General features: G+C 42.4%; 2 protein-coding genes across 2 annotated transcripts; one reads left to right on the top strand and one right to left on the bottom strand.

Moving 5' to 3' along the window:
* Positions 1-44,496: 44,496 nt before the first annotated feature.
* LOC131418869 (chondroitin sulfate proteoglycan 4-like) lies at positions 44,497-115,601 on the bottom strand. The gene is made up of 10 exons (XM_058563452.1): positions 115,559-115,601; positions 107,603-107,766; positions 103,697-107,266; positions 101,800-102,270; positions 97,604-97,780; positions 76,217-76,415; positions 72,639-72,770; positions 63,983-64,155; positions 50,436-50,619; positions 44,497-49,785 (listed from the first exon to the last, which is right to left on the bottom strand). Exons 1-10 carry the CDS (start codon positions 115,599-115,601, stop codon positions 47,738-47,740), a joined length of 7,161 nt encoding a protein of 2,386 aa, XP_058419435.1. The 3' UTR covers positions 44,497-47,737.
* Positions 115,602-125,115: 9,514 nt separating this feature from the next.
* On the top strand, positions 125,116-131,151 carry LOC131418868 (ribonuclease H-like). Its single transcript, XM_058563451.1, has 3 exons — positions 125,116-125,792; positions 127,003-127,029; positions 131,139-131,151. The coding sequence occupies exons 1-3, from the start codon at positions 125,164-125,166 to the stop codon at positions 131,149-131,151; spliced, it is 669 nt and encodes a 222-aa protein (XP_058419434.1). The 5' UTR covers positions 125,116-125,163.
* The last annotated feature ends 13,028 nt before the right edge of the window (positions 131,152-144,179 follow it).

The raw sequence follows: 144,179 nt of genomic DNA, 5'->3' as shown, positions 1-144,179 counted from the left end.
TTCCCATCACAGGTTTGTGATCTGGCCTAACTTCAAGAATTTCTTTCTGGCACCAAGGAGAGGAAACAGTAGTCATCTTGGATTCTAAAACGCCTATCTCTAAATCAAATGAACCTGTTTTAGAAGTTATTTGTGTTTAGAAAACTAGCCAGCCTTTCCTTCCTTCCTTCCTTCCTTCCTTCCTTCCTTCCTTCCTTCTTTCCTTCCCTCCCTCCCTCTTCCTTCCTGCCTTCCTGCCTTCCCCCCTCTCTCCCTTCCTCCCTCATTCACACACATCTACCAGAGGGACAAAGATTTACCTTAGACCTTACACAAAGACACATTTCCTTTACCAAATTGTAAACTACTTGAAGGCATAGTTAATATACAAATACAAATGCCTTGAGTTTAACCAGACTAATAGAAATTTTTAACAAAATGCTAAGAGATTTCAGAGAAGGGAGAGATACCAGCTAGTTGGGGACAATGCAGGTTACCAAGAATCTGTGAAGACTCAAAGCCCATGAATGGGGGCCTTAAATGTTTGACCCAATGTCAACAGGAAGTCAGTTGTCATTTCTAAGAGAAGAAGGGTCTAAGTAAGGCAGATAGCCAAAAAAATCAGGAAATGCTATTGCCTAGAGATTAGCAAATAGTTCACTTTTGCTGGGCATGGTGTATGTGAAGGGGATAAAGATGGGAAAGTATGAGTGGCCACAGGATCCAAACGCCAGATGAGGACATTTGATGTGCCAGCTCTCCATTGCAGTGACGTGACCTATCTGGCTTTGGGAAGACTAATTTGGCTCTGTTTTTATAGGACGGACTTGGTGAGAACTGGTGGAAAGACTACAAGTTAGTTGAATAGGAATCACTGGGGCTGGAATTGAGATGATGGTAGTGGAAATGGACAGCAGGTAAAGGGTGGGCAAAGTAGACAGAACTTGGGATGGTTGGATGTGGTGTGGGTGAGGGGGAGACAGTAAACACTGACTGCAAGGTAGCAAGGCTGGGCAGGGCTTATTGTGTACCACCAAGATGGCGGGGCATGACCCAACTCTGGGGACACCATTCACACAGCTAGCTTACAAATGGGTCCCACCCTCACCCCTTGGACAGTGCAGAGGTACTGACCCTGGGAGACTGGGAGGGTGGCAGTGCCAGAAATGGGGACCAGAGCAGACAGGCAGAAGAACAAGCACTGGGGGAAGTGTGTATAGGCAGGAACAACTATTAACAGAAGAGGAAAAAATAATGACAATTTGGAGAATGTTTCCACACTGATGGGTATGAGAAGAAAAAAAGAGTCTATGTCAAAAGTGGAAGAAGAGACTCCTTAAAGCAAAGGATGCTCTATGTCTGGCTTAGGCTCCCAGGCCCCTCTCCTCTCCTGCCCCCAGCCCCCCCATACCTTTGGGCACAATATTGAATCAAGGGCACAGCCCACAGGAGCATCGAGTTCAGAAAACCTAGAGCTACAGTGGGTAAGAAAAGCAGGTCAGCAAGTGCACGCAGAGCCAAGAAGAGGGGAGGCAGCACTAATGGCAGTGTGGGGACAGAGAAACAGGCTTGCCTGCTTGTTGGGGAGAAAGAACCTCCTGGGATTCGGAGACCTCTCATCCCCAAAAGGTGACAGCTGTACCATAGTAAAATGTCAGGATATATCAGGACCTCACCCCCCATTTTCTGGGAAGTGATGTGCCCAGTGGTTGCTGTGGGGGTGGGGTGAGGAGTGGGTGGATAGGTTTCAGCTGGAAACTCTGTATTCATCTTGGGATTCAGTCATGCCTAGACATATCCGGAGGGCTCAGACAGGATTGCAGAGACTATCTGGTATATTTTCTTTCCTCTTCTTTTTGCATGAGGGACAGGACACTTGGGAATGACTCATGTTATTTGGCTTAAGGATAATATATCAGGGTCAAGGGTAGGGAAGGAACTTTTCTGAGCACAAGAAAAGTTGTCATTCAGGTTGTCCCGTGAGACTAAAGTCCTATGAACTCAGACCCGTGCCCCATGGAGAAGAGCCCAGGGGCTAAGATGCCTGTAGAGTTGCGTGGGCAGCATCGGGCAGTCCTGGGCAGTACTGCCTTCACCCCTACAGGTAACACAATGCGAGTATGATCCTGGGAGCACAGTGTTAGCATTTATGAATTGTTTTATATGGAATATGCTTACACAGATCCTGGCACATGGAAAGTGTCCAATTAAATATTGTCTTTGTGTGTGTGTGTGTGTGTGTGTGTGTGTGTGTGTGTGAGGAAGATCAGCCCTGAGCTAACATCCATGCCAATCCTCCTCTTTTTGCTGAGGAAGACTGGCCCTGAGCTAACATCTATTGCCGATCTCCCTCCTTTTTTCTGCTTTTCTCCCCAAAGCCCCAGTAGACAGTTGTATGTTGTAGTTGCACATCTTGCTAGTTGCTGTATGTGGGACGCCGCCTCAACGTGGCCGGGCAAGTGGTTCGTCGGTGCGAGCCAGGGATCCAAACCCGGGCTGCTAGAGGTGGAGCGTGCGCACTTAATCGCTAAGCCACGGGGCCGGACCTCTAAATATTGTCTTTTATTAACATTATTTTTTTTCTATACTCACAATGACCCCATGAGGTGAGTACTATTGTTATTCTCACTTTACAGTTGGCAGCACGAGGTTAGGCAACGCGCCCACAGTGATATGACTCATGTGTGGCCGAGGAAGATGTTAATCTCTGTGCTCAGATCTACCAAGCAGAATTCCATGGAACTGATAGCAGCCTGAACGGTGATGTTTATCAACAGCATCAAATACTGAGGAAGTAACTTGGTAAAGGTAAAAGTACTAACCAGAGGCATCAATGCCTAGAGAAGAAGCAGAACAAAAATGCCATGAAAGAGATGAAAGATGAGCTCCAAGCACAATATGAGGTCTTCCCTGGGGGACTCCAGAACTAGTTAGGCAGGAAACCAGCGGAACTTGGGCATCATGTATCTTGTATTAGTTAGGATTATATCTAGCTGAGAGTACCCCAAACTCCAAAATAGCAATGGTTTAAACAAGTTCAGGTAAGTGGTCCAAAGTTAATAGGGTGGCTTCATGATCATCAGGGACCCAGGCTCCTTCTGTGTTGTTGCTTCACCATTCTTGGCATAGCTTCTGTCTCGTGGCACAAGATGGATGCTTGAGCTTCAGTTGTACATCTGCCTTCCAGCCAGTATGAAGACAACAAGGAAAAGAGAAGGGCATGTTCCCTCCCTTTGATGACACTTCTCAGAAGTCGCACACACCACTTCTGCTTCCATCACATGAGCCAAAATTTAGTTACATGGTCAAAACTAGCTTCAAGCAAGGCTGTGAAATGTTATCTTTATTCTGGGTAGTCAGGAGTCCAGATAAAAAATCCAGGGGAAATGGAAAAGGAGAGAACATGGATAATGGGAGAAACAGCCATCCTGACATACAAACTGAACCAAGATCTTGCCCTACCTAGTTCAAAGCTGATGCTTCTGTCCTGTGGTCTCCTCTAAGAGAATGACTTTGGGCTTCTCTGTCAGAAGTAAAAGTTCAGCAGCTGGAGACCACAGTCATGAGTCTTGAAAGGGTAACCCAGAAGAGTTAACCTCAAGCAATGTACTTGTATTGCTTAAATATTCCTCTTATTTTTAATCTTTCCTTTGCAAAAAGTTTAAAATTGATTCTAGAGTTAAAACACAAAATGAACTTGCAGACTGCATTTTACAGTAAATCAAATGGAAACTAATCTCATATCCTTGATCTTACTTTTGCTTTTGTATCTTCTTATTTTTCAAGGAAATTATGAGAAATGGATTGTGTAATTTTGCAGGACTTATTTATTTGTTAAAGAACTGAATCATCATTGTTAAACCAGGAAATTCTTGCCAGACTATAGTTTTTAAGGGAAGGTGAACATATTACACAAATGCTCAAAAATGGGTATAAAAACAGTTCTATTGGGAGAAATTGTGGGAGAAAAATTTTAAAGATTTATAGGGGTTTGGGTTAGCACTCAAAGAAACACTTGTTTGCCATGATATCTTTCCTTCTCAAGTAGCAGTACTTTATCTCTAACTCCAGGTTCCCACTGTCCTGAAATATTTTGCCCAAAATGAGTGTGCCATCTGTTTTCTGCTATGACTCAAATGATACAGGAAGTTGTTTATTCTCCCGTAAATCTTCCTTAGGGCCTAAAGAAGGAATTGGCATTCTCAAATGGGAATAACTGCCCTTGAGTTATTCCTCCTTTAAGATATGTCCCTATTGCTGTCATCTACTACCCTCCTGGTTCACTCTCTTGTTTCATTGACATCTTCAGCACCCAGTTCCTTGTCCTTTCAGCACCAATGTGTGCCTTCATCCTTGGTGACGTCAGTGACCATCTGGGCACCTCACCCTTCACCCTGCCTTTCAGTTCCTGGACCTCCTCAAATGCAGTGGCCGTCACCTCTGCTCACTTAACCCACCTGATGCCACCCACACACTCTGGCTCTGGTCATCACTTGGAACTGCTCCACCTCTGAAATCTTAACCTTTTATCTCACCTTTGGACTGAAATTCTTATATTTTCAGCTGTCTCCTTTCTTTACTCCTCTAACATTTGATCTTTAGCTTCGTAGAAATCACTGGTCCTTTGATCTCTTCAATTCTCTTTTAGTCTATGAGCACCTTCCTGGCCTCATTCTTAAGCTATCTAGCCTAACTTCATCCAACACCCTCTTATTCTTACTCTAAAGCACTTGAAACCTTGTCCTTCCACTGTTCTGTCTAGAAAAATCTGAATGAGGTTTCAATCTTGCAGCTACTCTTTCCTCTCACGTGAGATGAGATGGGAAGGGAGTAGAAGGGGTATAGATGGGTAAAAGAAACTAATCAGGAAGACCAATGTGGAAATTATAGAATTGGTTTCTCTGGAGTAATGTTTGCTACCACTATTGGGTGTTAGCATAGGAATAGAATGAACGCAAGAGAAGGTTCCAAGGAAGACTGTATAGGCCTTGTTTGGGCAATTCAAGGGGAGGAAATGAAGGGACCATTTTCCAAGGTGTGGGCAGAGAACAGGGAAACCACAAGCGATAGTGCAGTGCCTGTGCCTAGTTAGAGAGGGGAGCGCTCACCATGCTTAGGCCTGAAGGGGAGGGAACCCTTATCAGAGCTCCAACGAGAAAGCTGTCTGAAGAGGGCCACATCAAGGAGTGTAACCACATGGCCCCAGGAGCACCACAGGGAAGAAGCGGGGGAATAAATGCCTTGACCTCACTCTCTCTCTCCCTCTTTGTTCAGGCTCTGCATCAGCTGAGCACAGTGGAAGCCAGGGGGTGAGGAAGCCTTGATGTAGCCCATACAGGCGAGCCTCCCTGAGCACAGAGCAGGGAGAAGGGAAAAGTGCGGAGAGCGCATATGGAGGGACAACATGGAAGCTAACCAACACGCCTCTACTTCTGTGAAGATTCCCATGGTCACCACAGTGTCCTCTTTTTCTCCCTCCTCATTCAGCTAATATTCATGGAACTCAATGTTATATTGTTAATTATCACTAGGCAGTATAATATAATGGATCCTAATAGCTAATATTCAGTAAGGACCTATCATGGGTCATATACTTGAATAAGCATGTTCATAGATTAACTTAATCTCCACAACAACTCTGTGAGGCAGGCAAAGTTATTAATATCTAGAGTTTTATTCTCAGTAAAGAATAAAGAAAGGCTAAAAGGATAAAGGAGAAATAATATATCCAAAGTTGCTTCTGAGATAAGTTAGACTAAAAAACAACTCAGGACAGTGCCATAGCACATAGTAATTGCTGGAAAAATTTTAGCCATTATTATTAATATACATCTATACCGTTAATAAACCTAGTCACAACAATTCTGGGGGGGAAGTATTGTCATCATCATTTTCATATGAAGAAAATCGAGAAGGCCCATCACCTGCCCCATTAAGTCTTCTGACGGCAGCCGGCTCCTTGTGCTACACCGCAGTTTTTATTCATTGTCCCTGCGCCCATCTGTGAGGCGAAACTCACGGTCACTTTTCCAGGTTGGTCATTTTCCCAGTCAGATATTGTCAGACCAACAACCCAGTTACATTCCATCTATTCTTCTTGGAGTTATTCCCAAACCCCGCATGATTTTTCAGAGAAAGGAAGATGAGGGTTTTTTTTGTTTTTTTGTTTTTGTGAGGAAGACCAGCCCTGAGCTAACATCTATCGCCAATCCTCCTCCTTTTTTCTCCCTTTTTCTCCCCAAAGCCCCAGTAGATAGTTGTATGTCATAGTTACACATCATTCTAGTTGCTGTATGTGGGATGCCACCTCAGCATGGCTGGGCAAGCGGTGCGTCGGTGCGCACCCGGGATCCGAACCCAGGACGCCAGTGGTGGAGCGCGCGCACTTTTAACCACTAGGCCATGGGGCCAGCCCCAGGAAGATGAGTTTTTAGCCAGAGAAAGCTGTTGAGGTTTCCTTAATTTTGATCCTAATAGTGACTTATATCTGTGACACTTTCAAGATTTTTTTTATTGGTCTTAACTTTACTCTTTATTTTATGGGAAAAAGAGTAAGTATGCTCACCTAGCTCCAATCATAGCAGAGTTGAAGTAACCCTCTGCCTTGGAGCATTTTAACCCTGGCCAGCCCTCCAACACCTAGCTTTTACTTTCTAAGGTGAAATAAGATAAACCACAATGCTCAGACAGGCTCAGCCCTTCCAGCCATATGAAACTTTTTAATCTACTGGGATCTAGGACCTCTTGATTTAAAATGCATAGAATTCCTGCTTGCAGAGCAAGTTACATCCAGTTGGGATAGTTAAAGCTTTAACCCTCAGCTAGCTGGGAGAAAATCAGTTCTGATTCTGAATTCACAGCAGGAACATTCTAGGAGCTCTATATTGGTACTGACAGCAAGCCTGCTGGACTGTATGGAAATGAGTCTGTTATATTCCGAACCCTGTCATGTTGGACAAGAGATTTTACCATCCCTCGGTCTCAATTTCATCCATTCATTTGATGTCGATAGATCAAAGAGTAGGGATCTCAGAGTTTTGCAGCCCAGCTTCACCACAAGCTAATAGCATACGCTTGGGTATTACTTGATCATTCTGAGCCTCTGATGTCAGGGCAAGGAAGGGTAGAGAAAAAGTGCCTGAAAGGTAGGTGTTCAATAAATTCCACCAAGACCTAACACTTCCATTATGATCTATGTATCACTCATTCACTCTTTCAAGAAAGTTTTTGACACCGACTTAGGTGATAATGGTATGAAGCAAAGCTAGGCCCAAATGTAACCCTTGATTGTAGCTGGAGAATAAGAATGTTGAACTAGATGATGACACGCGTTGCTTCCCGATCTGTTGACAAGTGGAAGATTCTGTGAGTGGGATAGGTTGGTAGGGGTCTTTCTCTTGCTATCACACACACTCTGCTAGGACCTGGTCTCACTGCATCATGGAAATGAGAGTGGTAGGGCAAAAACAATAGTGATTAGTTTGGGAAGGTTCTCATCTGCCCCCAGTGATCTCTGGGCTTTGAAACTTGTTCCTGCTCTGACCACCCTCCATCATCTTCTTTACTTGCTTGCTAAACATTTCCACTGCAAAAGCCCCTCTCCGCGGCAAAGCAAAGGCTGAAACGCAGCTGACCCAAAGCAGTTTGAGGAAACAGGCAAGATCCCAGCTCCTTGTTCTTTGGATGGCTCATTCCCTTGAGATTGAGATACTTCCTATCAGATCAGTTTTCATGAAACTGTTAACATATTTCTCAAGGGATGCAGTGTGCAGGCGGGACATCTAAAACTGGGTGTGGAATTAAAGAGTTCTGCATGCAACTGCATCTGCTTCAAATTATGCTCTGCAAAAGACAAAAATACAGCCCCACGAGTCTAAAAATACTTCCGAGTTGTTAGCCAAAAATGCATTTATTCTTGGATTCATAAAAATGCAGGCCATGTGAAATATGTGGGGGGCATGAACTCTTATGAAAAAATTGACCAAGGAAAGAGAAGAAGAGGTTAAAATAAACTTTGAAAATCCTTTATTGAAAGGAAAGAGAGAAGGTGGAAACGGTAAGGCTTTGGGGTGGGACTAGGAAGCAGAACTGGGACAGCTTTGCCCTCAGGGAAAGAACACCTCTGAGGACCAGGCTCCCCTACTCCTCACCCACTCCCCAGGAAGACCCTGAGCAGCTGTGGGCCGGGCTCCCCTCTCTCAACACTTTGGGGGAGACTAGTAAAGCCAGATGCAAGGACCCATCACAACCCCAAATCTCAGCACTGTGGTCTGTGCAGCACTTCTCAAAGCACCTAGGGTTTGGAGCCTGGGTTTTTTTTCTCCAATCTAGGGTGAATCAATATTTTTTGAAAAATACAATTAGAATAAGTTACTGAAAAATGAAATAAAAAGATATACAAAATGAACTCCCATTTTTTATTACTAGATTGAACAGACATAAAATTACATTTCAAAGTTATACAAAGAAGTACTATGAAAAGTTTCTAAACATGCAGTCTCAATTTCTGTATAGTCATTCATCGCTTAATGGGGATACATTCTGAGAAATGCATTGTTAGGCGATTTCATCGTTGTGCAAACATCATAGAGTGTACTTACGTAATGGTAAGTACATTACCATTGTTACCTAAGGGTAACAAACCTAAATGGTATAGCCTACTACACAACTCGGCTGTACAGCACTAATCTTATAGGACCACTGTTGTATACGCAGTACGTTGTTATCAAAATGTCATTATGCGGTGCATGACTGTGCTTATTTTGATGTGGATCAGTAACAATGTCTGAGCATCATATTTTGAACAACAGGGCTACATCAAAGAGTGTGGATCTGAAAGGTTTGCAGCCCAGCTCCACCATGTGCTAATAGTATACCCTTGGGCATTATCTAACCATTCTGAGCCTCTGATGTCTCATCTGCAAAATGGGATAATACCTTTACGTAAGGACAAGGAAGGATAGAGATAAAGTGCCTGGAAGATAAGTGTTCAATAAATGCTACCAAGACCCACCTTTTCTATTACCATCTATGTTAGTTTCCTATTGCTGCTATAATAAATTACAAATTTAGTGGCTTAACACACATGTATTCTTAGATGTCAGATTTTTGAAACAGGTTTCACTGGGCTAAAATCAAGGTGTCTGTAGGGCCATGTTCCTCCTGGAAGCTCCAGGGGGAATCCATTTCTTGCCTTTTCTTCCTTTTAGAGGCTGCCTGCATTCCTTTGTTCATGGCCCCTTCTTCTATCTTCAAAGCCAGCAGTGTAGCATCTTCAAATTTCTCTCTATCTCTGACCTCTCTTGCCTCACTCTTCCATTTTAAAGGACATTTGTGATTCTATTAGGCCCACCTGGATAATCCAGGATAATCCCCTTATTTTAAGGTCAACTGATTAGCAAACTTAATTTTATCTGCAAACTTAATTCTCCCTTGCCAGGTAACATATTCATGTTCCTATTGAACATATTCAAATTCTTGGGGATTTTCTAATAATGGGCATTTTTAGGGGGGTCGTTATTCTGCTTACTCCACCAACTAATGTCATTCATTCAACACACATTTACTGAGCACTCACTCAGGGAGAGGGATGGTGCTGACTTGAGGCATATAACCAGATACAAGGTAAAGGTGGGCCCTGAGTTCACGGACTTTGTGCATTAAAGAAGACTAACATTACACAAATTATTAATAAGTACTAAAGAGAAGAACTGTATTATGAGCACATTTTCTGGGAACCCTGATGTCAACTGAGGGAGAAGTTCACTTAACACATATCTGAAGATACTACTCTGTGTGTGTGTTAACAAACAAATAATTTAATGGAAAGTATTATAACAATTGCTTCAGGCCACCTATATCAAGAAAAACTTGGGAAGCTTATTAAAATCATCAAAATTTCAGAATACAAGGCCCAGGAATTTAAATTTTGTATATATATTTATATTTTACACATGCACCTTGCACACACATCATACACCCAATGGTTCCTTTCCATGTTACAATCTGAGAATCAGCATTTCAGTTTTCCAACCGTGCTTGATCAAAAGAATCACTGATGCCTACAGCCCAGGTGCCCCCCTCCAGGCCTTCTGAATCAGATTCTTCAGGAGAGGGACCTGAGAATCTGCATTTAAAACCAATTGCCCCACCCCCAAACACATACACCAGTGTTTCTTAAATCCAGACGAGTTTGGGAAACACAAATGTAGTGGAAAGAAATAACCAGTGGCCTGGGTATCAGGAAATTATCTTCTTATCCCAGCTCTTCTACTTTAGAAACTCTTAGAACTTGGAGGTCCACATTTGTAATATTCAAACAGCGGTTTGTGAAAGGGTGATTTTTGTCTCCCAGGAGACATTTGGCATTGTCTTAAGACATTTTTTTATTTCATGGCTGTGGAGGAAGGGGAGATGTGCTCCTGGCATCTAGTGGGTACATCCTAGGGATGCTGCTAAACATCCTACGATGCACAAGACAGCCGCCCACAACAAACAATTATCCAGTTCAAAATGTCAATAGTGCTGAGGTTGAGAAACCCTATGTTTAAGTGATTTATTAGGAAGTGCTCCCAAGGAAAATCTGTAGGGGAGAAGGAAAAGAAGGAGGAGAAAAGGATAGAAGGCCAAGCAAGGGCAAGGCTTGTCTTGTCAAGCCAAGTCCTGCCGGGAAGCTCTGGAGATGGTGCCGTTCCCACCTCAGAGCTGTCCTGATAGAGGCGAGGTTGCTGGAGTATTTAAACCTCCATAGGTCAGTCACTGATTATGGACTGCCCCTGCTCCAGTTCTCTGTGTAGGCAAAGTGAGCTCTGGCACCAGCTTGAGAGATGCCCTCAGCCAAAGACCGAGGTGCAGGTTGTTGGGAGCAAAATCACCCAGGGAGCCTAGGAGAGGAAAACGGTGAAGGATCCCTGGGGTCGAGTATTGACGGGGTCTGTTACACTACAGCAGTAGTTTCTGAATTTCTTTTTCACTGCAAATCTTTAGTAGAAACAAAGCTCTTCTTGAAAGTTCAATATATAATATTGATAAACACAGAGTTGCGTTGGTTGAGGAATAGGAGAGCGGAGCCTGTCCCCTCCTCCTCAGTCCTCAGTTCCTCCCCCCCCCAACTCCAGGCTCCACAGACTTGGAGCTTCTTCGAAGGGGACACTGGGACACTGTGTTAGTCTACTAGCGTGGCCATAACAAAGTACCACGAACTGGGTGGCTTAAACAACAGAAATGTAGCCTCTCACAGTTTTGGAGGCTAGAAGTCCAAAATCAATGTGTCAACAGGGCCATGCTCTCTTTGAAGGCTCTAAGGGGAAGATCCTTCCTTGCCTCTTCCTAGTTTCTGGTGTTGCCAGCAATCCTTAGCGCTCCTTGGCTCGTAGATGGCCGTCTTCTTCTTGTGTCTTGGCATTGTCTTCCTTCTGTATGTGTCTGTGCCCACGTTTCCTCTTCTTATAAGGGCACCAGTCATATTGGATTAGACCCCACCCTAATGACCTCAGTGTGAAGTATTGGGGATTAACACATCAACATACGATTTTGGGGGGCACACAATTCAGCCCATAAAAGACACAATCCCCCAAATTCTTTGCATTATTAAGCTTTGGTGTCCAGTGATTCTAGATTAAGTGGTTAAGTCATCCTTCAATAGTATTTTCTGAAGTATTTTGTGCATTAAGTGGCTTGAACACTGTTGTCCAGAGTTATCACTCTTAGTGGACCCCAGGAGCACCCCAAATAGTCACCTTATTCATGTCCAATCCAGCAGTCAAGGAAGAAGCTTGAGAGTCACTTATGTAGACTGAGAGGAGCCAATCATTACTCATGAGCACTGATAATACCACACACAAGGAGACAAGAATCTCCTCATGGCCATTATCCCATATGATCTTCAAACCACCCAGAGAGGTACTCAGGGCAAAGACGTTATTCTCATTTGTCAGATGAGAGAACTGAAGCTCAGAGCGTGACTTGCCCAAGGCCACATTGGATCTAGCCTTCCACCACCCACAGCCAAGCCTGGTGCTTCTTTTCACAAAACCAGCTTACCTTGTTTCTTCCAGTTAATAAGAATTTATAAAGAGTGAAATCTGTGGTTGATGAGTAGGAAAGATGATATAATACTTTTGACTAAAACAAATCTTCTTTTGGAGGAAAAGTAGCTTATATCTTTATGATTTGGGCAAAGAAATTCAGTTTAAATTGAAAGCACATGGACCTTAATAGTGGGCTTACCATGTGCCAAGCACTATTCAAAGGAGTTTTACATCTATTAATTTGTTTAATCCTCAAAACAGCCATTGGAAGAGATACCATTATTACATTTTATGGATGAGGAATTGGAGACACATAGAGGGACTAGTTTACTAGAAGAGAATTTATTCCTTCAGGCACTTCTCCTGGAAATCCCAGCTAATAACAGTAATAACAGTAAACATATCTGCCATTTATTGCCTATTTTACATACAGATTTCCCACTCCATCCTCACAATAACCCTGAGAGGTAAATATTTCCATCTCCCTTTCATAGACGAATAAACCAAAGCTCAGAGTTCACGTAACATGGCTATGATCCCATGGCTAATAGGTGATAGATCTCAGGCGGGTCCATCCAGATTCTTGGTTCCACTTTCAGACCTTCCCATAGAACTGGTCTAACAAAAGTGACTTTTGCTTACAAGTTAGACACTCTGGGAGATGGATGTTAGCCTCAAGTACAAAATACCTCTAGGACAGTAAGTAAAGTATTCCTTTCACAGAATTAGAAAATCCCAAGGGATGGCCCCTGTGGCTAGGCATTCACACACTTTCTAACTACATGTGAGTCATTAGCAGTTTTCCAGACTTTTTTTTTTTACACTATATAGTGTCATTTTATTAGGCAGTAATAACATGAAATATCAAATTAGCATCTAAGTAAATAAAATTACTTAGGTTGTAATTAAATGAATTTTAAACACAACCCATTACTTGGCACATTTTAATATACTTATGGTGGAAATAACATGCCAGTTGCCATACTTTCAATACATAAAATAATAATAAATAGAACAGTTTCTAGTATATAGTAAACATTCAGTAAATGCTATTTAAGTGCGTTTGCATGTATTAACTCATTTTATTCAAAAGCTATCCCAAATAATCAAAGAGCAGATATGGTTATTTTTTTCTTCATTCTGTTTTCAAGCTCCTCCACTTGTGATAACTTTAAGGCTATAATTTGGATATTTCCATAAAGTACTTTATTTACCAGTCATCAAGAATGTTCTGAGTAATAGTATTGGATGAGAGGCGGGTGAGAGTAGGGGTGAGGATAGAGGGATCTTTGTCTTATTTAATATTTTTGTTGATGATGAGTAATTATTTTTGCTATTTTTTCGCATAATTAGACAATGGGGAAGCCGAGGATAAATGGGTCCAGGTTATTTAGGAGAAAGTTATCCAGCTAAAAGCAAGGGGTCAAAAATCAGTTCGTCAAAAGCAGGCAGGTTAACTCAACAATATGGTCAAATGACAAGTTAGTAGAGAATGAATATTCCTGACCCTAAAATTCCTTCCCCAATTGGAGCAGATCCACCTGGTGAAAAACTGCAGCATCCTTAGGAAAGAGAGGTGCCCCTAAGCCTCCTCTGAGTGGCTGCTGTCTACTGGAGTGGCCATAGTACCAGCAGGCACCCCTGGAGAACATTGTGTACTTTCTCATCCCAGGTTGTTAGGCAGGCCACTGTGTCTCAGGTTGTGGGGTGGTGTGGCAATGGGATGCATCAGAGCACAATAAAACAAGCAGAAGGGTAGGAGGGAGTCACTAGACTTGACAATGTCTGGCTCCTTAAAAGTCCCTAGGAAGCGTTCTATCATACACTCACTCCCTACTTTTTCAAGAAGCATGAGGAATGGAGACTGATGGAGTTCCAGATGTTCTCCCAGCGCCACTGCTGGCCAATGTACATTTGATCCATGGCTTTGGCCTGCCCAAGAGTACCTACCAGGATGAACCCCAGACTATTTGGAAATTTTGCCAAGGCTAAGCAGTTTCCTTTATGAACAAAAAAAATTCTTTAGCCTTTAATAGCAGTGGGATTACTACTTCAAAACTCAATCTAAATATTGGCAATAGTGACTAAAAATCACAATGTTTCTTTAAAGACACGTTTAGAAACTTGTACAAATTTTTTTCTCTCTTTATGCTGAGTAGAGTGACTGAGTGCATAATAGGCTTCTACTAAACACCATTAACTGATTACTTGTCTATGAGCTATAGTCTACCAAAGGGTTCTGCTTTTCCAAGGAAATGAAGGTCAAGGATCTACTTTTATTTCACAAGAGCCTTCCCGGGGAAGAATTTTGACTGAAATAGGCTCTTTCTGAAGTTGGATCAAAGTGCTCTGATTTGTAATAAGGGTTTAAGATTACCTGAAACCCAAAGGAGGAGGATTGGCAATAGATGTTAGCTCAGAGCCAGTCTTCCTCAGCAAAAAGAGGAGGATTAGCATGGATGTTAGCTCAGGGCTGATCTTCCTCACACAAAAATAATAAATAAATAAACTGTTTAAAAGATTACCTGAAACCCTGTGATGCACCACCCAGTCTTCAGGAATGAAGTAATTACTCTCCCAGCCACTGAGAGTGCTGCAGGCAGAAGTCTTCAGTGTCAAGCACTGAGAGGGGATTTTGGAACTGAATCATCCAAAACTCACCTGGCAAATAGGACGCTACTGCTGGTGGTAGGTGAGCAAGAGATAGCCCCTGATAGTAGGTAGCAATGCAATTGTTAAGACTTTCAACCAGTGATGAACTGGGATGATATACTGGTGGAAAGGAATGCATTAGATGGTGCTATATATCAAGTATCTGAGAAATATGAGGGAAATAATACCTCTAAGTACAATGGAACTTAATGGATATTGATAAACTCGATGATCTAGAAAAGAGTATTGAAAAGCTGAGAGTATTAACTGATAATTATAAGCTAAGAGTGAATACCAGAGATACCTTCCTTGGTAGCATATAAAAAGGTGTTATCTCCTACAGTGGGAGGGCTGAGAGAGCTGAGAAGCAGCCTTAGGAATTTGACATAGTAGTTGAACTCCAAGGAAGGTTAAATTCCCAACCAAGACAGTGTACTGTGCCAAGGTCAGGGCACTGGTTGGGAAAGAATGGGACTTGGACACACAGGATGGATACATCTGAGTTGACGTTCCACCAAAATATTGACTCCCCAGATTTTTCTTAACCTTTTGAGCCTGCAAAAGTGGCCTCGTTGCTCCCTACTAAGGGATAACATGCCTGCCTTACTTGAGGAAGATGCTGTGGTCTTCCTCCCATAAGGCAACATGCAACCCCCTCACCCCAGAATCTGCCCCTACTTCTCTCCTGGTCATTAGATCAATAAATAGGGTTAAGTCACAACATAATCAGGCTTTCCAGCTTTACCTAGTATATCCATTCTAGCATGCCCTCTTCTCTGAGACTTTTAGTTCCCCTTCCACTGCATGCCATGGCAATCTCTGGCCTTTTTACCTTATTGGGTTGGGCCATCTCCTTTACCATCCTTCCAGGAGCCATCCTAGCATCAGGCTCAAATCATCTCCTGGGGCCTTCTCCAGATTATTTAGAGTGTATCCTGGGAGAGACCTCCCAAATCAATAAATTCTCCCTCATCCATCTTTCTGTTCCACCCCTTGTAAAGATAATAGTCATCATATCTCCATTTCATTCATCAGTCTGCCCCCTGCAGATACCAGACAGACACTGAAGGATGACAGTGAACTAGCACAAACTCAACTGAGTAGTAGCCCCAACTGCAGCTGCTCTGACAGCCAGAGCAGATTAGCATGGTCTCAGGCTCATGGTATGGGGTCACACATTCTTTTACAATCCTATCAGAAAAAAGAATTTGATGCTTCACATTCATTTGGAATGCATAATGATATGTGTTCACTGTCTTGCCCCCAGGTCTATACGAACTCTCCCATTCTCTCTTTAAAAATAGTCTGAAAAGACCTGGACAGTCCACAGAACCTCACATGGGTCTACTCTATTGATGGCATCATATTAATCAGACTAGATCAGCACAAAGTGGCTAGTTCTTTGGAGGCCTTGGTGAGAAGTATGCACTCCAGAGAATTTGAGACAAATCCTTTGAAGATTACAGGGAGTGCTACAGCAGTACAATTTTTAGATGCCCTGTAGTCTGAGGCAAGCTGGGATATACTCTCCAAAGTAAAGGAAAAATTATTGCTTCCTGCATTTCCAACCATGAAGAGGGAAGTACAACACCTAACAGGCTACTTCAGATTCTGGAGGCAGAACATTCTCTACCTGGGAATACTGCTGTAACCAGTAGAGTGGGTGACATGAAAGCCTGCCAGCTCCGAGTAGGGCCCAGGGTAGGGAAATGCTCTGCAGTAGGTCCAGATCGCAGTGCTTGGGTCATATGACGCAGCCCACCAAGGCATAAAATCAGGCAAGGCCAGCAGAAATCCATTATAAAATGGGAGTGCTGCATCAGGAATGACCACAGGTAGGACTACAGAATATAAGCGAGCAATATAGGCAGGTAGCCTACATCCCCATGTCATCCATTACTCTTACACCAGCACCTGTCCTTCAGCTCACACCTGTGGCCACATATGGGATCCTTTATGACCCACTAATGGAGGAAGAAAAGGCTAAGCTTTGTTCACCATGGGTCAGTGCAGTATGTGTGTGCACACTAAAAACAAATCAGGGCTGAACTACAGCCCCATTCAGGGTGGCCTTGAAAGACAGTGGGGAGGGAAAATCATCCCAATGGGCAGAGCTTTGAGTAGTGCAACTGGTCATTCATTTTGTGTAGAAGAAGTCACTTGAGGTTAGAATATACCTGGACCTATAGGGGAGTGGTAAATGAGTTGAATGGCTAGGCAGGGCCCCCAAAAAGAGAAAGATTGAGAGGTCAGGAACAAGGAGGTCTGGGATAGATGCTTGTAGATTGTGGTAGGCAGAGTAATGGTCCCCAAAGTTGTCCATACCCTAATCCCCAGAACCTGTGAATATCTTACTGTACATGGCAAAGGGATTTTGCAAATGTAATTGTGGTCCTTGAGATGGATTATCCAGGTGGGCCCAATCTAACCACATGAGTTCTTAAAAATGTAGTTTCTCTCCAGGCTGCAGTGAGAGAGATACAACAATAGAAGAAGGTCAGAGAGATGGCAGCCTGAGGATTTGATGCCCCATTAGTGGTTCTGAGATACAGGAAGCTATGTGCAAACACCAGAGAGAAGACTCTTAGACAAAGGTCAGCCTGCAACCGACAGCCAGCAAAGACATAGAGACTCGGTCCTACAACCATATGGAACTGAATTTTCCCAAAACCTAAATGAGCAAGGAAACGTAGTCTCCTAGAGCCTCCAGAAAGGAGTGCAGCTCCCTGACACCTTGATTTTAGTCCAGGAGACCCATACTGAACTTCTGACCTACAGAACTATAAGATGATAAATTTGTGTTGTTTTAAGCCACTAAGTTAGTGGAAATTTGTTATGGCAGCCATAGAAGGCTAATACATAGATAGACATATGGGTCTGTGTTTTTCTTAGCTGATTTTAAGAAATCTGTGCACGGGATCTTTATTTAGCCTTCTGCTTTGAGTATCACATCACTCAGTTAAACTCAACTTTCCTCTACAGAGTATTCACTCAGCTTTATTCAGGGCCTCCCATAAAGTGGGATTTGGTTCCTGCTCTCAAGAAACTGAGAAATTTTGTGGGAGAGATAAATATTTATATAATTGTATAATGCATACAAGCAGTATGCATCACCTGCTATTACAAAGGAGAAAGAGAGAGAGAAGGAAGAATGGGAGAAAGGAAAGAAGAGAGGGAGGGAGGGAGGAAAAAGAAACCAGATATAATGATAAAATACAGAAGACAAAAGTCGTATTTAAACAAATGTTTAATATTGAAAGATGATAGAGACCACAAAGGCTGTGCTGAGGATTATCATTGAAGATAATCCACTCCCTTAAAAAACTCACCAAATGTGATACATACATACAATGGATATTATTCAGCCTTTAAAAATAAGGAAATTCTGACACATGCTTTGGAAACGCTAAGTGAAATAAGCCAGTCACAAAAGGACTGTATGATCCCACTTACATGAGGTACCTAGAGTAGACAAACTCATAAGAGACAGGAAGTAGAATGGTGGTTGGGGGTGGGGGGGGGCAGGGATGGGCAGTTATTGTTTAATGAGTACGGAGTTTCAGTTTGGAAAGATGAAAAAGTTCTAGAGATGGATGGTGGTGATAGTTGCACAACAGTGTGAATGTTCAGTGTTAAGCCACTGGCACGTACACTTAAAAATGGTTAGGGGGCCGGCACAGTGGCACAAGTGGTTAAGTGCGCTCGCTCCCCTGTGGCAGCCCAGGGTTCGCTGGTTTGGATCCTGGGCGCGCACCGAAGCACTGCTTGGCAAGCCGTGCTGTGGCGGTGCCCCATATACAGTGGAGGAAGATGGGCACGGATGTTAGCTCAGGGCCAGTCTTCCTCAGCCAAAAGAGAGGAGGATTGGTGGATGTTAGCACAGGGCTGATCTCCTCAAAAAAAAAAAAAAAAAAAGGTTAAAATGGTAACTTTTACATAAATGTTACCACAAATTAGAAAAATTTAGAAAATAAACAAAAACTTGCCAAGATTCACATAACTGAACACTCACTACAAGTTCAGAAAGCAGGATTCAATCCTGCTGAATTATGAAATGGGCTGCGTCTCTTCTATTGTCATGCAGATTTAGATGAGGAATTTAATTTAAGAGGGGGACAGGGCAAAATGCCTTCTCCTTCATCGGCAATTGCTGCGTTTGAAAGGAAGTGGAGCCAGAGGATGCACTCACTTCCATAACCACCACCCAACCAGAGAGCTGGAGTCATCGAACTTCACCTTTACTCTCTTCCCCAAAGCCTGACTTTCTCAGAGACACAACGTTCCAATGCCTACTGTTTTTGTTTTTTCTTTACACAAGAGCCTTGATGCAGGCATTATAATTTCATGTCTCAGCTCCTAATCCTGAAGCCCAGTCTCTGGTATCTCTAGTGGCTGTCATTTAAATTGACTGCAGAGTAAATTTATTTTTCCTATGACAAAGAGCATATTTTAGATACTGCTTAATTTATAGTTTCCCTCTCCTGTGTTTTGAGCTTTCAAAATGGGTCTGTATAAGGGAACCTTTATTAGACGTTTATAAAAATAATTACACACAATAAACCTTGAGAATATACCTTGGTTGACTCTCTTAAAAGAAAAAAAACCAAAACTAAAAAAATACTCTTTGGGAACTTCCAGAGACCATGCTTTCTTTTGCTACTGAGGAATTAAGTTTCAGTCTGAGGTTATGCAAATTTACCCTGACCTTCAGGAGACAAACGAACACCTTCCTGGATTGCTCAGACTGGAGCATGGAGAGGGGAACTGTGCTGGGAGAGAAGTCTTGAAAGCGATCCCCAACCTCACACCCATGTGTGGTCCCTTCTTAAAGACGATCGCAGAACCTTTCTTAGACCAGCCTTCAAGCTCAGCCTCCTAAGTTACATAGCTGAAATTCAACTTGTGCCCCAAACTTTCTTTGTAACACTTCTGAAATTGCATTTTTTAGGTCTTGCTGAACTGAGAATTGTTGCCTAAATAATAAATCTGAGGAAACAGTTGTATATTACCTAGACAATACTAGACTGCTCATGATGTAGCAAATGGAATTAGATAGTAAAATCAGGATCCTTCTCCATTTACTGTTGATAGTAGTGACTCTGGCTTTAATTGTTCATATATATGTATATATTTTATATACATTATATATATAAACAAAATTCTTCATCTTCTCTTAGTGAAATCACGGGAAATTAACTTCTCCTAGGATGACTGCAGTGGGTTGTGGTGTGTATCCGTCTTGTCTGCCTAGCAACATTTCACATCTCTCTTCTTGTTCAGTAACACAATTGCTCCTCTGCTCACAGTGCTCCATTTATCAGGCAACAGAGACTGGTTCAATGGACAATTATTTATCTATTGATGCACAACAAATTATTCAAAACTTTGTGACATAAAATATAAATAATGATCTATTATTGCTCATGGGTGCTGTGGGTCAGAAATTCAGACAGGGCAGAGCAGGGTGGCTTGTTTCTGTAACACGCAGTCTTGGGCCACAGCTGGAAGATTTGAAAACTGGGGGCTGAAATCCTGCACAGGCTCATTCACTCGTATGTCTGCATGTTGATGCCGGTGTCGGCCAGAGCACCCACACATTGCCTCTCCCAGTGGCCTCAGCTTCCTCACAACATGGAGGCTGGGATCTCAAGATGAGTATCTCGAGACAGTGTATGCCAGGTATACACTGTTTCCTTTTGATGTCCTAGCCTCAAGAGTTTATATCATCATTTCTGCAGTACTCTTGGTTGGGGCCATCACAGCCCCCACCCAGATTCAGGGGGCAGGAACATAGGACATTCCCCCCCGCTTGGTGGGAGGTGTGTCAGTCACATTGTAAGAAGAACACGCAGAATGGAGTGAATGAATACATTGGTATGGCCATCATCACACCAATGAAAATCTCATCTGCCGTGGTTGGACATGTGACCCAAGCAGAGCCGATCTGAATATTTCCCTTAGAGTGATTGATAGATGCTGAAAGAAAGAAGCTCCCTCTTTTCTTAGAGTTTCTAAGCTGAAGGGTGTAAATCAGAGGCTGCAGAGCCAACTTCTCTACCATGTGGAAAAAGTCGAAATGAAAGACTGAGGCTAAGTGAAAATATGGCAAGAAGAGAAATGATCAGAGAAAGAGTTCAGGTGGCCTTATCACTGTCCCTCCAGAATCTAGCATCTGGTGACTGGCAGGCACATAGCAGGACCTGGTCAATAATATTTAGTGAAGGAAGAAATGGAAGTCTTAGCGATTGGAACATATTCAAGGTGTCTAACACCACTGAAAATGAGAGCTCAGAACACTGGTGCTTCTTTCCCCACGTTCCTCCCCTGAGGCATGTTGTTTTTGTCCCCGTATCTCCCTGCTCCTTGGGTAGAGGGGTGGGTCTAATATTACCCATCTACCGACCTCCAGGATGAGACTTCCTGTTCTCTCCCACACCTGGCTGGGTACTATCTCTGCAGCTAGAGCACAATTAATTTTTTTCATTGACTGTTGCTGCAGGCTAAGGTAGTTATCCTAGAAATAACAGCCCTGCTCCATTCGTCTACGAATGAGGCATTTATTGCTGTGTGCTATAACTCTTCCTGGTTTTATATCCTCCAGTCTTTTTAAACAGGCTACCTCCCTACCTTTGTACTGCAGATTTCTACTTAAAAGAATTTTTTTTCCAGTGATTTTAGAATTCCACCCTTAGGGATTGCTTTGATACACATCCCAGCTGAAAAGACTGGCAAATACATGAAACCACCTGTAGGAGAATCACTGTAGAACTTTTCAAACTACACAAGTGCTAAGGCCCTGCCATGCCCCTTTCCACTGAGTTAGAATATCTGCACTTGAAGCATGGCTGTTTTATTTCTAGAAAGCTCCATAGATGACTCCAATACACACTCAGGAACCACTGGGATTTACAGGGTATTTGAGGTGAGAAGTAACTCAAGTGCTCCATGTTCCCCTGGCCCCAAACCTCTAATATCACTCTTGATGTTAACTCTTAGGAGCACAGTTCAGAGGGACTTGGAAGAGGTGTTTCCCGCCTGAGCTTCCAATAAAAGTGCAGAGTCCGTCATTCATTCCCACCAAGGAAAATGGCCTCCTTCTCTCCCACAGGACAGGTTGGAGTCCCCCAGAGATGGAGATGGAGCTCTTTGCAGTCTGTGTATTGCCTGACTTGTGGGGACAAGGAGCTCTTGTAAGACCTGGGGCAAACCTGATTGACTTTCTCCCCTCCCCTTCCCTCCATGAGACCAGCCTTTATAACACATTCCTGATGTTCCACCTTCCACTGGGGAGGATAAGGAGGCACGGCTGAGGCCTGAGGCAGATGCATATTAGACAGAAATGCAGCCTTATAGTCAACTTTCCAGGGTGTTCCTTAGGGGACACTGGAAGAAAAGCCCTCGGCTAGCTCTGCGCTAACCAGGCTGAGGTGGACGGGGCGTGGAAACTCCAGAGCATAAACTGGTAGAGCATTTCATTTAAACTCCAGGCTTCATTTTAATTTCATCTGCCCGAAAAAGGGCCAACTGGGAAATAGACAGGTTTTTTATTTCCCTCTGAAAACGGCCAGTGAGACTGTGATTTTGAATAGCTGCAGGGGGCAGTGGGTGTGTTGCAGTCCGGCAAGAGCAGTTTGCACAGCTGCAAAAGGGAGTTTTCTGTGTGCTCACTCCAATCTGAGCGGAGGGAGGTGAGGGTTTGACGTCAGCGGTGCCTCTGAGCACAGAGAACAGGTCCCACACCCTCTCCCAGGACTCACAGAGCCGCCCGTCCCACCCTGGCTTCTCAAACATGGAGCTTCTGAAAGGTGCCAGAGTCTTGCCCGTGAAAGAGAAGCCACTGATCCAGAAGGGTAGGACGCAGCATTCGGGCAGGGATGAGAGATGCTCTGTCACGTTGCTGAGCTGACTTGGAGGGAACTGACTGAACAGACTTTGTGGTGGTTGGAGTTTTGGCATAAGACCTTTATTTCCATCTTGTACTGCTTTGAGCTGATTTAGAAAGTTTCTCTTTCTTAAATAGGAATGTACTTTAGATGTGCAAAATCTGGTTACCATATTCTCTTGGCCTATTTGCCTTCAACCAATTTTGAAAACCTGCTTTGTCCTAATTGTGCCAAGTCCTACGCCATCTGAAATGTTCAGTTTCCCCAAAATCCACATCTTGAGAAGCAAAAATGATTAGTTGGAAAACATTTCTTTCAGATGGAGATTTTCAATGGAGTAGATTGTGAGTCCACGGGAATAACGTAGTTCTAACTTGGCAGTGAGCACAGTGCAGGAGGGGGCTGGGGGCGCTGTTCCCACAGAATCATATTAGCAATATGAACATACATTTGTCATAGTGATGTCCTAGCTCCCAATTCATCGCTTTTCTGTTATGGTTCTGCCAGTAATATTAGTTACTTTATTTAATCCTAGCAAGTCATTTAACCTGCTAGGCACTCAATTTCCTCATTTAAAATAATTTCTCCCATTACTAAGTTGTTATAAAATGTTATTGTGGGTGTGGAAGTGCTTTTAAAAAGTTAAAAATGCTAGACGAATGTTTAAACATGTTCAGGGATAGAAGAATGGAGATTGTGAGGAAAATTCCAAGAGAAGCCAAGAATTCAAATAAGTGCCAAATAAGTGCTTACTCGAGGTGATTTCAGATTCCCCGATCCTGTGGAGAAATGGAAGACCTACTTAGACATGTTGCAGAGAGGCAAAGGAAAGATGCTTGGATGGATATTGTTTTTTTTAACATTCTTAAATCTTTTTTTTTTTTTTAATTTTTTGTTTATTGCAGTAACATTGGTTTATGACATTGTAAAAGTTTCAGGTGTACATCATTGTACTTCTATTTCTGCATAGATTACATCATGTTCACCACCAAAATACTAATTACAACCCATCACCACACACATGTACTGAATTATCCCTTTCACTCTCCTCCCTCCCCCCTTCGCCTCTGGTAACCACCAATCCAATCTCTGTCCCTATGTGTTTGTTTATCGTTGTTATTATCTACTACTTAATGAAGGAAATCATACGGTATTTGACCTTCTCCCTCTGACTTATTTCACTTTGCATCATACCCTCAATTGGACATCGTTTTTTTATGGCTTTTACTCTGTGGAGCTCATAGACCAAGGACTAGAACACTCTGTCCCTGCCTCTGGTCCTGCCTGCCCCAGTTCACTCCGTCCCCTCCGATCAGACCAGAAACAACTCTGATCATAGAAGTCAGCAATGCTAGACTGGAAAGGAACTGCAGAATCATTTTATATACAAGCTGGTTGATATTTGCATATGTTGCTAATTCTCTCCCTTTCGCTGTGACCCATGGGCCGTTGGGGTAAGGAGAGCTCCAGTATGTGAGAATCTGGCCTCTGTATTGGTTATCAATAAAAATGACATTTTTCTTAATCTATCCTACTTACAAGATTTCACATGAAGAAATGGTTTTGAGCCAAAGGCAAACAAGTAAACAAAGATTATAGAATCAAAGTATCCTAGCTGGAAAGGACCGTTGTAAATGACTGGAGATATTTTAGTAAAATAGGAAATTTCATCTGCACCTCAGTTCTTCTCACTCAGTTGCTCTACTTTGAAGTCCCCATTTCAAAAATTTTCTCTTCCATTCCTTATTAATGTTCAAATATAGTGTTAAAAAGGATGAAAATGTGGGTGTGGAAACAAAGCTGGTAAGGTAAAGGAATAAGAGGAACCTCCAGATGAGATAAAAAGATAAAATAAGGCACTTTCCACAGTAGGAAGAATAATCCAGAGAAGTTTTTTTCAGAATGTAGACAAAGGGGTGAAAGCCCTGAATTATTCAAATAATAATCGGATAGGATGGAGGAATAATTAATGTATCTGATCAAAGAATTTGAAGAAGAAGGTAAACTTTCTCTGCATCATTAAAAATAAATGAATAAAAACCAATGACTTAGTTTTAAAAAATATCTTTTATGTCAGTTCACGCAAGTAAGCTAATACAGGGACCCACATAGACACAGTCTTAGAGAGGTTGTTTGCAGGTAGACTAGGTATAAGGAAAACAAAATGGAAAGAAGGAAAGACTAACTCAACTTTTACAATCTCATTAAAAAAAATTTAATACTGTGATATTCTCAGTGGAGAGAGGAAAGGAGATGGAACTAAATGCCAAGTTCAAATAAAATGACATGAGACTTCCCTCTCACCCTGAAATTCTCTCCCTCTCTCTCTCTGTCTCTCTCTCTCTCTCACACACACACACACATACAGGGAGTAAATGCTTCTTTCTTGCTATCTGTGTTCTGAATGAGGATGTCCACAGGGCAATTTTTCCAAAATGAGCAAGCGTTATACGTACCTAACCTCAGTTAATACCAACCCTGAAGAAGTTCCCAGTTTCATATTTTAACTCTATGTTCCTTTTAAAGAGAGAACATGGTAGAGAAAAATCTGGGGGAAATCCTTACTCACCAGAGGCATCACCTCTTCTAAACGATATTTCCAAATAACTTTTGGACAGAAGATGGGATCATTAAAAATTACTGGAGTTGTAATATTCATAAACAGAAATCCATACTCATCAAGTAGAAAGTTGTCTCTAGTCATTAGGATTGAATATGTGCATGTATATACACATAATTACCCCAGTCACTTAAGAGGAAGGCTGAGCATCACCTTACTTGTAAAGTTTTAGCTATGATGGTATCCACAGATAATGCTCGTCTGAGTTCCAAGAGCATTGTTTCAGAGACGAGAGTCCTGAATATAGAGAAAAGAGATGGGGCATGGTAGCCAGCCTCCAACATAGTCCCCAATGATCTCTGCCTTTGTGTATTCACGTCCTTGTGTAGTCACCTCCCACATCGTATCAAGATTTGTCTGTGTGATGAATAGAATATGTCAGAAGTGATAGTATGTGACTTCTGAGGCTAGGTGATAAAAGACATTGTGGTTTCACTCTCTCTTGGATCACTTACCCTGGGAGAAGCCAAATGCCATGTTAAAAGGACACTCAAGTAGCACTATGGAGAAACTCACGTGCTGAGGAATTGAGGCCTCCAGCTAACAGCCATACTCTCCAGACCCAGTCAAGCCTTAGATGACTGCAGTCCTGATCAACATCTTAGTTATAATGCCATGAGGGATCATGAGCCAGAACCATCTAGCTAAGCCACTGCTGAATGCCTGACTCACAACAATTGTGAGATAATAAATGTTTGTTGTTTTAAGCCACTAAGTTCTGGGCCAATTTGTTACACAGCAATGGATCACTAATACAAAGGGGCTACATGCTCAGATAAGGAAGACTCTCATTTTATTTCAGAGATGTGACCCAGAGTAATATTTTAAATATTTTTAAAAATAAAAAATGATTTGGAATCCATCTATGAAGTCAGCATAAAGCTTATATAAAATCTGACAAAAAATAGCACACAATAAAGAAAAGTACAGACAAGCCGTACTTAAAAATATATAGGCAAATATCTTAAATATTATTTGAGAAAATAGACTACAGTAATATATTTTTAAAAATCAGAATCAATTAGTTCATTCCAGGAATGCAAGGATGGTTTGATTCATCCATTTATCCATTCAATATATTTTGGAAAATTAATTAACATAATTTATTATATTGAAGGAAAGAAACTATATAATTATCTGGATAGATATCAAAAGATAGTCAACGAAATTCACGTCCATTTCTGATAAAACACACAGACACACACACACATATACACATAAACTGTTAAAAGAAGGAAACTTCCTTGTTTTGAGAAGGAGATTTTTGTCAAACAGATCACACACATATTTAAATGGAGCTACCTCTAGTGCTGTGTATTCCATCAGAAGTAATATAAATATGACCAATTTTATACTATTATCTAACATTTTTATGAAGGTCCTAATGAATTCAATAAGACAGGTTGAGATATCGGGAAGGAAGATACAGGTGATCATTGTTTGCAAATATGAGTATACCTCAAAAACAATCAGAACTAATAAGACAGAGTTTAGGAAGATGTTTAAATAAAAGATAAATATTTAAATATCAAACACCTGTGTACATATAATAAATAGTTTAGATATTTTTAAATATTTTACGAAGTTCTGACCATAGTTTTATGCTTTTGTAAAGGGGATATTTTTAGAATTATATTTTCCTAAGGCTTCCATGAAAAAAAAACTTTATTGAAAAACATAAAGGACTTAAATGAATGGATTTATATATTGCATTGCTGCTTAGGAAGATTCAATCTCATATAAATTTCAATTTTTTCCAAATTAATCAATAAATTTAATGTAGTTCTAATAAAGTCCTAATAACGATTTTGCTTTCTTTTTTTTTTTTTTTTTGGTGTAGGGAAACTACATTGATTCTAACTCTCATTTAGAAGAAAAAATGCATGAGAAGATTAATGAGTGGAGACCTGCCCTCCCAGATATCAAAATATATTTTAGCGCCATAGTAATTAAAACACTGGATTTGAATTAAGTTTAGAAAAAGAGAGCTATGAAAAAGAATAGACAGTCTAGATTAAAATACACACATGTATAGTTTGTTTTTAGTGTAAAACATAAAGACGAATTTTAAAATAACTGGAATACTTTAATATGTAGCAATATAAAATATTTCATATTTCAATATGTAGTATTGAATGATTGGTTGTCTCATTTCTAAAGAAATAAGTTAAATCCATTTTAGGAAAATTTATTTTGTATATGATGAAAGATATAATATTCATAGGTTCTTTTCCTTTTATATTTAAAAGTACTTGAAGACAATGTAGAATAGTTTTATAATCTTGAGGTGGAGAAGGCTTTTCTAAGCATGTCGCAAAACCAGAAGCAGTGAAGCAGATTAACTTTGTGACTTTTGCTTTTACAGAAGTATATAAAACTTGAACTCAAATCTTTCAATATGAGGAACTAATGAGAAAGTATTATAAAATATTTTCAACATATATCACAAAGAGTTAATATATGTAAAATATACAGAGCTTTTATATATCAGTTAGAAAACATAAACAAAAGAAAAATGGACAAAAATTAAACAGTCAATTAGTAGATAAAATATAAATGATCACTACTATCTAAAAAGATACTGCTCAAAATCAATAATAAACATAGAAATGCACATTTTAAAAAGCAAGATTTATTTAAACCTCTCAAAGTAATGAGTGATAATACTCAATGCTGATAAAGATGTGGCAAAACAGGCACTCTCACATTAGTTGCTAAGAACATAAATTTTTGCAACATTTCTGGAAGCTAATCTAGTCACAATTTGAAAATTTTACTGTTCATGTCTTTTGAGCTAATATTTCTAACTGTAGCAATTTATCCCAAAGAAATTATAGGACAGATATGCAAAGATATACTGTGTAAAGATGCTTATTGTAGTACTGGTTGTAATAATAAATGAAGGGAAATAATCTAGTATCTATCAATGGAGAATTAAGTAAATAAGTCATGGCCCATCTACATAGTAAAACACTCTATAGATTTTTTTAAAAGAGGAGATAGATCCCATTGACGTGGAAAAATGTCCCAATACCTTATAATGAAATAAAAATAAAATTACAGAGCAACATATATAGTATGATCCCCTTTATGTTTTTAAAAATATGTGGATATATGTAAGCATAAAAATATGGAAGAATATATGTCAACTGTTCATTTACCTGTTACAGAGATTCAGGACTAGAAAATGACTTTCTCTTTCTACTGTACTGCTTTAATTTTTACACTGAAAACATATTAGATTTTTTTTAAAAGAGAAATTTCAGGAAAATGAAGTATTTGTGACAATATCTCCTTGGTTTTATACATAAAAAGCTGAGCATTTGCTGGATTTGCTAGTTATGCTAATTATGACATCTACCAGAACTCAGTGGGGACTGTATCATTACTAATGGAAATAGAAGAGGTCAGCCCAGTTATCAGAATTTCTCATGCAATCTGTATTACCAACAACCACAGAACCACCTTCCAGCTGTATCACATCCTGTCCTCTGAATAGTCTGCATGCAATGAAACCACAACCACGACCTTAAATAGTCAGTCTTATCTAAAGCTACATGAGGTGAGCTTACAAAAGCCTGGCCTTGGACCTGCTGACACTGGAATGTGTGTCCGTGATCATCCACTGGGGAGCCACTCTGAAATAACATGCCAGCTGCAGAGGGAGAAAGGCACAGGCAACTCAGCCCTTCATCAGTGGACCACACCACTATGGGTGTGTCAGGCTCAGTGGCAGGAAAGTGAAGATTTCAAGGCCAGCCAGCCAGAATTCAACATTGGGGCCAGCAATCCATGTTTTAATATGAGGTCCCAGAGCCAGAAATCACTCAGTGTTAGTTGCAAAACCAACAGCCCAGCAGAGAGGATGCCCTGCCTTTCCTCTGTCTTACAACAGGGTTTTGTTGGGAGTCACAGCTGTGCCCACAGGGGAAAGTGGCATGAGTTTTCAGTTCAGAGCCAGGTCCTGAGAGGCCCACTGCAGGTGGAGGCATGAAGTGGGGTCTGGAGCAGAGGTTTCATAGAGAAGTTGCATTGGCTCAGTTCCTCCTACCAGTTGCTACTCCACTTGTGAGAGGGGATGCAGGTGGGCTCAGGCTGAAAAGGCAATGTGGCCACAACCCATCTCCGGATGTAGAAAGAAAACCAAGGCAGAACATGCTAAAGCTTCTTAACTCAGCCTTCTCTGCATCCATGGAAACCTGACATCCTGAAGAAGAGTGGGAAGATATACTCAATCAGCAACTACCTTTCTTTTCTCAGCCTTGGAACTCCTGCCTTCTCTCAGACCTTCCAGCTCTGAGTTGAGCAACGAGTGTCCAAGTGATGACTGTCACATTCCTGTTGACTTTTTCCAAATGGCAGGCTGCCATTGCCAAACCTTGCTCACTGTGTCCTGTTCAGGCAAGCTGGCCCAGAAGTAGAAGCCCATTGACTTGGGTAGTAGATGCTAGCTGCCTCAAAGGTCAAAATCCTGAAATCTCAATGGCTTCAGAGAGCAATGGCTTATTTCATGCTCACATAAAGTCTCATATGAGTTGGGAGGCCTTTCTCCATCTTGTAGCTTTGCCATATGTTCTACCTGATCTCCAAGTTTTCCTCTACAGAGCATATGAAGGATGGAGAAGGAACACCAATCTGTAATCACTACCCTGGAAGAGGCACATACTCCACTTCTACACACAATCCAGTGCCAGATGGTCATGTGATTCCAACCTAGCTGCAAAGGAAGCTGGAAAATGTTAGAAGAGCACATGGAATAATCACTATGCACCAATTGTCTCTGGCACACTCATAATATTGGAAATGTTTTATGAAATTTCAAAATGGAAGAGAAGAGCAGTAGAAAGAGCCCTTGAGTGTCAGTCTAGGCATAGGGTTCCAGAGCCCATTTCTATCACTGGTTAGCTGGGGAAACTCTCTGCTTCTCCATACTTCAGTGTCCTTATCTGTAGAAGATAAAGTGGGGTTGCATGACCAATGTTCTTTCCAGGGCAGAAAGACAATTCATTGAGACTTGTGAAGACAGCACATGGATGATTTCTCAGCACTTCATCCAGGATTCCACACCTAGAAAGCCCCCACGGAGAACGCAGTGGTGGCTTCTGCCCTTCTTCTAGTGCCTGCCCCTCCTGGTGTCATTTAGGAGGCTATCAATTTTCAGGATCCCAAGCTTCACTGAACTCATGCTCTTAGAAGCTCATCGGAAAACCATAGAGGACCTCAATTGTAAGTAAGATTGACAACAAATCTCTACTCATATTATTAAAACATATGCAAGGACAGGGCAATCCTCCTAATTTCCTAGTCCATACACCATACATACTTCCCCTCTCAACGAACACAGAGTATCTGCTATGGGCAAGACATTGTATTTTCAAACAGTATTTTGAATTCTAGGCACTAACATGGGGTTGCACTACCTGACTCTAAGTTTTCTTCCAGCTTTAACAATTATCCCTCTCTTGAGAGTTGGTAGAATGCATTGGTTAAGAGCATGGCCTGTGGAACCAGATGGATCAAGTTCAAATTGCAGCTCTAGCACCGTCATGGCTTGGGATCCCTGGGAAGCAGACTCTGGGTCAGGGCTTAGAGTACAGGAGATTTGTTAGGGAGTGCTCCTGGGGTCAACTATTATGAAGGAAAAGGAAATAAGCAGGACTGAGCAGAGGGAGATGTTGAGCTGCAATGTAGTCTCAGTGAAGGCCTGAGTCAACCCCTCAGGATTCTGAAGCTGAGACAGACCTTTAGAATGATCCTCAGGTGGAATGAGGAGGCTGAGCCTTTGTACTCTTGTGTCAATCACTCACTGGATGTGGGCTGGCCCGGAAGGGAGCATGGCCCTGGGGTTGATGGCGTTCTTCAGCCAAGGCCTTTCCCAAAGAGGGTTGACAGCTAAGGGCTGTCTGTAGCCACACTCTCAGCAGCTGGAGGTGTAAATCCTTCATTTCTGAAGGGGAATCTGAGCAGCACATCACAACATTCCTATAAGCACTTACTAGTTACATGACCTTGAGTAAGTTACTTAGCATCTTTGTCCAAATTTTACAAATGAGAAATTGATAATTGAGTTAACACATGTACAACATTCAAGTGCTTACTATATGCCTCAAACTATTCTACGTGTCAGTAGTTACATGCCTCTCATAAGCTCCACAAGAACAGGATTGTTCACATTGGGGATTAATCAGGACTGTGGAGTCTTATGGGAGACCAGAAAAGGAGATGCTCCCTCAGAAACCCGTCTATGGCCCAGCATGTTGTTGATTCCTCAGAGGCCCAGACTCCCAGCCAAAATGCCTAGCCTGAAAGACTTCACTTCAGTTCACATTCATTCCTAATGTTACAACCATAAAAAGCTCTAGGAAGAAACTGTTGTAATTTTACCTAAAATGTCCTTTTTCATCCTTCTGAATGTGATCAACTCTGATCTCTCTCCAATAGGATGGGGAAAATGTTTTATCTCTTATAAAGCAAGGCATTTACGAGCCGTATCTTATGAACTTAGCCCCCAAATTCTCTGTATTCTTCAAGGCACTGGAAGACTGTATGTCATATCTCCTGGAAGAATGCCCAGCCCCTATTCCTGCAGAGCTAGAAGGTACACTGCTCAGGGAGGGACTTATTCCGGGTGTGGATCTAGCTGGCAGAGACTCCACTGACATCTGCACTTGGTGTGAGCCATTTGCTTAGGAATAAAATTATGATTCATGAAGAATGTCTAAGGCCAGAGAATATGGGGCTGCAGGAAGCAGGAGGTAAAGAGTATGTTGGGATGAGTATTCTAGTCTTCCTCCTTGAAGGGAGACTGGTAACTGGAAAGTTAATGGGAACCTTCCTTCTGAAACCTCAGAGAATAGCTCCTGTATCTTCTGGAACCACCCCCTATAGCTCTGTGACCCAGCCCCTCGTTCTCCTCTTTAAAACAGAGATGGTAATGCCTATCTCTAGTTGACTTGTTCTAAAGAGACTAAGGTTTCAGTTCTACTCTAGACTATCCTTACTGCTTGGATCTGAGACTATGTCACTCTAAAAAGTCACCCAGCTTTTCTCATCCACAAACCTAATTTGCCATCAGGGCAGGTAACACGAAAATTTATTCTACGTGGAAACTTCAAATTATTTTCCTTTCTTCTAACCAATAAACCTTCTTTTTCCCCTGCCCCAACCCAACCACCATCTTCCCCTCCCTTCCTCCAAACCATTCCACCCACACCCTCCCCTTGATTAACTGCCAACGCTGGTTCCAACTCCCTACATGTTTCAGTAGAAGTAGAACAGTTGTTTTCAATTACATTCCAAAGCATAGGCGAGTATTTCTGAAAGCAGCTTCCTAGTTTTCAATTGACCATGGCAATAGCAGCCTCAGAGAAGAAAACTGTTTCCAAGAAGAATGCAAACCTCACTCAGGAAGCAATTTGAGGCTTCTTTTTCCATTGCACAAAAAAAATTACTGTGCTCATAAGGAGGGGTTGTTCAGCAAAGCACTCTATCTAGAAGCAAGGCCACCAGCGGTCAGGACAGAGGGGCCACAAGATAGACTTCTGGCTTCCAGAGCTGGGAGGAAACCCAAGAAAAGCAGGAGCAAAGGCCCAAGTCTTTCAGTCCTGCAGAGTGTGAGAAATGCGGGCCAAAATGGGGCCCTAACAGTTTGCAACACTAAGCCGCGCCTTCATCTGTACCATGAAAAGAACCTCGGAGCAGCCTGCCGAGAGTGAGGATAGGAGGAAATGAGAAGAAGGAAGGGTGATGTGGCAGAAATAGCACAAAGATACAAGTCAGGAAAGTGGGGTTCTAGGCCAGGCTCAGCTGCAAACCATCTGTCTGTCTTATGCTGGATACCTTCCCTGTGGTTCTCCAGATCCATTTTCTACCCTCTCCACCCTGCTGTTGGCCCTGGGAGGCTACTCTTTGTGGACTGAATCAAGAGCAACCTGGCCCTCTGACCTCTGGTTGGGTTCAGTCAATGGTAGCACTGGCAGATCGGAAGAAGGGAGAAGGGTGAGATGAAATATTTGTTCCCCAAGCCCTCTCCCTCCCTCCCTCTATGGTTGGCTGCCTCTATTTACTAGGTGATACTGTTCTGTACAGCCACTCTCTCCAGCTCCAGGAACTAATCTTCCTTTTGTCCTTTCTGCCTGAGGGGTAGTGATGGCTCCTGCAGTTATAAACCCTGGGGGTACTAAGCCATACTTGTTAATTTTCCTGAATCCTGCCCAAGTCTCTGTAGGGTCCATTGTTAAATGCTTCTCAATGACCCAGTTTGGATGTGCCTTCCATGACCCTGAAGGATATACTACCAAATTCACCCTTATGATGTTTTTAGGGGTAGGGACTCTGAATCTCCCAGGGCCCCTCAGTATAGTCCCATAGAGGAGAATGAAGTATGAAAGCAGTGACTTTTCATTCTTCAACTTGAAAACTGAGTCCCAGGGAGGTAAATCATTTATCTGGTCTACCTCCCTTAAACCACATTCTGAAGGGGATCTTGGCAGCCACTGGGAGAGAATGCGGTGGCTGAGAGGGTGACGTGATAAGCCCCCCACCAATGCTTCAACTACAACAGCTCTATTTTATCTGCTTAGCAAAATTTTAGGCAGAAACTCTAAAATATTAGAGACTGGAGATGATCACTGTAGAGCACTGCGTATTAAGCAGAATAGCCCATATGTAGACTCTGAAATGAATGCAACCTCTGATGTTATTTAATAGTAGAACCCTTATTCCAGAAAGAATTGAAGGAAAGTGCAGTAGGAGCATTTTGCACTATCAGCCCTCCATACTCCGTCTTTATAGAATTGACTCGTTCTTAGAGCTCTTATAAAGAGGTGACAAGGTGATCATATATTTTACAAAGTAATTCCACACCACTGCTGGCCACAGCTAATTGAATTCAAGTGGACACCTGGCCCCCAGGAAGAATGAATCTATAGGCTGAGGAAGTAAGTTTCTTTCTCTTGAGAATTTGAGCCAGGGGACCCCTCCAATTGTAGTCAGATGACTTTATGCCGTATAACAAGAGTAATGTAGCATGGGGACAAAGGAGAGGCTCAGGCCATCTAGAGGCTTTGGCTGGTTGAAGCCAGGAGGAAAATGAAACTAAGAACCTTGTGGCAGAAGCCAGTCCACTGCCAAGGGAATAGAGCAACCCACAGAGAGCTTCTTGTTTTCTCCATATGTCTCTTGTCTCGGTTTCTAACATCTCAGCAGACCCTATCATGCCAGCTTTTTTTCCTACTATTAGGTTCTAAGAAAATGCACTGAATTTTTATTTAAAAATGCCCTTTTCTTGTGCTAGATTAATAATTGAATAAATAAATAAATGGAGGAGAAAGGACAAATCTTCCTTACAAAAGAATTCCAAATAATGTATGAATATATGCCCCCTCCAGCAGATGGAACTTAACTCCTCTCTCTGTAAGTGTGGGCTGGACTTAGTGACTCTCTTCTAACAAATAGAGTATAAAGGGGAAAATAGTAACTTTAGAGTGAAGAAACCTGGCAGACACCACTTTAACCAGCTGATCAAGGTTAACATCACCAGTGATGAACCATGTGGATATCATGTCCCCCCTGACAGTTATCCCTTGAAGGGAACAGGAATTTCACCTCTGTGGTATTATTCCCCCCAAACCATAAATCCGGTCAAATAATGAGAAAACATCAGATAAGTCCAAATTGAGGGACATTCCACAAAATAATTGACCAGTACTCTTAGAAAATAAGGAAAGACTGTAAGAAACTGTCACAGGTGAGAGGAGACTAAAGAGACATGGCAACCGAAAGGAAGTGGTATCCTGATTTGGATCCTGGAAGAGAAGAGGGACCTTAGTGGAAAAGTTGGTGAAATCCAAATAAAGTATGTAGTTTAGATAGTAGTGTCATACCAATGGTAGTTGCTTAGTTTTGACAAATATACCATCACTATATAAGACGTTAACATTGGGGGAAGCTGGATGAGAGTACCTGAGGACTCTGTACTACCTCTGCAACTTTTTTGTAAATCTAAAATTATTTCAGAAAAAAAAAAAAGGCTACTGAGAAGCTCATTGAATCTCCAGGAGCACCAGAGAACCAGTCATGGTGCCTACAGAGCCAGGACTGTTGCCAAACCTACACTGTAGAACTGGGCCGACAAAGACTCCACGGCTCTTGCTGGGCACAGACACTGCAGGCTTCACAACCAACACCATAAAACCGGGCCCTCTTCTTTGTCATCGCTGCCTCTAGAAACCAGACGTCATTTCTGCTACCACCATCTGTCACCAGAATGGAGTCTGGAGAGCCCCGCTTCCTCCCATTGTTGACTATGTTTGCATATTAGGTTGAGGGAGGTTGGGACTTGAGTACCTTGCGTATCAGCTTCTATCCTTGGATGGGAGCTTTACTTCATAAAATAGGAGATTTCCCAGATATAGGAGAGTGGTTCCAATGCTCAGTGGCCAGAAAGAAGGACAAATGTGCATTATGGTGATTGAGGTCATCTAATTGGAGTGGTCAGATGAGGCCCCTTGGAGGAAGTAGAATGTAGATAGGGTATTATTGTAGTGAAACTAAATTTGGAATAAAACTCAACAGCTTCTGACACGCAGCCCCATAGCAGAAGTGAGATTGTAATAGAAATGCATCATTCTCATGCAGACGTTATGTTGAACAAGCAGTATATGGAGTATACACAGAAAATAACTTCATTTTTGTCTTCCACTGTCCCTTTCAATCAGCTCTGTGGGGCCCAGTCTGCTGAGTTTCCGGTCATGGGTAGGGGAAGTCCTCAAGAATTTTCTGGTCACTGTTGGGTAATACACACAGTTCTGGGGGCACTTCATGTCGTAAATCACAATTTCAGATTAGCATTAAAATGTCCAGCCTTATGTGGTAGTCAAAATTTCAAATTTGCTCTAAGTTAAGGTTTCTTCCCCTCTTATGGTTTGGGCCTGAAATCAAGGAAGGAAAGGATCTCTCTTCTCTCATATCTGTCCTTCCTCTGGCTAATCATGGTTTCAACCCCTCCAGGGTTGAAGCACCGTAAGGGTGAGTAGGTCAGTAGAGCAGAAAAGTTTCTACTTACCTGGTACTACCATAAAGTTTAGAATTTATGGTCTCTGTTTTTGCACATGTTTAGAGCTGACTTTGTTCTCATGAGCTCTGACATGGTTCAGAGATTTTGGAGAACATCTCTCGCCAATTTCTTGGCAAGGCAAGTGCAACTCTTCTCTGGCTGGTCATTTCCTTTTTCCTCATCCCCTAGAAAACCAGGAGATCCTCAGCTTCTCTCTGCTCAGGTCTTAGGTCTCTGTGCCTCTCTAGGCTTCCCTCTCAGACAGGACCTAAGATGACCCTATGCCAGCTTGCTCTCTGGATCCACATCTGGTCCGTGAGAAATACTCATGTATTCACGCATTGGCCTGACAGACTCTGGAAGAGCTGAGCTCCTATCATGGGCACCTCTCTGTTGTACCACCATCAAAGCAACTAGTAGGTCTCTCCCTCACCCTTTAGATTATTCTGTGCTCCTCAGATGGAGGGGACATATATTAAGTTTTCTGTGTAGACTCCTTGAAACACCTTTCCCCAAGCTTAAGTTAAAAGTGCAGACACCCCTGTCCCTTCCCTTGAGGGTAGAGGTATGGCAGAACTCATGGCAAGAGAACAGCTTTCTCCAAAATTCTTCTTCACCTGTCTCTAATTCCCGACTATTTTCCACCCAAAATATGGAGGAGGAGTTTAAGAGTCATCTAGCTTGTTTTCTATCACTTCTTTTGAAAATATTTCATCATGGTGAAGCCCTTTACTTTGAACTGTGATATCTATTTTCTTGGTGTTTCAGCTGACTCTTCCATTTTAACATCCTGCTTGGATATCCATCCTCAAAGCAAACAAAGTTTGGATGATCCTTCCTGGCTCTTCCAGTTGGCCAGAACAACCTAACCTTCAACAATCACCTGGGGTGAGCTGGTGTAGGGGCAGCAGCAGACATAGCCACGTAGTGTAGAACTGTATATGGTCAACTTCTCCAGCATAGTTCTGGTGGATACTCCTGTCCCAGAGGCCTACTCAAATGCCAGTTGCCTTTCTAAATGTGATCTCTGCACTAAACCAAGAAAATTTTTCAGATTCTTCCCCATAGACTCAAATATTTTAAATGCCCAAATCCATTCTATTTCACAACAAAACCAACCTTCCTAGATAAAAATTGTTTCATGTCTACTCAATACACATTCTTCTGTTTGAGCTCATACTGCTGAAACGAGAGGCTTATAGCAAGAGGGCTAACAGAATGCAAAAATCTTCAAAGAGTACCAGCAAACCCAATCCAGCAATACATATAAAGGATTATACACCATGACCAAGTGGGATTGGTCGGCTAAACATCTAAAAATCAATTAATGTAATCATGTAGACTAAAAGACAAAAAAACACATGATCATCTCAATAGATGCGTGAAAAAGTTGACAAAACTCAACATCCTTTCATGATAAAAACTCTCAACAAACTAGGAATGGAAGGGGACTTACTCAACCTGATAAAAGGCATTTACAAAAAACCTATAGCCAGCAATATACTTAATGAGGAGAGAGTGAAACTTTCTCCCTAAGATCAAGAATAAGACAAGGAGGTCCACTCTCACTACTCCTATTCAACATTGTACTGGAGGTTCTAGCAAGGGTAATTAGGCAAGAAAATTAAATAAAAGGTGAGATTGGAAAGGAAGAAGTAAACCTATCTGTATCTGCAAGTGAAATAATCTTGTATATAGAAAATCCTAAGGAATCCACTAAGAAACAATTAAAATGAAAAGATTTCAACAAAGCTGCAGGTTACAAAATCAATACACAAAAGTCAGTCGTATTTCCATATGCTAGCAATAAACAAAACAAAAATTAAATTAAGAAAACACTTCCTTTTACAATAGTATCACAAAGAATAAAATACCAACGAAGCATAAGACTTGTACATTGAAAACAAAAAAACATCATTGGAAGAAATTAAAGAAGTCCTAAATAAATGGAAAGACATTTCATGTTCATGGGTCAGAAAACTTAATATCGTTAAGAGGTAATAGTCCCCAAATTTATCTACGGATTCAATTCAATCGCTATCAAAATCTTAGCTGCCTTCTTTGCAGAAACTGACAAGCTGATTCTAAAGTCCATATGGAAATTAAAGGAGCCCAGAATAGCCAAAACAATCTTGAAAAAGAAGAACAAATTTGGAGAACTCACTTCCAAATTTCAAAACTTACTACAAAGCTACAGTAATCAAGACAGGATGTTACTGGCATAGGAAAGATATATAGATGAACGGAATAGAATTGAGAGTACAGAAATAATCTCTCACATTTATGGTCAACTCATTTTTGATAACGGAATAAAGACAAATAATTGGGGAAAGAATAGTCCTTTCAACAAATGGTGCTGGGACAACTAGATGTCCACATACAATAGAATGAAGTTGGACCTCTACTTCATATCATATAAACCATATACAAAAATTAATTCAAAATGAGCCAAAGACCTAATTTTATGACCTAAAACTATAAAACTCTTAAAAGAAAGCATAGGCATAAATCTTCATGACTGTGGATTAGGAAATGCTTTCTTAGGTACGACACCAAAGGTACAAGCAACAAAAGAAAAAAATAGATAAATTAGATATCATCAAAATTAAAATCTTTTGTGTTTCATAGGACACCATCAAGAAAGTGAAAAGAGGACCCACAGAATGAGAGAAAATTTTTGTATATCACCTATCTGATAAGGATTATTATCCATAATATATAAATAACTCTGATAACTCAAGTATAAAAAGACAAATAACCCAATTTTTAAAATGGACAAAGGATCTGAATAGACATTTCTCTAAAGAAGATATACAAATGACCAATAAGTATATGAACAGATGTTCAGCATCATTACTCATCAGGGAAATGCAAATTGAAAACACAATGAGATACCACATTACACCCACTAAGGTGGCTAAAATCACAAAGACAATTAATAATAAGTATTGGTGAGGATGTATAAAAATTGGAACCCTCTGGGGCTGGCCCGGTGGTGTAGTGGTTAAGTTCACATGCTCCGCCTCGGCAGCCCGGTGTTTGCAGGTTCAGATCCCAGGCGCAGACCTACATGCTGCTTGTCAAAGCCATGCTGTGGCAGGCATCCCACACATAAAGTAGAGGAAGATGGGCATGCATGTTAGCCCAGGGCTGATCTTCCTCAGCAAAAAGAGGAGGATTTGCAACAGATGTTAGCTCAGGGCTAATCTTGCTCACACACACACAAAAATATTGGAACCCTTATACACTGCTGGTGGGAATGTAAAATGTGGCAGCCACTTTGGAAAACAGTCTCTCAGTTTCTCAGAAGGCTAAACATAGAATTACCATATGACCCAGCAACTCTCACTTCTAGGGTATATACCCAAGAGAAATGAAAACATATATCCACACAAAAACAGGTACATGAATATTCATAGCAGCATTTTTCACAATAGCCAAAAAAAATAGAAACAACCCAAATATCCATTAATTGAGGCATGGATAAATAAAATGTGGTATTTCCATGCAACGAAACATTATTTAGCGAAAAAAAGGAACTGATACATGCTACAACATGATGCACCTTGAAAACATTATGTTAAGTAAAAAAAGCCAGTCGCAAAGGACTGTGTATTGTATGATTCTATCTATATGAAATGTCCAGATTGGGCAAATCAATAAAGACAGAAAGTAGATTAGTAGTTGCTTAGGGCCGGGGGTTTGGGGGTAAATGGAGAGTGATTGCTAATGGGTACAGGGATTTTTTTTGAGGTGATGAAAATGTTCTAAAATTGATTGTGGTGATGGCTGCACAGCTCTGTGAATACACTAAAAACTATTGAATGGTATACTTTGAGTGAATTGTATGGTATGTAGTTAATATCTCAATAAAGCTGTTATTTAAAAAGGTCCTGGGTCCGGTCCCTCGGCTTAGTGGTTAAGTGCGCGCGCTCCGCTACTGGCAGCCCAGGTTCGGATCCTGGGCACGCACCGACGCAGCGCTTCTCCGGCCATGCTGAGGCCGCGTCCCACATACAGCAACTAGAAGGATGTGTAACTATGACACACAACTATCTACTGGGGCTTTGGGGGAAAAAAAAGGGAGGAGGATTGGCAATAGATGTTAGCTCAGAGCCGGTCTTCCTCAGCAAAAAGAGCCTCCTCTTTTTGGCATGGATGGCACGGATTTGCATGGATGTTAGCTCAGGGCTGATATTCCTCACACACACACACAAAAATAATAAATAAATAAATAAATAGGTCCTGATGTAGTCTTTGCTTTGTGAAGGCATGAGGAGTACTGAAATGAAATGCAGAGGAGCCTCTCTCAAATATTACAAAATGCAGTCAATCTTGGTTTTATTCAAAGTTGTGGTAAATGAGTTATTGTTTCTGGGACACAACACGACCAGCAGAGAAACTGCAATGAAGAGTGAGGAGATTTTCAACTAGAAGATAGTTTGGTAAAAGCCTGGCTCCTCAGTGTGATTCCAGAACAGAGCCTTGGGCCAGGGTCTACCACCAGCACAAGGTCTCCTGGCTCCCAACTGCAGGCAGACAGCAGTGTCTCAGCAGACCTAGGCTGCAGCAGAGAAAGAGTCCAGCAGAATGCAGGCCCTGGAGGCAAGTAACCCAGAGAGTAACTGTGTGTCTGAGGGTCATGAGAGAGCCATGAGGCAATGGACCCCCAGCGACAGGGTCCATAGTCCTAGGTCACACAATCCAAGGAGAAAGTGAATGGTTGTCTTAGCCTGGGTTTCCTCAGAAGCAAAGGCTCATGTGTGAGTGGGAGCAGGAGCGAGGGGCAGGGATGATAGAGAGGGCAGGAAGAGGGTCCACACACTGATGTATTTGTGCTCAATCTTCAGGACATTCTGAGAAGCCTCGTAGAATGCATTCTAGAACTGTTCACCCACAGGATGAAAAGAGGAAATAGTTGTCAGCTCTACTTTGCCACTGGACAGGGCTGTTCCATGGGGAGTTAACTCTTCCTACTTCTAGTTTGGGCAAGTACAAGTTCCCACAGGCATGCTGTGAAGACAGAGGGACCCAGGGTAGAATGCACAAGACACATCATACACTCATTTATGGCTGTAAACACGCCTGGAAGCCACAGCCATCGCTAGAGGAAGCGGCCAAGTTGAGAGAATTTGAAACAATGCTTAAGACGTCTGATGCAACTATCAGCTAAACTCTGTGTGTCTCAGAATCAACTACAGAATTTGCAGGGCCCAGTGAAACATGAAAATGTGGGATCTTTGTTCAAAAATTATTAGAATTTCAAGATGGTGACACCAGAGTATTAAGCCAAGCCGAGGGTCCTTCTGAGAGTGGACCCTGTGTGACTGCACTGGTTGCATATGCCCATGAAGCTAGCCTTGTCTGGACTCTTAAGTAGCAAATTACCCCTCACCCCTCTTCTCCTCCCCTAACACACACACATATGCACACGCGCGCGCACACACACACACACACACACACACGCACACGTACTCCCAACCACATCTTCCTAAGGAGCACCAACATTGAGGAGCTGAGTTCCCTCTTCCCTGCCTCTCCCTCAGCTCTGACCACACACCCACAAGCACAGGCTCCAAAGGGGAGTTCCTGACCCTGCTGGTGTGTGCTGAGGTTTTCCCAGGCCAAGACCAAATCTGGGCAAAGGAGAGAATTTTTCATAAAGCTGATTATTTTTTTTCCATAAAGTTCTTTATTATAAGATTCTGTCCTTACTTCAGAAATGAAATTATGGTGGTAGTAAGTAGCATTTTTTTATCTTGCTAAGGAAAGGTATCAGTTATTTTTTTAAGTGGCAGTCCTTTGCCATTCCTGGACTTAAGAAGATTACTAGCCCGTGAATGCCTGAGAATACTGGGTTGGAAGGAAAAAGAGGAGGTGAGGGTTCAAAATCAAGGGCCTGGCTGATGTAGGGGTTTGACCCTGCTTGGACAGAAGGGAACGGTGCAGGGTATTTTATCAATGGCTCAGCACCCCCTAGAAGATAGAGAACAATCTATACCTCTGAGCTTGGCCTGCCCCTTGCAAGCGTTCCTGGATTGCTCTTTCCTTCATCCATTTGCTTGCCAAGGCTCCATCTAAGGATGAAGGGAAAAGCCCTGCCTGCCAAGTAGAGCATGAGCTCTTGGGAAGCTCCTCTTCTTAGAAACACCCCATCTGTCCCTAAATCACCCACCTGAAATTCCACTGCCAGGAATGCACTGCTTTGGGTAGAATATAAGCTTCTAATTTACTTCAGTGACTTAATGCATTAGTTCTTTTAAAATGCATTAAAACCATAAGTAAGAAAATTTCTTTGCAGCAGTTAGTATAGTGCCTGATGTGTTGAAAATACTGTACGAAGATGATGATGATGGTTCTTAGGAAGAGGAGCATGATATTAACATCAGGTGATTACATCACTAAATCCTAACAAAATCCAAAGGTAGGTGCTAATATTATCCCCATTTTTTGGCTGAGGAAACTAAAGATCAGAGAGATTGAATAAGTTACTCAGTCACACTGCTTGGAAGTGGAGAGCCAGGATCCTAAACAACCTCAGAGTCTATTATTTGACCTCTCTGCCCTGTCACTAGGGCTGGTGAGACTATGAGCGGGGCACACTGAGGGGAGGTGGTGCAAGGTTGGGCTGAGATGTGGAGGTTGGTGGGCCAGTGAGCGCCCTGATTCTCGCTGCACCACTGGATGGGCAGCATTCACCTAAGAGCACTTCAAGTGGAAACAGGAAGCCCTTTCCTAACCTCTGTTTCTCCTTGTCCTTGTTTTTCTGTACCTCCTCTCTCCTGGCACTCCTTGTGTGATTCTGGAAAAGACTATATGAGGAAACAGAGCAAAAAGCTCCTTTCAGGACAATATCGTGCATCTTCAGTATCTAGGAGGAATACAGTAGTTTCTTCTTAAACACAGTTTCGCTTTCCACCAAAAATATTAAATAGAAAATTCCAGAAATAAACAATTCATAAGTTTTAAATTGTGCACCGTTCTGAGTAGTGTGATGAAATCTTGCGCTGTCCCGCTCTGTCTCTCCAGGGACTAGAATCATCCCTTGGTCCAGCATATCCATGCTGCATACACTACCCGCCATTAGTCACTTAGTAACCATCTCTGTTATCAGATCGACTGGCGTAGTATCGCAGTGCTTGTGTTCAAGTAATCCTTATTTTACTTAAAATGGCCCCAAAGCACAAGAGCAGAGATGCTGGCAATTTGGATATGCCAAAGAGAAGCCATATAGTGCTTCTGATAAGTAAAAAGGTGAAAGTTCTTGACTTAATAAGGAAAGAAAAAAAATCATATGCTGAGGTTTCTAAGATCGACAGTAACTTTTATTACAGTACATTGTTATAATTGTTCTATTTTATTATTAGTTATCCTTGTTAACCTCTTACTGTGCCTAGTGTATAAACTGAACTTTACCATAGGTATGTATGGATAGAAAAAAACATATTATGGAGTCTGGTACTATCCACGGCTTCAGGCATCCACTGGAGGTCTTGGAACGTATCCCCTGCGAATAAGGAGGGAATACTGTATCTAGTATCTAGTGTCTCACATACAGTAGGTGCCTAATAAATGTTTGTGGATCACCATGAGAAGGCAGCCTCCTCCAGGTCTCTATGAAGCAGCCAGTGGTGTTCTTAAGCATCATAGCCAAAGGCTCCATCATTTAGCATGACACCCAGGGGGCTCTATGCCCACTTTTATCCCCACACCTCCCCCTACACAGGGCCAACCCAAACTTCATTATTAATTATAATGCTTCTGAAAGATGCAGGAGGTGTGTAGCACAGTCCCATCCCCAAATTCAGGGAATGTCATCGATGTATACCATCACCTCCCATTACCTACCATCCACCCTCCAAATGTGTCCACCACAGCCCCAGAAATCTGAAGAACCAGAGAGCAAGGACAGCTTTGTGTCACTCCCAGTCCACCTAATTAATGCAGGACTCTAAGGGAGTGCACTCAGCTGTTTGAGCACGGTCCCTGAAAGATTAGAATCTGCCATTGCCTCCAGAGATGGAAAAATATTAGACCCTCCACTCCCAGCCCACCCCAAAGTATACCTTCTCTTAAGCAAAAGTCAGTCACTCTTCTGATATTAACCTTTGGTATCCACTTATTAATTCACCAGCCATTTGTTAAGAAGCAATGAATTCCTTATAACAAAGAGTTGAGACTGTGCAGTTATAGCTCTGCATATGGGAGAAACCATTTCAGACTGATTTTCAGTTTCCAAAATTTCAATTTTCAACACAAAACAAGGCTTTGCCAAAACTTTATTTTATGTTTTATTTAAGCCAGCACCAAATGGTAGGCATTGTTTCCTTTTAATTGAACCCATCTGCAAATTGGTAGAATATTCCAGATGCTCTGGAAGAAAACCTTCCAAGCTCTATATTAATTACTTGATTAATCACTGGGTCTTGACATCTGGACCTCACACTGATGTTCTTGCTCTAGCAGGCACACTCACAGTGTGAATTATCATTTTAAAGCATCAGTGTGTGTCTCATTCCAATATGGACTCCAATTTTACTTGTCTGAAGTTGCAGAGTTAACAGGAAAAAGAGGAGGAGAAAGCAAACTTTTTTGTCTGGCCGGGCTTATAATCCTAGCTCCAGAAATCTTATGGCTGAAGCAAAGAAGAGGCCAACATGGTCATGGAGCCAAGTATGTCTGGATCTTCCACAAAGAACAGGCATTTTCCTTGCCCAGTCAAGGGAGAGCAAAACCCACATACTGGATGCCAAGATGCTCCTCAGCCTTTGCCTTCTGTGTGCAGGCTCAAGCTTATACTGTCATTCTGTTCCTTCTGAGTGCCTGGCTGCTTAGAACAGGCCTAAGAACAATTCTGAGTTGCATAGTGATCAAGTCAACCTTAGGTTCAAATTCTAGTTCTTCTTCCTTTCTAAAGGGATCAAATACAAAAACACCAGAAAGGGGCTATATATGATTCACGAATCCAGAAACACAGGAGAGAATCACTTTTGGAAGAAGAGTAGAGAAGTTTTCTTCAGCAACAGTTATCCGTGGTATTAGACCCAGGAATCTAAGACATGTGTACTTGTCTCTAGGCCCAAATGTGCTACGCTTCCATTTATTCTGTAGATTGTGAAATCTGTTTTCACGAAGAGCAGTTAAAATTGGGTTGGGAGAGAAAATCAACCCCGAGGAGCAGAAAAGGGAGAGGGTGAGAAAAAGTCTTTTCCATATGGAACATATCAGAGGCATCAGACTTTTGGGGACACTTTGACCTCATCTTTACCTTTGTAAACACCCTATCTCATTTTTTTTTCCTCCTGATGTGTTCCACCTGTTAATAGAAGACAAAAATCTTAGACAAGGAATATGAAGATATGAGTCTGCCCTCAAGTTTTGTTTGGTTTTTAATACATCCTCTTAAAAAAATGTTCATGTTTACCAATATCCAATCAGAGTTTTAAACATACTATAGAATTTTCACCCTTCCACTCTGTTTTTAGAATATAGGTATTGCCTAGACTTGGTAATGGGTTTATTAATTCTTCACTGCGTATACAAGAAACCTCTTCATTATGGCTTTAACCAGAGTTTCTCAACCTTTGAATTATTGACATTTTAGGTCAGATAATTCTTTGTTGTGGGGGCTGTCCTGTGCATTGTTGGACATTTGGCAGCATCCTTAGCCTGTACTCACCAGATGCCAGCAGCACCGTTGTGAAAACCAAAAAATGTCTCCAGACATTGCCAAATGCTCCCTGGGGGCAATTCCTCCCCCCACCCTAGAAACACAGGCTGCTGGCTTTAAGCAAATCATTAAAATATGAAAAAGAGATATTAAAGTAGACACCAATTTGAAAGGTCAAAACCTTTCTTTCCCAAGTATTTCAATACTTGAAAGGTATTTTAGTAGATCCTACTCATTGCTTATCTAAGTGCCAGCCCCACAGCCTTCTCTAATTACATGATGGGCTGATCTACTGATCTGTGACATGGCAGAATCCTCTCCCAGCCCCAGGAGAGATCATCAGTCATGAGAATTCCATTTCCCTCTGCCAATGGTTGGTCAAGGGATGGGAATCATGTTGCTCAGTTCCAGACAATGAGACATAAAAAGGGGGGAGAAATGTTTGGGAAAGGACTCCCCTTACAAGATTAAAAAATAGTAATAAAAATGTAAGATCTTTTCCAAGAAAAAGTCTTTTTGTCATAGCTCTCTTTCCCCCACTAGGATTTCTTCCTTTGAATGTCACTGTATTGCTTGGAGCCTCAGCAGCCATCTCACAATCACAAGGAACTAAACAAAAGAACAAAACGCCAACAGCTTGAGGAAGGTAGAGCAGAAAGAACAAAAGAGCTTCAGTCCTTGATGACATCTTTGAGCTGCTGAACCAGCCTTGGAATGTCCACCTTCAGGCTGCTTGTTAGTGGGAATAATTCAACACTTTTATTGCTTAGCTAAAACAATGGTTGGCAAACTATGGCCTGTGGGTTAAATCCAGGAACTAAGAACTGTTTTTACATTTTTTAAAAGGATGTTAACAAATAAAAAGTAAAAATAAACAACCATATGTGGCCCACAAAGCTTAAAGTATTTACCATGTGGCCCTCTACTGAAAAAGTTTGACAATCTCCAGCCTAAACCACTCACAGGGGATGTCTTGTGATTTGCAACCCAAAGCATTCCTAACAACACAAGTACTGATATCTTCATTTTACAGTTAAAGAAACTGAAGGTTGAGTCTGCCAACGGTAGGCTCAAATGGACAGGTCAAATACGAATATGCCATTATTTCAATTCATTGTAAAGTTAACCCAAATTGAGGCATCATAATAGTATTTAACAAACTTTTCAATTCCTTAGGGCTTGAAATAACATTTGTACTGTAGGCTTGATTTTACAAATCAGAACAGACAAAGCCTCTTGATGAAACACAATACGTTCAGTGAATACCTTCAAAGAGGGCCAGGCTGTCCCACTATCTGCAGCACCAAGGCATTTCTTGCATTAGGAAGTCAAAACAAGAGATTCCAAGGAGGAAAAGACATTACAGAAAAACACTAGAAGCAACCTCACTGACTTGCTAAATTACCTCTTCTACTTGCTGAAACAGCTCCTGCACTTCCTGTGGACTCACTCAGAGACGGTGACTCCTCAGTGAAAAGGATTCAAAGACTTCCTCCACTAATTCTAGCTCCTGAGTTAATACTGCTGTTGCCAGTCGGGCCAGTGTGTTTGGTAGCACCTTGGTAAAGGGTTTAAATATTGACAAAATCTTACGTACACTGAGAGAGTCAGGTCCAGAGGAGGGCACACGAAGCCCACTGTGGAGAGCCCACAAGATGAATGTTGTACAAAAGTTACAATAAACACCCGCCAACATCTAACCATGGGGCCATGACTGAACACTGAATAAGTGGCAGGGCCAGGCTTTTCGCAGTGGATCCAACCAGCTTTTCTTTGCCTTTGTATCCCAGTGCCAATCGCAGTATCTGGCACACAGTAAGTGGTCAATAAGAAACATGAGCCCTCAGTTTATACCCAATACTGTTTGTGCTTCAGCATTGGGTTGGTTTGTCGGCAGAGCTTGACCATGTCAGGATCCAGATTCACCCATGTCTCCCAAGGACCACATTTTTCCACTGGCTCAGTGACTGGAGAGGCCATTTGCTCACATTGTGGGGCCCTGAAAAGACTGACTGGGGGACTGCTGGAGCCTTTTAGAAGGGGCGTCACTGTAACGGTGGGAACAGTTATGCCCCTTTCCGGCCTTGGACACGGGGGTGTGGGTTCCAGGTTGGTCTGGGGCTTGATAAGAGGTTTTGCCTTTTCTACCTTCTGGCCCAGCAGCCAGACACAAAAGGCCACTGCAGTTACTATCAGCAGGCAGACCACGGCAGCCACAGGTACGATGACCACCAGAGAGTAACTGGTCTCCCTGGGCTGGGTGGGTGCCCCAGGGCTGGCTTTCATGGCATCTGATGGCCAAATGACCCTGGTAGAAGAGGGCTTGCCATCCATAGTAGGCTCTCTACCACTGTGGCGTCCCCAGGGATCTGCTTCCTGCCATCTGGTCTGGGTCTGCTTCCCCAGAGTTTCTGTCTGTGTTGTGGGTCTTGAGGAAACCAAAGACTTTTCCTGAGAGAGATCTGAAGTCATAAGGTTATCTACAGTGACTAATAAAGAAACATCAGGAGTAAAAGTTTGCAAAAGTAAGGGGTTAGGTGGCACTATGGTAAAGGGGAGATAGCCTATCGCTGGCTGTACGTGGTCTGCCCTGAGCAAAAAAGTGAAGGAGTCATTCAGCACGTTGGTACCCGTTAGATTGGCGTGTGGATCAAGCATCAGCAGTCCTTGGTCAATGTCCCTTTGAGTGAAGAGAGTTGCATCTTCCATCATAGGGCCACGGCTCACTCTTCGGACAAGTCTTCCATGGACGGGGGGTTCTGTCACTTCAAATTTTGGGTCACTGTTAGTTCTATTAGCAAGCTCAGTAGCATCAAGGTCCTTTCTTCTCAGCGTATGAGCCACTCTGTTGGCAATTGTCAGGTTTGACATAATACGCAGTAAAGGCTGCACTCTGATGCTCAGTGTTTGTCCTGTCAGGTTGCTTTCTGATGTAAACAGTGAGAACTGTAGCTGGTCGTCTGAGGCAGTGAGGTTTGTCATGTGGTAAGAGAGCCTTCCTGAATCCAGATCCTCCTGTCCAAAGCTGATGACCACCTGATTTTCAATGAGCAGACACCCGTGTTGGAGGGGCCATGTTACCTTGTAAGTGATTTGGGGGCTCCTCCCATTGGTCATTGCTGATAGGTGAGCATTGGTGATACGGACAGTTGTCTGGCCTTGTGGAAGAAGTAGGTCAGTGAGGTTCACAAGGGTGATGGAGATGGGGATGACATCCAGGTGGAAGAGCTTGTAGAGTGGGCGGTGTTGGCCATCAGTCACACTAAAGTAAAACACTCCAGAGGAAGGGCTTCCATCTTGTATGAACCACACCTGAGAGTTATCAACGTCGGCTTGTGTGAAATGGTGAACAGGTGTGTCTGGATGGTGAGCCATTGACAAAAAGCCATTATTAGGATTACGGATGATCATATATCTTATCTCCTCTGGAGGACTGTCTAGATCTTCCACTTTCAGGTTTTCAGGTCCCAGAACCAACCTATTGCCCTGTAGAACTTTCAACCGAAGCTCTTTTGTCTTTAATTCTGGTGCCTGATCATTAACAGGAGAGACGGTGATGTTAAACATCTCTTCAAGAAAGTCAGCCTCTGGCTTGGTGGCGGGCTTGCTCTTTTGGTTTGGCCAAACGGCAAAGGTAAAGTTATCAGCCAGTGATTCAGAGTCATCGTGAAGGTATGTGATTCCAAATTTATTAATTATATACTGGGAGAAATTGGGTTTTCTTTTGGTAATATTTCTGTCTCCAACCATAATGGTTCCATGATGAGGAAGAGATGTAACTTGGAACCAAATTTCATAGGAAGAGCGCTGAGATTCAGGCAACTTCAATAAGAGGTTGGAAGCATCTAACTTAGATTGGTCAATGAGAACTTTGTCTCCCTCCTTGACAGCAGCTCCTATTAAAACATAAATACAAAGAACAAAGTGGCATTTCATTAGAACTTTCAGATGACTGCTATAAAGCTCATTCTCCCTTGAATTTGCCTGTCCCAGTGGACTATTCAAAACACCTTGGTTGCTCAAGGACCTAAATTAGCATTGTCATCTAAAGCATATGAAAACACTAAATTTTAAATACACACACCCACACTATTAAGTAAACACTTCAGGCAAAGGAGTTCTAAAACCTTGAGATTCACTTGTAAAATGTTAATTTCCTAAAGTACCTACTTCTGGACTTTCTCTTGCCAGGGAAACAGGTGCAGCTTTCAATACCCCTTCTCTTTCAAGAACTTACCCTACTTGAGATTTTCATTTCTATCAACAGTTTTCAGTCATGGGCATAGTGAAGTCCCCATTTGGAGGTACAAATAAACTTCGTTAATGCTAATTTGCTGTCCTTCCCCCACTACAACTATTGAGGCTTTTGAGAGGAAAGAGACCCAGAGAAAGAGCACATGTAAAGAAATAAATTTTTATGACCGTGTAAGTTTTATTTCAAAGATTGATATCATGGCATTGATAATTAAAAGGGAAGATTTATTTCCAAATTGTCCCTATTTTAATAATTACAGATAAGGCACTGACCATATCTTGGTGGCTCTACCTGTATTTGCAAGCAGACGACTCTGCCAACCAGGTTCATTAATTTCATATGAAATAGTAATACGAAACTCTGCAGGGCCTAGAGCTGCTGGCGGGGAGGATGCCGTGAATGTGAACGAGTCTTCTGCAGTCCAGCCAGTGTTCTCACGGTCCACATGCTGGTATAATATCAGCCGTTCACTGACCTGGCCAAACAGTAAGAAAAATCAGCCCCTGGCTTCAGGGATAATACGAAGATTAACACATATCCTAACTGAAGGAGATACATGTCTTTTCAGGGTTTACCTTACTCACTCTCAAATTATTGCACATACATATGCAAACACAGGAACATTAAAAATATAGTAACTTATTTATCAAAAGTAGGTGTTCTATTACAAAACTGATCTATTTATCAGAGAAAGAAAAGCACATTGATTTTGAGATGACTAATGCTAAGGTATTTGTATTATAGAAAGTATATAATGCACCTTCACTTAGCTGTCAGACACCTTGAACAACCATCAACTCATAACCAATCTTGTTTCTTAAATACTCCTACCCACTTTTCTACCCAACAGATTATTTTGAAGCAAATTACAGATGTCATTTCATATGTAAATGCTTTAATAAGTATTGGTAAAAGATGAGTCTTTTAAAAACATAATCATAATGTCACTATCACACCTAAATATTATAAATAATTACTTCCGATCATCAATTATCCAATTAGTGTTCAAATATCTCTGATGATCTAGTACATGTCTTTTTTTCACACAGTTGCTTTGTTTGAGTCAGGATCCTAAGAAGCCCACACATCACATTTGTTTGATGCTTCTCATAGGTGTCTTTTAATCTACAGGTTCCCTTTCTCTAATTTTTTTCTCGTAATTTGTTTGTTGCAGAAATTGGGTTACTTGGCTTGTAGAGTTTCCTACATTCTAGATTTGGCTGATGGCATCCCTATGGTGTTGTTTACCATGTTCTTCCATCCTCTATATTTCCAGTATACCAGTAGTTAAATCTAGAAGCTTAATAAGAATCAGGTTCAAGTTTTTGTTAAGCACGTTTTACAGGTTGTATTGTATATTTTTTCTTGCATCTCATCACAAGACAAAATAATATTGGGTTGCCTCTCTTTTGGATATGTTAAGATTGATAGTGAATTCAAGTGTTGCCAGGTTGATCTATCTATATTAAAGTTATCCATCAGCCTGTCACCTAATAGTTTTACAGAGTCATTGATACAATTGCCTAAATCCCTTACTTTTGCAGTGGCAAAGCATTGATATTATTTATTTTATCATTTCTTCTTCATTCTTATCTGAAATTCTTCTATAAAGAAGAATTTTCCCTCATCAGTTATTTGGTTATACTGAGGTACAGTGCATGCAGGAAAAACAGGATAAGTACTTGATTCTTTCCCTTTATACCAATTTTTAGAAAAGTGAGTCCTCTGGCTCCAATCTCCAAACATGACCATTGGTCTGGTTTTGTTTATTTGTTTTGGAATCATTATAAACTAATGAATTTTAATATATAATGTATTTCATTCCATTGCAATTATTATTCTCATTGATGTTCAAATTTTCGTACCTTGCTTAATGTATTTTTCAAGATTTAATCTAAATCCCTAATGCCTGTTGCTTATCAACATCCTTTCTAACTCAACTGATGAAAATGGGTTCCACTCAGTGTTTTGTTGTCCAGACACCAAGTGGGTAGTCCTTCCTCCAACAACAGTGATTGAAATTTCTAAAACTGTAACCACAGAAGGGAAGGCTAGAGATAAAATATTCAACCCTAATTCCTATAGGTCACATCTTTTCCTTATCTGCTATCTATTATAATATCTGAACTTTCAGGTGGGTTTTGCCAAGGTATTTGTGTCTATGTCAAAAGTGCCTAGGATAAATTATCATATAATTTACAGAGCAGTTCAGTCTATTTCATTAGTTAGTATTTGGAAATACTGTGTTAATTAACAGAAGTTTGGTGATGTACTGCTCTGGCTCAACGCTGCTACAGTGGATGTTTCTAGAACCAGAGTTCTAGAAAGGCTTTTGATCTAGTGAGTTCCATGGAATATGTTCCCTGTTACCAGACTGGCCAAAAAGTGTTGGTGAGGAGTTTTTGTTCGTTATCCTATTCAAGGATAACGCAAGGAAATGCTGTCATTTGGGGACTTTAAGTGGGGAGAAGAAAACAACATTTCTCAACATTTCCTCATATAGAAGCAAGGTTACTCATGAGAAATTTGGAGTTTCTCCAAAGATAGTCATTTCTGGTACTAACTAGTGACTTAACTCCCCAGAAGTTCCTCTGGAATAAGTCAGTTTTATTTAGCAGTTCTACCATTTCTATTCCTAGCTAAAGACTTATTATAACGGAAGATCAGTTATCAATGTATTCCTCCTCCTAGAAACTGGCAACTGTGCCATGGATTTTAGACAGGAAAATGATTCCTAAAAGGTTCCCATTCTGCTTGGGAGAGGCATAGTATTATCAGGCAAAAGATATGCAGTTTCTTAATATTAAAAGTAATATAGTCTATTAACCAGGAGGAATGGTTTTCTTGGAAGCTGGTCAATGTTGTCCCTTGCTTCTTTGGTTTCAGTAAAAATTAGCTTCCCTGAAAAATGTATAACTAGTTATTGGAATAATCTAAGGATCTTCTGATGTCTACAGTACGGAGAGTGATTGTCCCAGGGAAAGAATGGATCTTATAGATGAGAACAGTTGAGATGAAGGTCAGAAATCTGAGGGAATTAATTGGGGAGAAGTCCTAAACATAACTTGTACTTCAGGAGCCTAGTGGAGAAGAGGTCTGTTACAGGTTCTATTTTTGAAGAGGCATTTCAAGAATGAGAAATTGTGAATAACCAATTGACTCATTTTACACTGGAGAGAGAGAATTGAATTCGATTCATCTTGAGTGTCTGAGTTTTAAGACTGGACAGCAGGTAATTGAAAGCGCTGAGCTAGAAGTAAAAAGGAGTAAGTGTGTCTGCGGAATGTCAACTTGGCAGTCACGCCCTGAAAGAGGTTTGAGGTGAGTAGAGTCTTTAATGTTGAGAAGACAGCTTTTGCCTCATCAGCTTTAAGAGTCAGGTTCTAAGGGGTGTGTGGGGGTGTGTGGGGGGGTGTGTGTGTGGGTGTGTGTGTGTGTGTGTGTGTTGGGAGAGGGTTGGGAAAGGGAGAATAAGACCAAAACTTTATGAAAAAAGTATAATCTAAACTTGAGAAGAGAAGGATCTCAGAGAGGGTTAGGAATTTTGTTACCTCAAATAGAAAGCAGCCTTAGGAACAACTTCCAACAGCTCTGCATATTTGCACTGTGTTAAATATAGATAAGCCACTTAGCTGAATACCTGGGCTCTGGGATTAAGGAGAGGGGAGAGGGAAGGTTTTTATTTCCTATGGATTTAGATTAGCCCAGATATTTTCTCTTTTACAGATAAAGTCTTTCCAGAATGTCATTAGAATTCAATGGTGTAGAATTCCAACTAAAAAATGTAGAAGGAAAAACAGAATGAGAAAAAACACCATGTGGTAACCACCATAGTAATAAATGTTTCAGGCAAGAATCCTAAAATGGTTGCTAAAACTAGGGAGCTAAATCATGCTGAGAAACAGGATATTTCATATCTTCTCACAAAGTATCTTCTCACAACATACTTATTAATTACAAGGGGGCAAATAGTACCTTCACAGTGGGGAAACCTGAAAGACAGGCCTGACCAAGTGATGAATAAAGCATCATCAGTGACAGGGCAACGTGAGCACCAGTGTCTCCTGACACAGAGCTCTGAGGAGGACCCACCGTCTCTCGTGACATTCCTGCCCAACGTGCACAACCCGAATCTGATCATGCGGAAACATCAGATAAATCCAAACTGAGGGACATTCTGCAAATAACTGGCCTGTTCTCTTCAAAAAACGGCAAAGTCGCAAAAGTCAACATGACCACAGAATGGTTCCAGACTAAAGAAGGCTAAAGACACCTGATAACTAAATGCTATGTTTTATGCTGTGAAATTTTTCTTTTTTTGCTTTAGAGGACATTATTGAAACAACTTGTGAATTTTGAATAAAGTCTATAGATTATATGATAGCATTGTATCAATGTTAATTTCATAATTTTGAAAATTATACTGTGGTGAAAATTATACCATGGTTATAAAAGAGAAAGGCCTTGTTTTTAGGAAATGTACACTGAGGAATTTATAGGTAAGGGGGCATCATGTCTGCAACTGGCTCTCAAAATTTCAGAAATATGAGTGTGTGTGTGTGTGTGTGTGCACGTGTGAAGAGTGAATGATAAAGGAAAGGTAGTTAAATGCTAACATTTGGGGAACACGGATGAACAGTATATGGGAAATTTTTGTATTCTTTTGCAATTGTTCTGTGAGTTTGAAATTATTTTAAAATAAAAAGTTAAAAATAATAATTCAAAAAAGTAAATCCCATGGCATTTTACTATATTCACCCTCAAGAAGGGATCAATAGTCCCTTTTCTCTGATGACCCAGTATATGCAGAATAGGGCACAGAACCCACAAATGCCTTGGGCAATCTGAAATCAAGAAGTGCTCGTTTCCTATCCTGACATGGTCCCTCCCACCTCCAACTTGGTCCATTTCTCTAGGACTTTAACAAGGCTGTATTCCTACCTGGCCTATGAATGGGTGGATATGTAGTTCCAAATCCTAGACCTTCTGAGAGTAGTGCTTTTATCTGAAGGGACAATATAATTACATCCCTTGGATCTCTGAGATCTAAACCTTCTGGATCTCATATCCTTGATTTCTATAGAACCATGAAGAAAAACATTTGTCAGAGTCCAAAGACATAGATTTGGCTTTAAGAAGGCCAGGGGTCCTATTGACTTTTATGTGATGGTTAATACAGCTGAGAGGCTGCTGAGCTGCTCAGAGAAGTTAGGAATTTGGGGAACTCCTCTCCCTCCTCCCAATCACAGGGCCATTTGGTAGCAGAGCTGGGACCAGAAGCCAGATCTTCAGTCTTGTAGATAAGAGCTCTTTCTCCCATAGCACTTTATTGGGGCCTCTTTGGCTCCAACTGCCCGAATGACTACTCTTCTTCGTCCCAGGAGGAAAAGAACACTTATCAATATAAAAGCGGAAGCAGAGGAGTGTGGTGGAATTTGAACCTTGGATTAATCAGACCTAAACTCAAATATGAAGGCTACCAACTTTCAGCTCTGTGGCTTTTAGGAAAGTCATTTCATCTCGCTGAACCTCCACGTCTGCATTAAAATATCTATATTTTAATTCCAATAATAGCTCACTTATAGATATGCATTTGACCTCATCGGTCTATTCCCATATCAATGTTCAAAATGGCAGGCCCTGGGCATTTCTAGGTCTTTCAAGAAAGCATCTAAGCCCTCACTGACCAATTTCTTACTGGGACCTCAGGGGATTCTGGTTAAGATGGAAGGCTATACTCATTTTTTATAGTGAATCATGGCTTGAGAATATTAAGCAATCAGTAAGTTCTAAAACATGTGTAATAAAATAAATATTTTCCCATAAATAAAGGAACTTATAGCTGGAATCTTGTCACATATTTTAGGAGCTTACCTCTAGTTGCTTTGTAAATAAATATTAGTTCACCATTCTCTACTTGGCATTTCAATAAATATTTGTTTAATAAATAAATAAACTACTTAAAAAGTGCTTTATAAAATTTAACTATGAAGTACATATTTATATCAGGAAGCTGCAGAAATAAGTCAGTCCAAGACATTTCTTACCCATTTACTTAACAAAAACACATCGACAGTACCTAACTTTTATTGAGCCCTAAATATGTGCCAGGCACTGTGCTAGGCACATTATGTAACTCATTTTATTTAATTTTGTTTTAGGGGGTTTGTTATGCCCATTTAACATATTTAAAAAACAACTGAGACTCAGAAAATTTAAATAATTCACCCATAGCCAACAAATGGGAAAGCCCAGTTTTTAATCTACTCCCATGTGACTCCAGAATTCATGCTTTTCCCACTACACCAAACCTAGAGAGTGGAAACCTCCATGAGACTCTAGGGAACCAAGAAATTCACAAGATATGGTCTCCAACCCCAAGGAGTCTAGTAATGTAGAGCGTCAGTTGGTAGGTATGACTAGGGCAGACAAAAGCCATTTTGTGGTCTGGCCTGGCTAGGACACAGTCACTGTTGGCCAGAGATGGCAACAATTCAAAGAAATAGTTCATTCTCTATACTGAATTTATTACAAATGGCAAGTTCAAGACAGCTTATATTCCAGTTCTTCTATACTACTGCCATTGTCGATCAGGTAGAGACTTTCTCATGAGACACTGGGGGAAAGAGGGTAGGATTGAGGGGAAAGGAATTTCCACCTGGCTCCAGGCTGAGGGCAATTCCTTTCTGGGATCCAAGGTGGCTAGCAGATACCTTCTTTCTTAAAGATAAGCTTTTTAAAACTTGGAGGCAGAGAGCTAAGTGTCATTATGAGTGCCCTTGGATGAACCCAGGGATGAGGCGGGAGCTCTGTTACACCATGCTTGGTGGTGTCAACCATGGCATGGAATCTGATGATTTTTTCCCTAAAATCACATAGACATTCCATAGATCCACAAAGTACATGTGGACAGGACTGAGTATTATGAGAATAAAATTGTCAAACTTGGCCAAAAGACAGGGCTAGAATGCTCTGGAGCAGATCTTTATTCTGAGGATCTTTCTAAACATAGCTCCCTATGATCTTGATAAGAAAACCAAAGCATGAGTCCTCCACGCTGATCTTTCCCACAGTGGAGTCTAATAGTCAATCACAGCTTTGAAACTCCCACTGGAGAAGACAGTAATTGAATTATCTTAGGGTCAGCTCGTAGAAGGAGAAGTGAGAGAGGGAGACATGGAGTCCACTTATTTGATTCTCCACAACCTGTTGGCTTTGCCAAAGGTCCAAGTCTCTGGACAGGACAACGGTTGGCCAGAAGGAGCAAGGGAAAGAGAACTGGCCAAAAAAAATCTCTATCTTGGGCAGATTTTCATAGGGAATTGAGACTACAGAAAACCAAACAATTCAAAAAGGTAGTCTCTAAGGTTCCATGTGAATTTACCAGAAAGTCTTCAAACCTAAGATTCGGAAGACAAGAAGATCCTGAGCTCCTAAAGGATGAGCTCAGAGAAATGACTCCTCACTATGTGCCCTTTCTTATTTCCACCATGACGGGCACCATTATGTTTGCAGACAGCAGCCTGGCATAGAGGGTTCCAGGCCCCCAGAAGAGGTCAGAAGTCCAGGGCAGCCCAGGATGCCACAGCTTAGGGGATGCCCAGGTATCAGGCTAAATAAAGTGGGACTGGGTGAAGTCCCAGGAGTGATTCCCCGTCGTGGGAATGAACAGAAGAGGCATTTTAGGAAACCCAAGTTCCTAAATGGTGCTATCTGGAAATCTCTAGCTAGAAATCAGCAACTGAAAACCAGGTAAAATAATGATCCATGCTCCTCCATGACTGAGTGAGTCTCTGCATAAAAATACTAGAATAAAAAGCTTTTCAAGGAGCTTAACAATATATTCATCTCTAGCCCTACCTGGCAGAGAGGTTCAAATCCACATTTATATAGAAGTAAACATAGATTCTCATGGGCCTTATGCCATTACAAGCACGGAGATCTTTAATAAAACTACTAAATGAGATCATATAAAAGCTGATTCATTAGGAAACAGCAGAAGGCAGTATGGGACAGCTGGCTCACGTTATATATGAGTGAAGTAGGCTAAAATCGCCCCCCAAAGATATCAGGTCCGAATCCCTTGAACCTGTGAATGCTACTTTATATGGCAAAGACTTTGCAGACATAATTAAGCTAAAGATCCTGAGACTGGAAGATTATCCTGGATTTCCAGGTGGGCCCTAACTTTAATCACATACATCCTTACAAGAAGGAGACAGAGGGATATTTGACACAGGCAGAAGAAGAGAAGGCAATGTGACCATGGAGGCAGAGATTGAAATGATGCAGCCACATGCCAAGAAATGCTGGCAGCTCTACCAGAAGTTGGAAGAGGCGAGAAATAAATCCTCCCTAGAACGTCCAGAGGGAGCATGACCCTGCTGACACTTTGATTTTAGCCGTGTGAAATGCAGTTCCAACATCCGGCCTCCAGAACTATGAGATAATAAATTTTTGCTATTTTAAGCAACCAAGTTTGTGATAATTTATTACAGCAGCCATAGGAAATTAATCCAAGAAAAAAGAATAAACCACTCTCAGTGAAATGGGAATTAGTTCTACCTGCTTTTTCAAAGAAAGAGCCAACAATTCTAAGAGAATGAAACATCTTTGGTTATTCAAAGCCACTGGGCCAGGACCCATCAGCCAATTTCCAATTTGAACAATGAATAGATGACTAAGTGACAAGGCAATACAATAGTTCCTACACATGGAAAAATATGCTAGCATATAATTCAGTAAACTGTAACGGAAAAACCGAAATTGCCGAAACAAAAATGTGTGGTATGACTTCAGAGTCTAGTTGCCGTTGAGCTCGCTACTGAAGAGACCTCAAGAAAGCCAGGTGGGGGTGGGGCAGGAGTGATCACGAACACAAAGACACCAATCTTTCCCTACTTAGAAAATTAAAGGGCCAAAGTTTAATAACCCCATTGTACTCTTCATTAAGTTGTAATAAATTGATTTCTGTCCTATGGGAAATGTGTTCACAATTTCTTAGAATGTAAGTGTTGTCTTAAGCAATAATCCCAGACTCTGGGAGAAGAGGTAATTAGACAAAACTCATAACCCAGAATCGATTGTATTATTTTCTCCAAGCGGCCCTGGAAACCCGTGTCTGTGTTGCAGCAGCAAGCAGAGACGAAGATGGATGATCTTCCATCCACAACAGCACAACGGCTAAAATGCAATTACTGGCTTTACGGAGAAGAAAAAAGGCCAGGCATCATAAACCTCAAAACCAGAATGCTTGGCTTGTCAATGATTCTAAATTATCTAAGCAAGCACTAGAATGAAAACCATTCAATTAGCCTTGTGCTCCACTTGGCAGAGATCAGTGTCTTATAGAATTCAATTCTTACTTTGTTCATACATTCTTCAAAATGAACAATAATTTCTTTAAATTTGTAAAAAGCTTTCACTTCATTTTAATACTTGATGATTCACCTTCTCTGTGGATCTGTATGTTTAATTCTTCAGGATATAAGATTTTCAGCACAAGTTTTTGTGGTTTAGCTTTTCCCATTTAGATAGATGTAATATTATGGTGAAAAACAAGAATGTTACTTGTTTATCTTGGTAGGTTGACATGGCATAGTTTGAAAAAATAGTGAATTTATTCTGGAATAAGAAAATATTTGGAGCTGTAACACAACAAATGTTTTCCCCACAATGATTTTGTCAAAGTATGACATTAGACATAATGGAGAGTGTCTAGATTTCTTTTCACAAGCTCCAACCATCCAGAGCCACTGATTAAAATGCTCATTTTGTTTATCCATCAAAAGCAAGAAAGGGTTTTGCATGCAAATGACAGTGGTTTCCCCTCCTCGAGCTGAGGATGCTACTGGGCTGGAAACCATTTAGTCCCTTAAGGTAATGGTGTGAAAGAGGCCTTAACCATCAACCACCTAAAACATTCTCCCAGTTGGACACTTAGCAGGCTATTGGCTGGAACTGACTCTTGAAATTAGAAAAACTGATCTAGGAAGCCACAAAAGCGAGCAAAGCCATTTGATTACATGATCGTGGCTTGATAGTTCTAAACTCCTTTTACAATTGAAATTGATTCCTGAGTAATATCTCTTTTCACCAACCAGTTTGAAGAGGACTAATCAAAGCACATAATATGTGCCCAATAATTGTCCTCATTAAGTAATTTCAGATAAAACGTTTTGATCATCTTCACTACCTCCAAAGCGTGTCTCCACCATTTCTTTGACTTCCCAAAATGTTCTGGAGCTGCTGGGTAGTAAATCTGAGCCATCATAAAATGGCGGACGAAGGCCATGAAATTGTAGATTTTAGGAAAAGATTCACATTCCATTTGCATGTGAAAAAGGAGATAGGATCCAGAAAGGGGACAGCCAGGAAAATGAATAATAAGTTTTTCCTCTTCCCAAGTCACAAATAAAAATGTGCATTTTTGAACACACAAGCTAAACAGAATTGGAATGCTTTCTGGGTAACTCCAATTGTACCGAATTTAATGATGATGCCCTCCCCTTTTTTAATATAAATTTACTGTTTTAACTTTTTCTCATTTTATTTTTACAATAAGCATGTGTTATTCATACTCAGAAAACACATACACTAAAAGAGCCAGTTAGCATTTTGGTTTATATCCTTGCAGAGTTTTCTCAACACGCTCTCTCTTCTCCCCATGTTACTGGATGTTCTTTATGACTGTGGAAGCGGAAGGGGAGTCAGGGTATTCTAATGAAATTTATTTATAGAAATTTAGCCAAACATATGCTGCAAACACATCTCAACTTTGCTACAGCAGCTCTCAGCGGCTCTGGTGAGGAGTCCTCCACTGGCTCTGCCTTGCTCTGACCGGCTGGGGTAGGGTCTTTGGAGCTCCCCCCACCCCAAGCCTCATTCTGCCTCCAGCCTGTGTTCTACCCAAGGATGACATGCTTGAGCCAGGCATGAGGCCCCCTGACATTTTCCTCAGTCCTTCCTCTCACCATCATTCAGGGAAATGTATTGCAGAACACCAGGGTCTCTCCCCTAAAGGGAAACAGTAAGTGGCTACAGAGTGAAGCAAACATCATTCTCCTCCAACGGCCTCATTTCGTTTACGAAATTACTGCAGCATATTAGGCTACGCACGGCAGCCAGTTCTAGTGTCCCAGAAAAATCAGCTTCTCCTGTGAAACTAGTCTTTTGGCTACTATGAGAGGAAAGGAAACTCTCACGTTTCCAAGAACAAAAAGATAATGCAGCCTTAGCTGCCATTTATTTCAGATCTGCTACATGAGGAGAAGTGTGCTAAGCGTTTTGCATTCATTATCCAGGTTAATCCACACACAAACCCCAAGAGGATAGTATAGCCTAATGGATAGGAGCATGACCTACAGTCAGAGACCCTGGGTTCAAACTCTGGCTCTGCTACTTCCGAGTTGTGTAACTGTGGGCAAGCTGCTTGACTTCCCTGTGCTTTAGGATCCAAGCCTGTAAAGTGAGATAATGAGAAGTACAGAAAAAAGCTTAGAACAGCACCTGGGACATGGGGAATGTTCAAAATGGTTTCAATTATCTTTGCCACTGTTTTCCCCATTTTACAGATGAGGAAACTGAGGTTGCCCTAACTCACTGAGCTAATCTAGATCTTCTGACTTGAGAGGCCAAGGGACATTCCTCAGTCATGAGCTTTCTTAGATGCTGCTTTAGGGGTACAGGAATTGTCACATTCAGGAATGTCATCACATAAAAGGCCTGGTACATAGTCTGAGGCCTTGTATACAACAAAAGGACCTCTCCTTTGTCCTTTGAGTCAGAGCACTGGCCAGGCTGCTGGCACAGCGGGGGCCTGCTTTGCAGAGGGAAGGGCTGCAGGTGGTGAGAAGAGCTGCACCCTGAGAAGGAGGACGGAACCCCTGTCTCACCGCACATGACTTGTGGCGCTGCCCCTCCTTGTGGAGCCTGCCCTTGTCTCCACAAGGACCAACAGTTGGGTCAAAGGCCTCTCATCCCAGACACCCCTGTGCTGGTCCCCTTACCAGTAAGACATCACCTGCTCCAGCTAACCCCTGCCATTGCTAATACGTTTTCTTGATACTTGCCTCTTTGTTCTTAAAGTAGAAAACCTTAAAATAATTGGATTTTAACCAATCAAGACTTTGCGTGCCCTAGGGCCTTACAACTAGCTTGGCATTTTAATTCCTGTTTACAAATGTGTTGTATTGTAATGGTGGGTTGTTTTCACAGGAAAAGGTACACTACCGTACTATAAACCGTTTCCTGATACCAGGCTGTGGTAGATTGTTCTATTGTTCCAATTATTCAGGGCCTCCTCCAGTGAGATGATTATCCTTCCCCACCTCCCTGACATCAGGCTTGCTCACATGACTTTCTTTAGTCAAAGAGATGTGAGCACAAGTGATACATGGCACTTCTGAGCACAAACTACAAGAGTCACCATGAAGTTCCACCATTACTTCTTTTCCCTCTGCTGCAAATACAGCAGTGCCCAAGAGAGGGGCTGCTCCCTCAGCTTGGATTGTGGAATAAAGGAGAGATGCAGAGGAGACCCACAGCCAGCCCACAGCCCATATACAAGAGAAGTGAGAAATCAACTTTGTTACCGTAAGCCCTTGAGATTTGGGAGTTGTTTGTTACTGCAGCACAACCTAGTGGATCCTGGCTACCATATCCACTAAAGCCTATTTAGACCAAATTCATCTAAAATACTACGTTTGCAACGAAAAGTAGTGGAAACTAATGCTTGAAATGATCACCATTAAAAAGAATTGTTTTAAGAACTAGAGCTAGAGGTAAGGCATGTTTACAGGACCAATAGCATTCTTATCAGTTTGCATTTTGGTTTGGATGCCTTTGGGCACATTAAGCTCCCCACAGAACGCAGTTTTCATCCTAATCCTTTTTGCTTCCTCCTGAGCGCATCTGTGAACTAGAAAATTCATACTTCCTCTTTTCAGCGTCACATTCAGAGCTTTTGCTAGCCTCATGATGGGCTCCCTTAAACGCGTCCCAGACAAAGCCGATTGAAAGCAAAAGCCAAATTCAATTCTGCACATCACACTGGAGAGAAATGGCTCGAAGGTTAAAGGCAGACATGCGGTTCACTCTTGCTATTTCCTCTAAACCTGACTTTGGCATTTTTATTCCTTAGTCATGTAAAGCTATAGTCAAATCAGCTCTCAGATCCAGGGACACACTGTTTTAGAATAGAAAAAGAATGTTGAATGGCAAGCGAGAGAGGGTTATATTCAAGAAGACCATTTGGAAATGTAGACTTGTAGAAAATGAAATCACATATAAGCAAATATGCCCGGTGAGTTAGATTCCTAGGATGCAAAAGGAAAATAAAAATCAAAAGGTTGGAAGGTTCATCTATTTCAATAAAAAGGTATGTGGATGGTGGTGGTGGCAAAGTACCAGTGAAGTTTAAAACACGTGGCTCTGGATACAGATTAAATACACACACACACACACACACACACACACAACTACAATATGTTAAATAATAGATATAATTTTGTGTACTACATACAGATGTACACAGACATATCCTGCAGGCTTTACTCATGCAACTCTGCTTCGGGTTTCCTTTTAAATCCATCTTTAGCGATAAAAGGATCCCTTTTTATTTATTAGACACCGAGTTTGGATTTGTTTAGTGTTTTCTGATAATTGTATCTTATCCCGTGCTCACTACAAAGTGTCTGGTTTTAGAACCAGCAGCGCTGAAGTAAGTAATTGCCTGGCAAAGGGGAACGTCTGTTTGGCTTAACAGGACGAAGACAAGTGAGGCACCGGCCCCGCAGAGAGGCCCAGCCCTGCCCAGCTGCACGGACATCAGGACTCACCAGATTCTGAGTAAACACGGAAACATCCTCTGTGCTGTTGTCAGAATTCATGCGCACCAGCCTTCCGAGTCTAGGGGAACTTACAATCGTAAAAGTTATAGTTCTGTTTCCTGCACTATTCATGTCATTGGTCACAGCTCTCAGGTCATAAGATGAAAGGGGCTTCATGGAACCTAAGTGAAAATTAAAACACGCCCGTAAGTAGAAAGCATATGAAGGCTGCCAGTTAATGCAATGATCTTTATAGACCTCTGAAAACTCTGGAAAACACACGGTTAGGTATGGGGGACTGGCAAGCTCTAATTTGAAATTGGGCTGTGAGGGGCTGTGAGATCTCGGAGGCATCTATTTATGGACGTGATTCGCTACTGGGGCTGGAGATGAAAGGGAAAAATCAGAGGAGGTGGGCTCCTCAACCCCCACTCGGTCTTGGGTATCTAACTGATTCTGAGGAAAAGAAGGCAATGCCATTGTGTGTGGCACCCAGCCAGGCAGGAAGGGGAAGCCGACTGTGTGCACTGAGAGGACAGGAGACAGCGCCCTCCCCTGGGAGGACAGACGCGTCCCGGCCTGATGGTGGCTGCTGGTGCTCAGTGGAGTGTCCGTCTGCGGACATGTTGGGGGAGAGATGGGCTCTTGAGCAAATATGAGACATCTCCAGAGGACCCCCAGACGAGCAGGTTGCACGGACACTGTGGGGAGTGAAGGGCCTGTGTATGCTAATGTCACCTCATTGGCAACCAAAGGCCAGAGAGGCTTGGGGACACTCAGGTTAGAGCAGTGCTTCTCAAATGCTCGGTGGTGAAGGATCAGTGTTCTGCCCCTCACCCACTGTGGAATGATAATTTTATAAAATACAATAAAATGTTGCAGCAATGTCAAATTGCTATAAAACTTTCTAAATACTTCCCTTCACTTCCCATTCTTATCAGTTCACAGACCAGACGGTCCACTGACCACAATTTGAGGAGCACAGGTGGGAGTACACATCCCTTTACTTTGCAGTGATTTAGGGAATAACCCCAACCTTATAGGATGCCAGGTCTGGAAGAGATTCACACAGTCATCTCTGCTCAGAATCTTGCCTTATCTTTTCAGGTTTAGCCCTTTAGGCCTCGCACAGGGTAGCCCTTGGAGTAGGCCCTTTATGAATTGTTTATGAAGTGGAATCAACCACGCAATAATAACTAAGCCACCTGAATGACATCCATTTTGCTTTCCTTACTCGGCCACTGTAGCCTTGGAGAGTGAAGGCGACTGACTGTGGTGTTTAAACAGCATCAGGTGCTTAAAAGCAGGACCCTGACTACAGCTAACACAAGGGGAAGCCAGCTCTGGGTAAGATTTTCAAATGTGCAAGGATTGTTCTGAGTCTGCAATTTGGAGGCTCCATTTAAAATGCCTGACAACAAAAACAAAAATAAACAAGCAGGACCAAATAAAACTAAAAAGCGTCTGCTCAGCAAAGGAAATCATCAACAAAATGAAAAGGCAGCCTATGTAATGGGAGAAAATATTGCAAACCACACATCCAATAAGGGGTTAATATCCAAAATATACAAAGATCTCATACAACTCAATAGCAAAAAACCAAATGACCCAATTTAAAAATGGGCAGGGGCCGGCCCAGTGGCAAAGTGGTTAAGTTTGCACGCTCCACTTCAGTGGCCCGGGGTTTGCTGGTTTGGATCCTGGGCACGGACCAACACACGGCTCATCAAGCCATGCTGAGGCGGCATCCCACATACAGCAACTAGAAGGATGTACAACTACGACATACAGCTATCTACTGGGGCTTTGGGGAGAAAAAAGGAAAAAAGGAGGAAGATTGCCAACAGATGTTAGCTCAGGGCCAATCTTCCTCAAAAAAAAAAAAAAAAAACGCCAGAGGGATCCTTAAAAAAAGAAAATGGGCAAAGCACCTGAATAGACATTTTCCAAAGAAGACATACGAAAAGCCAGCAGGTATATGAAAAGGTGCTCAACATCACTAATCATCAGAGAAATGCAAATCAAAACCACAATGACATTATCACCTCACACCTGTTAGAATATCCGTTATCAGAAAGACAGTAGATAACAAATGCTAGTGAGGGGTGTGGAGAAAAGGGAACCCTTGTACACTGTTGGTGGGAGTGTAAATCGGTGCAGCCACTATGGAAAACAGTATGAAGGTTCCTCAAGAAATTAAACATAGAACTACCACATGATCCAGCAATCCGATTTCTGGGTATTTATCTAAAGGAAACAAAATCATTATCTGGAAAAGATAACTGTACTCCCATGTTCATTGCAGCATTATTCACAATAGCTGGAAGGTATGGAAACAACCTAAGTGTCCATCAACGGATGAATGGATCAAGAAAATATGGTGTATATATATATACAATAGAATATCATTCAGCCTTTAAAAAGAAGGAAATCCTGCCCTTTGCCAACAACATGGATAAACCTGGAGGGCATCATGCTAAGCGAAACAGCCAGAGAAAGATAAATACTGCATGGTATCACCTATATGTGGAATCTTTAAAAAAAAAAAAGTCAAACAGAAACAGAGAGGAGAAAAGTGGTTGCCGGGGACTAGGGGGTAGGGGAAATAGGGAGATGTTAGTAAAAGGGTACAAACTTTCAGTTATAAGATAAATAAGGCCTGAGGGTCTAATGTATAACATATAACATGGTGACCATAGCTCACCAAATTCTCACCAAACAAAAAAGAGCAAATATGTGAGGTGATGGATGTGTTGATTAACTCGATGGGGGGAGAATCCTTTCACAATGTGTACATATATCAAATCATCACGTTGTACCCTTCAAATATCTTACATTTTATCTGTCAATTATATCTCAATAAAGCTGAAAAATAAAACAACATGAATAAAATAAAATAAAATGCCTGAGCCTCTGGCATGGGCACTAGATCCTGGGGCTCCTGAGGGTGAGGTAGGAGTGCCTGGGAATGTCAGCTTCAGGAACACAGTTCTGCCCTAGGTTCAGGACTGCCTTGGCACAATTTTGGTTGTTACACAAAAGTCCTCATGTGACGCTTGTAAATGCCTCCCACATTTCTCTCACTTCTTGCTGCAGAAATTTTTGCAGTCATTGTCACCTTCCAGCCTCTGGAGCTGGGGGCCCAGGCTTGAAGGTCACCCAGGGTAGGCCAAGAGGAATTATTTTGTACACTTAGTCAATGTTATGTAAAATCAGGTGGATTATGTCTCTCATGCGTGCAGTCTTTGGGCACCCCAACATCCAATTTCTCCACCTTTAGTTTTTCTTTAGAATCTTTCCCCACTGTGCCTTCTTAATTATTTCCTTCTTATAAAGCACCCTAACTCTTCACTTATTCCTTCACCTCCAGGGTTACCTTTGGCAGGTGGGAGGGTGGAAGGGATTCTTTTTAAAAAATACACCGTTTCATTTATCTTTTGGGGGTGGAGGACCCAGCAGAGATGTTCCAGGCCAAGAGTTCTTTTCTCTCAGCTGAGGTCCATCAACCCCTCATTCCCTCCTCCAGCTACCTAATCCAGAAGGGCATCTAGGGCGTAATTCCTAGTCAGCAGTCACCCTGGGCTTGCTTAGTCGGCAAGAGTAGCTGGCTGTATGTTGCAACTGCCTCGTGAGCATATTTTACTGCCCAGCCCGATTCACCAAAAGCCAAACATCATTTTCCCTCCAACCAACCTCATTTCATCCAAACATTGATATTTTCATCAATGAGCTCCAGGCACTTAATTTGGGAAGGATTCTCTAAGGTCCCACCTAAATCTATATTCCATTAAATAACTGTCCTCCAGCGGTGTAGTAATAAAAGGGCTCTATAAACCACATCTGGTTGGTGAGCTCTCACTCCACATGCACTTCTTAGAGATGTGAAAAGCAAATCAGCATGTTGGAGTCAAGAAATCTGTTTATCCTCCTATTAAATACAGCATTTCTCAAACATACTTGTATCTTATTGTGTTTGTTTCATGAAAAACAACTATCATAACAGGAAGAGTTTCATGGTCATCAGGCTAGGAGGCCTTGTACATTTCTTCAACAGGCATTATCAAGTGCCTTGTATGTGACAAGCCCTACAATAAGCAGTGGAGATATACCAGGAGTCCTTTTAGACATCGAGATAATTCTAAGAAGTACGTATTTGTTTCCGTATCACTAAGAAGGGATGATAAAGCTCAGAGAGGTTAAGCAACTTGCCTAATAGTCAAAAGTAGGTCTCACTGACTCCAAAGTGAGTATTTTTAAAGTTGACACTATATTGCCTACACCATTCTCCTTGGAGCTCAGTGCTGAAATGATATCTGAGTTAGAAAAGAATATGATGATTCATTCAACAAATCTGACAGATTCTCCTCTCCACCTTCCAAACACACCCTGCCTCTTCCCTGGGCTTCACTTCCGCAACCTTGCTTTCCTCTCTGGTGTGCTCATCCCTCTTCGTTGCCACCCACCAAAATGCTACTCACTCTGCAGGGGCAGCTCAAGACCTGTCTTGGCCAACAAGCTCTCCCTGACCAGTTCAGTCTATGGGAAATCTCCCTCCCCTGAACTCACGTAGCTCACCCAGTCTGTACCACTTACCGGACACTTAGTATATGTTTTGCATGATTAGTATACTTTTGAGTGTAAGTCTCTTATTTCCCCAATTAGTAAGCCTTTAATTATTTCCTCAAGGATTGACAATTTTTTCTTACAGTTCTTGGTTATCTCTAAGTCTTACAATATTCAGTTTGGTATTTCCAGACCAGCCAGCTGAAAGGTTTTACAAATTTACTCTCAACCCTGTAGCAACATGCTGCGATTTCCGTCTTTGTTCTTCTTGCCTTAATTCCTACCATGGAGGACAGATGGCCCATTGGTGAGATGTGATTCCCTCCATATCATGACAAAACCCCAAAGGGATTGAAGTCACACAGTTTGTTACAAATACCCTTCACTGATGGGCTACTTAACTCTGGTCTGTGTAAGCTTACATTCTAGATCAGTTTGACAAAACTCTCAAGATCAACCCCTCCTCAACACTCTTTGTAAAAGAGCCAAGTACAGTTTGGATACACAGAAAAACTAGGTCCTAAGGCCACAGTATGTTCCTACATGCCACCACTAAAGATAAACACATTCAATGGAAGCATTAAAGGTGAAAAACTGGTTACAAAACTCCTTTCTGGGGATTAAGTTTTACAGAAAGAAATAGAACATGCATATATATACGCACATATATGAGTGTGTATGTGTATTTATATACACAGATAAAAATAACAAAATAAAAATATACATCGAGTAGATTTTTTTCCTTAGTTCACATACCAAAAATGTTTGTTTAGAACTTCCTTCTACTTTAAAATAACTGAGTTAAAGAATGACTTTCAGATTTGGCAGGGCATAGAAGCTATGGTTAACCTTAAAACATTTACCCTCTGAGTATTCTTATACTTATTTTGGCTTACCCTACAAATTCTTACAAGTCTTACACCAGGGGCACTTTTTTTTTTTTTTTTGAATTTTTTGTTTATTGCAGTAACATTGGTTTACCTTTTTAAGACTGAGTGTGCACAGGAGGCAGAACAGCACGGCCAAAGTCTGCTGGGCTGGTGGAGAAAGTCCAACCGGTATGGGATCAACGTGAGTAAAAAAAAAATGTTGACTAATGCTGGGTTGCAATATTTCCCTAACCAAAGAGAGTAAAACACACAACATTTCTCCATAATCGTTGCTGGTGACTAAATTGCTATGCATATTTTCCTAGTTGTATACATCAATCCATCAATAACATTGGGAAGGAGACAAAATAAACAGCTACCATTCTCAGGGACATTCTGAGGGCCCCATTCTCAGGGACCTAACATTCTGAAATAGAGACAGCCCTGGAACACAGGCCCACACAGAAAGAAGAGGACCTGCTGTGATTCCTGCACAGGATTTGGGGTCGGAGGTGGCACTCAGTCTTGGGGCTTATGACTCCTATTAGTTATGTGACTTAGAACCTTCCTGAGCCTCAATGGTTTTTATCTGCCAAATAGGGACGATCAAAGCTTGCTTTTAGGCAAAAGTTGCTTTTACATACATTATTTCATTTAAATCCTTATAATAGCTCAGTGCAGCAGATAAAAAAATATAAAACACTATAAAAACAGGTATCAATAGTATCTGAATGTCCATTCTAGGATAGAAATCTATTAGATTTTCTCCTATTACGGTTCTATAAAATCTATAGTTCTATAAAAAGGAATTGATTTTCCCTGATATTTCAGAACATTTAGGTCAACTTGAGCCTGACAAGAACAGCAGGAGCTGATAGCTGACACCTGGAGTCATACTCGAAGGTGGGACACAGAGTGCTGCCCTTCCCCCTCAGCCAAGGGGCAGGCTGATAGATGAGCGAGGCAGAGGTCACTCAGGGGCTGCTCCCAGCAGGACCTGACGTGGTGGGGGAGGGTCCTGAGGCAAGAGGAAGAGTGGGGCATCTGTTATCATCCCCCCGCAGCTTTACACAGTGGCAGGACCGACATCCTTGGGTGGCTGCTGCAGAAGCCAGGCTGAGCAAGGCTCTTTTGGGTCCCTGGAGAGAGGACGAGGAAATGCGCTCATCAGAATCACACTCACACCAGGGAATTCCGATATGGAACAGAGGGGGCCACTGCTACTTGGGGATGTTAGGGTAGGAAAAACGCCAAGAAAAAGTGGAGCAGGAGAGTCATAAGGTCCATCCCAACTCTAAAATCTGTGACTCCGCAGTCTCATTTCCACACCCACCCAACTTGACAGTTTATCAAATATAAGAGCCACCCAATGGAAATGTACGTGAAAATCCATCTTCCTTCCTCCTGGCCAGGAGCTGGAGCTGAAACAAGTCACAGTCTGGGGATAGCAAGTAACACAGAAAACAAGAATAACAGACCCAGCGTGCTGGGGAAGTTGGGAAAAAGGAGCAGTTCACTTTGAGATTTGGGGATAACATGCAAGTTCCGATGGAGGGTTCTGGGACACAGGGAGGCCAGGTCAGGACAGGCGCAGGGCATGCTGGAAAGGGGAAGGAGATGTTACTCAGGGCTGTGTCCAACTATTAAACTATGAAAACTATATGTTTTGCACTATTCTACAAAGGTGATGAGGGAATTTTGGCCACTTTAACATACTTTTCCTGCTGAACTAATATTCAGTAAAACACACCAGAAACTCAAAACTTTTTAAGCTGTAGCGGCTATAACTCCCCTTAATCTAATACAACTGTCTTCAATTACTAAACCAGAGTTTAGCCAGAGGAGATGAAAGATATTTAATCTTCTGCAGCAACAAGATTTACTCTGATTTTAGAACTTTTTTTTTCCATAGATGACTATATTTTTCAGATTACTAGGGTGCAGTAATCTGCTTATTTTTTTTTAACACTAAATGGCAGCCTAATTGCCTTGAAAAATTTATAGAAGCATCATACTTATTCTCAGAGAAAAATTATGGAACATAAAAAGGTTTTAGAATAGAAGAATCTGTATCAACATACTCTTCTCTGGATTTTGATAAGGTTCCTTTTCAGGAGCTCAAATGCTTAAAGCAACTAAAAATTTCAAAATCTCTCCTAAAAATTGTTTTTTTTTTTTTTTTTTAATAGTTACAAAGAGCAATTTCTCTCTAGGTCTACTACAGAATGATGTGAGCTTTATCCACCATTTACTAGTTGCACAGCCAGGTTACATTATCTCTCTAAGCCACAAATCCTGCCAGCTGCCTGTGACTATATCACCTACCTCACATAGACGGAAGGATTAAAAGACCAGTACAGTGCCTAGCCCTGTGGCTCTCAATCCTGGCTGTACTTCAGAACCACCTGGGACTTAAAATAAATTAGTATTTTTAAAAGCTTCCCAGGGCTTGAGAACAACTGGCTAGAGTGACCATAGAGTAACCATAATCAATAAAATGAATAGTGTCCTTCTTCATCTATGTTTTACTGGTAATGCATGTCAATTAAACGTCATGATGCACAGGTTTTTTTTTTAAACGTAATATAAATTTTATTATTTCTTGTGCTATGTTAGTGCTTTTTTTTTTTGAAATAACAAGTTTAAATTTGTTCTCCTCCTTTTTCATTCCTCCTGCCATTGAGTAAATCTTTCCCTATCCCTGCAACGAGGGTACTGAGCCAGAGATGCTCACTTAAATCTTTCCATCTCAGCGTGGCTGAGATTCTTGGCAAACAGCAGTCCAGAGGCCTCAGGGCCCCGAAGCAAGCACTCAGTGGAATCCCTACAGTCCCTTGATGCACAGGGTTTTATATTGAGAAAAAGAGAACTCCGAGATCTAGATGGTCCCTGCAGAGCCTGGTCTCCTTGCTTCTTCACGGACCCTCAGGAGAGAGCAGGAAAAAAGTGCACATGGACCACAAAGATGGCTGCGCCAGTGATTCCTCCCCTCGTTGCCCTTCACCAACATGCCCTCTTCTGAGGAACTGCAGAGGGGACACAGAGAGAGGGTGGAAAGACCCAGCCTTGCTTTTGCTAAATTCCTGCTAAGAGAGAATTCTCTCTGGGACTTGATGACGGTTGTTGGTATCGCTCTGTGGTAGAAGATGATGCTTTATACCATGTAGGTAGAACTTTCTAAATAAATTGAAAAATACTTAAACCCAAACACTCACTCAAGTTAAAAATCTTACCTGGAAAGATGCTCAGTCCTCTGTTTACTTCTAAGCTAATGATCAGAGCTTGAGCTGTGATGCTAAAAATTTGTCGCGGTGCCAAGTTCAAACCATCAGTGACCTGAAAATTAAAGCCTCCTGACTTGGCTCCTTCAAAAGAAGAAATTACACTCTGGTCAATACGGTTGTTCTGCAAAAGCCACCCACTTTCACCCTCTCTCCCACCTGATCCCCCTGCAAAGCAATGCCGTCAACTGCAGTGTGTGTTAATACAGTCACTGAGCTCACCAAATCAAATATTGTCAGAACACGAAGTTAAAAGAACGTCAATAAAGGTCTAAAATGCATATCCCTCTCCCCACCATGACACAATAAAAGAAAGCAAAGATGTAACCTCCAAAAATTTTTCTTAAATTTTAAAACATATTCATCACCTGCATTTTATTATTTTGGAATCAATTTATACCATAAAAGTAATGCATGCATGCAACACACACACATACGCACATGCCCTAACGATTTCTGAAATATTGATCATATTTGTTTGATAATACTGAAAATCACAACTAGGGGAAGTAAATAAAACTTAGCCCCTCCTCCCAAATAATTTCTAATTATTCATCTATCTCAAATTAGCTGTTTTCTGCTAAGCGGGGAAAGAGAGAGTGGGGAAAGAGCCAGACCTGCTTTTGTTAAATTCCTGCAAGAAGAGAATTCTACTCTCACACTTCTGTCAAGGGATTAGTAATATCGGTAAAGTTACAAATGAACTCTTGTGCATAACAGAAATTGAGACGGGTGCCTATCGATCCAGTTCCCAGGAGTGCTTTACCAGTCTGACTCACAGAGCACCAGGCAAGATCACCATGTAGAGAGCCCGATGTCCACATTCCCATTGCCCTTTGAAAATGTTCCCCCAGCAGGAAATCTGGAGGCCCACAGGTCTTTGCATCAAGTAATGGGTAGAAATGTCCTCTCTGTTGCCCTCAGGGACATGTGGCAAGGAACAAAGAAGGCATGGTCCGACTCTGCAATTACGGACAAGTACTCCCTTAATAACACTGTTCAATAAAGGGCTGGTCGATGGCTTAACAGTTGCTCAAGTCTGTTATCTAAGCAAACCCAGAGAGTTCTGATTCCCCATAAAAAAGGTTATAGAATTTAGAAAATTACCCAATACACTCAAGAGTCATGATTTAAAAAGAGAGAATTCTGAGTCTGCCTAATTTAGAACAGGGGCCCATAATCAAGTTTTTGTTTGTTTGTTTGTCTGCTTGTTTTTACTGAAAATAGCACTTTGAAAGTTGTATTTAATGAAACATGAAATTAGGGAGAGAATGCTCTCTGCCATTAGGCCCTTTGAACATTTCATGAATCCGGAAACAAAATGGAAATGGAATCAAAAGGCATTATATCAAAACAAATACTAGAATAGTATATGGGCATGCCCTATCTTGCTAATTATGACCAAAGAGAAGAAAGGAGGCACATGTGAAAGTCAGGGTGACCTCTGGACTTTATCTTGTACAACCTCAGATTCTCCTGACAGTGCTCTCAGAAAGCCAACCCTAAATCACTTAGCCTCTCACATCTTGGCTTACTCAACCTACTTAGATTATTACGGGGAATAATGAATTAGATTAATGGCAGAGCACTTTGCAAATATCAAATACTAACAGACTAATTAAACCTAAGCCTTTGTTTGGGCTGATGGATGGACAGATGTAGCAGAGAGAACCAGCTGCTTTCAGCAACAGACCCATCTGCAGTCACTTTGAGGGCTATTATTGCCTCCACATCCATTTAGAAAATGTAATGGATTGGCTCTCAAAGAGCTTGCCTTCAACTCCCTTCCTGCTTTTTCAGAAGAAATTGTTTTCTCTACTTGCCAAAAGTGAATATTGACCTGGTAGTTGACAAATCAATCAATCCAGAGAGCTAATTTTTATTTTAATCCTTGATTGCAAATAGTAATTTCAGTTCTTCAACCTACTCTGCCCTCAATGGGTGGGCAGCTGGTAGAGAAAGCCCAGCTTCAGGGTCAGACCAACTTACATCTTTCTGAGCCTAAATGTCTTCCTCTCTAAAATGGGGTCATTACTCCCAATGATTGCTTAGAGGACTTCTGCCGATGAGATGAAACCGATCATGTGTGCCTCCTGGGGGCCTAGCAGGTGCCAGAGAGTCAACAGTTCCTTTCCATTGCAAACTACACAGTTTCAGAAATTGGAAACTTCCCTTGTGCAAGTCTCTAGAACAGGTCTCTCCATTTTGAAAATAGGATAATGTTTTCATAAAAATGAAAAATTTTCTAGTCTTTCACCTAATAATACTTGGATTTTTCGTATCTACTAATCAAAACCACACATAATGGGCAGAAACCTCCTATCAACTCAGTGCCTCTTTAAATAATAAAATTGTATTTTATTAATCAGCTTATCTGCACACATTTAAAAAATGGAAACATATATATGTGGAAAAGATCACTCAGTCTAGAAACAATGCTTTGGCACATCTGTGGGTAGATTTAGGATCTTCTTGCAACAAAAGTAACCCCACAGGTCCCCAGGCTACAGGTTTGTTACCACTATATGAGAGCATTCACATAGTAAATTATTTTCAGAGTATTTGGGGATTCTTTGCATTAACTGTAAAGATAATCAGGAAATTACTACATTTGGATTTAGATGTTTTATCTTTATTTTCTTCACTATATTCTCAAAGAAGATAATTAAAAATGGCTGAAAAGATATGACTTGCAGCTTTCCCATCTTGTGGGGCTGGCTCATGCTCCCTCCCATTTCCTCCAGCAGGCTGGGCATGGGCTGCTACCCCGCCTGCCCTGTCCACTGACAAAGGGCAGCCTGGACACAAAGCCAGGCTGGATCGCGCCTTCCGCAGATTTACAGTGGCTGTTTGGCTTATTGATTTTTTGATTAACAGAAGGAAGGAAAAAAAGCCTTTTAATGTCAGGGTCTCTTAGAATTACACTTATATTCATTTGTTCACTCATTCACGCATTCATTCATTTAACAGATATGTTTGTTTTGTTCACTAATGTGTTGCTAGCATCTGGAACATTACCTGGCACATGACAAGCACTGAATATTATTTCATTCTTTCAACAGTTTTTATTAGGCCCCTTCCACGATCCAGTCACTCTTCTAGGTGCTGAGGATACCAGAGCAAACAAAACTAAGATCCTGCTCTTGTGGCACTTATACTAGTGGGGAAGACAGAAGACAAACAAATACGCAAATCAGTCTATACCACAGTGCCAGGTAGTCAGGGTAAGGGATGGAGGGCACCAGAGAAGAGGTGCTATTTTAGCAGGTGGTCAGGAAAAGGATCCCTGAGAAGCTTCTATTTGAGCACAGACCTTACACGACAATGTGAGAACGCCAAGTGTGAGTTATAGGTTCTTTCTAATGTTTGCTATTATTAGCCTTAGTAAAACATGCCACTTTTTAAAAAATAGAGCCCGGATAGTTTCTAGATGGCTTGTGGTTTTCTGTCAGCAACTAGGAGGTGTGACCATCGTGTTAACCTCTGATTGAAACACATTTAGTTTCACATTGTTTTTCTCTGTGACGTACCAGTGTGGACAAACACTAGCTGGCCCTCGTTGATTTGAACCTGGGTGAAGTTCTGGATACTTCGTCCAGGAAAGGACTTGAGAGCCAAATGCCCGTTGCTCGGTGGAGTGACCCAGTAGGTGAGGTCCTGCGGGGAGGAGTCCCCATCCTCTGCACAGAGGTCACCACTGGTAATGTCAGTGACAGAATTCACCCACACCTTAAAAAGAAGAGAACCAATTCCAATTGCAAAGACCAATTCCAATCACATCACACTAGTAAACCTGATAGCGATGATACTCTGGACCTTGCAGAAAGATTTAAAAACTAAAGCCATTCACCAGTGTTTTTAAAGCATGAGGTTTCTTAATCCAAAACAGACATATAATTAAATGCCAGACGAAATGCAAGGCATGTTGTAGTGTTTGTTTAATTTATGAGGTTTATGAGGTTTCAATAAAAAATACTATTCGTAATTATTTATTCAAAATTAAATTATTAATTAAATTAAATTAAAAATTAATAATTAAATTATTTAATGCATATATGCATTATTTAAAGCATAATAATACTAAAAACTGATAGTTACTAAGCACTTCTGTATGCCTGGCATATGCTACATATGAAGCACATGCTAAGATTCTATGTGGAATCTCAGATAATCACAGAACCTACCTCATAGGGCTGATTTAAGGATTTCTATTTATCATTTTAAGAAGGAAATGATTTCATCAGCTTTTAAATATTTGAGGGAACAACATACACTGCACATTTTAAAAATTCTCCTCTATCCTACTTGTCTTGCAGGAAAACAAATAGCTGGCTCCTATGGCCTTGCAATATTTACTGTGCTGATAGCTTATCTACAATTGTTTCTGAGTAATAGTCTCTATTTTCCAATAACATTTAAAATCTATTTAAATTGCTTAAATGTCTTAATTCAACAATTCATCATCTATCAGCATATACTACGTCCCAGGCAATGTTCTGGGTGCGTGCAATCCATCAGCAAACAAAACAAAGAGTCCTTCCTCATGGAGCATTCATTCCAGCAGGAGAGGATGAAGGAATGCAGGGAAGAAACAAGAGGCACAATAAAGAAATGAATCATATAGTCCCTTAGAAGGTCACAGGCACTATGAAAAAATTTAAAACAAAGCTAAATAAGGGGCTCAGGAGTGGGAGAATGTTAAGTAGGAGCCCATTTGAGGGAAACTGGAGGGAGGTGGAGGAGCCACATGGATAGGTGGGGAAGAACATCCAGATAGAGGGAACAGCCCTAAGGCGGGAGCGAGCCTCGTCTGTTTGAGGAGCAGCAAAGAAGTCAGCGTGGCAGGAGCAGGAGAAGAGAGAGGAAGAGTAAAAGGAGATGATTAAACGTGGTGGGAGGTCTTGAATGCCGCTGTAAGAACTGTGGCTTTTACTTGAGTGCAATTGGGTATCATCACGTGGTGATGAGTAACCTGGTCTAACCAGTAACCTGAGTAACCTGGTGAAGAGTGACCTGGTCTGACTTAGGTCTTAACTGAATCCCTGTGGCTTCTGTGTCAAGAATAGACTGTGGGAGGACAAGGGTGGAAGCAGGGAGACCAGTCAGGAGGCGACTGCAAAATCCCGGAGAGAGATGAGAGAAGAGAGTGGCTGGAAGTTGTCAAGTGGTAAGAAGCGGTCGAATTCTGGGGGTGTGTTGAAGGTAAAGCTAACAGTTTCTGATGAGTTAGATGTGGTGAGATGTGGAAGAAGGAAAGGTGGCAAGAAGGACCCCATGGTTTGGGCTCAGCACCTGGAAGGATGGATTACCACCGTCAACTAAAATAAGGAGAGCTGCCGGGAGAGTGGCTTTGGGAAGTAAGATCAGGAGTCCAGTCTAGAACATGTTGACTTTAAAATACTTATTTAGACATCAAATCACATCTGATGGAATTAGGCTGTTTTGAGTTTCTATAATCATGCAGTCACATGATATTTCACTAACACTAAAAATGGGTTGCTTTATCACTAACTAAATTTTTACATTGCTATGTGTATTTATAAACATCTTCCCCACAGAAACACTATGCACATTCCTAAGCTTGTGTGGCATTCTTTGCTCTCTGACTAGAACCTTATCATCTTCCATGCTTGTTACCAAACTTGTTTAAAAATTCAATCCTAAATGACTTAATAGATAATCTCTCTGGTCTAAGGGGCTGTTTTCCTCAGTAGAACAGGCAGTTTATGAAATAACTTAATTCATGCCCACTCATCATCTAGTAACTATTTAAAAAGAATTTGAGAAAGGGAGATCAGAAAGTATACAGGATTCCCACATTTTCGTATTAGGCATGATATGCCACTTTAGCTGTGTAACCTTGGGCACATTTTTTAATTTCTCTGTGCCTTAATTTCCTCATCAGTAAACCAGGAATGACAGGATTATTTTGTATAGTGAGTGATTTAAGATATGTAAAGTACTTAGAACAAGCTTCACCTTGCACATAGTAAGCATTCAATAAATATTAGCTTTATGTTACCCATCTTCTTCATCACATTTGGCTCTGAGGATGGATGTGATTTTTTTAATATTTCTTAAGTCATTTGTCGTGTGATGATTACTACGATAGAGGTCATTCTATAACATGTACTGCAGATTTTGTTTGATCCCACAGCATTCCCCTATAACTTGGGGTGAGTAGTTTATCTGTTTATTGATTGTGTTGTCAATGGATGCTGCTATAGCTTGGCATTTGGAATATGCCCACTGAGGATTTTTCAGCCCTAAACTCTAAGTACATCAATTTTTTAATATCTACCAGAAATGCGAATCAACTTAATGTTTAAATTATAAGGTTTGGGCCTTCAGTTAATCCATGGAAAGGCTACAGTTTCTATAAAATATGCAGATTAGACTGTTTAACAAAATTTCAAGCCCACTCATTCTAGTTTTTCACTTCTTACATTTTAAAATCCATCCATGTATCTTATTCTCATTTCTTCAAGAACTCAGACTGATTTGGAAATGTATTGCCATTTCTCTTCCCGTGACTCGCAGATATTCATTTTTTCCAATACCATGCATACAAAAGCTGGATGAAGCATGTTTTCCACTGCAGTTACTCTTCTGTGAAACACTGCTTTTGCCTCCTCTTGCCTCTAGAATATACCATCTTCCAAAACAAATGGAAAACCTGCCACTCAAAACAAAAGCTAGTAACCTCAGGTCTTCATTTCCACTGGAACCAAATTTAGTTCATTTAACAGCCCCATTGCTTTCGGTGAGGCCTGATCTAGTGCCCAGACATTGGTAATGGAAACTTCAGATAGATGGGGGGAAGAAAAACAATGACCCCAAACTTGAATTCAGAATTAAAAGTAATCCAAAGCCCAAGAAATAATGGGTTTAAGGAATAAATATCTGAAAAGATTAACACATTAATTGGAATAATTTCTTTTTAATTCGCCTTTAACTCAAACAGGAGGTTAATGGGATTTAGAAACCTAATTATAATCCAATATAATCCTAATTATTATCCTAATATTTAAAAACCCAGACCTTTGAGTTTCTCATGAGGGATGCGAAATATTCAGGAATTCACTACCATACTATTTGACCCTTCTGGGCTGTCAGTCATTCCACTGTCCCTAGCTCTCAAAGCTCTTTTTAGTGATGACAAGTGCTTATCAGAAACAAGCAAGTGGTTCTATTTTTGGTATAAAAAACAACACCAAACCAAAACGAACAGTATTATTGAAAGCAGAAGTTGAAAAATAAGAAAATGAAGCCCCCTTGTGGACACAAATATATTTTATCAGGTATGCAAAAAATCACTGGGCTGCGCGAATACAAAAGTACTCAGTAGAACATATTTCAAAGTAAAATGCAAAGGATTCACCCGAGGTGGTCTAACTCCAATTCTTAACTCCAGTTTGTCAAGACGGAAATGATCTCTGGTACCACTGAATGGCCCTGGAGATCAGCCAGCCACAAGTCCTGTGGTTTAAGGAAATGTTGGTTAAAGTACTTCAGGAGAAGAAGTGTATTGGAAATGCTGAGACGGAGTGGTTAACATTCAGATTTCTGCCTTTGAACTTTCATCCAGAGTCTGAGATGCTATCAGCGGCTCTACCTCCCATCCTCCCACTTCCTTCTCCCAAGTAGACTGCAGATGACCCTTCTTGCCACCTCCTCCAAGCTCCAATGACAAGTGAGGAGAGTGAGTGGTCATGTGGGATACTCTTAAGGTCTTGAGAAAATGCTGTTTGAAAAATCAAAGACAGCATAGAATCTAGAGGCCATGATGGTTAATTTTATGTGTCAACTTGACTCGGCCACAGGGTACCCAGATATTTGGTCAAACATTATTCTGGGTGTTTCTATGATGATGTTTTTGGATGACATTACCAGTTAAATCAGTTGACTGAGTAAAGCAGATTTCCTCCCTTATGTGGGTGGGCCTCATACAATCAGTTGAAGGCCTGAGTAGAACAAAAAGGCTGATCCTCCCCCTAGTAAAGAGAATTCTTTCCTGCCTGACTGCCTTTAAACTGGGACATCAGCTCCTCCTGTTGACCTACGTATGGGAACTATACCATTGACTTTCCTGGGTCTCAGGCCTTTCAACTCAGACTGGAACTAAACCATTGGCTCTCCTGGGTCTCCAGCTTGCCAACTCACCCTATAGATCTCGGGACTTGCCCACGTCTATAATCACATAAGCCAATTAATTCCTTATAATAAATCCCTTTATATAGATATATATAGGGATTTATTTTCTATATAAAGGGATAGATATCCATCTCTTTATATAGATATATAAATATCTATATATTTATATGATATAATATAGATATATCATTATATACACAAACACCCTATTGGTTCTGTTTCTCTGGAGAATGCTAAATAATACAGAGGCCTTATGAATTCATATTTATAACTGCCTTTGCCCCAGACTCTGCCATTACCTAACCTGGTTATTTTGGGCAAGTCACTTAACCTCTGGAGCTTTCTTTCTTCTTTAAAATAAGAATAAGAGCAATTCTTGTTGTATCTACTTCACCAGGCCCTTGGTCTTCTGAACTGTAACTGTGAAGGAAGAGGCAGGGGAACGTCCTGGTTACGAGCAAACACTGTCATCCTCGCTCTGCCACTGACTGCCCACCAGCAGCTCTTCCACTGTTGACCTTGGGCAAGTGTCTAAGCCTCTCTGGGCCTCAGATTCCTCATCCTTAAAGTAGAAATTGTCTCCCACAGAGTTGTTGAAGATTAAATGAGTAAATACGTGTAAAGTGCTTAGAACAATGCCAGGCACAGAGTTAAGTGCTATGTAAGCATTGGCTATCACTAATGATCATGTAAATGATAGTTATTATTACCATTTGATATGCTCTGAAATCTAGAAAAAGAAAAATCACTGTCTGAAATAATCCCCTAAATTTGAACCTTTGCCTGGAAAGAAGTAACCAGCAACCATAGCTTTGGAGAAACTATCTGTTATTGGAAAATGCACTCCCACAGCTCTGCTATTGTGATGAAACGTATGTGCTTTATACATTAGTTTTCAGAAAGTTAACAAGCCTGATGTGTGACAATTCTTTAATTGTATTAATAGTTGCCAATTTGTGAGAACACCTTGCAATATGTCCAACACACACAGTCTTTCCAGGAAGTTTTCTACGCTCATTTGCCATTGTTATTATACATTCTCATGAATATGATAGAGATATCACACTCCAATAAAAAATAACTAAGGGCAGGAAGTAAAGGATGTCTTAGATGTCATTAACTGCCAATACAGGCAATCAAAACCAGCAAGACCAATTCCTGCCTGCCTCTTGGCTGTTTCTCATCAAGTCTAAATTATGCTGAGATTGATAATAGACATCATAACTATATCATGAAATTTCAGTACACAATATTTCATTACTCTAAAATCCTTAAAGCCATTTCAATCACATCATACTATATATGATAGGAAAGCAATATTGTAATGATACGCCCTAGTCTACACTCCTCTTTCCTCCAATATTTAAAGTTTTATAATTTATTATGTTCTTACTTTTCTCTATTTCCCCTTCTCACCATGACTTTGGGCCACAATAGCAGCACCTAAAGTAGATCAGCCAGGTTTGCTGACAATGTACCTTGTCTTTCCAGCCCCAACTCCTTTCCTGCTGGAAAGAACAAAGCAGACAGCAGCGTCTGGGCAGGCAGGTTAACCCGGCAGGCGGGGCTAGGATGATGGGCAGTCGCAGGGAGACTTCAAAGCTGGCGGCAACGATTTGACATGCCCCCCCAACACCGAGACCTCTAACACGTGCTAAACTATCCTGATGAAGGGGTATTTGGTGGGGGGGCTGTTATAGGTGGCATCAACTCTGTTATAATCCTATGGTAGCTGTTTCTAGGTGTCCTGGTAAATATAAATTTCCACAAATGAACTCCTGGGACTTTACCCAACCTGTAAACGGCCCCAGAAACAAAAGAGTGATGGAAAAAAGTGATTTATCCATGTAAGAACATTTAGCTTTGCTGGATCAGTGGCTCACAATGTTTTCTGAGTAGCACCCAAAGTAAGGAATACACTTTGCACAGCAACTTAGTACACAGATGTATATTTGCACGTGTGTATGTTTAAAATCCTATATATATACGTATATATTCATCTGAAGCAAAAGTTGCATAAAACAATACTTACTCTCACTATACACAGTGCACTCTGATACGACCTATTCTATTCTATTTTATTCTATGTAATTTGTTTTTAAAATATTGGTCCTGATCCACTCAATTAATTTCACAGCCTACTAATAGGTTGCAACTTGAGTTTTAAAATACTATTCCAGATCATTCCCAATGTGGATAGCAGACCACCTGGGCTCAAATCCTGTTCTCTCTCTTACTAACTCTATGACCCTGGTAAAGTGACTTACCCTTTCTATGCCCTGTGTCTACTTAATCCTCATTCTATGTCAAGGGTTGTTGAGAGAATTGAATGAGAGATTGCATGTGATGCTTTCAGAACTGAGCCTGGCTTACAGCAGGGGCTCAATAACGCTGGCCCACTTCCCCACCACTATCTCTGGAAGGCAATGGAATGAAACGGTCAGGCGTCGGGGGTCCTTATGCCCAGACATCAACTCTCACCATGGAACCTAATGTCTTACCACTCTCCTTCTCCCTCCATCTGCTCTGGTCACTCTGAGCTTTTCACGTCCTCAAACACGCCAGGCCCGCTACAGACTGACGACCTTTGCTTTGGATTACTCTTTTGCTGGGAATGCTCTTCCCGCTAATAGTCTTATGGCTCCTTACTCTTCCACCTAATCACCCCCACCCCCTCCTGTATTCAAAAAAAGAGGAGACATGGTGGGTGTAAAAATGCCTTTCCTTAGGCCTGCTTGCAAGGTTGGCCCTTGGCTGGCATCTGGGAACTTGGCTGTTAAACAGTTTCCTGTGCCGATCCAAAACTTCCCCTAAATGATAAGAGTGGCTCACCGTATTGAAACTGTTTGCACAAACAATGTGGTTTGTGCTGGACACCTGCTTTCCTTCTGAGAGTCTGGCATTCTGGTACATACTAGGCAGAGGATGCCCCCCTGACCAACTCCCAGTAAAAATCTTGGCACTCAGTATCTAATGAGCCTACCTGGTAGACAACGCTTCCTGTGTGTTGTCACAACTCATTGCTGGAAGAATTAAGTGCATCCTTTGTGACTTCACTGCGAGAGGACTGACTGAGAGCCTGACTTAGTTTCCTCTGGGCTTCATGTCAGGTGCCTTTCCCCTGTGCTTATTTTCTTTGTATCCCTTGCTGTAACAAATCTTAGGCGTGAGTTTGACTATATGCTCAGTTTTATAAGTCCTTGCTAATCAACAAACCTGGGGAGGTCTTGGGATCTTGGGAACCCCTGACCCACAGGCCTCCGCTCAAGTGTCCCTTCCTTGGAGAGACCTTCCCTCACCACCCTCTCTGCAATGTCAGCATTCTCTAACCCCATCACTCTCTGTCCCCTTAAATGCTTTGCAGAAAAATACAACAGATCATCACTCTGTTTATCACATAATTTTATTGCCTTCCCCACTGAACAGAAGCTCTGTGAGGGCACTTAGGCATTCCATGTTTATGTCCCAGGTACTATGCCAGGCACTGAGGTGCCACAAGGAAAAGACAAAGTCCCTTCCAAACAGAGCTTACATTTATGGGAGGAGACAAACAATAGATTATTTGCTTAATATCAGAGAGTGATGGGCACTCAAAGGAGAATAAAGCAGGGTGGAAGGACAGAGAACAGCACAGTGCTCTTTCTGCTGCCTGTTCAGGGAAGCCTCTGTGACGCCGCTTCTAGAAGCCTGGGGAGCCAGAGTCTGACCAGGCTTCCCAGAGGAGGTAACACACCCATGGTTAAGGAGACCTGCAACTATGTTCTGCACCATATGACCAGAAATCATTGAAATCTCAAAAGGCTCTGTTCACAACAGTCATAATTTAAACAAAGAAAAAATCATTTTCGGCAAATGAGCCAAAACACCTTAGCATGGAAAGATTCTCATTGATACAGCACCATGACCTTTACCTACAACTGAAGAAACAAGTTCTTGAGATTTCTTTCTATTTTAAAACAATCAGGCAAATCCTATCAAAACTTCTACATCTTTACATGACTAGTTAATATGTCCTACAGTAGTGCCTAGTCACCTCCAGATTTCAGACACACTGACTTTATTTTTTTTTATTTTTTTTATTTTTTTTTTTAATTTTTTGTTTATTGCAGTAACATTGGTTTATAACATTGTAAAAATTTCAGGTGTACATCATTGTACTTCTATTTCTGCATAGATTACATCATGTTCACCACCAAAATACTAATTACAACCCATCACCACACACATGTACCGAATTATCCCTTTCACCCTCCTCCCTCCCCCCTTCCCTTCTGGTAACCACCAATCCAATCTCTGTCCCTATGTGTTTGTTTATTGTTGTTATTATCTACTACTTAATGAAGGAAATCATACAGTATTTGACCTTCTCCCTCTGACTTATTTCACTTTGCATTATACCCTCAATGTCCATCCATGATGTCACAAATGGCTGGACTTCATCGTTTCTTATGGCTGAGTAGTATTCCATTGTGTATATATACCACATCTTCTTTATCCATTCGTCTCTTGATGGGCACTTAGGTTGCTTCCAAGTCTTGGCTATTGTGAATAATGCTGCAATGAACACATGGGTGCATGTACCTTTACAAATTGGTGTTTTCAAGTTCTTTGGATAAATACCCAACAGTGGAATAGCTGGATCATATGGTAGTTCTATCCTTGATTTTTTGAGGAATCTCCATACTGTTTTCCATAGTGGCTGCACCAGTTTGCACTCCCACCGCAGTGTATGAGAGTTCCCTTCTCTCCACATCCTCTCCAACACATGTTGTTTCCTGTCTTGTTAATTATAGCCATTCTCACGGGCGTGAGGTGATATCTCACTGTAGTTTTGATTTGCATTTCCCTGATAGTTAGTGATTTTGAACATCTTTTCATGTGTCTGTTGGCCATCTGTATATCTTCTTTGGAGAAATGTCTGTTCAGGTCCTTTGCCCATTTTTTAATTGGGTTGGTAGTTTTTTTGTTGTTGAGATGCATGAGTTCTTTATATATTTTGGAGATTAAGCCCTTATCAGAAGTATGGTTTGCAAATATCTTCTCCCAATTGTTAGGTTGTCTTTTCGTTTTGTTGATGGTTTCCTTTGCTGTGCAGAAGCTTTTTAGTTTGATGTAGTCCCATTTGTTTATTTTTTCTATTGTTTCTCTTGCCCTGTCAGACGTGGTGTTTGAAAAGATGTTGCTAAGACTGATGTCGAAGAGCCTACTGCCTATGTTTTCTTCTAGAAGTTTCACAGTTTCAGGTCTTACATTCAAGTCTTTAATCCATTTGGAGTTAATTTTTGTGTATGGTGTAAGGTAAGGGTCTACTTTCATTTTTTTGCATGTGGCTATCCAGTTTTCCCAACACCATTTGTTGAAGAGACTTTCTTTTCCCCATTGTATGTTCTTGGCTCCTTTGTCAAAGATTAGCTGTCCATAGATGTGTGGGTTTATTTCTGGGCTTTCGATTCTATTCCATTGATCTGTGTGTCTGTTTTTGTGCCAGTACCATGCTGTTTTGGTTACTATAGCTTTGTAGTATATTTTGAAATCAGGGAGTGTGATACCTCCAGCTTTGTTCTTTTTTCTCAGGATTCCTTTAGCTATTCGGGGTCTTTTGTTGTTCCATATAAATTTTAGGATTCTTTGTTCTATTTCTGTGAAAAATGTTGTTGGAACTTTGATAGGGATTGCATTGAATCTATAGATGGCTTTAGGAAATATGGACATCTTAACTATGTTAATTCTTCCAATCCAAGAGCACGGAATATCTTTCCATTTCTTTGTGTCTTCTTCGATTTCTTTCAGAAATGTTTTATAGTTTTCGGTGTACAGATCTTTCACCTCTTTGGTTAAGTTTATTCCTAGGTATTTTATTCTTTTTGTTGCAATTGTAAATGGGATGGTATTCTTAATTTCTCTTTCTGCTACTTCGTCGTTAGTGTACAGAAATGCAACTGATTTTTGTATGTTGATTTTGTATCCTGCAACTTTACCATATTCGTTTATTACTTCTAAAAGTTTTCTGGTGGATTCTTTAGGGTTTTCTATATATAAAATCATGTCATCTGCAAATAGTGACAGTTTCACTTCTTCCTTTCCAATTTGGATCCCTTTTATTTCTTTCTCTTGCCTGATTGCTCTGGCTAGGACTTCCAGTACTATGTTAAATAGGAGTGGTGACAGTGGGCATCCTTGTCTGGTTCCTGTTCTTAGAGGGATAGCTTTCAGTTTTTCACCATTGAGGATGATATTAGCTGTGGGTTTGTCATATATGGTCTTTATTATGTTGAGGTACTTTCCTTCTATACCCATTTTATTCAGAGTTTTTATCATAAATGGATGCTGTATCTTGTCAAATGCTTTCTCTGCATCTATTGAGATTATCATGTGATTTTTATTCTTCATTTTATTAATGTGGTGTATCACATTGATTGATTTGCAAATGTTAAACCATCCCTGCATACCTGGAATAAATCCCACTTGATCATGGTGTATAATCTTTTTAACGTATTGTTGTATGCGATTTGCTAGTATTTTGTTGAGGATTTTTGCATCGATGTTCATCAGTGATATTGGCCTGTAATTTTCTTTTTTTGTGTTGTCCTTGTCTGGTTTTGGTATCAGGGTAATGTCAGCTTCGTAGAATGAGTTAGGGAGCTTCCCTCCCTCCTCAATTTTTTGGAAGAGTTTGAGAAGGATAGGGATTAAGTCTTCTTTGAATGTTTGGTAGAATTCACCAGGGAAGCCGTCTGGTCCTGGACTTTTATTTTTGGGGAGTTTGTGATTACTGTTTCGATCTCCTTACTGGTGATTGGTCTATTCAAATTCTCTACTTCTTCTTGATCCAGTTTTGGAAGGTTGTATGATTCTAAGAATTTATCCATTTCTTCCAGATTGTCGAATTGGTTGGCATATAGTTTTTCATAGTATTCTCTTATAATCTTTTGTATTTCTGATTTGTCTGTTGTAACCTCTCCTCTTTCATTTCTGATTTTACTTATTTGTGCCTTCTCTCTCTTTTTCTTGGTGAGTCTAGCTAAAGGTTTGTCAATTTGGTTGATCTTTTTAAAGAACCAGCTCTTGGTTTTATTAATTTTTTCTATTGTTTTTTTGGTCTCTATTTCATTTGTTTCTGCTCTGATTTTTATTATTTCCCTTCTTCTACTGATTTTGGGCTTTGTTTGTTCTTCTTTTTCCAGTTCCTTTAGGTGCATTGTTAGATTGTTTATTTGAGATTTTTCTTGTTTGTTGAGATAGGCCTGTATCGCTATAAACTTCCCTCTTAGAACCGCTTTTGCTGTATCCCATAAATTCTGGCATGTCGTATTTTCATTTTCATTTGCCTCCAGGTATTTTTTGATTTCTTCTTTGATTTCTTCGTTAACCCAGTCGTTGTTCAGTAGCATTTTGTTTAATCTCCACGTATTTGTGGCTTTTCTGATTTTCTTCCTATAGTTGATTTCTAGTTTCATACTGTTGTGGTCAGAAAAGATGGTTGGTATTATTTCAATCTTCTTAAATTTATGGAGACTTGTTTTGTGGCCTAATATGTGATCAGTCCTGGAGAATGTTCCATGTGCATTTGAAAAGAACATGTATTCTTTGGTTTTTGGATGGAATGTTCTGTATATATCTACTAGGTCCATCTGTTCTAGTGTGTCGTTTAAGGCCAATGTTTCCTTATTGATCTTCAGTTTGGATGATCTATCTGTTGATGTAAGTGGAGTGTTAAAGTCCCCTGCTATTATTGTGTTACTGTCTATTTCTGTTTTTATGTCTGTTAATAATTGCTTTATATATTTAGGTGCACCTACATTGGGTGCGTAGATATTTACAAGTGTTCTATCCTCTTGTTGGATTGTTCCCTTGATCATTATGTAATGCCCTTCTTTGTCTCTTTTTACAGTTTTTGTTTTAAAGTCTATTTTGTCTGATATGAGTACTGCTACCCCAGCTTTCTTTTCATTGCCATTTGCGTGGAGTATCTTTTTCCATCCCTTCACTTTCAGTTTGTGAGTGTCTTTAGGTCTGAAGTGTGTCTCTTGTATGCAGCATATATATGGGTCTTGTTTTTTTATCCATTCAGCCACCCTATGCCTTTTAATTGGAGCATTTAGTCCATTGACGTTTAAAGTAGCTATTGATAAGTATGTACTTACTGCCATTTTTTAACTTCTTTTTTTTTTTCTCAGTGTTTTAGTAGTCCTTCTCTGTTCCTTACTTCTTCTATACAGAATTGATGGTCACTTTAGTTTGACCTCTGTCTGAAAGCTGTACTCTTTAACTCCCCTCCTCCCTCCTTTTATGTTTTTGATATCATATCTAACTTTTTTTTTGTGCATTTGTATCAAGTTCTAATCATGGAAATAGATAATTTTTCCTATTTATGGTCTTCTCTTTTCCCCTTAAATCAGTCCCTTTAACATTTCTTGTAGCACTGGTTTCTTGGTGACAAACTCCTTTAATTTTTGCTTACCTGGGAACATTTTGATCTCTCCTTCCATTTTGAATGATAACCTTGCTGGGTAGAGTATTCTTGGCTGTAAGTTTTTTCCTTTTAGCACTTTAAATATATCGTGCCATTCTCTTCTAGCCTGTAAGGTTTCTGCTGAGAAGTCAGCTGATAGACTTATGGGGTTTCCTTTGTATGTAACTTGACATTCTCTTGTGGCTTTTAGGATTCTCTCTTTATCTTTAATTCTGGACATTTTGATTATGATGTGTCTTGGTGTGGGCCTCTTTGGGTTTATCTTGTTTGGTGCTCTCTGTGCTTCCTGTACCTCGATGTCTGTTTCCTTCCTTAGGTTAGGGAAGTTTTCATCTATTATTTCTTGAAATAGATTCTCTGACCCCTTGTCTCGCTCTTCTCCTTCTGGGACACCTATAACATGGATGTTAGTGCGCCTGATGTTGTCCCAGAGGTCCCTTAGACTGTCCTCACTCTTTTTAATTCTTTTCTCTTTTAACTGTTCACCTTGGGTAATTTCTTCTAGTCTTTCGTCCAGCTCACAGATCCATTCTTCTGTATCCTCTACTCTGCTTTTGAGTCCCTCTAATGAATTTTTCATTTCCAGTACTGTATTCTTCATTTCTGATTGGTTCTTTTTTATATCTTCCATTTCTTTGTTGACATTCTCACTGAGTTCATCTATTCTTCTCCCCAGATCAGTGAGCATCCTTAACACTCTTAGTTTGAACTCTCTGTCGGGTAGGTTGCTCATTTCTGTTTCACTTAGTTCCTTTTCTGGGGCTTTGTCCTGTTCCCTTACTTGGAATGTATTCTTTTGCCTCCTCATTTTGCCTCTTTCCCTGTGCTTGTTTCTACGTATTAGGTAGGTCAGCTATGTCTCCTGCTCTTGGATAGGTGACCTTATGTAAGTGATGCCTTAGGAGGCTTCCAGTGTGCTTCCCTCAGTTCTCAATGTTCCAGGGTTGACCCCTATGTGGGCTACGTGTGTCCTTCTGTTGTGGCCTGTTTGCTCTCCCTGTAGGCGCCCAGGTTGGCCGAGTTATGCTCCTGGCCAGCTGTTGTAATGCTCAGCTGCTTGTAGTTGTTGTGGGCCCTTCAGTCTCTTTATCAGGTGGGGAGCCCCAGCACAGTTGGCTGCAAGTTCTAATACCACATTTGTGTTGCAGTATTTCTTTTAAGTGAGTAGGCCCCCAGCATGGCAGGTTGTTAGGCTCAGGGCCTTACAATTGCTGTAAGCCTCTAGCCTATTAGGTCTCTTGTCAGCTCTCTGAGGATTGCAGCTGGGTGGGGCTGGCCTCAGGCACAGGAGCACCCAATTGTTTCAGGCTTTGGAAGGTGGGGCAAACCTCCTATGTGGGTCTTTGAGAAGCACAAGTCTTCTGCAGCTGACAAGCCCTGCCACCCACATGTCCACACACACAGTCAACACAGTCCTGCCCCGTGTGAGCGCCCCGACCTCCCCAAGCAGACCCAGTCTCTCCACAGCGGGAGCCCCACACACTCCGCCACCGCCCCATACTCTCCACCCGCTCCTTGTGCACACCCTGCCCCGCTCAGGTCGGCTCAGTTGCCAGGCTGCAGAGAATCCAGTCACCAATCTATGCAGGCCCACAAGTTGCCTGAGGGCTTGTTGTTGGGTGGGGCCAGTCTCTAGGGTGGGCTGCCTGCCCTGGCTGAGCTGGATTAAATCGGTGCTCTAGCAGGTGGGGCAGACCCTGGGCTAGCAGGCCCCAGGGAGAACTCCAATGGTGTCTGTGTCAGCACGCTCACACCAGGCCACAACAATGGCCGCCACCAATGTCCCAGTCCCTGGAGAGGTCTCACCCCTCACCGAGATGCACTCAGGTCCTATTAGGTGAGTCTCTTGTCACCAAAGCGCTGTGCACCTTTCTTTCTGGCGATTTTAGGATGCTTTCTGAAACGGGTGAGTTTGCGCGCGGGCCCTTTAAGAGCCAGTTTTAGTTTCTTTGTGAGCCAGCTTTTCTGGGGGTACTCCTCAATGCTTTAGTAGCAGGCAAAGTCAGATATTATGCCGCTGGTGTCGATTGTGCTGGGTCCACAAAATGCCCACAGCAGGGGTGCTCCCCGGCTCAGGGCCCCGCGCCTCCAGGGAGGCTGTGGACCCGTGAGCTGCTCCCAGCGGCCGTGAAGCTGGCGGCTTGTGAAGGCGGCGTTTTTCTCTCCAGAAGGGAGTTCTGCCTCTTCCACCTCAGTTAGGATTGTCCGTTGTTGCAGGAGTTCCTCTTATCCAGTTTTCAGTTCTGTCTCAGGGGTAATTTTTCCACGAGTAGTTGTAAATTGGCTGTGTCCACAGGAGGAGGTGAGTTCAGAGTCTGCCTACGCCACCATCTTGACTCGACACACTGACTTTAAAGCCAAAACTAATCATATGTTTCTCAGTCAAAGAGAAGAGAAAAGGTTCCCCCTAGTCTAGACTGGAGTGAATCCATCCAATAGAAAATGGTGGCTCCACAGCTTCTCCATGTGTACAAGTGCAGCCTCACCCAGAGAATATCGAGCAAGGTTTACAGTCATGAAAACCACAGGACATTAGAATGGGAGGGACTCAGAGATGGCCAAGGAAAACACACACACACACACACACACACTCCAGCCCACAGCACACTCATGGTTTTGCTATCAAGGAAGGTGAGGCCCAGAGAAATTTTGCTCAAGTTGGGCAGTTTACAAACCTTAAACTCTGGTCTCCTAACTTTAATCCAGAACTTTCAAGACAGAGAATGAATTTCTTATCAGATAAATAAATGAATAAACTCAGAAAAAGCCAGTGTCAAATGACCACATTCATCAAAACTGAGAAGTTGAACCCTTCCTGGCCTGGACCCAGGCTATCCAGGGAAAAAGGTAGGAATAAAGGAAATGGCCCCTGCTCCCAGCTACTCTTCCTTTTTTTCTTGAGAGAAGCACTCTGGAATCAAGGATGGGGGAAGGGGTCTGGGCAAACCATCTGAGCAAGCTCAAGGTTCCTGGCGGAGACTGTATTTCTCTAATTTTAAGGGAAGACATAGAGACAAAGTCTAGGGTACATTTTTTCCCCCTCACAGTTTAATGTTCTGAACATCTTAAATTGACAGGTATATTTAAACATAGTAAAGCTATTATTAAGTTGATGGTGCATCTTATAATGGATGGCACCTCAGAACTGAAAGCCAAGCCTATGATGGGGCCTCAATTCCTTTTCATAAAGAAGCCTAAGAGTTTACTACCTTATTCCATGGTCTTCCTCTCCTTCAGCCAACTCCAGCTCTTCTCGCATATCTTTCTAGATCCTAGGTCCCTCCCCTGGATCTTTCTCATCCTGCGGTTCTGCATCACACAGCAAAATGCCCAAATCCTCTGCTGAGGTTGCTGGGCAAACGCATATGTGTCGATACAACTGCTGCGGACCTATTCCCATAAAGTCCACTTGAGTAGCAGCAAGAGGCACAACAGCTTCGGAGCTTTGTTATCTTACTAATAAAGACAGCCCTTGATCACACGATGCATTGAGAGAGCTTGAGTCAGCCATGGGTAACAGGGGAAAGCAGCAGAATATGGTGGCAAAAGAGTCAGACATGAACAGACTTGGCTTCAAGTCCACACCTTCCCTTGCGCTCCCACTTTATAATGAGGATATTACTCACAGCAGTTCCTTTGTAGGGCTATGAAAATGACACCAGTTATGGAAGATGTCCAGTACTCTACTCAGCAAGCAGACAATAAACGTAAACTTTTATAGCTCTGTACAATTCCTCACTCTAGCCAACAATCTACTTCTCAGATCACTTTGCTGAGAATGAGTTCAGTAGGTATTAATACAGCCAAGAAATCAAGAAAAGATTGAAACTCAGAAGGGCAGCAATGAAAGAATTAGGACAGATCATCAAGTGTAAGGAAGGGTCATTAAAGACCAAGGCCAAGATTATCCACAGCTCGTGTTCCCGATTACCATGTACGGGTGTGAAAGCTGGACAGCGGAGAAGGCTGACACGGAAAAAAAACTGATTCATTTGAAATATGGTGTTGGAGGAGACCTCTACGGATCCCCTGGACTGCCAAAAAGACCAACAAGTGGGTCCTAGAGCAAATTAAACCTAAACTATCACTGGAAGCAAAAATGATAAAACTGAGGCTATCCTACTTTGGGCACATCAGGAGAAGGCAGGATTCTTTGGAAAAGATGATAAAACTGGGAAAAGAAGAAGACAGCAGGAAAAGAGGAAGACCAAATATCAGAGGGATTGACTCCATAAAGGAAGACAGGCACGAGTCTATAGGAGCTGAGCAGGGCTGTTGAGGACAGGACATTGTGGACATCACTACAGGGTCGCCAGGAGTCAGAGATGACTTGAAGGCATGTAACAACAATGTATTAATACAACAAGAATCTGTGTGGGGAGAGGGAGAAAAGGAGCTGAAAACAGAGGGAGGGCCAACAAGTTTGACACACTAGACCATCCCATCCCCAGGCTACCTGGGTAATGACTGTGAGGTACACTAGAGGTATAAAGTGACAAGTTCCAAAGGTATAAACACCATTAAGTTTTCACTTAAAATGTAGAGGCTGAATAATGAGCCAAGCTGGAAGATAACCAAAAGCACTAAAAAGCCTATTCCTAGATCCAACTATTATGAGCAAATAAAATCAGATTTTAAAAACCCCAGCGATTTTTAACAAAGTAAAATTTTTTAGCTGGCTTATCCCCAGGTGGGCTCCTGGGTACACCTGTGCAATCATTTAATTGGCGCTGGGGGGTTTTATAAACTAGGGTCAAAAGCTTACTCTTCCTTATTTCTGTGCTGTTCTCCTTGCTTTCTTCCTGCCTCTCCCTCTCACCTGCCTGGCTACCACTCTCACCAAAGACCCTTTTTCTCTTTGTGTCAACCACCACCCAGACACAGAGGATCTGTTGCACCATTTTGTATCTTGGTAGTCTAGATCCTTTGCCACTTAGAAAATAACATTTAAGATCTACTGGATTAGAATAGCACCAGCCCTAACCATTGTTTTATTAGTTAAATGGTTTATTTAACCATTCCCTTCCCTACTCTCCCCCCCTAATAAAGGAGAGTAGACGAAATCAGGGACAAAGGATTCTCGGAGTAGAAGTCAGGAGACCCTACAACCAACCAGTTATGGTACCTTCGGCTCCCACTGTTCCCTGGGCTTTAGTTTCCTCACCTGTGAGGGTTCAACTTGATCCTCTGTTTTTTAATAGAAGGACTATATATAAAAATATGTAATACACACACACACATACACGCAGACATAAGTATTATATACACTCTATAATATGTAATACATAAATACTTTTCCTATAGCCCAATTGATCTACATTAGTTGGTTACTATGCAACAACTAAAACTCATGAAAAACTGTGATGGGGTCTTCAAGACCCATGACTAAATTCAGCCACAAGGCCATTCAGAGACTGCTACATAGATTTCCTATCCTTTAGCCATGATTATAAAGAACTTCAGAAATGGAAGGAGGGCGGACAAACATAGCTGTACTTTAAAAGGCAATTCTGGATCTAGACTGTGAAAAGAATGAAAAGCTGTGTGAAGTAAAGGAGGGAAAATCCCTCAAACAATGAACACAATATTCTGCTTTCCTTTTTTAAACATTATGAAGATGAAGTGGCTTTGAAAGTTCTACATTCTCCCAGCCATTCTAGACAGATAGAATATATCTGCATATTCCTCCCATGGCCACAAAATAAAATCCAAATCCTTTCCTAGAATTCAAGGCCCTCATTTCCAACCTTATGCTGTAAAACATGGATCTATGACTCCAGCTGGGTTGGTTTGCTCCCTATCCCTTGTACAGTCTTGCCTCCACCTATCAGAATCTCTCCTTTGAGAGTGGAACTGCTCTGTCCACTATAATAGCCATCAGGCACATGGGGCTATTTAAATTTAATTGAAATGAATTAAAATTACATAAAATTAAAAATTACATTCTTTAATCTTACTGGCCACATTTCAAATACTTCATAGTCACATGTGGCTAGTAGCTACTGTATTGGACAGCACAGATACAAAACATTTCATCATCGCAGAAAGTTCTATTGGATAGTGCTGGTTTATAGCAGGGGTTGGCAAACATTTTCCATGATGAAGCAGAAAGCAAATGTTTTAGCCTTTGCGGGTCACAAGGCAAAATTGAGGATAGTATATAGGTACTTATGTAATAAGAAAGAAAATGAATTGCCACAAAGTTTTACTGATAAAATTCAAATTGTAATTATAATAGTAGAGTACAATTTTTTGTAATACAAGTCTACTAATGAGAAGAGTGGAATTCTTTTTTGAGAGATAATATTTTGCTTACATGGGGTTCAAAGTTAGTGTTCTCTATTATCAAATCGATTGCCAATGTTCATCTATAAAAAGTATTCTTAGATTGTGGACTGTACAAACAAACAGGCAGCAGCCTGATTAGGGCCATGGGCTGTAATTTGCCAATCCCTGGTTAAGAGTGTTTCTCAACGGGACACTATCAGCACTTTGAGTGGAACATTTCATTTTGTAGGACTGTCTCATACACTGAAAGATATTATGCATCCCCGGCCCTCAGGCATTAAATACAATAGCATCTCTCAGTCAATGTGACAACAACAAGTGCCCCACCTCATTGTCAAGCTCTCCCCCACCCAAGGGAGGTACCCTCACCAGGTGGAACCACTGGACCTCTACTCATGTCTACCTCTTCTGCATCTCCTCTGACTACCCAACTTCCTCTGAATTTCTAAAGAATCTACTATTAACTATTTGTCCTCGTGAGTGGTGTAAACAAAGCTGAAGTTGCCAAATATGTATGTACAAAGATTTGTCTCAGCCAAATTTCAGGGTGAACACATTCAGATTCCCATGTCTGGATATATCTGATGAATGAGTCCGCTAGGGGCTCATTTGTATGAGGGGCCAAGGATTCTCCCAGAAATGCAGCCATATCAAAGGAATAAAGAGCCAAGACAAAAGCCTGGTCTCTGAAACACGAACCAGTGTAGGGGGAGAATTGACAGTTTATATTCTCATTTACTCATTCCTTCAAAATATGTTTCTTGTTTCCTGTGTGTCAGACATTGCTGGAGACCACGAAAAGAGGCGTGAACAAACCACTAGGCTCCCATGCTATCACTCTATCCTGAGCCTGTCATTCAGCTGTCACGCAAATCCTTCATTTGTCCAATGAGGGAAATGGTAACACATATCTCAGTGAGCTGTAAGCCCTTAGAGCAGTAACTGGCACATAATAATAGCTAACACTTATTTTTTGAGCACTTACTATTATAATAGTTACAATTATTCTCCGAGCTAGAATGGTGGATTCATGCCCAAGTCCTTAGAAGCAGGGACAGCAAGAAGCAGTGAGTTAAAACCAAGAAAATTTATTAAATGAGAGCTTTGGGATACTTGAGTGCAAACTGGCACCAATGGGTTCACTAGCATTGATGCTGGTAGTGTTGGTGCTGTAGGAAATGGTGCCATCAGAGCCGGAAGGCTTCCTGTACATCAGCCCCTTTGTGTGGGCAAGAAAAGCCACAGCAACAGACATTACTTCAGGAGAAAAGAAAATTGGTGGACACTATGTGGCAGCCAAGACATATTTATCCATGATTGCTTAAGAACCACTCCCAGGGGATTCTCAGAAAGAGTGAAGGGTGATGGAAGCTCCCAGAACCAGCAAAATACTGACGCACGACTATATGGTGGCCTTATTTTTACCCTAAGCTGGTGTGGCCTTGGAGTTTTTTAGTAATAATAACTACCATTTATTGAGCCCTAACCACATGTTAGGCGCTGTGAAAGAGTTTTACATCATTTTATCGTTTAATCCTCACAACTCTGTCTCCATTTTGCTCCACCTATAGGACAGCAAATGAGAGGGCTAAATAACCTGCCCAAGGTCACACAGCCAATAGCGGGGAGCTGATTCTCACCCATATCTGTCTACTGCAGAGCCCATTCTCTTAACCACTCTGCTACTAGCCCCACAGGAGTTTCCTGTGTGCATACACCTTCCCAACCTAGTAGAAAAGGCCATGCCTCAGGAAACACAGTGTGAGCGGTGCCCACTCAAGAAATACAATATGGCAGCAACTCATTGTGATTCATCATCTCCTGACAGTGCCCAACAGAATTGCCTGGTAATAACTGACATTTATTTTAAATCAGTAGGAATATGTCAACTATGCATACATAGTCATATGTCTTATTATTTAATATCAGAAATAATATAAAAGAAAATCAAATCAGTAGCCCTATTGTTATCATGATAAATCAAAGAGCATGGAGCACTTACCTGAAGGATTTTATTGGCTGTTATTACTGGAGCCTCATCATTTACTGATTCAACAGTCACAAAAAGAGTTTGGGGCAAACTTTGTTTTCCAAGCTCTGAGCTATTTGCAAAGATGCTGAAATTGTCAAGAAGCTCCTCACTATCATCATGAACGTAGTAAATCAATTCATCTTCCACCTATAATTAACCACAAAAAAAATCACCAACTTACTGAAATGTGACTTAAAAATATGAATAAATTGCTATAAAAGAAATCCTAATTTTTTATATCCCTCTAAAACATAGAAGCATGTATGTGTTCATCTCATGAAGTTTGATTCTGACAATCAGAGTGCAAATTACAATGGATGGTACAGTTTTTATGAATGTTGTATTCTAGAAATAAGTTTAAGGAGGAACAGAGTGATGGAGCAATGTAGGGTAGTAAAGAGAATGCTAGACTTGTAATCAGAAGACTTGAGTTCAAAGGCTATTTCTAACACTAAAATGTATTATAGGTAACTGATATAATCTGCCTTTTCTTCCAATGGAACAACACTCATTAAAATTCAGACTTTACTTGGTTATTTAGAGTGACTGATTTTTGAAGTTGTGGATTGCTTTGTTGGACAGTTCAGAATGTTAGGTTTAGGCTCTGAAGCTTCCACCCACTGGTTAGATTTCTGCTCTTTGGAAACCTAGGGACATAGGGAAACCATTAAGTTTACTCAAACTCCTCTTTTCTGAGCTAAGCATGCATTATTCCCTTAAATGCTCTTTGTATGAGAGGTTGCACCTGCTACCTCCTAATCCTGCTCCTCCTCCTTCAGAATACGATCATTTCTTGGTGCGTCTCTTAATGGATGCTACCCATGGCTAGCTACCATACATCTCCTGTGGGCAGAATATAATGAAATATGTTGGAACCAAATTATTCTATCAAGGCAAATTTCCCTCACTGTACTAACCCAAATGCAAACATTTACTTTTATCCCTGTTAGATTTCATCTTTCTAATTTTCATTCTGAAATGGTCATCTAATGAATTAGTTAGTCTTCTTGGATTTGTAATCACCACAAATTTGATCAGAATGCCTTTCATGTCTTTAAGGCTCTGGGGTGGAAATGCTGAAGAGCACAGGATCGAAATCAGAGACCCAGAGAATTTTAAAGCTAGAAGGGAACTTGACTTCAGTGAGTCTGTGACCCAAACATACAATGGCGGAGAACTTCTCCCAACAAGAGTACTTGAACTTCTGAAAAAGTCTCTGAGGTTGTGTTTGTTTTGATAAAATACAGCCAAAATTTTTAACAGTTCAACTTTGCCCATTCCTATGGCGCACTTCCTTTGAGCAAAGACTTTTGATCTCTCAGAGGTGTTTCTGAAAAGAGTCAAAAAGTTCATGAAGAGTCTTAAGGGAAAGTTGTGGCCACTTGTACACAAGTCCTATGAGAATTTCTTTTGAGTTCCATGAGCAATTTCAGATCATAGGCCTGACCACACGTTCCTGGAACATGCTGTTTTAAGCTATTTGAAAACAAACGTGGAAGATAGCCCTAATCAGAGGGCAGGAGAAATTTTAACCTAATACACTTTAGGAATGTAGCATTTAAATAGAATTGCCTCCTCAGTATCTTTCCTGGAGAAATACATTATTTCCTCAATGGAGTGGCACTCCCCAAAATTACATGCCATTTAACACGTATTAATCTAAAGGCAAAGAGAGGGTTTGGTGGGGATTTGTCCATTCCTAGACTTCTAACACTAGAAAAATATCTGCTGACCTAAAATTAAAGGATGTAACAAACTTGTAGAAAATCTTAAAAGATTAAAAAGTATTTGGTCCCCCGTCACCAATCATATTCAGGGCATTTTGTGTTGCTCCTCTGCTCACATCCTGCCTACCACATTGCTCCCCAACTCACTCAGAGTCAAAGATGAAGTCAAAGGCCCTCCCATGCTGGACCTCCCTAACCTCATCTACTGCTCTCCCCCACGCATGCAGCTCCAGTCACACTAAACCCCTTGCTGCTCCCCACACAGAGCTGTTTGCCTGCTCTTCCTGCTTCCTGAATGCTCTTGCTCATATCCACCTAGCTCACTCATCCACCACCTCCTCCAGGTGTCGACTCAAATGGGGCCTTCCTTGATCACCTTATTCAAAACTGAACATCAATACACACACACACAGACACACACCACTGAAGGCCCCAGCACATCCTATGTCCCTTTCTTGCTTTATTTCTCTCCATAGCATTACTCTTCATTCCACATACCATTTATTTCACTTATTTATTTTATTTATTTTCTCTCTATATATCCTTCTTTCCACCACCAGGAAAGAAGATGCTTAAGGGCAGGGATTATTGCTGGGTTAGTTCACTGCTTTATCTCCAGTATCTAGAACTGGTGTGCCTGATACATAATAGATACTCAAAAACTACTTGCGGAACGAATGAAAGGCAAATATGGCCATGGCCTCTCCTTCTCCAAGCCACTAAAGGCTATAGCCACTAGTTGTTAGCAGTTAGTGTCACTGTAAGTGAAAATGATGGTGTCTCAAAACTTGGAGACCTCCACAGCTACATAGGAAGAGAAAGTGTGAAGGGGTCATCTGGAAGAGCAGAGACACATGACCTTGACTGTGAACAAGGCTACATGATAACGTAGATACTACAGGGAACACAGGTACTCCATATACAGATTTCAACCAACTATCCTTAAATATATATTTCTTACAAAGCATGATCAATAATGAACCAGCCAAGACAGGACGAAAATTTGTACTCAGGCCCTCACTTAGAGTGCACAAGTTAAACAGTACTAGATTCAACTCACACCAGAGAAAGCGGTTACCTTGGATGGTTTGTCCAGGCTTTGAGAGGGAAGCTATGATTAACAGATGCCTCCATGGAGTCACTAAAGAGTCACCTTCTCCGGGTCCCCCATGGAGAAGCACCGATTTCTAAGGTTGTTTCTAACCCTCAGCATTCTCTGCTTTTCCCCATGGCTCCTTAATGCTACCTGGTTAAGTAACTCTCTTGATATGTAATTCAAGACTCTCCACAGTCTGGGCCCAAGCACTCTCTACGACTCCTCATCTGCGAGCCTTGTGGACTGGTCCCCAGTCCCCCAGAATGCCATTCACTTCAATGCCTCCATGCCCTTGGCCACGCTCTTCCCTTTGCTTGCACTGCTTTTTTTTCTGTGTCCTCCTCTGTTAGCTCCCTGCTCTTTCTCTCCCTCCTCAAAGTCTAGCTTAAACATTATCACCTCTGTGCAGCTTTCTCCATTCTCTTCAATTAGAGTCAAAGGTGCCAATTCTGCACTCCCATAGCACCATTGTGAAAATGCTCTGTGAAAGATTAGAAAAGTATACCTCATATTAAAGTTTGTGTGCCTGATTCTCTCACAGCATTTCTTGAGGGTGAGGAATATGTCTATTATCATGGTAACCTTGCACAGTAACTTGAACAGAATAAGTGTTTAGTAAACCAGTTGAAATCCTTAGAAGCAAAAGGAAGCAGCACACATGGGTTCTTAGCTAACTGGGCAAAGATACCCAAAGGTGCTAGGTGGTTGTTAATGGTTTCCAACCTGAAGGGTGTGTATTCCTAGGAGCTTATAAAGGAAATGATGGAGATTTGCAAGCTACTTTTCAATATTTAAGAAGAAAGTAATGGAAATCATTCTTTTATTCATGGAAAGAAGGCAAAGTCTCACAAAACCATTCTGGCCTGCAGCAAAGAAACCTGATAGCAGCCCAGAGTTGACTCCGGTTATTTTATGCCGATTGGACACCAGACTGACAGCTGTGTCCAGATGCTTTATTGCAGGGACTGGGCTATTTTAGCCATTGATAGCGCTATGCTTAGCAGAGGGCATGGCACAGAGTATGCACTCCGTCAGCATCAGCAGAAATTTCCAAGTGGCAGATATCAGCTCAGCATAAAGAACTTTCTAACAATTGGCGTGTTTTTAAACTGGAAGGGCCCATCTCAGGAAGTAATGAGTTTTCTATCACTGAAGATATTTAAGCAATAGCTGGACGGCCTCTCCATGGGTTATTGGGGAAGGGCTTCTGGCATCTGTTGGGAGTTTGGACTAGAAACCCTCTAAGGTCCCATCACTCCCGAGAGTCTATGAATCTAAATAATAAATAGCCAAATTTCTTCTTTTATCCAACATACCCAAATATGTTAACTGAGAGTTATTACCTGTTTCCTGGTAAATTTCATTAGCTTTACTCTTGGAAAATGAGAATTTTCAACATAACCATGTTTTGGTGGTTTGAGGAGAACAAATTCACAGTCAAGTCCCTTAAAATATTTGCTTGGAATTTTGAGGTAGTCTTCCAGAAGTGCTTTGGAACCACCTTCTTGGACTGTGAAATTCTGTACCTCCAGAGGAATCCACTTAGGGATGATATCCACCAAGATTTCAACTCCACTCACAGCTTGGAAACCATTCATCACATCCAGTAAAAAACGGTCCTCTTGTTGGTCAGGTGCAGTCTGCACATAATGGATATTACCATCATCAATATCTTGTTGTGTAAATGTCAAAGGGGACTTTTCATCCGCACCCAAGCTGCTTTCTTCTGGTAAAGACTTTTGGAGGTATCCATGCATTGGCGGAGTTCTGACAATGAACATTACCTCTGAAGGAATATTATCTTCATGCACACCCTTGAGTTCACATACACAACACACAAACACAAAAACACATTAATACATGTAAGAGTCAAGACCCTTGATGAACCGAATGTTTTTCTATTAATGTCCACAAATGGTTTAAGTTACAATCAGGGTTGATACACAGTTTAAATCTGGGTCTGCTCCAGTGATCATGTCAATATTTTGCATTTCAGCCCTGGTCGCAAAGAAGAGTAATGGTCAACAACACTTGAATAGCTACTAACATGTTAACAAGGCATCATTCACAGTGGCAACAAACCCAGGACTCAGAAAGATGAGCTGAGAGAAATAAAATTGTATAAAGAGAAGGAATACAATATGGTGGAAGCAGCAGCTGAATCACTAAAATTGCAAGACTTTAGAGGAAAGTTTATTTTTCTCTCCCATTTTAACTAGCTCAGCATTTTCAATATATATTGAATTCACTGATTCAGCAAAATCCATCTCAAAACTGTTCCTAATTTATAGCCACTGAACTACACATGCCCCCTTGTGGTGAAACTTAAACATAAACTCTCTAAGATCCTGAAAAAGAATTGAGAAAAGCTGGTGGGCTCCATAGTCCCTTGGTCAAACCTCATTATTTAGTAAAACTGCTTCTGACTTGAATTGATTTCTACTTGATGTTATTGGCTGCGTTATGCAAACAAGTAAACATGTTTGCAGTCCTGGCGGTAGATTCAGAATAGCCTGCATTTGTGGCCATTGTCATAAATCACAGTTTAAGCACCCTGCACAGGATTACCCTAAAAAGAACACTCTCTCCTAACTCTGATCGGCAGGTCTGTGCCTGCTGGAAGGTCCCAAGAAGGAGCCCCAGGAAACCAGGTAGCCTCTGGTGTGAGGTCTCACTCCCGGCATTCCATTGGTCCAGGCCAATTTTATCCATCACTTTCAGGAAAATAAACAAGCCACATTCAGAGCTAAGGAAATAAACTGTGTCATACAGTATCCTCTGCTGTTTCGGGAATGCTTTTTATGTTTGTTAAGTTACTCTAAGGTTTTAGACCCTGCTTCATCACATTATGAACATAACTCAGTTGAAAGGGAATATTGGCAGTGTTGCTAGGAAAAATGAAAAAAGATCTCTTAATTTACTATAATATATACATCTCCTCCTCATTCCCAGTTCCTCCGACACTAAACACACACATACTCACGTGTCCATGTGCACACAGCTGTACAGTAAGGCTTAGTATTATTTACATTCCATTTCCAACTATAGGAAAATTAGTAGTATCAAACTTATGAAACCTTCCAGCTTTTCTTCTCAACGGCATTCACACTTTTAAAGAATTCATTCTAAATACCAGCAGAGAAATCAGCACACAAATAGCTTTCAGAAGCAAACAAATAGATCATTCGCCTCTGTGGTTCTGGGAGAGTGAGGAGGCTCGGTGCTAGGTCGACTACCTACCTGGAGCCTTCCTCTACTCAGTTTTACTGGTTTTCCTTCTTCAACTACAAGGGTCTTGCTGTGTAGAATTTGGGTGTGACGTTGGTGGCTTTCCAAGTACACGCGCACATAGACACCCACTTCTAAACATGTGTCTTTAACTTTCACTGTCAGGTTGAAGACATCAAAGTTGCCACTGCCGTCACCCCTATAAATCACACGTCCTTGCTTCACGTCATGCTGGGAAAATGTGCGGGACACCGAGTTGTTGACCAGCACTCTGCCGTGCTTCGGGGGGCGCACGATGTGGAATTCGATCTCATGGTCCGTTCTGACATCTTGGTTTGTGGTGACACTGAGGTTGGCTGCTGTGAGGCTGCTGTCCTTTCCTCTCTGTACCAGCAGCCCCGTGTTGTTGGCTATCCGGACGTAGGGGTCTGACACACTGACCTCAAGAAGGGAGGACGTGTAGTGGACGCCGTCTGTCACAAACAGCACAAAGCGGGCCAAGTCTGCACCCCGGTGCCTGAAGAGCACATGCCCTTCCTGTAGGTCGTCTTGCCTGAACTGGTAGAGTTTCTGAGTGGGGTCACCAGCTCGCACCAAGTCCCCATTTGGGATGCCCCGCCGGGTGTAGAGCAATTGCCCATCATCAAAATCGGAATCAGGGTCATGGTAACAGAGATCTGCCAGGGTCAATAAGCGCTGGCCATTCCGCACAACGTGGAAGACCTTATCTACCACGCGCACTGGTTTCTCATCATTCTTTAACTCGACAGAAATGGTGACTTTGATTTCTGTAGACAAACGCTCTGTGTCAAGATCCCTCATCATTCCCTCTTGGCCTGGTCCCGTGCTGGAGGCCACAACGAGGAATTCATCACGGTGAGTCTCCGAGTCATCGTGGACATACAGCAGCCGCTCACCCACTATGTCTTGATTAGTAAATGTGGTGATATTGTCATGACTTCCCAGAGAATCTGGAAAGCCAATCAGTTTCAGCTTCCCATGTTGAGGACTCTTGGTGATTTTGTATTGGAAGGTCTGATTGTCCAAGGTTTGAGCAAATAATTCCGACTTTGTAATTAATTTCCCTTCTCCTTCTTTTACAAATAATCCTCTGTTCGTTACAATAATGTGCATGTTATATGCTTTAAAGTTTATTCGGAAAGTATAATCTTTTGATTCTATGTGTTTTGCAACAATCAAGAACCTAAATGTATCTTGTGTGTCTTCCCTGGGCCTCTCCCGTGGTTCATAACTTATCTTAGAGTCTGTAATGTTTTGTTGGCTGAAGACTGAGTTTGTTTTTAGAATTTTATTGCCATGTAGCAATTTTCCTTTCTTAGGGGGGGTCAGTAACTTAAAATGTAATTCCCTCTCAGCTACTTCCACACCCTCTGTCACAGCCTGCAAATGATCAGAAGTCAATACTTGTCTGTTCATTTTACTGATCTCGAGAGGAACATTTTTCAGAAGTGTAAACTTTAGCCATTGTACAGTAACAGGAAACATCAGCTCTTCACTGATTTTCCCTTCTATGTTAACTTTAAATTTAAAGTGATCCATTACATTTTCTAGCTGCAATTCTTTGAATGTATTATGGTACCGGACCTGACCCCGATCAATGGAATGCTGAGAAAAGGAACTAACTTGTTCCCATTCACCACCTGATCCCTGCCACTGAATCTGGCCAAACTGAGGTGGACGAGTGACATTATAGCAGGTTTCTATCTCATGGCGTTCACCATTAACCTCCACTGACAAGTTACTCTGTGTAATCAGAACGATGCCACCCTGCTGTACCACCACACCGGTCCTGTTGGCCACTTTAAAGTCCCAAGGAACAGCCATGACCCGTAACACCACTGTATTGCTAACCAGCTCTCCATCACTTGCTCTCAGAAAGATCCGAGAGTTCCGATGGCCCCTGTGCACATAGAAAATGTTGCCATCTCTTAAATCCCCATGTGTGAAACCATTAATGGCTCTCCCAGGATCGTTGGTGTTTTCTAAAAACCCAGCACCAGAATTGAAGTTGGCAAGAACTGAAATACTAAGACTCAAGGAATCCGTGTCAGGGTCTGACACGTGTATTATATTTGGAGTCAGTCTTTTCTTACAGTTCTCAAATAGGAGAAGCAAGTTTCCCTCAGGGAGCTTAAGGTACGGGGGATCATTTACTGGAATGACAATAATGTTAAACACACGTGGAACATGTCCTTGCAGATATAACGGCATTTCCTTCTTGCTGTTGAAAGAGACCGAAAATGTGAAATAATCCCTAGGTTCTTCTGAACCGTCATGGACATACCAAACTTTTCCTTGCCCCAAATCTAACACAGTAAAAGCCTTCTCCTTTTCTTGCTCAGGGGAAACATCTAATCGAAGGAACCCATGAAGAGGCATTTCCTTTATTTTAAATAGTATTTGAGAATGATGGATACCCAAATCCTTAAATTCCACATCCACCTTCATATGCCTTTGTTCTAATAAGGCTTGCCCACCTTCTTGAACCTCCAAGTTATTTAGAACCAAGAAACGGCTACTTGCATCTTGAAACAAAGGCTTGCCTGCCTCAGGGACAGCAGTGGACAGGGGAACTTCTGACTGAACCAGGTTTGCTGTTGTTGTTATGGAAGGATTTTCATTACCATTACTCTTCATTTTACACCCAGCAGATATGTCTTTGGAAACAAGGGCATCCTTTAATGCTCTCTTTTCCGAATTGGTTTCCAAGCCTCTTAAGCACCCTTTGAAAGAGATTCCTCCAGCAGATTTCCTAGGCACAGAGACAAGTTCTAACCTCTTAACTTCTTCTCCCTTCCGGTTATGAAGACCTCCCACGAAGAGGGGGCCTTCAGATACAAATGATTTGCTTTGCAAAGGCAGCAACGTCCTCACCCCTTGTCCATCTACCATCAGGTCCAGATAGTTTCCAGTGAATTTGAGTTGAATAATGTGCCACTTGTTGTCACTAACTAAGCTAAAAGAAGAGAGCTGAGTATTACTTTTACTCCTTCCTACATGAGCCTTCAACAGACCTTTAACTATTTCCAAAGCAACAAAATCTCCTTCTCTACCTGACTGAAATAAAAGCAAGGCTTGCTGACTACCAGTCTGCAAAGCAAATTCCAGTAGCCCTTCCCCTTGCACCCTCCATTCTGGGAAGGTGACATAGGATCTGGAGCTAAAGAAATTGATGGCTTCATCCTCCCCTGCAAAAAATTCATCACTGCACCCTAGTGACACCTCATAAACTTTCTTAAAACCAGGGTAAGATCTAAGGGACGTAAGGATCTCCCTCTGGTTAAATACCACATCCTCCATACATCCACGGAAATTGGGGAGCTCTCCATCTAGGTAAGGGACATCAAGTTCACTGTGGCCTGCTACGTAGATTCCATGTTGAAAGTGAAAATTGTGCATCCCACCAGTGATTTGGCCAGTTGTCTCATAACGTTTATCAATAACCAAAGAGAGATTATCCTTAACACAGTGCAGTTCCACTATATGCCAAACCAAGTCATCCATACGAAGTCTTTGCTCAGAAAGGAGCACCTGTTCATCTGCACCCAAATTCACTCTCACCTGAAAGAGAAAGAATCATAATTAACCAATCTCATCCCATAGTGTTTTATTGAGAAAACAAGACTATTCACAAAAGAGAAAGAGAGAAACTTGGACATGAAAACTCTTCCCATATTTATGAACTACATATTGAGGTTAAAAAATTTCAGAGTTGGAATATTTAAGAAATGCTGGTAAAATTGGAAAAGATTCCTACCCTTACAAATGGCACATGATTTTATTCTAGCGAAATAATAGTTATCAAATGGATAACTATTTTGTTCTCTTTCTCTCTCACTGTGTTTCTCTCCAGTAATTGAATGCTTATATGATTTTAAACATTTTTAAAAATCTTACCCGTAAGTTTCCTGATAGAAGTTCTATTATACAGTAGTCATTTTTCCCAGCTGCAAGAAAAAGTAATCCTTGTGGCTTGCTGGTTTGAAATTTTAACTGAAGAGATAATTCAGAGAAAACTTCTACGATGTTAAGCTCTACATAGCTTTCACCATAAAAAGATGCTAGGGAAAAATTTTAAAAGTATAAGTTAGTACATTTATTACACAATGACTATTTTACTTTATATTGTCATCTCCCTTCAGGGACTGACTCTTCCAAAGAAAGCTGCCTTGCCCAAGGCCACACCTGCTTCCTGGGGTAGCCCTCAGATCTGACATGGGGGTACAAAGGCTCCGTATTCTCTCACTCCAACTTAGGACAGCTCTGATGGATCAGTCCCTCTTCAGAACTCTCAATAGGGGTGGCTGAGGCTTCCACTGAAACCGAATTGCAACTCTACTTCTCCACCTACCCAATACTGCTTCCTTCCTTCCTTTCCACAGGGGTTAATCCTAAATCACTGGTAGTGATCTGGTTTAACAGTGGAAGGGAACCCACTAGCCAGTATGAAATATCACGCTATGAAAAATACGGGGCAAATAGTAACTATGAGGACAATGGAATTGGGTGTCTATTGCTAAGTTTGAATGAAGCTTTGGAAAAAGATAAGGAAAAGCTAGGAGAGACTAATCCACAAGTATAAGCTAAGCGTCAAAGCCAGAGGGCTTCTCTGGTAGCATATAAAGTCCTTCTCATCTCCTACAGCGGGAGAGCAGAGGAAGTTGAGATGCCACCTAGGAATTAATTGTCAGAGTAGTCAGCTCCAAATAAAGTTAAAGTCCCAACCAAGATAAGCTTGCTCTAACAAGGGTAAGGCCCTGGTTGGGAAAGAATGGAACACCGACATATGGAAGGGGGACATCTGGGTTGATGCATTCAAATATCTTGGGTCCCTAGATCCCTCTGAACCCTCTTAGCCTGCAGAAGTAGCCTATTCCCCTAGTAAGGCTGGCACTCTCCTTGCTTAGAGGATGCAGAGGCCTCTCTCCACAAGCAACATGTGACCCCTGAAAATATGCCCCCATCTCTCCTGCTGGTCACTAGACCAAAAACTAAGGTTGAGTCACAACATAACCTGCATAGGGACATGTTGAGCTTGGTATGGGAGGAAAAGGATGAGACCCTAAAGGACCTGCAGGACCTACCCAGAATGCACAGCCAGTCACTGGGAGAATACACATGAGTCAAGGGGGAGAGAACATAAAGTTGAATAAGTGAGAGTTTATAGATTTGGAAGAACTCTCCAAGGATACAGGATATAACACATTAGCAAAGACTCTCAGAAATGGTGTGAACTCCCTGCTAAGGCAGCTCCTAGAAGCATGGGAAACACACTGACTCACTCTTAAGTGAGGCAAACATGATAGAATTGCTATGACAGATGGTGGAAGAAGAGATTAAAAGGATGGAAGTGGTACATCCAGCATTGAGCAGGAATAGGGCCAGAAGGCACAAGCAAGCTACACGAGATGGTAGCCCAGAGCTCCAGGTCAGCACCTTTCTTGCACCAGCAGCTTTCCCTCAGCTCACATATATGGCTGCATGGGGGATCCCTTATTACCAGCTGATGGAGGAGCAAAACACCTGAGCTTGGTTCATGGCTGAGTCAGCTTCATCATATGGGTGCAAGCTCCAAATGGACTCCAGCTGTACTACACCTCCTCGTAGGGGAGACCATGAGAAATGCTGGCGAGGGAAAATCCTCCCAATAGATAGAACTTTGGGTGGTACACCTCATCATCCACTTTATAGGGAGAGAGAAGCGGCCTGAGGTTAGAATATATAAAGGCTCATAGGTAGCGGCAAATGGCCTGGCCAGATGGTCAGGAGCCTAGAACGAGGAAGATTGAAAGAGCAGGGAAAGGAGGTCTGGGATAGATGCATGAGTGTCACTATGAAGTGGGAAGATCTTTATACTGCATGTTAATGCCCACCAGAAAACGTCCACCATGGAATAGGCACTAAACAACCAGGCAGACAAAATGACTTGGTCAGGTGACATCAGCCAGCCTCTGTCATCTGCCACCCCTACTTTGGCACAATGAGTGCATAATGAAGTAGTCATGGTGGCAAGAGTGGAGTCTGCATGCACCCAATAGTATGGCCTCCCTCTTACCAAGGCTTTCCTAGCTCCTGCTGCTGCTGAATGCTGGTTTGAAATTTTAACTAAAGAGATAACTCAGAGAAAACTTCTATGATGTTAAGTTCCTCATAACTTTCACCATAAAAGGATGCCAGGGAAAAATTTTTTTAAAAAAAGAAGTTTGTTAGTAAATTTATTACACAGTGACTATTTTACTTTATACTGTCGTTTCCCTTCAGCAAAAGAAAGCTGACTTGCCCAAGGGCGCACCTGATTCCTGGGGTGGCCCACAGACCCAACATGGGGCCACCAAGTCCTCCAACAGTCCCTGCCTCCGATAGAGTCCAAAACCAAGTCCCCAGTATGTTCCCATCCCTTGAAGACCAGCTGTCCACTTGGTGGCAAGCTGACTTCAATGAAACTCTTCCTCCCTGGAATGACCAGTGATTCATTTCAACAAAAATAGACACATATTCTGAGTATATATTTGTCTTTCTTGCCTATAGGGCCTCAGCTAGCACCACTATCTAAGAGCTACTAACACAGGATGCCAAATAACATCACATCAGTCTAAGACACATCCTTCACTCCAAAGGAGGTGTGGTAATGGACCTAAGACCATGGGGTCCACTGGTCCTATCACATTACTACACCACTGAAGCTGCAGGCCTGATAGAGTGTTGCAACAGCCTGACGAAGGTACAGTTGAACCACCAGCTCAGAAGCAATACCCTATCAGGGTGGGATTCCATCCTCTAGAACACAATATACACTTTATTTTTATTTTATTTTATTTTTTTTACTGTGAAATTTTTGTTGTACCTTATTGTTTATCAGTCACCATATAAGCGCATCCCTCCATCCCTTGTGCCCACCCCCCTCCCCCATAATAGACACTTTAAATGAAAGATCTTTACATGGTCTTTAAATTAAAGATCCTTATACACTTCCTACCATATCTCCAGGAGGTATAACATACGGATCTGAGAACAAGGGGTAGATCAGGAGTGGCCTTGCTCACCACCACTCTCAGTGACCTACTTCAGGGATTTGTGCTCCCATTCCCATAAACCATAAATCTATGGTTTCAAAGCTCCTAGTTTTCAAAGGGGAATGCTTCCACGAGGGGACACAAGATTCCCTCTGTATCACAAGCCAGAGCTGCTGCCTGAACATCTCAGTCTCCTTATATCAAGGAACTAGCAGACAGGAGTCTTCTCTAACTTGGCCGGTAATTGTTACACAACAGGTTCACAGAGGCATATGTTGGGTGCCCATGTGGTCCCCTTGGACACCTCTTGGTGCTTCTTTGGCAGTAAATAAATAAGTGCAGTCACCCTGTCCTAAGAAGAGCATGTTGACAGGAGCTCAGACACCTCAGGGATGAGAGTCTGAATCACATCATCAGGTAGCCACTGAGACCAGCAGAGATGCCAGCTGAGGGTAAATGGATCTGTAATGGATAAGGAGGAACATGAAGATTATCACCCAAGCACTGTTCCCAGGATTTACATGAAGAAGAGGATCCAGGTGATGCAAGAGGTAGACTGGTAGAGTCCATGACGCACCCTTCAGGAATAAAGGGCTTTCTACCCTTCTGCTATGAATGCTGCTGGAGATAGACCCACCATCTTCAGAACTCCCCTCAAGTTCAGCTGAGGTTTCCATTGAGACTACACTGCAGGTTGACATCTCTTTTCCCAATCCAGCTCCCTTCCCTTCCTCAAATGTTGATCCCAAGGACATTCCCTAATAAAGTTCCTGCATATTAATCTCCATCTTAGAGTCTGCTTCCTGAGGAACCTGCAATGTCTGCCTCTCCTCTTTGTTTCCACAACACTCTGTGCATTCATTTATCCTAGCATTTACCATGCTGTATTGAAATTACTTGTTTATTCCTCTATCTTCTGCACTATTCCATCAGTTTCCTATGATGAGGGACCATATCTTTTCTATCTTTGTCTCTCAATACTTATCAGAGTGCCTGGCACACAGGTAGTGTAACAGATTCTGTTGGTGCCCCATTTAGATCCCCTTTGATAGGCTGGTGCACTCATCCTCCAGCTGATTAACCACATTATCCAGAAATTCCAGTGACGTTACACCCCCTGCCCTGAAGGGCCACCTATAGGCATTAACTGGATTGAAAGAGATGTCTAAAACATGTAGAATTCTGTGTTGCCATTCATATTGCAGAGCCTCTCTGGGCTCAGGCTGAGATTAGATCAGCTGAAACCACATCTTTGCTTGGCTTCTTCTCCTGCCCTATCCTGCTTCCATGACTTCCTCACAGTTCCTGCTGGTGGTGATCACTCAGTAATTCATTTGCACTAGAATCCCTGCCTAAGCCTCTCTCTCAGGAGCTCAAGCTAAGATAGGTAGGCAGCAAGCAAGCATTTATTGAACCAAACTGAACTAACCTAGTAGACCTTCATTACTAGTTGAGTAAGCTCAGGCCTAGAGATGCTTAGGGACTTACATAGAATCAACAGTTAGAAACAGAGTAAGACAAAAACCAAGCATTCCCAACCACCAGTCCAGTGCTTTTACCAAGAAAGGGAGTTGACACAGAGAATGAATAGGATCTCTACAGACTTTTTCAGATATGCAGACGCTCCCTTTTCTCTAGTTAAAAACAGCAGTTAATAATTAAACTCAATAAAACTAGAATGTAGAGATAAGGTCACAAAGTCAAAACACACAATTAAAAACCCACTAGTTATCCTGGTTTATCCTCCTGGCCTTCCCATTACTGAATTCCCCTCACTCCAATTTTTGACAGACTTCGAGGCTGTATTGTTAAGTTTTCAAAACCAGGAAATGTTTTCTAAATCATAAAACCTACTGCTGAGAATGACTAAGTAATGTTAATAAACAATATCCTTATATTTTCCCATGTTTCACCTCTCTGGCACTAAATCAATTCCAGTCCCAGCTGGTGGCTAGAAATTTCCATCGCCTCAGGGGAAAAACAAGGAAGCAGGTTTAAAACTTCTGGTTTGACAGCCTGAAGCCAGTTCTGTCCTCACATACTTCCAAATTGACCCCCACTTTTGTGGCCCTTAGTAAGTGCCTCAAAATAACAATAAAAAGCAAATAGAAGCAGAAGGAAAACTTGTTCCCAGAAAAAGAAAGATCTCTACCTGCAGCAAAGGAAAAGGTGGATTTCAGTACTATATGTGTGTAGCAAAGCAAGTTGAACAAAGATCAGAGCAACTTCCTGGTTTTGTGTGCTAACATAAAAGGTGAAATGGTTGAATGGAAGTCATAGTTTGCCAGTAAGGTAGGTAAAATACTTTTCATGTAAGGGAAGCGTTTATGTTTCTCAGTAATTTCTCCCAGGAGAGTGATTATTTTATTTATTTTATCTACCTTAGAATTGGTTCCCATTTCCTTCCTCCAAACTACATCTTTCTGAGTTTTTGTTTGATTTTGGTTTTGTGTTTGAGTTTTTTTGGTTTACTACACATTGAGCACCTACTGTGTGCCAAGTATAATCAGGAGTTGGAGGTAGGCAATTAATAAGACAAAGGGGCTTGCAATCTATCTGAGGAGAAAGGTGCTCGGAAAGAAGAGGGCATCCAAGTGATATTACAGAGTTGGTACAACAGAAGCTTGTTTGGGGCCTGGCGAGGGTATGAGAGAAGGAACGATGTAACTATAAAGTGTCTCTCCCTGCAGATCTAAGTGTCCCATCCTATGTACACTCATTCTGTCCACAAATACACCAAGTGTTTTGTTCTGGGGATTCAACGGTAAATGAGGTAGACCACTAACCAAGCAATTACAGTTGCTTGATTATTAACTGGGAAATATTAAATAGTAACTGGTAGACCTAGTCAAGGGGGGTGCAGTAAGGGTATTTCAAGTAAGATAATGGCTTCTAGGAAGAGTTGGTGAGGGATAGGGGAGAGGAAAAGGAGAGGAAAAAGAGGGGAGAAGTAAGAGAGAAAGAAAGAGGTGACTGCAAGGAACCAAAGGGCCAGTCTGGCTGAGCACAGTGTGAGGAGGGGGAACCAAGGTGAAAGCTGCAGAGGTGTGACAGGTCGGGGCAAACGGTCAGAAGGCTAATGCCATCACGTTCATCTGAAAGGCCTTCCACGAACTTTCAATTTAAAGTGAATGTGTGCGCACACGCGCTTGCAAATACACATACCCAGTGGCTGGCTACTCCTTTCAAGGCCCTTATCATAATCTCTGATTACCTTTACTTGTTTTCTTGGTTATTATTTCGGCTCTTATACCACACCACCCAAAAAAAAATGTAAGATTTTGAGGTCAGGAGACTTTGGTAGTCTTGATCACTGCTCAGTTCTCAGTGTCTACAACAAAGCCTGGCACATGTAGGCACTGAATAAATGATGGCTTTGGAAGCCAAGTTGAAGAGTTCAGACTATCCAAAGAGGGCCATAAAGAGATCAAACAGGGAAATGACAGGATCAGATGGCAGTTTAGAAGATGACTCTGGCTGAAATGCAGAGAATGGACTCAAAAGGATGACTAGGGTGCGGGAAGCAGACAGTGGGAGAAGTGGGTGGGTTCAAGAGATATTTAAAAAGTAGGACTGTCAGGGGATGGAAAAGAGGAAAGACAAAAGGGAAATCCAGATTAATTTCCAGATTTCTGGCTGGGTATCCACTTCCTGAGAGGGGGACCACAGGAGAGAAGCTTCGGTTTCATCTTGCTTTGTTTTGTTGGCACATATATGGTAAGAACTTCTCAGTGAACATTTGGGGAGCAAACGGCTGACTGACCAACAGGATACCTGTGGGCAGGGGCCCACTCAGCGGGGGGCCTTACAAAGCATCTTAGGAAGGTTGAACCTTATTCTGCAGACAGTGAGGAAGCATTAGTGGTTTTCAGTTGGGAAAAGACATATCAATTCTGTGTTTTAGAAAGATAGGTCTGGTCACTATGTGAGGGCAAAACGAGAGTAGGATGGAAACCGATTAGGAAAGTATTTCAAAAAAAGATTTCAGAACTGTTTGCTTTCACTGAAAATTAGAATTGCCTTTTCATAATACAATATTTTTGGTAATTTTACATTGTGTCTCTTTAGATACTGCTTTTCTTCCAAATATGTTCTACAGATGATATGTGTAGAAGCTTATTTTTAAGATTAAAATAAAAAACAAAAACAAAACTTCTCTGCTAGAGTACTTGCATTATACAAAGTCCTAAGATGAAGTCCTAAGAGGAGGTCTAACATTATAAAACAGCTCTTACTCACGCTGTACCATTTGAGTGGAGTAACTTCACCTAGAAAGGAAAGCCACATTTTCTATTTTCTACCCACAAATCTATTCTTAAGAATCTCTACAGTGTTTTACTATGATATCAGTGTTACATGCTTTATCAAACTGAAGTTGAATATTTATTCAAGAGATAACTAACTTTATCCAGAGCACTCTGAGAAAGAAGAAAACTTACAAGTATGAAACAACTCAGCACAAACACCTAACATGCCCTGGGATGCCCAACCCCCTTTATTCATTGAAAGCAAACCCCAACAGAGAAAGTTCTAAAAGTCTCTCCCACAAAACTCAGGTCCACTAACAGTTAAGTTGGGACAGAAAATCAATGAGGGAAGAGATATTTACTCCCAGCCTGCAGGATGGGCAGTTGACCAGGTGTTCAGTGGGCTGCAGGGGTGGGAAGGGGCCTCTGGCACCACATCTCTATGCTAAATGTGTTGCTGACACTGTTGGGAGGGTGGCGGAGGAGCAGGTAGTAGGCCCAGGACCACAGTGAGGATGCAAAGACTGGGTTTCCAGGTAGAGCCAGAGCAATCCACAGCCCTGGAATTCTTGCTGTCACAGAACAGGACTCACCAGACTCTCGTTTTTCATTCACTCCCCAAACATTAGTCTCCATGCCAACTGCTCAGATTGCAAAGAGAAAACCAGCACTTACCCTGATCTTATGCCCTCCCATGGGGCATTCTCCAGCCTGCTGCATATGGCCCTGCAAACTGTGCCCCGCACAACTCCAGGGGGAGCTATTCCTGTAGACTCTGTGGATTCCTTGTAGCACCCCTCTAATGAAGCAGTGAGGCAGTCCTGGTTGAGCTGACAACTCCCTCCTTAATGACTACAGAGCCTATGTCCTATCCTGGATGCTCCATGTGTGGCATTTATGTGTTTCTGTGTTTGCTGCCCCACTGTCTGGGAGCTTTCCAGGTCCCAGCCACAGGGTTTGGGGTGACTGCGGGAGCCAAGCTCACTCCCCACAGAGATGAGACTCTTCCCTAAAGCCCCTAGCCCCTCATTCCTCTGATGGCATGTGCCATCTTCTGCCCCTGCCAGAGTTGTATGGCCCTTGTGTTATCTCTTTTACTAGGACAGAAACTCCCTGTATAAGTTTCCTATTGCTGCTGTAAGAAATTATTACAAATTTAATGGCTTAAAATGACACAGATTTATTGTCTTACATTTCTGGATGTTAGAAGTCCAAAACAGGTCTCAAAGATCTTGAATCAAGGTGTCTGCAGGGCTGCAGTCCTTCTGGAGGCTGTAAGGGAGAATCCGTTTCCTTGCCTTTTCCAGCTTCTAGACAGGGCCACACTTTTTGACTGGTGGCCCGGGCCAGCAATCACATCACTCTGACCTCTGCTTGCATCATATCATCTCCTTCTCTGATTCTGACTCTCCTGCCTCCCTCTTATAATACCCTTGTGATTGCATTTAGAACCTCCCAGATACTCCAGGATAGTCCCCTCATCTCAAAATCCTTAATCTGATCACATCTGCAAAGTCCCTTTTGCCATGTAAAGCAACATAGTCCATGTCCTGTTATTCTGCTTTCCACAAATCCCAGGAGTATTCTGTCATTCAGTCACTCATATTTATTGAGCACCTATCATCTGTGGGTACTGGACTAAGTGCTGGGGATACAGAGGGGGATAAAGCAGTAGCACTAGGGCCCCTGAAGCAGAGGGTATGAGTTTTGTTTGTGCTCTGTATGGCCCATACAGCTCTATTTTTTTTAATTAAATTTAAAATATTTTTTAAATAAAAGAGATTTTAAATAAAAACCTGGACTTTCTGGCTTCCCTGCGTAAATCAGGCGCGCAGGCTACCCTGGGACCCATTTACTCCCACGGCACAGTGACCATGAGTGGAGTGTGGATGCTCCAGCTCCAGGGGTCCCTACTCCGTGTCACCTCCTGCCACACCAGCTGTTGCTTGGCTCACCGTGACACAATGGCCACTGTTAAGCGTTTGGGTTTGGGCACCACAGCTTCAGGCAGAAATGGCAAAGCGGGTGCCAAGATACTCACTGCAGAGCCAGAAGAAAACATTAGGACTCCAAGGGTTGGAGTACTGAGGCTTTATTCATCTCCGATTTACAGACTGATTGGCATCCTGCCTCAGTTGGCATGTGAGACCAGCCATGTGGCTCGCCTGCTGGGTACACAAGTCTCCCCAGAGGAGGAGCGGGAGTTCTGCAGCGCAGAAGGGTTGACGGCGGAGCCCTCAGTCTCTCTCTTTCTCCATTCAATGACACACCACACCTGGGTTTGCCTGGTTAACTGGGTTTACAATCATATTATCTCACATAACTAAACAAATCCTCACAAAAAGGATCAGTTTCTTTTAAAAATTCCTGCAAACAAGGCACAGATTAAAGATGCAAGGACCAGTACATGCAGAGGAACTGATGGTGCTGGCCCGTCTTCCCTTCCAGTACAAGCTCTTCATCAGCCCTGTTACAAAGTCAAAGCAATAATACACTAACGAGATCTGATAAGAAGGTAGTCAAAAAATGAGAAATTATCGAACTATTGACAACATGGGTCTAGTGCTGTACCACGAGGAAGCGGTTAGTGACAGTCGTATTGATATCTGATTAACAAATAGAGATACACTGGAGGTGTATGACAAAGATACTCTTACTGAGACCATCTCTGTCTCCCAAAGGTGGCATCCTGCTGTGGTGAGACTCGCCAAGCTGAGGATACATCACCCTGTGTCTTCTAAGGACTGAAAGCAGTGTTCACCTAAGTCTTTGACAACTAGATTCTTCAAAGCAACAGCCTGAATCGGCCAAGGAGATAAGGAAGAAACCTAAATTCAGATCACACATCTGGCTACTCACGAAAATATTCTTCACACTCCCCCAAAGCAGCTTTTGGTAAGACTTCCGGTATCCAACACAGTAGTCTCCCTTTATCCATGGTTTTGCTTTCCGTGGTTTCAGTTACCCATGGTCAACCATGGACTGAAAATATTAAAGGGAAAATTCCATAAATAAACAATTCATAAGTTTTAAATTGCACGCCATTCTGAGTAGCGTGATGAAATCTCTCACCCTCGGGCTTTGTCCTGCCCACAATGCTACGTCACAATGCCTCCGTCATTCACCTCATTTCATCTCATCACAGGCATTGTATCTTCTCACACCATCACAAGAAGGGTGAGTACAATACAGTAGGATATTTTGAGAGAGACCATATTCTCATAACTTTCATTACAGTATATTGTTATAATTGTTCTACTTTATTATGAATTATTGTTAATCACTTACTGAGCCTAATTTATAAATTAAAATTTATCATAGGTGTGTATGCATAGGAAAAAACATAGTAATGTATACACAGGGTTCAGTACTATCCGTGGTTTCAGGCTTCCACTGGGGGTCTTGAAACATATCCCCTGCAGATAAAGGGGGACTACTGCATTTGCCATGCAATTAGAGCCAAGGGTGAAGAACAGTACATACATTAAAGTATGTGCTATAGAACTTTTTATTCAATAAACCTCCTCCATCCACATTCTATACCCTTAAATGGAAGTCTAACCCATACTGGCTCTTTGCCTCACAGCAAGTTAATTGCACAGACGAAGAGGAAAGAGGGTAGTGAGCAGGAAAGGAGGGAAATGAGACTTTATTAAATAGTTCTCAGGCTGCTAGAATGTCTTACACACACATTTTATTCAAGTCCCTCTGAAGAAGATATCATCCCAATTTTACAAAGGCAAAATCAAGACCTAGAGAAGTGAAGTAACTTGCCCAAAGTCACTCTGAGAATATATGACAGCACCCATATTGAAGCCCAAGTCCATCTGACTCCCAAGCCATGGGCTTTTCACCACCCTACACTGACCATCCAGATCACTGGCTCAGCCCCCTTCACCACCGAACCTGTCCTCCAATGCCATTCACTGCCCTCTCAGATCTCTTCCGTCTGCAACTCGCACCTTCCCCCTCAAGGCCACATCAAATCCACAGTCACAGCAGCCCCAGACCTCCAGTTCCTGGCCCAATCTGCCCTGCAAGCCAGGCAGGAAGGGGCAAGGGAGGGGGCAGAGGAAGAATCAGGAAGGAAGGAGGAAGATGAGGAGGGAGGAGCTGGATGGGTCCACAAACAGTAGGATTAGAGCAGAGCCGGAGGTGCTGGAATCAGACCTGGAGCAAGAGGGGTGAGAGCGAGGTGTCCCTGCCTACAGGTGCGGGTCACCTCTGGAACATTACTCCAAAGCTCCCATCGAAATCCTCAGTGTAGGCAGCAATGACACTATGTGTCTACGCCTAAAATGAAGTAAATGAGTGTTCAGCATTTAATCTGAATACTGCAAAGAGACACAAGGCCTTTGATTTAGAATGTATTCTCTAAAAAAGTCTCAAAGGAAGTCTTTTGTTGAACTGAATTAAACTTCAAAGCGCCATGGAGGCGGGAAGGCCCAAGTGCAGGGCTCAATTATGTAAAAAGTCTCAATAATTATGCTGTTATTAGGAATCTTTGACTTCTGAGAGGCGCCATAGAAATGTACAGCACTTTCAGCGAATTGGGTCCAGAAAATTTAAGCGGACACATGGAAGGACTTAAGGAACAACAGGTCAGCGACCAAAGGATTTCAGGGATGAGTTTAAGGCTTCCAAACCCCTGACGGTCACGTGCAGCCCAGTACCTCTCACAGGGCCTGGGGAAGGGGCTGAGCGGAAAAGGAACCGAAGGGAGGACAGCAGGAATAGTTCATTCTGCTCGTCGGAGTGCAACCAGGAGTCCAGCTGCGAAACCCCAAATCCGCGGCCAGGGCCGCCGGAGGTCAGCAACAGGGCCCTGCCTGGCGGCTCCCCCAACGGGCCGCCTCCGAGGGGCCCGGGCGCGCGGGGCTGGGGGGTGGCAGTTTTCCGCGGCGGCGCCGACACCACTGCGCAGGGCCGAGCAGTCCCCTCCTCCGGCCGCCAAGCTCCGGAATGCCCCGCCGGAGAGTTGAAGTCAGGGTCGCCGCGGCCCTAGCCCGGCCGCAGCGTTTCCGGGCCCCGAAGCGCAGGGGCTCCCTGCCCGCGGCCTCCACCCGGCCCGCCTGCTCGCCCCCCTCTCCTAGCGGGCTCCGCGCGCCGCCGGCCGGGGAAGGGACGGGGAGGGGAAGTTTGGGGCGCATACCTCCGAGCGCCCTGCAGAGCCCCAGGCAGGCGGCGAGCAGGACGAGGCGGCGGGCCCCGAGCCGCCCCATCCCACCGCGGCGGCCCCGCGCCCCGCGCTCACTCCGCGGCGGCGGCCGAGCTACCTGCGCCGGCCCCTCCCCGCCCGCGGCCGGGGGAGCCTGGCAAGGGGGCGCCGCCCCCAACGCGCTCGGGGGCTGGACCGGGGCGGGGAGAGCCATTTGCAACCTGCAGCTGTCGCGCTCCATCAGCACTCTGGATCACTCCGTGACTTGCGGCGCGGGCCAGGCCTTCTCCCTGAAACCGTGGCAAAATCAAACCAAGCTGGTGCTGGGGTCCCAGCGCCCACGCAGGCGCCACCGGGCAGAGAGTACGTGGCCCTCGCCCTGCTTGCCCAAGATCTGCCATGGAGTTAAGTGTGTGAGCAGGCGATGGTGAGAAACGGAGGCTAGAAGAGTTGGTAGGAGGGAGGAGGATTCCTGGAGGAGGTAGGATCCTAACATGGCCTTAAGGCAGCTGGTTCCCCTGATTCCAGTGAGCTCCAAGAGAGCGGGGGCTTTGTTTTGCTTATTGCTGTATCCCCAATGTATACCTGGTGCATAGGCATCAGCAAATACGTATTGGATGAATAGGAATGAAGGAGAGAAGATGACATAATTGTTCCTTCTCAGATGTGAGCCTTATTTTTATTTATTTTAAAAGACGGTCCTGCAAAGTAATTTCATTGAATTTTTGGAGCAACTATCAGAGGAATTAATCAACACCCACGAATCATGTGCGGGAACACTCACCTCCTGATTTGAGGCACATGCTCATAGAGAGGAAGAGCCTCCACCCAGGTCTGAGACTTCTGGTAAAAATGGACTCGAGCAGGGGCTGATGAGGACGAGGTTTGACCCACAAGAGCCCAGGGCCTTCTAGATCATCTTCTCTGGGCCACATTTCCTGGGTTGTGGTTTCTGCAACATTGGTGTTTGATGAAATGTTAATGCATGTGTGTCTTGACATGAGTACAGCCATGTTTGGCCACTCCATTGACCTACAGCCACCAGCACAAAAAGAAATACAAAGCTGCTTTCTGTGTGGTGGGAACTGGCCTTTTCCCGGGAACTGGCCTTTCTCCCACGGAGAGAGTTGCAAGTTGTAACATTTCAAGGCTCTTGGAGCGTCGTAGCCCGGAATGGACTGGCCATCTGTGCCGGGCTGAGACGATAACCAAAGAGAACAATGCACGTACACAACTACTGGGCTGGGACGTTAGCCAGGGGGCTCAGTGCACGTACGCCACTGATAACCATTTGTGCATGGAAACACTAAATGCTTGCTCTGCAAACTCTGTAATTGCTTACTCTGAAAATTACTGATGGTATAAAAACTGCTGGAAACTGAGCCCCGGTGAGAGTTCCACCTGTGGAAGGGACACCTTGCCCAGGACGTGTGATCCTTGCCCAGCCGCGTCGATTGACAGGGCTCTCCCGGCAGTGGGGCGTGGATGTTGTGAGTAACTGATTTGATGTGAAGCAATTGATTTGATATGAAGTAATTGATTTGATGTGTTCTCTTTTCGGTCAACCTGGTGTTTCTCTTTCCGGTTGATTTGTGTCATTTTCTCTTCAGCCGATGTGGGTGTTTTCCCTTTCCAGTCGGGCTGATGTTTTTTTCCCTTCTAATGCTTGACCTATCTAGATCTGTTTGCAGACTATCACCTTTACTATCCTCTATATAATAAAATATACCTTCAGTCCATTTGTTTGGAGTGGAAAGTGTCTTTTACGTCTCTGATCGAATCCCCAAACCTCTCATAACATAATTGGCGCTGTGAGCAGGATTCGATTAAGGAGATGCCTTTCCTATTCAAACGAAAGGTAACTGAAGCCAAGGTGGAAGAAATTCCAGGATGGGAGGACCCTCCCTTTTGCACTCTGGCTGGGGAGTGGGCTCATAGGTCAGGGTTATGTGAAGCTTGGGATGCTCGTCTGCGACGATTTGAACCGTTGGATGTGACCAAAGCTTTGCAGACGGTGGAAAGGAAAGAGAAAGATGATGTTTCCTTTTTGGCACGGCGAGGTTGGTGTTTGTTGACTGCTTATCGCCGGGCTATAGAAGATAGGGATAAGATACAGACGGAGAAGGCACTCTTGGAAACGGAATATCGCCGGGCTATAGAAGATAGGGATAAGATACAGACAGAGAAGGCACTCTTGGAAAAGGAATATCGCCGGGCTATAGAAGATAGGGATAAGATACAGACAGAGAAGGCACTCTTGGAAAAGGAATATCGCCGGGCTATAGAAGATAGGGATAAGATACAGACAGAGAAGGCACTCTTGGAAAAGGAATATCGCCGGGCTATAGAAGATAGGGATAAGATACAGATAGAGAAGGCACTCTTGGAAAAGGAATATTCAGATTTACAGTTGCCTGAAGTCAAGGTGGAAGAAATTCCAGGATGGGAGGACCCTCCCTTTTGCACTCTGGCTGGGGAGTGGGCTCATAGGTCAGGGTTATGTGAAGCTTGGGATGCTCGTCTGCGACGATTTGAACCGTTGGATGTGACCAAAGCTTTGCAGACGGTGGAAAGGAAAGAGAAAGATGATGTTTCCTTTTTGGCACGGCGAGGTTGGTGTTTGTTGACTGCTTATCGCCGGGCTATAGAAGATAGGGATAAGATACAGACGGAGAAGGCACTCTTGGAAACGGAATATCGCCGGGCTATAGAAGATAGGGATAAGATACAGACAGAGAAGGCACTCTTGGAAAAGGAATATCGCCGGGCTATAGAAGATAGGGATAAGATACAGACAGAGAAGGCACTCTTGGAAAAGGAATATCGCCGGGCTATAGAAGATAGGGATAAGATACAGACAGAGAAGGCACTCTTGGAAAAGGAATATCGCCGGGCTATAGAAGATAGGGATAAGATACAGATAGAGAAGGCACTCTTGGAAAAGGAATATTCAGATTTACAGTTGCCTGAAGTCAAGGTGGAAGAAATTCCAGGATGGGAGGACCCTCCCTTTTGCACTCTGGCTGGGGAGTGGGCTCGCAGGTCAGGGTTATGTGAAGCTTGGGATGCTCGCCTGCGACGATTTGAACCGTTGGATGTGACCAAAGCTTTGCAGACGGTGGAAAGAAAAGCGAAAGATGATGTTTCTTTTTTGGCATGGCGAGGTTGGTGTTTGTTGACTGCTTATCGCCGGGCTATAGAAGATAGGGATAAGATACAGACAGAGAAGGCACTCTCGGGAAAAGAAAATTTAGATTTGCAGTCTCGCTTGGCTATGATTCAATGTCAATATCTTGCACTGGGAGATCAGGCTTGTAACTACCAAGCTATAGCAGAAAAGGCTGCTGTAAGAGTTGCCAAATATAAATACAGAAAGAGGAGAGGAAAGGTAAACGAACGAAAAGTTCATATGGCCATAGCATCGGCCGGTCCTAAGTGGGACCCGGACACATGGGATGGTGATATCTGGGATGATGATTCTGAAACTGATTATGAGGAAGAGGAAAAACCGCCCAAACGCACAGAGGCACGTCCTCTTCGCCGTCGGCGGATGGAAATGGATGGTAATCATCCTGTAAGGAAAGATGTGATTGAGGATTTTAACCAACAAGAAATTTCTGATGTTTTAGCCCGGGCTACACAAAAGCCTGGAGAAGCCATTATAACCTGGCTTGTTCGCCTATATGATATGGGCGCTACGGGAATTAATCTGGATGCAGGAGATGCTTTTAAATTTGTAATTTTGTCCAATGAGCCAGTAATACGGGGAGCTTTCAGAGACTGGAGCATGAATGCTCACCCCCCAAATGATCGTGGACAAGACACTGATGGTACAACTTTATTGGCTCTTGCAGTAAAAGGAGCTCAAGATAAATACCCCACGGATGATATGTGGCCAGACACTAACAGACCATGGTATACTTTAAAAGATTGTGTTCAAAAGATGAGAGAAGAAACCATGAAACGGGCTGTGTTTCTGGGGTGTGGTGAAGCTTTAAATGAAATGACTTTAAGTGTTCAGGTGCGAAACAAGTTGATAAAAACTGCACCTCCGGCATACAAACAAATAATCACAACCCTTCTCATGAATGAAACTGAAAGTCCTATATCAACACTTGCAGATAAGATTATGCAGCTAGCAGACTTGGGAGACTGGCAGACAACTGAAAACTCTCCAAGAAGGGAAAAAAGAGAAACATTCTTTAAAAAGGATAAAATGACTCGAGGTGATATGTTTTTGGCCCTACTCCAGGCAGGAGTACCTAAAGACCAGATTGATGGAGTTGACACTAGAGAATTATGGAAACTATATAAAGAAAAAGGGCTGAATGTAAAACAAGTGAATAGAAGGGACAGTATAGAGGATGCTTCCAACCCAGTGCCTACTGCACCTAGTGCACTACCTCCTCCCTTGGATCCTCTTCTTGCTGACTTATGTGATTGAGGGGAAGGCCAAACCTCTGTATCGATTAGTGCCACTATAAGAAAAGATATTAGACCACATGTACCAATTAAAATATTTTGGAAGAATGGATCTACAACTAGTGTGAAGGCACTTGTAGATACAGGGGCAGAGGCCACCCTTATCTATGGGAATCCAACTAAGTTTCAAGGTACATCAATTCTGATAACTGGATTGGGAGGAAAAGAAATCCAGGCAGTTACCACTAATCTTTCTATGCAAATTGGGCAACTACCCCGGCGCACATATCTAGTTATGATTGTGCCAATACCAGAATATATAATTGGGATTGATATTCTAAAAGGATTGACATTAAATTTGGCTGATGGACAATACCAATTTGCTATTAGAGCTTTGTCTTTTCATATTAATGCTGTAATTGTGGGATGTTTGCATCATGAAGTAGAAATTCCACCTGCCACACAAGTGATCAATCAAAGACAGTATCGCATCCCTGGAGGACAACAAGAAATATCTGAGACCATAGAAGATTATTTGGCTGTAAAATCCTTCGCAGAGTAACTACAGCCTGGAATAATCCTATCTGGCCTGTTAAAAAAGGTGATGGGACATGGAGAATGACTGTAGATTACAGAGAGCTAAACAAAGTGACTCCGGCTATTCAAGCTGCCGTCCCTGATTTGATTACTGATATAACAGAATCTCCTGTTAAATGGGGTGTCTCATATGACCAATTGACTGAAGAACAACAAAAACATACCTGGTTTACGGATGGTTCTGCCAAAATGATATCGAGCTCACGGAAATGGAAAGCAGTTGCCTATAACCCATCCACCCAACAAACAATTGTCACCACTGGAGATAATATGAGTAGCCAATATGCTGAACTTTATGCGGTGTATCAGGCACTTCAACAAGAACAGGGGCAACAATGTCATATATATACTGATTCATGGGCAGTGGCACAAGGTTTGGCAATGTGGATGCCACAATGGAAAAAACATGATTGGAAAATTAATGATAAAGAAATATGGGGAAAGAAATTATGGGAAGACATATGGTTATGGTGTCAAAACACGATTGTTACTGTATTTCATGTTGATGCTCACAGTTCTTTAATTTCTGCAGAACGAAAGCATAATTCTCATGCTAATCAGCTGGTGCAGATTCGTGCAACGCACAACCCAGGCTTAGCACAATGGGTCCACGAAAAGAGTGGACACTTGGGAGAACAAGCTTCATACAGGTGGGCACAACAAAGGGGAATCCTTGTCACCCATGATGATATTGCCACTGCAGTACAACAATGTCAGTTATGCCAACAGTTAAATAAATGGGGAGTTCCACACCCCTACCAAGGTCATATCCAAAAGGGATTATTTCCCACCCATACATGGCAAATAGATTTTATTGGACCATTGCCAAATTCTTGTGGATCTACTTATGCCTGCACTGCTGTTGATACATATTCTGGTTATTTATTGGCTATACCAGCTAAAGTGGCCACTCAATAGAGTGCCATAAAATTATTAGATATAATTAAGTTATATTATGGAACACCAAGGCAAATTCAGAGTGACAACGGTTCCCACTTTACAGGTAAGTTGATTCAAACTCATACCAAGGAAAATTATATAGAATGGATTTATCATATACCTTATTACCCCCAAGCTACAGGCCTCATAGAACAAATGAATGGATTGCTTAAACAACAATTGAGGAAACTTGGTCATGGCTCATTAAAGGGGTGGCACAACCATCTAAGTACTGCTCTAAATGTGTTAAATAACAGGCCACTAGGCCCTAATGAGACTCTTCTGTCAAGGTTGTTACCAGCAAAGATTACAGAAGTGGCAGCCGCCACCCATGAGCTTATGACCTTAACCTATTGGCCCCTGACTCAGTCTGCTAAACCGCCTTTTCGTGCCACGGCCGAAGCGGCTGGATTGGATTTATCTACTGTTCATTCTATTCAATTGCCCCCTAAGAAACAGTCTATAGTCCCTACTGGGATAGGGGTACAATTTCCCAAAAATACCTTTGGTTTGTTAAAAGGACGCTCTGGACTGGCAGCAAAAGGTATTAATGTACTGGGAGGAGTCATTGATCCAGATTACCAAGGAGAAATAAAATTTATATTATATAATGGTAGTGACACAGTACTAACTGTAGAGTCTGGGGAACGAGTGGGACAATTATTGGTGCTTCCCCTCCTGACTCCAAATGTGTCACAAGGACAACCTCCAAGTGAATTAACTAAAAGAGGAATGCAAAGATTTGGGTCTACAGATGGTTGGAAACCTGGAGCAAAGGTGTGGGTGACACATCCACCCAATGTGGCTCCCCGTGCTGCAGAAGTAGTGGCCCAAGGGCCCACTGCAACACTCATAGTTATGTATCCAGAAAATGAACAGTTATATCATGTTCCTAAAAATTCTGTTTCTTTGCGTGAATAGATACTCCTGCTGTGTTCGCTATGCTGTGCTGCACCTCCATGTCTGCTGCAGACCTACACACAGAGGCATTAGTTGCCTCTGTAGGACAACCTTTGACCCTGCACTGTTAGACCAACTGCTCTACACCCGTGGGACCTATAACCTGGACTATGAATGGCCGAGAAATTTGGTCTCAGAAACAGCAAGCAACTTCGCAATATCAGATAATTTCTCTATTACCCTGCCTTCTGCTACCCTCCTTGATGGGGGCTGATCTGGACTTCTACAAGCTAGTTTGTTAGGCCTAAATGTTACCTTATCTAATGTTATCTTTGATGCTGTACATGATTTGCAAGATCAAGTTAATAACGTTTCATATTCTAAGGGGTTATTTGATTGGTTACCTTGGGGTTTGGGTCCTTTATTGTGAGATAGTTTTATAATTATTGTAGTCATTGGATTTTGGATTCTTGGATGTGCCTTATGTACTTGTGTACAAAGTTCATTATCTGTGCATATGGTGTCTTATGGTTAATGGAGACGGCCACAGCCGAATATGTCTTGACATGAGTACAGCCATGTTTGGCCACTCCATTGACCTACAGCCACCAGCACAAAAAGAAATACAAAGCTGCTTTCTGTGTGGTGGGAACTGGCCTTTTCCCGGGAACTGGCCTTTCTCCCACGGAGAGAGTTGCAAGTTGTAACATTTCAAGGCTCTTGGAGCGTCGTAGCCCGGAATGGACTGGCCATCTGTGCCGGGCTGAGACGATAACCAAAGAGAACAATGCACGTACACAACTACTGGGCTGGGACGTTAGCCAGGGGGCTCAGTGCACGTACGCCACTGATAACCATTTGTGCATGGAAACACTAAATGCTTGCTCTGCAAACTCTGTAATTGCTTACTCTGAAAATTACTGATGGTATAAAAACTGCTGGAAACTGAGCCCCGGTGAGAGTTCCACCTGTGGAAGGGACACCTTGCCCAGGACGTGTGATCCTTGCCCAGCCGCGTCGATTGACAGGGCTCTCCCGGCAGTGGGGCGTGGATGTTGTGAGTAACTGATTTGATGTGAAGTAATTGATTTGATATGAAGTAATTGATTTGATGTGTTCTCTTTTCGGTCAACCTGGTGTTTCTCTTTCCGGTTGATTTGTGTCATTTTCTCTTCAGCCGATGTGGGTGTTTTCCCTTTCCAGTCGGGCTGATGTTTTTTCCTTCTAATGCTTGACCTATCTAGATCTGTTTGCAGACTATCACCTTTACTATCCTCTATATAATAAAATATACCTTCAGTCCATTTGTTTGGAGTGGAAAGTGTCTTTTACGTCTCCGATCGAATCCCCGAACCTCTCATAACAATGTGTTACAAGGGCAATCAATGCTAGTTATTTGTTCCTAATAAAATTAAAGATGACTTCATTTCCCCTTCCTTTCCTTAGTTTAGTTCTGTAATGAAATGCTTTTTAAGCATAGAATCCAATTTTGACCTTTTCTTCAGCAGATAATCTGTAATTCGTTTTACTCCTGAGCGTTACGAGTTCAACTGGTCTCCATTCTCTTGGGAGCCTCACCCTACTTCTCTAGGGGAACTGCTCCCCACTTCCTGCCGCCATCCTGCATGTGTTGAAAATGGGAGGTGGCATCAGCTTTCATGACCTTTCCAGGGCACAGTGAGTGGTCAGAGGGTGGGCACTTGACACAAAGCAGGGCCAATCAGTTCCAATTTGAAACTTTCAGTGAGGCTTCTAAGGAAAGAGGGTCTGCTCCTCTCTGGAAGGGAAGCAGGGAAAGCTATAGATATCCAAGTCCTCTGCTTTTTCAAGGAACCTAGCTTACAATAAAAAAAAAAAAAAGCAGACATAGAGAAGATTGCAGCATGGCCTCCGGGGCCAGCTCTAACCTTATGTTTTCTGAGATTTGATTACATGAGTCAGTGAAGTCCCCTTTTAACCTAAGCAGCTCAGATTGGGTTCTATTACTTATGACCAAAAGAACTTTAATCAACTTTAATCCAAGCATGCTTTACATTTCACTAACTCCCATTTGTGTTCCGCGGGCCAAAAATTTGCAGGCGCTGAGAGGAAGAGCAGATTTCCAGCTGACTGATGATGGACTCATAGCCTGAGTGTCAAGGACATGCTCTGTCCCGGTTCAGATGCCCTTGGCACTCATGATTACCTTACATGCTGTTGACTTTCTCCTGCAAGCACCTGCACCTCTCTGCATGGGGGATTACTCTATGTCCAGAAACATGCTTGGCCCATGTATGCCCAAGGCAGGTCGGAAGGGAATGCTCACAGGAGCAGCCCTCAACCAGTGACAGAGGGACTCAGTGGGCAAATATCCAAGCTTCCGTGCTCTGGGGCAGGACAACTCTGAAGGGGGCTCTAAACAGTTTCCTAGAGGACTGAGCTCTTCTTGCCCACAACAGTAACCTGCTCATTAATGTGGGTACATGGGGGAACCTGTGATTATATGCAAATAATCACAAAGCCAGAAAGTGTGGGGGTTGGAAGGAGCTTCTGAGACCTCCAGATCTAGAAACAGCAGTGTCATGGTTAAGAATGTGGCCACTGGCTTTGTGTCCATTTTCCTTGAGTGCCCCAAGACAAGTCCTTTAGCCTCTCTGGGCCATGATACCATGATACCATGGCTGCCACATTGTTTCTTGTCTGCAAAATGGGCATAATGGTAGTTCCTACCTCATATGGTTGTTGTGAGGATTAATTAAGGTTTTTTGAGGCCCAAGCTTGGAGCCAGGAACCAAAGGAGCAGAGCAGAGAGATCCCACCAAAATCTGCAGTGGTTTTGTGCCTAATGTGGATGAGTCCAACACCCTCATTTTATACAGCTCTTTTCTCCTCGCTGGGTCCTTTAGCTTCAAACTAAATTAGAACAGGATTTCAGATTAGCTCAAAGAGTCTGGCTAGGGGGTCCCTAGACCTCTCACAAGAACCCTTAAAGCTGCCTGGGCTGGTGTAATTCTGCCCCTGGCCTCTCTCATCTACATCTTCTATTTCCTTTGTGCCCTCCTCCCTCCCCTCTGTAAAATGCTGTGCACTTTATCGGTGTTGTCTGACTGGCAACCAAGAAATGAGCGAGCAGCTAAAAGGGGAACCTGCTGAAAAAGGATTGATTTCCCAGGTCTGCGCAAACCTTTTGCTCTGAGCCATTATGGTTCTCTCACCATTTACAGCTCAGCATAAAGTAAACACAAACTGGACCTCTGTTTCTTCCTTCTTCTTCTTATTTTTTTTTTACTTATTTTGTTTTTGTGAGGAGGATCAGCTCTGAGCTAACATCCATGCCAATCCTCCTCTTTTTGCTGAGAAAGACTGGCCCTGGGCTAACATCGGTACTAATGTTCCTCCACTTTATACCGGACGCCGCCACGCCATGGCCTGACAAGCAGTGCATCGGTGCACGTCCGGGATCCGAACCCACGCCACCAGTAGTGGAGTGCGCACACTTAACCACTACGCCACGGGGCAGGCCCCATTTAAAACATGGGGATCGCACCAAATCTCTACAGTCCTTCCAGCTTTACCATTCTTAGGCTCAAATTCTAGACAAGTGGAAAGTCTCTCCATGAGGAATGTGAGTTAATAAGCACAGAAGTTGGCTCCACCTCGGGCTGGCTCTGTCATAAAAGTCTGCCTGGGGCTGAAAGGCCAGTTCAGCTCAGGCTGATCGAGGCATGCAGAATTTCTCGCATGGGCTCAGATATCTACATAAATTTAAAAGCACAAGCAGTGCAGAACAAGATTCCCCAGAGTGTCACCAGTGTCTCCCAAGGAGCCTCTGCTCAAACATCATCCCTGGTTAAGAACACAGACTTGGTGCCTTGAAAGACCTGAGCGCAACCCCAGCTCATATACTAGTAAGTGACCTTTGGCAAATCTCTCAATTGTCCCAACTTCAGTCTCCTCATCTGTAAAATGAAGATAATAATGCTGATCCCATAGATGGGTTGTGTGGTTTAGCCAGCTCATGAGAACTGAGTGTTGAGCATGGGGCCTGGCTCATGGAGAGAAATCATTGTTATACGTGGGAGCCCAGCCAGGCCCATGGGGCTTCTCTGGCCAGTCTCTGAGCATCCCTGGCTAGATGCACACTCCTAAGAATGAGCTATCTTTTATTTTTCCTTCAGGATTGAAGACTGACTTATTTTCCTTCTGTGGGTTTAGCCATATATACTGGTAAAGACTACTTGTGTTATCCATGTTAGTAATCTCCAGCATCCCGCCGATGCCCATAGTAGTGCTGATTTTCTTGGAAGTGAAGAACTCCGGACCAGATGGGTGGGAGTTGTGGCTCCGCCTCTAGATGTATGACAAGTCGCATACCCTAGGCCAGCTTCAGTTTCTCCCCCTATAAAATGAAAGTGTTGGATTAAATGATCTGTAAATTCCCTCCAGGCTCAAAATGTTATGATTCTAATTTGTCATCATTGGCATCAGGACAGCTCTGCCATTTAAATAGAGCTCTTTTAATTAGCGCACAGAGGAACTTGAAATGTTTGAATTTCTTTACTCAAATCAGGGCGGTGATTGCTAATAAACTTGCAGCTTTTAATTTAGAAAAATCATTCAAAATGTCAAAAAGAGACTAGAAATTATCTCCCTGTAGAACACCACTTGCTCATCTACTTTAACTTAGTTCCAACCTATCACTTAAATGCTTCAAAGACTGAATGTGGGTTCTGGCCAATTTCCATAGCAGTTAAGATGGCTCTAGAATAATGAGAAATTAAAATGGTCAGTTGTTAGGGAAAGCCCAATTGTAAATACGACTCTAAGGACCTTTCCTTACAGTGTCTGGTCAGGAAATCTACCCACATAAGGATCATACTCAAATCGAGTCATTTTGACTGGCACTCACTTGCTATGTCCCAGCAACAATATTCTATTCAAGTATTAACCTAACCACTGTTCCACTCAGAAATGAAGATATAGAGAACAGAGAATGAATATAGAGATGTGCCTTCATTCAACAAATATTCCGTGCACTCTTCCAAATGCAAAAGGCATGCAAAAGATGTCATGGTGCAAACAGAGATGAATTAGAGCCCCTGCTTTCAAGGAAGTTACAATATAGAGAGGAGTATAAAACATATACAGCAGTAATTTTAGTAAAGGTGAATTAGAAATCGGATCCAAAATTCTCTTCTCTGGAGCTGTCCAACCCATAAATCTTTGATGACGTGACCAGCTTAAGCAGCCATGTCTGATTTACATGACCCCTCACCCTCTGACCCCACATGTTTGGACCAGGGTGCGTTCCTGGTCTGAGGGGCATCACCTTGGGGAACAAGAGTGTCAGAGATAATTCTTTCTCAAACTTTCAACAAAGAGACATTGAGTGCAACGATTTTGTGGCAGTCACAGGACAGTAAGTTATGTGCAGATGGCTCCTTAGTGAGCACCAGCCGAAGACCCATGTCCACCAAAGTTATGGAGGAAGAGAGACTATGAGTCAACAGACAAAGCCACCTGCCTTTGTCTCAGTCTTTGCAGAGAGGAGATTGGCATCATGTGTCAGAGAAAAGCTGATTAGAAGGAATAGTCAGAGTCATAGACAGCAGCTACCTGTTGGCTTTCTTGTTCCCATGAAGCCCAGATGTAGTTCCTGAATTTTCTTTTCCGTGAGATTCTTTTGGGTGCTTTTGATAAATCCAAACTTTATTAGAGCTAGTATACAACTCTAGCTTCACAAATTAAGGTATGCATGAATGGTAATTTTCTATATTTTTCCAAAACTCAACTGATTTCTGTTTTGACCTCCCAATTTGCTGTGGATGTAAAACTGTATCTCACTCAGTCAATTGAAGTTTTCTCCCTCGCATCTCCCACCCCCAAGTTGTGTTGAAATTCCATGGGACTTATGTAGTGCCAGGACAGAGATGACTGGGAGATGGAGTGTGGCAGTTATCTGCTCCTCAATGCCCTCTGAGACATTCCTCACCCCATGTGGTCTTTTGATGTCAGTCCATGCGGACTCCGTAGAAACAGCCTCATTCCCGCCTGAATGGCCAGGTGACGTGCCAGCAACCTTTTCTGTTTCTCCCAAGCCACTTTGAATGTTCTCAGCGCACTCCTAGTGTAGATACTCTCCGTGAGGCTGGGTAAGGCCTTAGCTGCCAAGTTTACCACACAGACATTTTCTCTCCTGGGGTCTTACTGTCTTCCTGGGGCCCATAAATCTACATATAGGATTTGGACTACTTCCATGGGGCCCTGCCTTTCTTTAGGACCCACCAATGTCGTCACTCTGACCACTTCCCCTGACTGTCCTGTCCCCCAACCCAGGAAGTCCTTTTCCTCTCAGCCTGCTGGGTAGTAAGAAGGAAGGAAGACTGAATAGACCAAGATGGTGTTGTAGCCACTCAGCAAAACAGGATATGAAATCATGAGTTTGATTATTGAAAAAGTTATCATTCTTGCAAATCTGAGATGTAGACTGGGATTTGTATTTGCCACGTTAAGGAGCCTATCTAGGAATGCTAAGAATTCTCATGGAGTCTCCCTTACTCCCACACTAGTTTAAAGATGTTTAAATTTGAGCCAATTTCTTTGAGGCAACGGCTGTGACTTCAGTGGGAGTTGATGTTTGAAAGTGAGGCGGGCTGTCAGAAGTTACTGCTAGCTTCAGAAATACCAGTAGTTAAAAGAAAATCTCAGGATACTTTAAATCTCCTGGGAAGTCAACAGAACAAAGGAAAACAAGGGTAAATGAAGCCTTGTTAGAATTTGCTGCAGAAATTAAATGCTCTGAGTTCTAGGAAGCTGCTTAAGAGTCAGGGATATCTTTAGGGTGTCTGTCAAGGATTCTGAATTTCTTAAAAAGAACATCTTTGTAGGGGGAGCAGAGCAATTCCAGCTCTTTTAGGTGTCTGATCCCAATTCCAGTGTGTGTGGAGAGGGTGGATTCCACACAAACAATTTTCAGACACCAGCAGGGTGTCCAAGAACTCAACTCAATTCTGATACTATCTACCCAGAGATAGCATCCGATTCCACAGATAAAGGGTTGAGTCCTACAAGATGAATGTCTACCCCCAGCAACACACACACACCCTTCAGATGCCAGTTGCAAGCCCAGGCTGTTACCTGTACTTCTGACCAACCAGCTACAGACTGAAGGTTCCAACAACCTCTTCCTTGGACTTCAGACTCCAGTCACAAGTCCAGGTTGTTCCCTGTACTTCTGATTGGCTGGCTATAAATCAGAGGTTTTCACGACCCCCTCCTTGAGTTCAATTAATTTGCTTACAGCAGCTCACAGAACTCAGAGAAACATCTTACTTACTAGGTCACCAGTTTATTTCAAAGGATATAACTCATGAATAGCCAGATGGAAGCGTTGCATAGGGCAAGGTATGTGGGAAGGGGCGAGGAGCTGCTAGGCCGTCTCCGGGTGCACCACTCTCTCAGCACCTCCATGTGTTCACCAACCCAGAAGTTCTCTGAACCCTGTCCTTTTGAGTTTTTTATGGAGGCTTCATTACGTAGGCATGATTGATTAAATCATTGGCCATTGGCGATTGATTCCAACCTCCAGCTCCCTCCCCTCCCTGGAGGTCAGGGGAGTGGGACGGAAAGTTCTAAACCTCTAATCACACGGTTGGTTTGCCTGGCAACCAGCCCCCATTCTTAGGTGGGATCCAAAAGGATCCCATGTCATTAACCTAACAAAAGGCACCTTTATGCCTCTCATCACCTAGGAAATTTCAAGGGTTTTGGGAGCTCTGAGCCAGGATCTGTGGCTGATAACCAAATATATATGAGAAATATATTTGGGTCATATCAATGACCCAAATATATATTTCTTCTAAATCACAATATCACACCAGCTGAACCAACTACCTCCAACAGCCAAGAGGTCCCTTGTTACCCTGCAAAACCCACACAGTTTATGCCACACTAACATGAGCGTGGTGGCCTGGAACACATGCAGAATCTTCTGTCCAGCCCAGAGGAGAGCTCTGCCTAGCTCCAAAGTGATTATTTCAAGGTAGCTGCTCAGAGTAGAAAAGGAGAAATGTTCTCCAAGTGTGAAAGTGCAAATGTTTTCTGCTGTTCCTTGACTTGTAGGAATATAAACACTTTATGGTAGATTCTACTCCAAAAGAGAACCCTCAGCTAATAATGTAGAAGCTGGGGCATATTTGGTGGGGGAGCCAAGGGGACTTGGAAACCAGAGGAGGAGTGGAATGGGGCCAGTCTGATTCTGTGGGTACCTAGGCTCATTCAGCCCCTTTTCCCCAAGAGGTCAAAGAGCCCCCAAGGCCCAAATAGTAACTGTAAGGAAGGGAGGGAGGAATAATACAGCTAACCAGCAGTTTGGGTAATATCCCCATCATTTAGAGAGACAGTTTTTCCTGTAGGCTCTATAACCCCTGACTGGGTGAGTGGTGAGAGGTTCAAATCCCAGCTCCACCGTTCAGCAAGGCAGATAACTTCTCCTTTGTGCCTCAGTTTTATTATCTGAAAAATGGACATGGTGTAGTACCTACCTCCATAGGGATGTTGTAAAGTTAAATGAGATGGTCCATGTAATGGGCTTGGCACATGATGGTTGGCTGCATTTTGGACTGCTACCTATTCCTGTTGCCTTTAAGCAAAGTGAGAAATCCCTTCCTTGAAGAACACTGTTCAAAGACATGCAAAGACCAAGGGGAAAAGGAAATAGCTGGGTGTGGAGGGAGGCAAGGATTTGTTTCACTTAGGAAAATATTACTCTGCCACTCTAGTTGGTTTGCAAGGAACAGAACCCCACTAAAAGGGCCTTAACTAGAAGATAAGCCTGTATATTATGGATGTATGATGGTGTACATGAGGGGAACAAGAGCCCTTTTTGGTATTTGAGCTGGACTTTGAAGAATGCGTCAATGGATATTGTGAAAGAGCCCAGGAGGAAAAAGGGCACGAAGGCCTGGTGCTCCAGCCTGTTATTTCCTCCTTGGGAGGCAGCTCTGTTCCAGGGATAACAGGAGAAGGATAGAGCTCCGAGAGGGAGGAGGGTAACATCTCAGAATGTCAGGAGTTTGTGTAACTTCTCAAGTTTGTTCAGTTTATCCCCATCAAGGACACATGGGTTTTTCCCCACCAGCAACACACTCTTTGTGTGTCTAGTTATCCATCCCTTTCTTGAGTTATGAGTTTCCTAGGGATTGTCAGGAGACAAACTGGGGGCCAAGCGAGGACCTCTCTTCATCACATGATTGGTGATTCAAAGTCCTCACTTGACACCAACTGAAGGAAAGGTGAACTGGGACCCTGAGCATGGGCACTGGGAGGGTCCTCTCAAGTGGAGACTGGGAGGTCCATGGACAGGCTCAGCTCCTCCATCCTTGGCCAGCGCCCCCCACCTGGCAGACCCCCCTTCTTTTTTTTTCTCTCCTATCCCCATCTCCCCAGTCCAAGATAACCTCTCAATCTGGAGAGGAATCTGCTCTCTCCCCTCTGCTTTGGGCTGTGCCTCTGTTCATTGCCTCTGCAGAGGGAGGCGGCAGTGGGCAGAGGACAGAGCCTGTGCATTACCGTAGTTTCTGTGTTCCAAAGAGCCTAAACCCTTATGGGAACGTAATTCATAGGCACAAAAACAACTACCTGCTTGAATGGCAAATGAAAGGGTGCCCACAAAGACAAAAACTTTAAATGAATATCTCGAACTTTATTTCAGCCACTTCTGGTAACAGGACAAGATCGTGGGTCAGGCTGATGGCCTGTCCTTCCCTACTTCTAGAATCTAGTCCTCAGCTCAAAGATTTGGAATTTAGGAGCATCTGAACCTTGATTTCAGTTTATTCAGGGACTGGTCATGGGGCTTAAATTCATAGGAAGTCTGGTTTATAGTCAAAGAGAGAGGAGGAGAACCAGGAAAGCACAGGGTCTCTGAAGTTAAAAGAGGGAAGAGTTTCAAGGAGTGAGTGTGCTCTGAGACATGGGCCTAGGAAGAGCCTGTTGGCTCTGGTGTGAGGGTGGGCTCTGGTAATGCCTGGAGAACTGTCTCTGCAGAGGGTGTGGACAGAAGTCAGTTGGCAAAGGGTTAATAAAGAAATGGGGGATGACCTGGAAGCTGAAGGTGTGATACACACATGAGGAATCTAGCTTCAAAAAACCTTCATGTTATCATTTCTTGTTTTGCTGTCAGCAACAAATAGTTTAACATTGAAGGAATGTAAAAAATTATGAAATGACATAACTTGTTGCAATTTTGAGGATCAAGCCACCATCTGCATTGCAAAACCTATATCAAAAAAATGAGAAGGCTGGGCTAGCTGGTCTCTGAGGTCCCTGCCAGCTCTGACATTCCACAAGGCCTTGAATAAATGAGCTTTTACAGAGGCCTTTCAGTAACAGAGCACACAAAGGTTGCTCTTGTCTTCAGCCACAATGGGAATTCTTGTAACCTTCCCACAACTGGTGAACCCTCCGCTTCGACTGCCTCGTCTCCTGCTTAGTGCTCAGAACAGAGTCTTCTTGAGGCCACGGGCTTCAACGTGAAGCCACCCACCAAGCGATGAGGGGTCCACAGGGCCAGCTCTGAGTGGTAAGCTGCTCCCCACAAGCCTACCCACAGGACCTGTGTGGAGTCAGGCCCCACACAGAAGCCCTGCTCTGAGCCCCAAAGCTCCAGGGTAGTTTATGGCCATTTAATATGTCCACAGGACGCCTGTGGACTTCTCAGCAACTGGAAAATCAGAGATTGCCACCACCACCCTTCCCCACTGAACAGCCCCAGGAGCTCAGACACAAGACCAACAGGCACCAGGCCTCGTTAGGGGAAGACACTTTTCTGCCAAACTTGCATTTCTAACACAAAGCCACGTTCTGGTAATCCTAGTTAAAGAAATATGAGAAGCCACAGGAAACTAGTTTTGGCTACCTTAGAACTATAAAATTGATTTTAAATTGTTGAACTCTGCCTCCCAAAGAACCATTTACTGCTGCATTTGGCCTCCCCCTTATGCAAGTTACACATGTGACTCAGTCCTACCTTCACCCCACAACTGGGTGAGACTTGAAAAAAGAAATGTATGCTAAAAAGACCCCTTGGCCACGTGGTTCCTCCAGATCCAGAGCACTGAGGATATTCAAGTCAAAAATAAAGAACATCACCAGCTTTTCCACAGCCCCTTCTCACACGTGCTCATAGTCATGTGCCTTTGGTGCCATCTGCAGGAAGTAGAAACAGCCAAGTATTTTATATCTTCATATGATGTTAGTTCATCCTAATATACTACTGGCAATTGACCATGGAGGAGACGACGAATGAGCAGCCTAAGAGAGGTACCAAGAGAACCAGGGAAGTCTAGTTTCATGGAGGCTGAGGGAGTCAACATTAGGAACACTCAACAATGCTAAAGGCATCAAGAGAAGTCGAATAAGATAAAGATGAAAATCATCCAGTGGTTTCGGCCACGTGGATAAAGCTAATCTTGATGAGAGTAGCTTTAATAACTCAGCAGGAGACAGAAATTATATGAATGGATGGGACACAAAGAAGAGGAGACATCATATGCAGATGTGCACGTGGAGTTTGGATAGAAGAACAGGAATGATGTTAGACTATAGGAAGAGAGGAACATAATATCAGGAAAGGGATTTTTAGGATTAGAGCTTGCATTTAGGTGGGGAAAAGTACAGAAGGAGGGATGGAAGATTACAGGAAAGAGAAGGGATGCTAGAGGTGGATCCTGGAAGAGGCAGGAGGGAACGGGGTCCAGATACAAGTGGAGGTTTGTCCTGAACAAGAGGAGAGGAAAGGCAGATGAACTTGGGCATACAGCAAGTTTATAGGGAAAAGTGCAAGGAGTTGAGCTTGGTAGCCTCAATTTTCTCTGTGAAATGGGATGAAGGGTGTCTGCTAAGTATAGGTGGGTTCAACACGGGCCTGGAAGGTTTGGAATTATTCTTGGTCTTTATCCTAGGCCTAATTATCTTTCCCTTCCCTTTGGTTATGTAAAATTGTTCATAAGTAGGTTGCCCATTACTCCTGGTGTGTCTAAGACACTCCTGGTTTATGCCTATTGTCCTGGTGTAATTATTCATAGTATCCATTCACTCTCAACAATGTCCCAGTTGGAACAATAAATTATATGGTGCCATAAATCAATTGCCACTAGTACACTAGGATGAACTAATACCATATGAAGATATAAAATACTTGGCTATTTCTACTTCCTGTATATTATATATATATAGAGAGAGAGAGATTGGTGTTTCCTCAACTGCACAATTGTGTCATTTTCTCCTGTAGTGCAGACCTCTGCACCAGATACAGAGGAGGCAAAGTAGAGTATTGACCCAGGGTTGGGATTTTTCTAGGTGGGTGAAGTGGAAGGCTGCGATTCAAGAGATTTGAAAGTTTTGATAACTGGGTAGCATGGGAATAATGACATCTCTCAGTGCTGCTTCTGGGATACACAGGTCAGAAAACAAGAACAGTTTGCAATTTTAGGCATCTCCCAGAGTAAAGCCACCATCCTCCCAATAGCCCACAAGGCCCACGTGACCTGCACCCATCTCCAACCCTCTACAGCCTTCCTCTCATTTACTCCTCTGTGGAAAAGAAGACCACGGCCTCAGAATTTACAATGAAGACTGCATTGCAGGAAGGAGGGAGGGAAGTGCCTAGAAGCTGGGTGAACACCAGAGCCCAGATCCTTAACGTGACAAAATGACAGACTTTCTTTTACATACTGGTATAACCTAAGACACGCCCCCCACCACCCGAGAACTGCCTTCTGCATCTGGAGGGGTGTGGACTTTGTGCTACACAGATGGGGGTGGAGGGACCTTGTGATAGGCAAGGGAGGGGAAATCTAGGGACTACCAGAGGATGGAAAATATTGTAGTCCTGAATTAGCAAGTTTCAAAGGGCCATATGGAAGGAGTGGCGATTACGTACTTTTTAAAGAGATTGTAATGCTTCCTAGTCAAATAACAACTTATCATTTTTACTAGACTTTACTTCCTTTCTCTATTTAGCAGTTTGTGAAACTCGAAGCTTGAAGGCAACAAGACTCTAAATATGTCTAGAGTGGAGTCATAAGGAAAAGTCAACCCCAGACTAAACGACCACCCTGAGTACATTCCCTCCTCAGGGTCTTGGCATTGGCAGTTTCCTCTGCCTGCGATGCTCCTGTATCCTCATGGCCCGTCCCTCACTGCCTGCGGGTCTCTGCTTAAACATCCTCTAATTGGTGAGGCTTCCATAGTCACCTATGGAAAACAACACCTCCCTCCCACTTAACCTGCTTTATTTTACTCCATAGCGTTTATCTCCGCCTGACATACATGCGTCCTTATTTACTGTCTGCCTTCCTACGCTGTGTGGGAACTCCATGTGGCAGGGACTTGGTTTGGACACCGCTGTAACTCCAGTGCCGATAACAGTGCTTGGGCTGTAGTAGGTTTTCAATGACTATTTGCTGAATGAATGAATAAATGAATGAGTGGTTACTAAGCATATTAATGCAGTGTCTGTTTTCATGGAATTTTGATAAGTCCTCATGACAAAAATTGGGGAGATATTCTAAGAGAGTAACTAAATCTTGATCTTTACAATATGAGTAGGTGAGTTGCCTCTTTCTCCCTCAGGAAAATCTGTGGGGCAGGGAAGCTATGCTCAGTTTCTGAGATCAAGGGCATAAAAGAAATATTAATATTTAAAAACCAAAACAAAGACAAAAAACCCTGTGGAGCAGGCAGTATTGTCAAACCTACATTGCAGATGAAGAAATTGACACTGAGATATAGAGCAGTATTAGCTCAAGATCATCCAACTGATGAGTCTCAATCCTAGGATTCAAGTCTTCTGACTCCAATTCCATCTTGTTTCTATAGCCCAGTGCACCTCCCTTCCTATAACACAGAGAAAAGATGTCTTTTGAGAAAAGTGTCTCCTTTCACTGGCTCCACTTCCCCAGCCCAAAGGTTTCTCTGAAACCCTTTTTGGCCAGCTCTCACCTGGCTTCCTCATCCCTGGTTCTCTGTTCTTGTCATGGTCACCAGGATCGCCAGTCCCCACATCCAATGGCTCCTCTCCCTTCTCATCTTACCCTACCTTCAGTAGCATTTAAGTCGACTACTCTCTCCTTGAAACCCTTCCTTTCTTGACTTCCATAAAACACAGGCTCCTGGGTAGCCTCCTACTTCAGTAACCACACCTGCGCAGTCTCCTTTGCTGGCTCCTTGTGCTCTAAGCAATCTCTGCGTGCTGCCATGCCTCAGGGCTCAGCCCTGCCTCCTCTTTGCTCCATCTACAAACTCTTTCCCATCCCTTGGTTTTAAGTACTATGTGGAAATCACTCTCAAATTCATATCTCTCCTTCTGACATTCCCCCTGGGTTTCAGCCTTATTTGTGTTTACAAAAGTCTTGTTATGGACTGAATGTTTGTGTCCCCCCAAAATTCATATGTTGAAATGCTAACACCCAATGTGATGGTATTAGGAGGTGGGGCCTTTGGGAGGTGATTAGGTGATGAGGGTGGAGCCCTGAGGAATAGGATTAGTGCTCTTATTAAAGAGACAGGAGAGCATGTCCTCCTCTCTCTCTGCCCTGTGAGGATGCAACAAGAAAGCTGTCTGCAAACCAGAAAGGGAGCTCTCACCAGACCCTAGATCTGCCAGTGCCCTGGTCTTGAACTTCCCAGCTGTTTGTTATTTAAGCCACCCAATCTCTGCTATTTTATCATAGCTGCCTGAGCTAAGACAAGCCTACTTGCCATCTTCTCTTGGATGTCACATAGACATCTCAAAATTAATGTGACAAAAATGGAGCCCTTTATTTCTGCCCCAAGCCTGATCCTCCTCTCATCTCCCTCATCTCTATAAATAACACAACCACCTACCCAGTGGTTCAAGTCCAAACCTTAGGAATCAACCTTCATTCACCTCTTTTTCTCAAATCCAAAGTTCTGTGGCTCTACCTCTAACCATGACCTGAATCAGTCTGCTTCTCTCCACCTCTACTGCTGCCCTGATCTACGTCACCGTCATCTCTGTGTTATGCCCCCAGGGTCTGGAACAATGGCTGACACATGGCAGGTCCTCAATAAATATTGGATGAAGGAATGGAATCAAATTTTTTTCAATTTGGAGGTATCAGTTTGTTGGTTTCATAGGAGAATACTTGAGCGCCAGGAATTCCTTTTACAACAAAACTCAGAGACTCCAAAAGAAATTTAGATGCCAGTAAAGTATATATCCTAATACCCCAAAATGCCAATCCTGCCCTTGCTCCCGTAGGACACTGCTATTTCTCTGCTATCTTCATGCTTTCTCGTAGTGAAAACCTGCTCTGAAGAAAGGAGCTGGAATTCCCCATATAGGAATGTGTCAGTTATAGCCACTTCAAGGACTGTCCTCTCAGAGCATTTCAGAGCAAAGCCTGAAAGTGAAGAAAGAAAGTCAAAGCAGAGAGGAGCCAGTGAGGATTCTCTTCTATTTCCTGTAAGGGGCAGCTCTGGAGACTCAGGGCTATGTAAGGCACTTCCTTCAGCCAAGATTAGTCCATCGGCACAAACCACACGGAAGTTCCTTGTAGGCCCCACAGTTATAGGAACAGTTGCTAAAACTGTGGGACGTGGCATTGTGAGTGACACCATCAAAATATACCTGGGTTTCTCTCGTTTCTCTAGCCCTGTAACCCTGTCGTCTCTCCTTCCTATTCAGTAATTGGATTACAGTTTCTGTTTTTACATCAGGAGAGAGAAGAACACCTATCTAGAGGGAAATCTGACTCAACAACCTATGGGATGAGGAGTTAATATTCCTGTTTCTCTTCCTCTTCTACTGGTAAGAGAGTCAGGACTAAAAGCCAAGTCTCTCTGAAGCCAGTGCCCTCAGCCACGGTACCATCCTGCCTCCCATACCCAAAACAATGTGCCGGGCACTCTGCTGGAGCATCCGCAAGGCATCCACCGTCTTCAGCTGCTTGAAAAATGTCATTTGATGAAGCCATAGCCAAGAAACAGCTGTGAAATACCCAGAGCATCTGTTTAGGGAGACTACTGCCCTTGGCTCCTCACTGAAACTTGCTGAGAATTCAAGAGATCCTCCTGCTGGTGGCTCACTCCATCACTCACTTTATAGGATGTGGGGAGATCCCAGTGTCCCCCTCCTCAGGAAGTCTGTATTCTCAAATGAGACTTTTAAACAAAATGTCTTGACCAGATCTCCGTCCCCAGAATTGCCATCAAAGGGCTGCTTAAGCTGTTGAAAAGTGGCCTAAGTCTATTTGACCATTCAGCAAATGTCAGGTTATTTTTGGGTAATTCTCGATAGCTGATCCTCTGGTGGTTGTAAGTGGGTGGGACTAGGCATTCCCTTCACCACAACCTCACTACCAGGTGTCAGAACAACAAAAGGTACAAATTCTACCCAAAGTCACAATTCAGTCCCACAGCCTGCATGTGGCAGAAGAGGCCTCAATCTCTGCCCTGGCCACATGATCGCCCTTACATGAAAGGCCCGTTCCAAGGTGAGTTAATGCCCATCTTCAGGGTCAAGTCCAGTGACAAAGTCCTCCTTGTAGCCAACAGAAGCAGGGCCAAAGGAATTTTAGATCTGGAAAGCAGTTATTAAAGTCTCGGGCTTGACAGATTCTTAAACATCATTCATGCAAGGATAGTGAGTCCTGTACAATACTCCCAATCAAACTCTATCTCACACCATGAATTTCACCACTTAAAATTATCTGACATCCCTTATGCTAGTTAACCTGGCCTCTTAGGTTTTATTTCAATAGAGTATTTTAAGTGCCAAGAAATCTACCCTTGGGGCTTGGATTTCTGTTTAGGACTCTGCATCACTAATTAATAACCATGTGAGTTTCAAAGATTATTAATCACCTCAAGGATGAAGATCAGAGTTAACTTGTACACAAAAATCACACAATTTATACAAATTATTTTAAAGTAAATTAATCCAAAGACCACATAGCATTGACTTTCTGCTGCTACTTGCCGGGAATAAACCCTAATGCCCCTCATTCGCAGGTAGCCCTCATCTTCCTTCCAATATATAGCAATTGGCAATCAATTTCTGTCTGTCTCTGTCACTCTGTCTCTCTCACTCATACACTCTGTCTCTCACATGCACACACACACACACACAGATCTTCAACGTATTCTGTTCTTGAATTGGAAGGAACTGAGTAAATTAGGCAACAGTTGTACAC

The sequence above is a fragment of the Diceros bicornis genome, chromosome 20 (assembly GCF_020826845.1).
Source record: "Diceros bicornis minor isolate mBicDic1 chromosome 20, mDicBic1.mat.cur, whole genome shotgun sequence".
NCBI classification, from domain to species: domain Eukaryota; kingdom Metazoa; phylum Chordata; class Mammalia; order Perissodactyla; family Rhinocerotidae; genus Diceros; species Diceros bicornis.
The sequence above is the reverse complement of the archived record's forward strand: the minus strand, read 5'-3'. Positions and strand labels throughout refer to the sequence as shown.

Bases quoted from the DNA above. Each gene is read 5' to 3' on its own strand.
- LOC131418868 (XM_058563451.1), top strand. From the start codon at position 125,164: ATGACTGTAGATTACAGAGAGCTAAACAAAGTGACTCCGGCTATTCAA. The intron at 125,793-127,002 runs GTGGGCACAACA...TTGCGTGAATAG, and splicing joins GGAGAACAAGCTTCATACAG to ATACTCCTGCTGTGTTCGCT.
- LOC131418869 (XM_058563452.1), bottom strand. From the start codon at position 115,601: ATGGAGACTAATGTTTGGGGAGTGAATGAAAAACGAGAGTCTG. The intron at 107,767-115,558 runs GTGAGTCCTGTT...ATTTTTCCCTAG, and splicing joins GAATGAAAAACGAGAGTCTG to CATCTTTTTATGGTGAAAGC. The intron at 102,271-103,696 runs GTAGGTAGTCGA...TGTGAACTCAAG, and splicing joins TGAGTAGAGGAAGGCTCCAG to GGTGTGCATGAAGATAATAT.